General features: G+C 41.5%; 1 protein-coding gene across 2 annotated transcripts; it reads right to left on the bottom strand.

Moving 5' to 3' along the window:
* Positions 1-62493: 62493 nt before the first annotated feature.
* On the bottom strand, positions 62494-122637 carry MMRN1 (multimerin 1). 2 transcript variants are annotated; one of them, XM_050943989.1, is made up of 8 exons: positions 121939-122637; positions 103563-103682; positions 97993-98099; positions 89823-89921; positions 84256-84429; positions 76784-78766; positions 69076-69222; positions 62494-67796 (listed from the first exon to the last, which is right to left on the bottom strand). In XM_050943989.1, the coding sequence occupies exons 1-8, from the start codon at positions 122499-122501 to the stop codon at positions 67375-67377; spliced, it is 3615 nt and encodes a 1204-aa protein (XP_050799946.1). In that variant the 5' UTR covers positions 122502-122637; the 3' UTR covers positions 62494-67374. The 2 variants fall into 2 exon arrangements, with proteins under 2 accessions (XP_050799946.1, XP_050799945.1); XM_050943988.1 differs by having other exon boundaries at positions 84256-84426; positions 121939-122584.
* Between the last annotated feature and the right edge of the window lie 21542 nt (positions 122638-144179).

Here is a 144179-nt window from a genome sequence, read left to right as displayed (position 1 = left end):
CATGAAGCTGCGGGCTATCCTCCTGTGATGCCCCCTACTGGCAGCTGCTCTGGCTCTGGATAGTCTGCTTCTTCATGTGACTCAGCCCTTTAGCCAGGTCACATGCAGTCCCACCTCTTCCAGAATAACACAGAGTCCCCCAAAATAATCCAATGATCACATGCCAGGTCTTTTGCCTAACTCTGGACTCAGTGATCCTTACACCACTTATCACACAGAGCTTTCATATCATCTTCCTTCGTGGCTGGTAGGGGAATCCAGGGCCTCCTTCTATTCTGGGTTCCAGTCTCAGGAGCCTGCAGCAAACAGCAAAGGTCTGCTTCCTCACACTCCCTGATACCTCACTAACCACTTCCTAGCTCAGCCTATCCCGAGGCCCTTTTCCCTAGCCCCTTTCTGGGCTCCTTCCTCTGCAGTCTCCTCACCCCTTCCTGGGCTGTGCACAGTTCTTTCCAGGTCCTGTATTGAATGACACCTTCCAGAGCTTTCTCCCTTGAGGCATGGATCCTGCCTGCCTCTCCTGAGGCTCTGTATGTACGTCTCTTTCCTCCAGAAGCCCAATCTCCAGGCTGCCTCCTTAGAATTTTTCTCTTTTGTTAAAGTTTCCTATAGGTGCCTGCTCCACCCATGTAGATTCCCATCCCAGTGTATGTTTTGGCGCTGTGCCAGGGCGCTCACCTTAGTAGAGGCTCCCAAAACCTACCTTCTGCTTCCCTTCTACTGCCTTGAAGTCCTTCCTTTATTAGTCACCTCACATCTCTCAGCTGGGACTCACTCTTAATTCAGCCACCCACTTCCTCCCCAACTAAGCCTAAAACCAAACTGGTTTGACTCATCCTCCAAGTGCAGCCAGGTGCACTAATTGCTCTGGATCCAGTTAATTTTCGCTCTGCTGATGTGGGGTATACACCCTATCACGAGCTAGTACGAGAATAGCTTTGTGTAGGCTGGAGAAATGTTATGTGAGCTCTGCGAGTTTTGTGTGTCTCTGTTTCCCTCGACTGTATGAAAAAAGGGAACTCATGGGATAGGAACCCTTCATAACTGATCCCATCTGTACATCTAGCCTCTATGTCCTGGAACAACAGGACGGCAAGACTTTTGTTGACCTGTCTGTTTACAGGAGTTAGATGCTGCATACAGCTGCTATTGAGTGAACTCCACTGACTCACCCTGGCAAGTGCAGTTTGTTAATGGCAGCTGGATGAGAGACAAGTGGAAGTGACCCTATGGGCAGTGGAAGCAGGGAGAGAGGATATGAAGGTCCTTCAGGAAACCCTATGAACAGCTAGGCTAAGGCAGAAAGCTTATGCTGAAGCTGGTGTTCTGTTATTGCTATTTGAGTTACTAATGAAGTCAAACCCTAGCCAGAAGGAATGGTAACGTAGGTGTAAGCTTTATCTGGTCTACGGTAGAATGTACACAGGAGCTTTCAAATAGCGCCTCCTTTCTTCTAAAATTACATGCATAATATACAGTGGCATCCCACTTATAAATAAAATATCCTTTGTGAAATAAAACACTGTCTGTTTAAATGAATGGAGGCACAGCTAATAAACAGTACATCAGTCTTTCATGCGGATGCATATACATATTTATAAATAACGCATAATAACAACAAATACGCATTATTGCTTTAAAATGTATCCTGTCTTCTGCCCATCATAATATGAAGAGAGTGAAATTCTAGCTATATCCATGGACTGGCACTACATAAACTGAAAAACACTTCAACAAACATTTCCTACATATTAGTCATTGAATTATTTTCTGCCAATGTTCATTAAATCAACTCTTTTATCATAATCCACATAGCCAACTTTTCAACATCATTCAGGAGTTCAGATGCAATGCATTAAAATATACTAGTGGGATGACATTTTACTAAGGAAAATAATTGTCAACAATGGAGAGGTGGTTTCTTGGCTTTTTGCTGAAAAACCCTTCTTTAATATGGATCACTTCACCTCACCATGTAGGAGAACTGACTAGGAAGTAAGCTTTAAAACTGCCTAGCATCGTAATTAATATGGAAATACGTCTACATTCTTCCTAGCTTATGAAGAAATCAGAAATACCTCCCATCAAGGAAAAGACACATACATGCTCCAGTTCTTTCTCCTGTAAGTTGCTACTGCCAGATAATGAATCACTGCTCACCAGTAGTTAAATTCTAATTGCAAACAACAGAAATGAAAGAGAGAAAGAGATTCATTCTTGAAAAATTCTAGTTAATACAGAGCAAAGATCTGCCACGATGGGCATCGTTGTGTCATTGGCATGATTTCTTTCCAGATTGGCTGAACAGAGACATAATCACAGTCACATGGTAAATATGTGAAATTTTCTTCTGTTCAGAATACATTGTGGAATGTGACAAGTATTTCCTGGATCTGGTAGGATTTTGTGTGTGTGTTTTTTTTGGTGTGGAGGGCGGGGAGGGTCAGAGTACAATGACTTTCATAGCCCAGACCGCCTGGTTGGCAGATTCTGTTTCCCAGAGCTGCATGCAAAATTATTCTCTAGTAAGTCACTGTTCAGTGTAGATGACTTTTAATTTTCTTAATGCGGTGGTAAAAATATCAGTGGAAAAGAGGATTCAGTTTGTAAGGGTGTGAGAAATACATTGTACCATTTTACAACATCCACCCCAGGAGAAAACGCGTGTAGTGCTATCAAAATTCATTACTACACTGGGGGCTTCCTCAGGAGGCTCAGTCAAATAATGATATTTAAGAGAAATACTGAAATTTTTGGAAGAGGCAGAAGTCATATCAAGAATCTTGTAAGGATGCTGGTGTACAACTTGATATACTCTACATCTCATTTAATCAAATCTGGTGCATGAAAATAGACCTGATCAGATGGAACATATGCTTTCTGTCTCTGCACAAACGTTGCTTCAGTGTAGATGAATGGATCAATTACTAGCACTATTTTGGGTAAGAGACATATTAGGCCCAATTCCCAGGTGTGTCAGAGCTCCCGATACACAGGAAGAGAAGTGAAGCTTTCCATCATCTTTCTGCCTGTCCTGATCCTGGAGGCTGCTGAGCTAAGCCAGCTCGACACAACTGCCACTCTAATTTGCACCAGAGGACAATGGCTCCAAGGGACTTCAATAGCAAGGAGCACAATTCACTCTGGTCCCTCTATGCCTGGAAAGAGCAGGAGCAGCTACAGTAGGGTGACTAGATCAGTCTTATGCAAGTCGAGGATTCTCCCATGAGAGGGAAACCTCCAGTGCTGCATCAAGGCAGCTTTAAATCCAACTGCACAATGGGGATTTAGAAGGGGCTGAGGATCTGGCCCATTATCTGGAACTCTTAAATGTTATACCACGGGCCAGATAGGTTTTGGGTTCACTTCTGTAACTTCCATTGTTATCTAAAGCTGAATTACATCATCTGGGTACCACAAGCCAGTCCAAAATTACATGCTTTGTATTGGCAGCCAAAAAGGAACATACATCACTATTAAAGACACACACTGGATTTTGTTGCAGTGCTAAGGTCAGTAAATATAGCCACTCGCATGTTATTGCCCCTCTTCTTCCATATCCTGTTCAAGCCTTTTGTTCTCACATACAAGGCGAGGGACATCTCTACTCCCACCCACAGCTCCGACCCCCATTTCTTCCTGCACTCTGTTACACTCCCAGAGCAAAGTACTGTTTCAGACTGGAGCACATTATTAAAACATTTGCCATAAATCAAACAACATATGCACAGCTTGTACAAACCCCACTGCTGGGGAACATCAAATTCTGCTATGTCTCTTCAACCTCTTCAGCACAGTTCCAAACCTTAAAGGGACAGGGTGCTGGAAAAGACAGCCCTGGCATTCCAGCTAGTCCTTGCACAAAAGTAGTCTGTGGATATAGATTCTAGTTGATGAGTGTTACGACTCTACCCAGGCTGCTCTCCTAGTTTCCCCCTTTGTTTCCATCATGCAGCCCAGCTCACTTCTGTCTAAAATGTCACCCTCTACACTTGGAACAACCTCCCCATCAAGCTTAGCCAAGCTTATTCCCTGTCCTCCTTCAAACTACACCTCAACATCCACTTATTTCAGAGCCCATATGCCCTACCAATGATCCCATGTATCTCCTTTTCCTACAGCTTCTGTATTACTCTGCTGTGTTGTTTTACCCAAATCGGACCAATCCTGCTCCCATTTTGGTCCACTCACCACTAATCTCCCAGTGATTTCAACAAGAGCAAGATTGAGCTTTTAAAGTGCATGCTCTTTGGGCCAAGATCTCCCTTTTTTGCTGTGTGTACTGTAATTTCTGTCATGTGCTACACACACCTATTTGGTATTATAGAATAATACAAAAAACCCTGTTTATTTCACTACTCCACTCATTTATTCAGACAGAATCTGAAATCCCAATTTTTATCTGAGAGCAATATACATATCTATTTACTATAAAGGTCTGAGGTACACAGACAACTGAATATCAGGTAGGTTATAATTAAAACAAATTCTGGAACTTTAATGAGAGTACTGTAGATGAGACCTCAACAGTGTGCTGAATTTAAACGAACAAGAAGCAGCAGGTATGTTTTGTGAAACTGAAGATGCACATAGGTTATTTTAAAGCCCATTTATTTATTAGGTAATCTATTTGCATTATGTGTGAATTCATGGTCAACTATATTAAGCGTTCAGTGATGAATGCCACTAAATGATTAGGCAGCACAAATGGAAATACAGCCAGTGTCCATATAAGCACTAAATGAGATCATAATGATTAGCTCTGTTTCAAAGCAATATCAGATTAATTCACAGGGGATATTAAATTGTCATACTTCATTTATAATTTAAACATTGCAGTCATGAAACAAATATATGCATACCCTCAGAATCTGATATATTCACTGCCTCACATTTCTTAAAAATGTGTCTTCATTCCTATACTGTATAAATGTAAATCAGACAGCTGAGCTTTCAACTAGGTTCATCTATTTCAGTTTAATCAGTAAAATGGGGTATCAATGGGGCAACAGATCACCAGTCAAGTCAGTAAAGAAAAGCTTGTAAATTGTAGAGAATTTATCCCTAGAATGTGTGTCAACAAGTTAATTATTATTAATATTGCTTAATCTCTGTTTGCTGTTCATACTCAGACAGGTTGATGTCTATAGAATTGCTTTGGAAGCTCACAAAGGAATGCAACGTGATCTAGGTCTAGAAGGCATCTGTGGGTCAGGGGTATTGGATTCTCTTTGGGATTCTTCCACCGTTCTTCTACCTCAAATGAAAGGTAGTATATATGTTTAAAATATCATCATCGTTACTAGGAAGGCCTAATTTTGTGATTATTGGGTGAAATTCATCCTTTGTCGACCATTGATTCCAGTGGAGTTAGACCATAGACACATTTAGCCTATATTTTTTTGCCTTCACATCTATTCCTCTAGGAAAAAATAATTGAAAATCAACACTGAATAGTTATGTAAAATACACTGCTGATCGTTGTAGCTTATCTACTATTGATGGGAATACAGTGCAAGAGAAATACAGCTACAGGCCAGATTGCAATTCCCTTACTCACGCAGGGTGATAACTTACTCAAATGGTCCCAGTGGTTTTAAAGGGACTGGAATACGGTTGTATCTAACTTGTGCAAGTGCATCACAATCTGGATCTAACTGAGTTTAACTTTCCTTTTCAGACTTGGACAGTAATTTACAGTTTGGTCTATTATTTTCCCACATAAGACATATTTCGTCATTGCAAGCAACAGAGTATTTTCATTTGCACCTAACAAAACAAGTTGCCATGGTACATGTAGACTGTTAACATTACCTATGAATGGCTACCTTTTCTGCTGGATTTAGCTGATTCATAAACATGAAAACTAAAACTTGATAAATCTGTAAATCTGACGTCAACACCCTTTCTTCTACTCCTTCTGCAAGGCCAGTTAGTGAAGGGCTAACCAAAGAGAAGGAATGACAGAGAACAATTATGGCATTTGAGGAAGACTTTATGATTGAAGTAATAAAGCTTGGAGCTACATTTTACATTTCCTTTGCCAAGAGCCCCAAACAAGGAGTAATGCATTGCCTAACCCTAACCAGGAGCTATCTGGGAACCTGACGGGCTCTGAAAGTCAATCGGTCTTACACATTTCCCCTTCACCATGGAACCCCCTTGGTCATGTCTGTCTATACCTGATTCAGACTATTTCTCCTGCTTAAGGTGGTTATATATAGTGTACTTAGCTTCCGTTCTAAGCAGGATGAGAATTTTACTTGCTCACAATCACTTTAAATCCTTATCTCAGGTACTGCGTGGTCTGTGACTCTCGCATACAAATGCTCAAACTCCCCTCTGATATAAACAGGGCTTACCTCTTTTGGCTAACTGATTCTGAGCCAGATATACAGATCTGAAGCATTAGTGCACATGTGAAATGCAAACTGAACTTTAGTGTCGCTAATCAGGAAAAAGTCTTATAGAAACATGGCACAAACAAGTGACAGCAGGGAAAACAACAACATAAGAATGGTCAGACCAAAGGTCCATCAAGCCCAGTACCCTGTCCTCTGACAGTGGCCAATGGCAGGTGCTGCAAAGGGAATGAACAGACAGGTTATCATCAAGTGATCCATGCCATGTCACCCAATCCCACCTTCTGGCAAACAGAGGCTAGGGACACCACTCCTGCCCATCCTGGCTAATAATGTGGCATTATTCACTGAGATATGAACTAAGTACCAAACAGATGACACAACTTTCTTAAGGGTAAATTAAGTCAGTGGTAGATCCTGGAACAGAACCAAGTTGTTCCATTTCCTAATACCTTGCTTTATCTAATAGACCACCTTGCCTCCTGCTATAGCCTTGTCTACACTAGAAAACTTCACCATTGCACCTGCATTGGTGTGAATGAATGGGTGTAAGCTGCAGTGAAGAGACCGTCCACAGTAGTCATCCTGTTTTGGGTTCACCATGTCCACATATTGTAGCACTGCAATAGGACTGTTTGGTGGATACCTGTCTTGCAGTTCTCTGAAAAAATGCCCATCTACTGCACTGTCCAGATTCCTATTTGTAAACTATACCATTTCACATTTATGAGCCAGATCCTCTCCTAGTGTCGATATGTTGCATTAGCTGAAGATGTGGCTCTGCATGTATAAAAAGTGTACATTTGAAATATAAACATCATATGGGAAATGCCATATTGGTAGGGCTTTGACCAGAATGGTTTCTGGGGACATGTCAGGGACATTGTGGAACTGTAACAGGAGAACCCAGCTGGATCAGTGGATCCAAAATGTCAGTGCTTCTGAGCCTTCTGTTCACACAGACAATGTAATGATGCAGAGTGGCCTGATGAAGGCCGCAACTGATGCATGCCTAGCTTAGGGCAAGTGCCATTGCAATGATGTTGGCAATGCCTGTGCATAACACCAACAGACCCTGGTCGTTGGCAGGTGGGATCAAACCTGAGGCCTCTGGAGTTTAGTGCATGAGTCTCTTTCTCCTGCATGAGCTAAAAGCCACACGGCTATTAGCTAAAGTTGTAGAGCAGATTCATTCATATATTCTCTCTCTCTCTCTCTCTCCCCATCCCTCCTCTGTGCCACTGAGTGGGACAGAACACCACACCCAGGAGATGTATGGGTTACATGTGCTCCGTTGCAAGCCCTTTTGATGAGTGTTGACACGATGGTTATTACCAGCATTGCAGTTCTTTGTAACAGCGCTGGCAGCAATAAAACACTTTGGTATAAACAAGCCTCAGGATGGCTGTGAGAATGGGTTTTGTGTGCATCACCATTCTTCTTGGCTGTCCTTTGAGTGTGGTTCTCATCTTGATAAACAGCCCACGATTCGTAACTCCACTTAGTGTTAATAGGCATTACTATACACAGACACATCACTAAGAAAACAGAGGTCTTTATCTTCTGGACAGACGTCTGTTCAATTTTCTTCTCTTCAAAATGTGATAAAAACAAGGCTTCTTGTAACCTGTTTTATAAAGCTAATTTTTTTAAGCTATCCATTCTAATTCTTCCTTTTTAGAGCCTCAGAAACCCAGCGGAATGAATGGCCAGCTGCAGCAGAGTACACTGTGTTTCCTTACTTTTAAGACAATCAGGTTTGCATTAAAGCAGAAGGCAGGGCAGAGCAGATTTAGGGCATTCAGTCTTATATTCACAACTGACGTGTGCTGTTTATTAAAAAGATTTATGTAACAGTATTTTCATAATTAATGCTGGTTATATATTTAAGATCAAATGGTAGCCTGGCTTGCTCAGAGTCACAAGGCAGTAATGGAAGGCCTGAAAGGGTACCCCCTTACTCTGTTGTGCTGGCTACCTGCATCACAGGTAGCAGTGTGGAAGGGGAAGCAGGCGTAGCAGAGCTGCTACATCCCACCTGCACAGGTACAGACTTCATGCAGTTTACTCCTTCCCAGGCTGCTTTGTCTAGCTCTTATCGAATATTCACTTACATGTTTTGGAATATTTTGTTCTTTCCCAATACAGTCTGAAACATTCAGAAATTATCTGTAACCAATCAGTTAACAGATGAATACACTAGAGTTATCCAGAAGCTTCTACATCACATCAGATTGCAATCTGGAAAATGCTCCTTGGTACTCAACAAGGTTGAGTATTACAAATTACAAATAGAAGATGTGCACAAAACTCAAAGACCTTGGCCCTTGGCATTGGAATACACTCTTCAACTTTGGGACAAAGTGTACATGTAAAGAAGGCTATGCCACTTCATGCTCCTGTGGTCCTATGTCCTCCAGTCTGGTCCCCTGAACATAAGAACAGCTATACTGGATCAGACCAATGATCCATCTAGCCCAGTATCCTGTTTTCCGACAGTGCCCAATGCCAGGTGCTTCAGAGGGAATGAACAGAACAGGGCAATCATTGAGTGCTCCATCCCCTGTCATCTACTCCCAGCTTCTGGCAGTCAGAGGCTAGGGATACCCGGAGCATTGGGTTGCATCCCTGACTGTTTGACTAATAGCCATTGATGGACTTATCCTCCATGAACTTGTCTAATTCTTTTTTGAACCCCATTATAGTTTTGGCCTTCACAACATCCCCTGGCTATGAGTTCCACAGGTTGACTGTGTGTTGTGTGAATTGTTTCCTCTTGTTTGTTTTAAACCAGCTGCCTATTAATTGCATTGTGTGACCACTGATTCTTGTGAAGGAGTAAATACTTCCTCCACACCATTCGTGATTTAATAGACCTCTGTCATATCCCCTCTTAGTTGTCTCTTTTCCAAGCTGAAAAGACCCAGTCTTTTTAATCTCTCCTCATATGGAAGCCATATTCCATACCATTAATCATTTTTGTTGCCCTTCTCTGTACCTTTTCCAATTCTAGCATATCTTTTTTTGAGGTGAGGCAACCAGAAGTGCATGCAGTATTCAAAGTATGGGCGTACTATGGATTTATAGATGCTCAGCTGCTGCCAATCTACAAAGCTCCATGGAAATCAATAGTGGTATACCCATTTATATGAGGCAATGATCCAGTCTCTATTTTTAAAGTGTAACAATCTCTCTACAGTATCTATCCAAATTTTTAAATTGCACTCATCAGCAGAGTGTCTGAATATTAGGTGGAGCCTAAGAAAGCTTAAGAGAATTTTTTGCCATAATTAGGTATTTTACAAAATGACATCTTCATGAAAACCTTTTAAATTCCCTCCTAGTGCATGTTCTATATTTAAATTCCTGAACATTTCCACTTTTAATATAGAATAATAATTATATGCCAAGCATTGGATGTTCATTTTCAAGACACTGAAAATCCAAATTAAGTCTTGAGAGACATGACTCTGTTGGTTTTAGCTCATATGCTACTGAACAGTAATCCACATTCCAAAACTAACATAACATAATTATGCCATATGTCACTTTAAAATCTGAGAACTGTGTAAGTTGAGAAACTGAAAATAACAGTTACCTCCCCAGAATAGGAGGCCACAAGTGGGTGGTGAAGATGAAAATTGCTTTATTGCTTCTTGCACAGAACTGTATGGGAATTCACTATGATCAGTGGTGAGTGGAAGATGGATTTCATTCTCCAACCTTAGCAGCCTTTCACAGTTCACTGGCTAAATATTTTTAAACAATATATTTCATGTGTTTGCTCACATGCTTCCGTGCTATCACCACACATTCATCTGGGATCAAGTCACTGTTTGAAGTACGTATTGATTATGCAATATACAACAGTAACACCATTTTAAAAATAGCAACAAAACTCTAGCAAGAGCAGACCAGGGTATCAACAATAAAACCCAAAGGCGTTAATGTTCCTGACATGAGCTACCTTGCACAGGACAGAGGAAACTCTGTGTTTCCACACCGAGCTTCATGTGAACCCTTCTGAGGAATGGTTTACCATTTGGAGCAGATTCCCCAAGATCTTCAGAGGTCAGGGCCACCTGTGTGAAAGCCCTTGCTTCCTGGCTGGCTGTTCGCTCTTCCACAGCTCTCCTGAAGCAGCTGTACTGCCAGGCAATTTCCTCAGCCACTTGTTGTTCCCAGACCTTCCCAGAACAGAAATTAGAGGAAAGCAGGCATGTGCATGCTGACAGCTTCATCATTCACTTACTTGCAAAAGTCCCATGGCTTTCCAGTGGGTCAGGCGAGTTGAGTGTGATCCCACTCGCACCTCCAGTTTGCCCTATCTCACACAGCAGGTCCCAAACCTTGTGAAGCCCTTGTGGAAGGAGGTAAACATTCAGTGGAGGTGTATTTACTTCTCTCTTCTGATCCACCAGATTCTTTTCCCCTCTGACCATAGGACAATAGGCTCCAAGTGAAATTGACATAAGACTCATCTTCTCTAATTCAGCAATCTTTAGAGGTAATTGCTTTTTGCTCTCCCAAGCTCTCTAAGTGCCTTTATAGGTAATTGTTTAATAATTTGTTCCAGTGTCTCCCTAGGTTTTGAAGTTAGGCTGTCCAGTCTATAGTTTCCTGTCCTCTTTGTTCTTCTTTTAAAGAGAGGCAATATATTACCTTTCTCCATTTCTTTGGGCTCTCACCTGGGCTCCAGAAGTTCTCAAAGATAATTGCTAATGGTTCTGAGATTACTTCAGCTAGTTCCTTATGTACCAATAGGATGAATTTCATCAGGCCCCGATGACACGAATTCTTATAATTTCTAAGTATTCTTTAAACTATTCTTTCCCCATTTTGGTTTGTGTTCCTTCCCCCTTGTTGTTAATTGTGTTGAGTATCTGGCCACCATTAATCTATTTAGTGAAGATTGCAGCAAAATAGGCATTAAATACTTCTGGCTTCTTGACTTCATGAGTTATTAGCTCTTCTTCCCTGCCAAGTAGATGATCTACGCTTCCCTTCATCTTTCTCCTGCTTAGGGTGACCAGACATTAAATGTGAAAAATCAAGACAGGGGATGGAGGGTAATAGGAGCCTATATAAGAAAAAGACCCCAAAATTGGGACTGACCCTATAAAATTGGGATATCTGGTCACCCTACTCGTACTCCGACTGTATTTAAAGAATCCCTTCTCATTGCCTTATACCCCTTCCTAGATGTAACTCATTTTGTGCCTTAGCCTTTTTGATTTTATCCCTACATGTTTGTGCTGTTCTTTTGTACTCCTCCTTAGCAATCTGTCCATGTTTCCACTGCTTTGTAGGATTCCTCTCATTTTCTGGTCACTAAAGAGCTTCTGATGGTGTCATGTTGGCCTCTTCCTAATCTTTCCATTACATTGGGATAGTTTGCTCTTGTCACTTTAATATTGTCTGAGAAATTGCCATCTTTCCTGAACTTCTTTTTCCTTTAAATTTTCTTCCCAGGGGATCTTACCTAGTGGTTCTCTGAGTTTGTCAATGTCTGTTTTTTTGAAGTCCATCCCGACTTAAGTTATTACTTACATATACAGTGGGTAGCATTTGCTTCTCACCACCTGTGCATAAAGATGCTGATTTCTCCAAATTCTTTCTAGCCAAGGTCCGATATATGTAACCTAATACAATTCACTTCAGAGGAAAGACTATAAGTTTTTTTAAAAAACACATGAGATTCAGCACTACTCATTGCCTGTCCACTTTCTAAGCTAACTTTCCGCCTAACCCTCCTGATCTATAGAACTATCTGTTCTACCTCTAAATCGGTATTAAGGGATAGATTGGTGGGTTGTGGCATCTTTTGATAGTCATCTATTTCCTTTTTCTTTTCTCCCATAGTCTCTATGCAGTCCCCTAGTAAAGCATGTATTTTAATTTCATATCCTCCTAATTAGCTTTTCTTGTAATAACTAGGATTTGATGGATCAAGATGAGACTACGGCGGTAAAGCTCCAAATCTCCCCAGTGTACTAATTTGGAAATTATGCTAAACGCAAGCAATGAATGGTATGGAAACAGCAAAACCCTTTGAAATGAGGAGCAATTTTACAAGGCTGGTAAAATGGATACTAAGTGTCTTCTTTAGGAAATGTAACTATTTGATAAAATTGTTCTGTGCCAGCCTAAGCCTTTAGGATACGCACTATTCAAGAGACAGAACTCAACTGTGCCTCCCTAGGAAAAGCCTCATGAAGGCTACCTTCCTGCTACAGCTCTTTTTAGAGCACAGGGCATTCTACCCCTCCACACGCCAACCCCTCTCTTTGTACTATATACGCTGTGTTCACTATTGAGCTGCTCCAGCTCAGGGCGGGAGGAGCTGAGCAGGCCTCTCCCAGCAACTGCTGCTGCATGCTGCTGTAGGAAACTATCTACTTAGTCACCTCTGCAGCGCACCCTCTCCATGCTTGCTTGCTTGCAGAACGCATTATCATGCACACAACCTCTACCTTCATCCCCATGCCCAGCTGCAAGGGCAGTTGGTGCTATGGTGCTGCACAGGGGAATTGGGAGCCTGCTCTCCTATGAAGATGCATGGGAACAAGTGGCCTTAAAAGACATTTCTAAATAGAAAAAAAAAGCCTATGCAGTTGTCTGTTCATAGTAAAGATTACACTGAGAGTTCTACTGCGCAAGCCCTATTTTCACAGCTCCTTTAGATTTACATAGAAAAACAATTTTGATCTCAGAACTTGGTTACTATTTTCAGCCACTTGTAAAAATACTGGAAAGTTGGAAATAAACTGAGCAAACTTTTTTTAAGTTATTGGAGCTACATAAGAACCTTTTATTAAAGTGCTCTTGCAGTTTAATTCTACACTTTAAACTGAAATATATATGAAAACTCAAGTTTATGTTTGATTTAAAATATACATGCTAGGTGGTGCTATCAGTTCTGTCTCTTATTAAGGCTGCCTGAGACTTCCCTTTATAATACTCTCTGATCAGTTAATTATAATTTTGCCAAACTTCAACTTTTTGGGTTGAATTTTTGCACACAGGCTGTTTGTCTCAGATGGAATTCTTCTGGAAATTTTCAGCCAAACAGTTCAGCCAGCAAGGGTAGGGGAAAAAATACATTGCCTTGACTTTAAAAAATATCTGGCAAATCTTTTATTTGAAAAGCTTTAGCATTCCCATACTTTGGAGTAAGGACTTGCAATTTGATTGAAATTTAGCAGGAGAGGGATGACCTTTGTACCAGGGATGTGCTTTTTGCTGTTCCTGTGAAAGTCCACCAAAATTTGGCCAAGTTATAACCCTTTGAAAGAAAAAAAAATCAGTTCACCCATGAGATGGAGACTTGAGTTTAACAGCTAAAATCTCTGAAGAGCCCATGTTCACTGAGCATGTTCCACTCCCTCACAGCTCCGCCTTGTGACCAGACAGCACGTGTGCCAATCCCAGAGAACAAATGACAGCCCTGGGCCGGAGGATGCTATCTCCTGGCTACTGCAGGCTGGGCACCAGAACTGAGAACGGGTAGCTTGTTTTCCCTGTCATCTCAATGATCCCACTGTTGGCACCCTGCCACAGGCCCAAATGCTGTGCCTCGGTTTCCCCTTTTAGCTATATAAATCATTCCCCACTTAGGCTTTGCCTTCAAGAATTCCATACTAATTAATAACCAACAGCTAATGTAAAGAAATAGTCTCTGACTTCTGTTTTCTCCTTTGTGGAATCTTATCCTTCTTCTTGTCTTCTGTCATCAGTAAGTCACCCACAGCCCCAACTGCCTTCCCAGCCCATGCTGGGGTTCAGTCTTTACTTGCTCTCCCTGTGGGGTCTCCCTGTCAACACACTCCATCTTCCTATTTACTTCCCAGGAAGCAGACTCAAACTGTAGACCTCTCTGCTTTAGAGGTGGCCACCAACCCTCTTCTTCCCTGCCCACTCTCTCCCTTCCCCAGGCTGTCTGACAGTTCTCTTAGGAATCTTACCGTCATCTCTTATTTAGGGTTTGTTGCACAGAGACCTAGTCTATCTCCTGTGCATTCCTCTGCCTGGAAACACCCCTAGGACTTCTCTAGAGAGAACTCCCCTAGTAGTGCAACTTCCTTTTCATACGGTTCTAGCAGGCTCCTCCTAACTCAACTGATCCATTCTAATTAGCTAAAGGAGCACCACCTGGAGCACCTGTCTGCTGCCAGGTATTTCCTACAAAGGTCACCGTGGGCCAGTTAGACCCTGATCCTTCCTGAAGTGCAGTTGGCCTCATGACATACCCATGCAGTAGGATGGAGGGAAACACCTGACTAATGCACAGAAGAACAGCATCAGACTTGGGAAGGGGAAAAGAATAGACTAGAACAAGGCGTCTGGTGAGAAACTGGGACTGGGAACTGACTGGGTAGGCAAGGAGAAGGGTGTGAATTAGGAGAGGAGTATGGGACGGGGAGCTGGTGAGGAAGAAGGTGGAGAAGAAGGGGACAATTTTGAGGGGCAGAGGAATACTGAGATCAGAGACGGATATATAATAGAGCTATTAGCATTGTCTGTCATGACTGACAGATTCCGTATCACCAAAGCCAATGTATGGTATTATCATCATCAAGTATTTGTCATTTAAAAGTTTCCAGATGAGAGGATTAGGATAGGGAAACTTCCTAGGTGCACAGATCCCTGCAAATTGTGAACCTCAGGAGAAAAAAAAGTTGGTCCATGTTGCTCATTATCTCCCTAGAGAAAAGAAGCCTGAGGTTCCGGGTCTGCATTCCCTCCCAACAAATCCACTCCATGTGAGGCACCTAGGCTCTTTGGGAAGAGTCACAAAATTTATAATCTTAGGCCACATAAACCATGCATGCCTCCAAGCCATGTGCCTGTCTATGCTGAATTCGGTGTGAGCATGGATCCGAGTTTTTGACCAGGAGTTGGGAAGGAGAGAAACGTGGGAGGGACAGGCACCCTTTATCCCATTCATTTTGTTTTACGTAGAGACGTTTTTAAGGGATGAATTCTTTTCATTGCATAAAATGTTTTGCCACCATCTTTGGGCACTTAAAATAGTTCAGTGCCTTACACTTTATGTACATAACATTTTATGTGACTAAATGACTTGAGCGCATGGACTCACAAGCAGCCTGTAGAGAAGAGCTCTGCATTGGCTCAGAATAGCAGAAGTTTAGGGGTGGCTCTGAAGCTCAAACTTCTATATAAAGGGCACAGAATACAACAGCCGCTACATCAGCCTATGGATTGGGGTAGTGGTGACATTGCCAAAACATCATTTTATTTCACTTACTATTTCCCCTGGCCTCTGTCAATCCACACCCTGCTGCAACCAAGCTAATGAAGAAGGGGAAGCTAATTACAATATGTCTGTCTGGATCAGCTCCTCTCTGTAGGGAGTACATAACATTCTCAAACCAGAAATACAATATATACCTACACAGTTATTAACACATAGCTTTAACTGTCATCTTAGCAACTACAAGAGACTGCCCATAGATACGGACTCTCTAATTATCTGTGTATAGGGAGCACTTAGAATAGACAACGTATTATATTAGTAGAGAGAGACAAAGTTGTGGAAATAAACTAGTCCATATTGGAATTGATTGTTCAGAACAACAGGGTGTCCTGAGTACTTTGCTTCTGAGATTGTCCAGGATATGTTCGCTGAAATCTCTCTCTGGTGTTGATAATGCACTACGAATTAATTAGTGAACAGTCAAGTATGTACTAGAGAAATATTACCTTTTTTTCCCCCTCCCCATCCCCACTTTGGACCTAAAACTCACAGCCATTCCCTGCTAATTACATTGGGCGGATTACTTGAGTGCCACGGTAAGCTGTATGAAAATGATAACACTTGACTAGGAGATGAGTGAAAAGAATCTGACCTTCTTAGTCAAGGTCACTGATAGCGTAATTGTTCTGAAGAGCTAGAAGTAAAGATCTCACGAGCCATCAAGATACACAGGCTGTTCAGTACAGTGAAATGACATTGAGTGTTGTAGGGCACAATACATGAATTTTGTTTAAAAAATATATAATGTAGGCTAAACTCCAAGCCCCAGTGACCAGCCTGCATAGCCAGATTGTGTGCTGGGGAGGTGTATCAAGTGGAAGCAGGGAAAGGATTAAAGCTCGGAATAACATATGCCAGGCCCTTATACAGTCTTCCCACCAAAGGGGGACCAAAATAGGAAGATTCATACAACAGTCGATTCCCTGCCCTCACATTTCCTCCGCAATGTGCACGGCCTGCTCCTTCACAATCTGCTGCAGACTACTGCAAAGCAATCATCTATCCCATGCAAAGTGTGTACATTCCTTCCAAAACAACCCAATAATCACATTCCACCACTGTGCAGTAGAACCTTTTCAACTGTGCTGCAAAGAGCCTTTGGCGGGGAATTAATGTATTCCTTACCACTTAAAAGACATCAGTACGTTGCATTTTTGCTGTACAAAATACACCTCTACCCTGATATAACGCGACCCGATATAACATGAATTCAGATATAACGCAGTAAAGCAGTGCTCCGGAGGGGAAGGGGGAGAGGGGCAGAGCTGCGCACTCAGGCAGATCAAAGCAAGTTCGATATAACGTGGTTTCACCTATAAAGCGGTAAGATTTTTTGGCTCCTGAGGACAGCGTTATATCGGGGTAGAGGTTTAGACTGTGCTGTAAAGAAACTCTGTGAGGTTGTGGAATTTTCTGGAGAACATTAAATTTATGTTGCAATATTTGATGTTCAACCACAATCTGACTGGCAGGCTGAGATGCGCCATGTGACTATTAATCATTTAGCATATATAGCTCTCCTATCTGCTGTTTAATATCTTTGGCACTAAAAACTATTGACTGACTACCAAGTGCCTGAATAAGGTGACATAAGCCTGGCATTTGTAATGCAAAGAAACACCAGATGTGAACTTTAGGGAAATTTGGTTATGGGTCTGAATCCATCCAAATACAGTTGCTGGGGCTCATCTCCAGTTTTGCATTTTGCAGGATGAAGTCTTTCATCTTTTTATTAAAGCAACTAACATAGAATTATAGAACTGGAAGGGACCTCGAGAGGGCATCTAGTCCAGTCTCCTGCACTCAAGGCAGGACCAAGTATTATCTAGACCGTCCCTGACAGATGTTTGTCTAACCTGCTCTTAAAAATCCCCAATGATGGAGATTCTACAACCTCCCTAGGCAATTTATTCCAGTGCTTAACCACCCTGACAGATGTTTGTCTAACCTGCTCTTAAAAATCTTCAGTGATGGAGAGTTCACAACCTCCCTGGGCAATTTATTTCAGTGCTTAACCACTCTGACAGTTAGGAAGTTTTTCTTAATGTCCAACCTAAACCTTCCTTGCTGCAATTTAAGCCCATTGCTTCTTGTCCTATCCTCAGAAGTTAAAAAGAACAATTTTTCTCCTTCCTCCTTGTCACAACCGTTTATGTACTTGAAAATTGTTATCATGTCCCCTCTCAGTCTTATGTTCTCCAGAGTAAACAAACCCAATTTCATCAATCTTCCCCCATAGGTCATGTTTTCTAGACCTTTAATCAATTTTGTTGCTCTTCTCTGGACTTTCTCCAAGTTGTCCACATCTTTCCTGAAATGTGATGCTCAGAACTGGACACAATACCCCAGTTGATGCCTAATCAGCGCAGAGTAGAGCGGAAGAATTACTTGTGTCTTGCTTCAAATACTCCTGCTAATACATCCCAGAATGATGTTTGCTTTTTTTGCAAGTTTTACACTGTTTACTCATATTTAGCTTGTGATCCACTATGACCCCCAGATCCCTTTCTGAAGTACTCCCTCCTAAGCAGTCATTTCCCATTTTGTATGTGTGCAACTGAATGTTCCTTCCTAAGAGGAGTACTTTGCATTTGTTCTTATTGAATTTCATCTTATTTACTTCAGACCATTTCTCCAGTTTGTCCAGATCATTTTGAATTTTAATCTTATCTTCCAAAGACTTGAAACCCCTCCCAGCTTCATATCATCCACAAACTTTATAAGTGTACTCTCTATGCCATTATCTAAGCTATCTAAATCATCGATGCCATATGCATTGATGCCATAGTGTATGCTTTGTGTACCTCTAAGCTACAACAGGGATCGGCTGCAATGCAGTCATCAGCATCTTCAAGGTTGCCCAAAGATCTGCCACCAGGGTCTGTGGCGGTGTTGTGGCAGCTGGTGAATCTGTTTAAACCTTTCAAAGGGACCCAAAGAAGTTAGGTGCTCAACACCAATTGAAATCCATACATACGCAAACCCACTTATACCCATCACATTTATTGAGATAAATCTCTATGTATCATACAGAAAACCAGTAACCAAATAACTCCTATTACCACAGCGTTAATGGGAGTTATCTAACTACACTTTGTACATCATGGTGATTATTTGTTTGCTTCTAGTTGTCACAGTTTCCTTTGGCGTTAATAAGCCATTCAGACCTAATCCTGAATTTGGATTGTAACTTTGCTTTTCTGTGATAGTTTTTAGGTAAGATTTGCTTCTCTCCTATCTGCCAAACCAAGGCCAGGAGGTACAAGGCACAAGGGGCCAGATTTTTAATGGAATTAAGCACTTAAACGGTGCAAATAGGCACCTAAATATCTTTAAAAATCTGCTCAAGGAACCGTTCCCTCCATTTTTTGTCCATGTGCAAGAGTCAGATGCATTCCTGGTCATTCAGCTTCCAGTGCACAAGGACTAGAGTGGGCAGGGCTTCTAGACTCCCCAGAGGGCAGCAGTGGGGCTGTGATGGACCCATTATTTATGCACCAGCTAACAGAGCAGAGACAAAGCTGGCGGGGAGGGGATTAACTTTGTAGGGTGGTGGATCTTCCCCAGCAGTCCTAGCCAAATTAGCCATCATGCTTCCAGAGTATTCTCGGTGCATTATCCCAACACTCCCACTGCACATTAAGGCTCAATAGCCAAAATAGAGCACTAAAGAGAAGTCACCTGCTCTGTACAACTGGTTCTATTTCGGGTAGCTGATGAAGCGAGTCTGCGTAGGTTTATTGTGGAGCTTAAAGTTCAGAGGGAATTGCTCTGACCCTCTCAACAAACACTGTGTTGAAGGAAATCTCAGTCCTCAGTTAATCCCTGAATTTAAAAAAGCTGTAATCTGTATTCAAAAGGAAATTATTTATGCATGCACAGTAGACAAGACAAAATGCAAAGTTTCACTGAACTTCAGGCTGGTTGCACTTATTTTCCCCTTGAGCTATACAAATAAATTTCAGCATGACAATGAAAAGCAAGCTACATCATATGGATTCCTCTAAAATCCCTACATGGATTTACACTGAGTAGAAAATACATCTAGGATAACACGTTTTGGGACCACCAACATTACATGTTGTGACACTTATGTAGAGATATATTTACAAACATATGACCAAATCCTGCAGATTATTGTGTATGACAGGCAGGAAATTATATATCCACCACACAGGATTTGCATCACAATGGAAGGGAAAAGAGCTGGAGAAAAAGCAGCAAGCAGAAGTCCATGGGCAGCTAAGGAGTGAAAGGCTTTGGAAAGAATCACCTCTTCAAGAGGGTGCCATGGGGTTTAGAAAGATCAGCTTGGGTTGAGAGGAAGGGCTATGTCTCTATGAAGAGCATTGGCACTGACAGAGTTTGGGAGAGCAAAAGAAAAATTTCCTATTGTTTATCAAAATGCATTAGTGCCTGCTGGCAAAACTGGTGAAAAATTAATCACATTTCTGCAGTTTCATGAAAACACTGAACATTTCACAGATTTGCTTCTAATTGGAAATGAAAATGGAAAGGCTCTTTTTCTTTTTGTCAAATGGGAAGGTATCTTTACCTGCAGAGGGAAATGCACTGGCGCTCCTCCCCTGCCACAATTATAGGCTCGATTGTATTTGTAATACACACCCATGTAGCAGAGAAAGGCTGAGGAAGAGTCTCTCTTATATCCCATTGTGGACTATATGGACCTGGGGGCCAGGCACACAAAAATATAAGATTCCCCTACAGCAGGTGGAGGGTTAGTGGGCAGGGATGAGTGGAACTTTGGTTGTCCTCCTAATGCAGTAGCCATTATAGTCGAGCCAGTGCAGAGGTTTTGTAATCTGCTGCTGGTATTCGCTAGCAGCAAATTACCACCTCTCTCTCAGAGCAAGGAAGAAGCAGGGGAGAGATTGTGCCTGAGAGAGTATATATGAGGGGCAATGCCTCCTGGGGCTACTGTTGGAGTGGTGCAGCTTATGCACTCCATTGGCTCAGAGCAGTGCCTAAATATATGCTTTAACTCATAGAAAAAACACAGTTGCTGCCGCACCGAGCTTTCAATCACTGCTGAGAAGAGCCTGAAAGTTGTTGATAAAGGAGAAAGCAGACCAGAATCAGCAGAATCAGCACAAGATTGAGATCCAGAAAGGCCCATCTTAAACACCACTGAATCCCCTTGAGAGTGTCTCCCTTAAGCAGAATGATCATCCCTATTAAATAGGAATCAGTGCCCTTAAATATTATTGGGCTTAAATCATTTCCCTGGGGAGATGTTTTTTTCCAGTTTGGGAACAGATTCAGATATATGTCTGTACAAAAGACATTGCCTTATTCAGCAAGCAGAGCAATGTACTGCTTAGGGCAAGCAAGGGTAGCAGAATCTGGCCATCAGTACAGTGTATTGTAGTTCAGTTGCATCAGGTACTGGTGTAACTCAGTGTAGCTTCATTGACTTCAGTAAGGTTACACTGATTTACACCAGCTGAGGGTCTGTTTCCTTGATCCCACCTACAAGAAATTTTTTCCAACAGACATTTGTGATTAATAATACACTTCAGCAAGTCTGGTATTAAAATCACTTTACTGTAACCCAATACTGAGTTACTATCGTGTTTGTTGTGTTTATTTCTCTAATATATTGCCATTGCTTTCTTTAGAATGGTAGTGCTATTATACTACTAGGATATCTTTACTAGATTACTCACTCTTCTATTGCTCAAATGCTTTCACATACATCATAAATCCACAGAAGTGCAAAAATGCCCCAGAAAATATGCAAGAGAATGTGCAGACCCAAAGCACCAAGGCTATCAGAGTGCCCCAGAAAACAGGTCTTTGCAAATGACATCCTTCTTAGTATACCAAGCCGTGAGGTTTCTGCTCCAGGCAGAACCACTGAAGATGGCTTAAGCTTTAAAAAGAATTGGCCAAAGTCAGAGATAATGCCAGCGGCTGCATTTCTAGCTTCTTGCCTTGTTGATAGAACTTTACCAGGATGCTGAAATCCACCACATGACTAGATATTGGTCCCAATATCTGCTCAGAAAAATGACTATTGACAACTTCTTCCTCTTCTTAACCAAAATCCAAAAGGACAAATGGCAAATATGCTTCTTTCTTCATCACCTAATCACCCTGATCCCTGGCTACATGCTATTGGCTTCCATCTAGGATCTGTGATAAGGAAGCAGACATTCTGGGTGCTTTGACCTGCCTACAAAATACTCTCAGATCCAGTCCATCACAGGAACTTCTTGGTCCCTGATCAGGGGACGTACTAACTTCAGCATAGACAAAAGAAGTTTCTGCGTTGCTGTATCAGCTGTTATGAAAATGGATGTATTCTAGCCTCTGGCTTAATCCTCATTTCTGGTCAGGCAAATCTCCTTTTTCCTGGTGATTCTACCTCTCCTGTGGAATGCATATGTTTAATTACATTTTGCTACACAATAAGCATAAGTCATCCATTGTTGCAGATATGACAATCCAACTTAAAAAATATTATACAATCAGGCTCGTAGGTAGGCAGAATAAAGGCTGCAGAGAAGAAAAAAAATCTGAATGGAGACTCCAGGAGTCTCTGGGGAAGTGTGAAAATGCCAGGCGTGTTTTCCTGCATTCTAGAAGATTCTAGATGGTTTTACATGAAAAACAAGAACAAAAAAAGGAGCTTTACCTATGATTTGTTTGGAATTCTAGACTAGCTTGTCAGTGGAAAATTATATTAAATCACAAAAATATAAAGCATGGACCCAGACTCCAACCGTATGCACATAGTTTGCATTTAGAAAGCATCAAAATTAGTTTAGAATGTTATTTCCTTTCTCTCCCCTGTTATCTGTCTTGTCTGTTTAAATTCTTCAGGACAGAGACGGTTTCTTTCTGTGCATTTGTACAGAGCCCAGCATGATGGAACCAATACTTGTCAGGGGTCTCTATGTGCTGTGGCAAATAAAAATAATAAAAGGAAAACCAAGCTCCACAGTGTCTAATGCTGAATCCTGGTATTCAAAAAATCAAGCTGTCTACCTACTTTGGATTTATGGGAATAGAGGTGGCTTCTGAGGCAGCAATAGCAGCCAAAGGATTTGTATCGATCAACTTAGGAAACAAAAACTGTACCACACATTAATTTATGGACTATTGCCCTCCAGACAGAGCGAGATGTCAGAAAACTGTGTTACTTGTACTAATATAATGCAAATGCCACTCTCTCATATGGAAACTGTTTCTGGAGTTTTACTGTGAATCAATGCCATCTGGGTTTGCCTTGTCAGCTTCCCCATCCCATGTGCTCCTGGTGGCCATTTGTGTAGGATTTGGGATCAACAGGAACATCTAGGATGTTGTTTTGTTTGGATTTTATTTGTGTCTTTACCCTTCTTTTGCCCTCCTTTGTTTCTATCTATCTAGCTCCTTTCCTAGACTCTCTAGTATTATTAGGACATTGGTTTCCATATATGATAGGATCCAATGTCATACTAGAGCTGGGCAAATACTTCTTTATAAATAATTGATCTGAACTGAATTGTGCCCCTTTCTTTAGTTCATAAATTGTCAGTACACAGACTGGCACTGTCCTGAGTTCGAAATTACTCATGAATAAATTCTGAATTATTGGCTGAATAATTTGCTGAATAATTCCTGTAAAAAAATCCTGCTCTGAAGCTTGTGAGCCTTTTGTTGCATCTATTCATTCTTCGAAAATATAAGTGAAAGCAAGTTGGTCAGCTAGATGGTATGTTTCTATTCCCCGACTGGAGGAGCATAACTCTTAGAATCGCATTTCCAGTGGGCATTTAAAATGGACCTCCTGCAAATATGCTCCAACATCAACTTAGGGCCCTAATGTGACTGGCTGAGCTATGGATGTGCAAGAGCTGGGAGATGGCAAAGAGAGCCCCTGCCCTATTGAGCCGCCCTCCGGCAGATGAGCACAATCGCAGGCCCACTGCTTCCTGGCTGGGTGAGCAAGGGGATTATTCTGCATCCCCAAAAGTGTGTAGCCTCCCACACACTCCCTTGAAGCAGAGCGCTTACTGGCGCTCTTCAAATGCAGCCACATAGCCACATGCCTAAATGGCATGACAGAGCCCTTGAAATTAATGGTTTCTGCCATCATTCCTGCCAGTAAACGTATCCCCTAGAACAGTGGTAGGCAACCTTTGTCACGCATGCCGAAGGCGGCATGTGAGCTGATTTTCAGTGGCACCCACACTGCCGGGTCGGGCCACTGGTCCAGGGGGCTCTGCATTTTAATTTAATTTTAAATGAAGCTTCTTAAACATTTAAAAAAATCTTATTTACTTTACATACAACAATAGTTTAGCTATATATTATAGACTTATAGAATGAGCCCTTCTAAAAACGTTAACATGTATGACTGGCACATGAAATCTTAAATCAGAGTAAATAAACGAAGACTGGGCACACCACTTCTGAAAGGTTGCAGACCCCTGCCCTAGAAAATTTCCAGGAATTGGGTGCAAAAGGGGTATAAAACAACCCAGGAGAATTAATTAAAATACTTCCTACAAATATTGACAGCAATGTTTGCGCAGGACGTAACTTTCCTCACTGTGCAGTTATCTTTGCCATTTTCTGTTATGAAAATTCAGGAACCTTTGACTGAGGAAAGCACCCCTGCTTATACTTTATATTTGTGTGTATGTTGTTTGTAAAAATTTGTCGCTCTTTAGGAGTGAAGATACAGCCAAGATTTTCATATGCAAGTACCAGCGATCCTGGGTCCCTCAATTTTTAAGCATGCAACTTGAAGTATAGTACAGGGGCCTGATTTTCAGAAAATACTGAGCAAATACTTTCTGAAAATCAGGCCTTGTTAAAGGTGTTTAAAGTTAGACAGCCGAAAAGCAAAGTATCCAAAATTGCCTCAGTCCTTTTAAATTGCCAAACTATGTCATGAGTCAAGGCACACAAACAGTGCCAGCCATCTCCATATCTGCCTCGGCGCCTTTATGCTATTAGAACGTATGATGGGAAGTCCCTTAAATACGTGCCTCCTGTTACACTCTCTGCTACTGTACTTCTGTACTAGATAATTAAGTAAGAAATTGCAATTTTTTCATGTCTTCACTAAATTAAATTCTGCTCACATTAATCTGCTCCATATGGTCATTAGCCTAGTTACATTTCATCTGTGGGATAATAAGATGGGATTTATTGTAGTTATCCCACAATTGTAGATATGGCTGCGGGGACATGGGTTGAAAAAGTTAATTTCCCTTCCCCACCCCCATGCCTCTTACAGATTTTGCTTCTTAGAAGCCCAATAATATGCCAGCATTGTCTGATGAAGAACACCGAAGAATGCAATATAATAAACTCCAAGTGAATACAATTGCTGGTGTTCACCGATTAAAAAATTGTAAGCTTATTTTGAGCTGTGGGGAGGCAACTATGGTTCAAATGAGCAATAGGTATGGGTGGAAGGTAATAAATTCCCTAGTTCCAAACAGATTATCTTAATTAGGCAAGTCCTTCTTCTCATTATTTCTGTGCATTACTTTGCTCAGCGATGAATACCACAGGCTGTCTGCAAAGGAATAATGGAAAAAGCAGCTGCATATCTGCATATGTTTTCTCATCACACTAAGAAAAAGGCAAATACACTTTTTTCAATCATCCACTTCTGATATGAGTGGAATTTTTGAGGCATTTAACTCAGTGGATGTCAAGAATGCTACAGTGATTGACCATTATCTTGTCACATCTGTTTAGAGGCAATGTATAACTCTGAAAAATCTAGGTCAGGCAAGCTTATTACCCATCTGCACTGGCAAAATATTAGTGACTTATTTAAGGCTAAGACCCGTGTTAGAGAAACAAAGTAATAAAAATAAGATGTGGGAGTTGTTAACAATAGGGTGAGAAGAAATCCCCTATTAGCAAACAGTGGCATCTCTTGTCAAGTTCAGTGTCCCAGCTAGCAATGCAAAAGGTTTAATAAAATGGAAATAGGGGGAGAAAATTCAGTGAGGAGTTTAAGCAAAGAAGGATTCCATTAGAAAAACAGGTGCATCTATGTAAGTGTTTTAGGTGCTCTTTAAAAAAAAAAAATCAAGAGAGCAAAACATGACTGTAAAAGGAAACTAACAACTAAGCCTGGCAGTGCTGGGTTAGGTGTCTCACCTATCAAGATTCTCTTCAGCCACAGATTTGTGTATGTGCAGGTTCTCATCAGCTTTGTCTTTCTGGGGCAGATGCTGTAAACTGAGCTCCATGTAGTGGACTGAGTTATGGGCCTCATGGGTAAGACTTCAGAAAATAAATCCACCTCCTGTTCTCAATGGACATATCAGAACTAGGCCATGCTTCCTAGGAGCATGGGCTTGCTCCATATCTGGGTCACTTCTCGCAACACTTATTTCTATGCATCAGTTATCTATCTGTACACTTATTCATGTTTTGCTAATTGTTACACTTTCTAGGTGCTGGATATAAGTATTTTAAAAGCAGCCTCCCCCTACACAGATTATATCCTTGGCTCTTGGGGGAGGTGTCTTATATTCTATTACTGCCCTTATGTGGTCAGCTTTTTCTTTGTATTGAACTTGCATTCGGGGCGATGGCTGGGAGGTGTTCCATCAAAGTGCTATGGAATCTTCTTGAGTTGAAGAACCTTCAAGAGTGAAACATTCTGTTTAGTCTATATCCAGCTGGGAAGACTATAACCTCTGCTTGAAAGGAGATGATTCTATCACTTTAAGGAGTTGCCTACCCACTTTGTGATGTTTAATCCTCAGTTAAATATGAAGTGCAGGTTATGTCCAGTTGTGTTGGTTGGGCCGAGACCCGTTGGCCATAAACGTCACCACACGTATCAGAACGTCTCAGGATGGTGGATTGATAGATTTTGGAGTTTCCAGCCTCAAGGCCTGCTCTATAAAATCTTCTGTGAAGCTTGCAGAGGTGCTCAGTTTCCAAAGTACTATGAGAATTCCCACACTAGTTCTCTCTCCATACTCTCATATCAGCCACATGCATTCAAATACAGTAATTTGGTCTTCAGGGAGGGATCCCTTCTGCATGTGAGAACAGACAGATATACAATTGCCACCCCAGCCTTTTAAAAAAATCTGGACTCAGTAGATTAGATCATCATCTGGTGTAAATCAGCATCATTTCATTAACCTGTACAACTATGTATGTTTTTTATTGATAACCTCATCCTTCATCCCCAGTTTCCTCTTTTTTGGTCACATTCACTTGTGTCTTTTCTCAAATTAGTCTCCAGTCCTCCAAACTCTTCCATGAAGGCTGTGGACTCCTGTGCAGAGCCCCATTTAAAGCAATGGGACTTTGTGCAGTTGAAATGGGCCTGTCTGCATAGAGGAGTTTGCAGAACTGGGGCCTGAGACTGTAAGGTTTCTGGGGCCGGGATGATGACTTCCCAAATGTGCTTGTACAGCATGTTGTACGATGATTCCGTTGTCGGGGTGTTTGTTGCAGTACAATAATAATAAGAAAAAAATTAGGAAAGCATAGAGAGAGAAAGCATAAAAGCTTTGGAAGGGAAAAGGTCACCTTCTGCATGAAAGTTCAATAAAACAGCAGGATAACTTGCCTATTTGGCTTCTGTTGTGTTTTTTTATTGACAACTTTCCGAATAAGGCTCTCATAAAGCATAATGCTCAGGAATTTTGTGCCAATGTAAGACTATAATTCTATAATAGAACCTGCTGACATGATTTCAGTTGCTATAAACTGAATGTTTGTGGTTTCCTCTTTTCTTTTCCTTCTACTTAGTTGCAGGTTTTTACCTTACTTTTGTGATTTGTCTTTTTCTAACCACCAGTCTGGGTGATTGTGAGGTTAACATATGATGAGAGATTTAGGGAAACACAGAAGTGGAATTGCTTATGCCATTACTGTTGAGAATGTGTCTGTTTTTTTTTAATTTTAATCTTATTGTTTTGGTTGAATAAGTAGAGATTACTAGGAAGAAAACAAAAGCGATCATACTACTGATTTTCCCCTCCTCTTTACAATATAGACTGATGACAAGGCATCACCTTGGCTGTAAATCTTTCAGGTGCAGGTGATCAGGAGAGGATAAAGAAGGTTTTCTTTGAGTCTTCTTTCTGGATTTCAGTCTGATCACTCAGGGTAACAGAAAGAATTAGCAACAGTGAAGAGAGCATTCCTAGGGGAGGATTTAGCAGCAGCAGCAGTTTTGTGTTTATGACACCTACCATCAGTTTTCAGTGTGTGTGTGTGTGTGTGTGTATGTGTGTACACACACAAAATAGATAGATTAGATTAGATAGAGAAAGACTCAGCCATGCATTTACTGAAAAGGCCATCAGAAGTGAGATTGTCTAGGGAAAAAAGGGAGACCCACGAGACTGACTATTGTGTACCTAATTGTCAGTATAACAGCACAACTGAAGGAATAGTATATGCCTGCTTGCTACTGTGGCTCAGTCAGAACAAAATCTAGCGAGGCTTTTTGTAGATGCAGTAATGGAAGTTTTACCTGAGTAAGGACTGTAGGGCCCATACCTCTCAGGTTGTATGTCTAAATTGCGATAGAAGAGCCGCAGCACAGCTGCAACTAACCCGGGGCAGCTGACTCCAGCTCGCAGGACTCAGGTTGTAGGGCTATAAAACTGCAGTTTAGATGTTCTGCTTAGATAGCTGCACCGCAATTATATAGCCCCACTGCCCAAGACCTGCAAGCCTGAGTCAGCGGACCCAGCCAGCTGTGGGTCTTCTGTTGCAGTGTAGACATACCCTCAAAGGGGAATATGGGGCAGAATGTTTGACAAGTCTCCAGAATAAGGGACACAGAAAAATTAATCATGAAGGAAACTTAAAACTTTGTGTAAAAGAGTCTTTCTATAACCTCCGCTTTGTGATTCTTTGTTTCTGGTATAAACAGTTTTCAGTAATGAAAGTGAGGGAACCGCACAGGTGATTTTTGGGACTAACATGAGAGAGATGGCAGGGTCATTAGATTAATGTATGTGTAATAATCCTGTGCTGATCCATTGACTTTTTGGTTTCCTTTATCTTGTTTCCTTTATCTTATAAAATTATTCTTGTTCCTTGACTCAGAGCATTGTATTGACTTTCCTTTTTATTCTGCTTCTTGCTCGATATGGCTGCTCCTATTCTAAACAGTGCTGTGCAAACTTCAAGGCATCTGAAATGTGGGGTTGGGTTAGAAAAACATCCACAAAATTCTGATTCTTAAACCTTTGAGTCTGTAAAACTGGACTGGAAATCTTTCAAGGACAGGGTTTTTGGCTGTCCCATCCCCATGAGATTCCTACCACTATAACTTCCAGGCTGCACAATGGACACTCTCCAATATCGCTGCCCAAACAGTAGCATGGGATATAAAAGAAGGGATATAGTGTAAATTTTGCAAAAGCTCCTGAATCACTTAGTTCCAGATCCTGAAAATCATCGAGAGTTAGGCACCTAAATTCTTTTGAGGATCTGGGCCTTAGACATTTTTGAAAATGTTACCCACTAATCGTAATGCTTCAGGGCATAAGCCAACCTCTGACTAACTGAAAGACACTATATGGGGTTAGATAGACCTCTGGTCTGATGATTTTTGTGTGCTAGTGAGGCCAGTGGTAGTTGCGCAATAGGTCTGCTGTATATTGAGAAATTATTTTTCTACACATATTTCTGAGGCTGTGCTGAGAAAAGTAAAGAACCTCCTTATCGTGGATGGCTGACTTAAAATGATACATGTTATGTATCATTGCTTCACAGGGAGCTGAAAGCAAAGGACAAACTATACTAGAAATGGAAAATAAGAGAAAGAATGAAAAATATATAGAGAGTAAAAGTTTATATGAGAGAGACAAGGGTCGAAAACGAATTATTGCTAGCTAACAAGGCTAACAGTAACAATAACTGCCTTTATCAAATAAATAAAATAAATACTAGAGAAAAGTAGCTCCATTGATAAATGAGGGGGTAATCAAATCAACAAGAATTTTATAAGGGTAGGGTTGATGAACTGCTCTTTTATACCAATCATTGAGAAGAAAAAGGCATACAGGCAATTATGCATTAGTGAAGACTTTGACGGAAATAGCTGATTAAAGTAATGAAATGGTACCAAGAACATTTGTTGGGGGCATCTGGAGAAATGTCCTAAATTAAGAGCAACCAGACTATGGAATAAAAGGGTATGTTGGAATCTCCATCTCTCTGGTCATTCAAACTTAATTTAGGAAACAGTCGGGAAAGCTAGGGAACAATCTTGCACTAGGAGGGCTTGATCCAAAGCACACTGAAGACAGTAGGAGTTTTTCCATTTACTTCAATGGGCTTTCGATCAGGTCTAAGTGGATGAATAGACTGGGTAAGGAGTCAGCCCCGCAAGGCATGGAGCTCCCTGGCCCATATCCAGAAAAGCACTTAAGAAAGTGCTATATTTTAAGCATGTGACTACTCATTTGCTTAAAGTTAAGCACGTGCTTAAATGATTTCCTAGATTAGGGTCAGAAATGCTCTATATTTTGTAAGGCTGTGCCCTTAGTGAATAGCATTTTTACATCTCAAAATTTCAAGATTCTGTAGTTACTGGTACCCAATCCTGTGTAGCTAGACCATTCACTATATTTCCACAAAGGAAGGGAATGAACTAAAACCATAAATTGATTGTCATTAGAGAAGAAATCAATTATTCTTCTTAATTAGAGTTCATGCAATTCCTTTTTCTCATGTCCATGGTAGGCAAGTCATCAGTTTCTGATCAAGGTAAACTGTAGAAAGAAAGAAATCGGTGACATGTAATTGGTTCTTTTAGTAATATACGGTGGAGTAGCAGCAATTCTGGACACATATCATAACTGAACACAGCCATTTCTGCTTGTGTGGGCATAGATTGTATATCCCCTGAATTAAGATATGAAATATTCTGTTGCTGTTTTTAGTCATAGTCTCACAAAAGATTTATGTGTTGAAATTAAAAATTCAAGAAACTGGAAAGAATAGGAACTGCAACGCTGTTCTCCAGCACAATTCTTATTTTATATGTGCAATTGACAGTCAGAATTGTGATTTATAATTAGGAAAAGGACAATTCCTTGGTTCAGAACGGGTTCCACTTATTCATGCACCAAAATGTGAGTATCAAATAATTAACCATTTTATGTATCAGATTAAAAATAAGCTCTCCCCTTTTCTAAGCCACTCAAAATTTAAATTGACTACATATGCTTAATTCTATACATTGCTTGAAAAATAGCTTGCATAGTGTCATAAACAGATAGCTAAGGGTTAATGTCTCTTTCACCTGAAGCACCTGACCAGAGGACCAATCAGGAAACCGGATTTTTTCAACTTTGGGTGGAGGGAATTGTGTCTCTGTGTCTTTGTTTTCCGTCTGCCTGCCTTCTCTGAGCTTTGGAGAAGTAGCTCTACTTTCTAGTCTTCTGTTTCTAAGTGTAAGGACAAAGAGATCAGATAGTAAGTTCTATGGTTTTCTTTTCTTTGGTATTTGCATGAATATAAGTGCTGGAGTGCTTTGATTTGTATTCTTTTGGAATAAGGCTGTTTATTCAATATTCTTTTAAGCAATTGACCCTGTGTTGTATCATCTAATACAGAGAGAACATTTGTACTTATTTTTCTTTCTTTTTATATAAAGCTTTCTTTTAAGACCTGTTGGAGTTTTTCTTTACTTCAGGGAAATTGAGTCTGTACTCACCAGGGAATTGGTGGGAGGAAGGAATCGGGGAGATTTGTGTGTTGGATTGCTAGCCTGACTTTGCATTCCCTCTGGGGGAATAGGAAAGTACTTTTGTTTCCAGGATTGGGAACAGAGAGGGAGATTCACTCTGTTTGAATTCACAGAGCTTGTGTCTGTGTATCTCTCCAGGAGCACCTGGAGGGGGGAAGGGAAAAAGGATTATTTCCCTTTGTTGTGAGACTCAAGGGATTTGGGTCTTGGGGTCCCCAGGGAAGGTTTTTCAGAGGGACCAGAGTGCCCCAAAACACTCTAATTTTTTGGGTGGTGGCAGCAGGTACCAGGTCCAAGCTGGTAACTAAGCTTGGAGGTTTTCATGCTAACCCCCATATTTTGGACGCTAAGGTCCAAATCTGGGACTAAGGTTATAACACATAGTCTTCTTTTAAATGAATAGTATTAAACAATAAGGTAGTCAAACATTCAGTTTTAGGTGAGAGAGAATTTAAATTGTCCTTCTTATAGTCTTTTCTGTTTAATATTTGTGTCTGTGCATGCACATTTTGGCAAAGTAGCTAACAGAAGGGCTGTAGATTGATGTCCCTCTAACCTGATGTATTCAGTTGGGAAGGGGACGTGGTGCACTGCAGCTTCTTGTGCTCTCTGCTGGCAGTCAGTGGGCCCTTTCCTTCACCCTGCATGCTCTCTCAGATGGGCATACGCCTCTTTTCTACAAGGTTGCTCATCCTGCACTCTGTGGTCTTCTGCCTGACAAGTTTGTCTGAAATACATCATGTACTTTTTGGGGCCTAGCATTCTCTGATTCCATCTCTGCCTATTAGGTCCTCTTTCCTGCTGCTGTCCACTCTTTTCTCTGTCTTTTCAGTGGTAGGGCACTAGACACATGGAAATTCTGCATGGTGAAGCTATCAGTTCAGCCAGCTCATCTACAGCTTCTTGCCCTCTCTTTCTTTCTCCAGTCTCACTCCCAGCTTCACTGAACCTGTCCAGGGGACCAGCAGCCAGTCTCAGCAATACTTTTTCAAGGACTTAAGCGGTGCACAGACCTTCTACTGGTTCTCTACTTTCAGATGAACCTTTTAGTCCAGATTTAACATATGCAGTGGAAAAGCATTTTACCTATTTTGTGAAGTCCACACTGAAAAGCAGGAAGCATCAAGCAACCCATTCAGAAGTCAAACTTCAGCCTAGTTTGCCTCTGTGCCCTGGCACCCCTCTTTATTGGTAGAAAGAGATTCAGTCTCTGCCTGAGCTAATGTTAGTTAACAGAAAACTGTGATATCACCAGCAACAGAAGAAAGCAGATAGAATTTGGTACAGGACAATTTCTTAAATTTTTTTTTCCCAGATAGATTCTTAAAAATAAAAACAGGTAAGTGTAGACAAAGGGGATTTGGATAATTAAACAAGTAAGAAAAACTGGTTCATTTAAGGTTTCAGAGTAGCAGCCATGCTAGTCTGTATCCAGAAAAAGAACTGGAGTACTTGTGGCACCGTAGAGACTAACAAATTTATTTGAGCATAAGCTTTTGAAGAGTACCCAAAAGTCACCTACTACAGGACAGGCCTAACAAAGAAAATAACAGAACGCCACTAGCCGTAACCTTCAGCCCCCAACTAAAACCTCTCCACCACATCACCAAAGATCTATAACCTATCCTGAAAGATGATCCCTCACTCTCACAGATTTGGGAGACAGACCAGTCCTCACTTACAGACAGCCTCCCAACCTGAAGCAAATACTCACCAGCAACCGCACACCATACAACATAAACACTAACCCAGAACCTATCCTTGCAACAAACCCCAATGCCAACTCTGTCCACATATATATTCAAATGACACCATCACAGGACCTAATCACATTAGCCACGCCATCAGGGGCTTGTTCACCTGCGCATCTACCAATGTGATATATGCCATCATGTGCCAGCAATGTCCCTCTGTCATGTACATTGGCCAAACCGGACAGTCTCTACACAAAAGAATAAATGGACACAAATCTGACATTAGGAATCATAACATTCAAAAACCAGTAGGAGAACACTTCAGCCTCTCTGGTCACTCAGTAATAGACCTACAAGTGGCAATTTTGCAACAGAAAAGATTCAAAAACAGACTCCGACGAGAAACTGCTGAGCTTGAATTAATTGCAAACTAGATACCATTAACTTGGGTTTGAATAGAGACTGGGAGTGGCTGGCTCATTACATAGATTGAATCTATTTCCCCATGTTAAGTATCCTCACACCCTCTTGTCAACTGTCTAAAACGGGCCATCTTGATTATCACTACAAAAGGTTTTTTTCTCCTGCTGATAATAGCTCATCTTAATTAATTAGCCTCTTATAGTTGGTATGGCTAATTCCACTTTTTCACGTTCTCTGTATGTATATTTATCTTCTTACTATATGTTCTAGTCACTATATGTTCTAGTCTATGTACCTGATGAAGTGAGCTGTACACCACGAAAGCTTATGCTCAAATAAATGTTTTAGTCTCTACGGTTCATTTAACTGGCATTTTCAAAGAACTAAATGGATTTTAAAAGAATGAAAGCATATAGTATCCACTCCCACCAGCCTGACACAAGACTTTATAATAAGAAATTCCTTAAAAACATAGGTAATTAGATTATTTTCCCATATGAAATACAAATACAATTTAACTACATGCATTGTCTGTTTTGTCATTAGTTAGAAATGCCTTCATAGAGACCCTTTGAAATGAAATTATTTTCCTTACTACAAAGAAAACTTAAACTCACTGTTTCCCTCTTATTGTGTGTTTAAGAATCAAAGGGGGGTGGAGTGAAAAGTTGAGACTTCAATCGCAGCAGGACCTGGACTGAGGCAGGTTGTTATTCTCATATGACCTGAAAGCACACTGTCACAGTAGACATTGTTAAGAACAAACTTTGTGATTCTAACAGGGTACAGAATACCTGATCTGTAGGTCTCTGTTATCGCTGTTTTTTTTCCTGAACTCTCTCTCACCAATGGGTAGTCTTTTCTAAGGCATGCATACATATCTAAGTCCAACCTATATTTCTATTTAAATATTTTTATTTTCTTTCTCCTCTTGTGCAACGTAATCCTTGTCTGACTGTACTATACCAGTAAATATATGTCACGTAATGTGATGGAGAGTGACAGAAGGAGCTCAGATATTCTAGTGACAGGAATGAGAGAGAGCTCTGTGTACGTTCATTGAGAAGACATTACTTCAAGTTTATGGCCTCTTTTTGTCTGAGCAGTAGGAAGCAATGCAAAACTTGGTGTGTGCACTCAAAATGTTTGAAAAAAGGTGGCGGCTCCAGATTTTCAGAGGTGATTGCCTAAGGTTGGCTCCTAGGTGAAGATTTTCAAGGCACTTTGGCACACAAATTCCACTGAAAGTCAGTGGGAGTTGAGCACCTAACTCCCATTTGTGCTTTTGAAAATCTCCCAGTCAAAGCCTTAATTAGTGGCCTCAGTTTCAAACATCTTGAATCCTCATCTTTTGAAGCTTTATGATGACTTCACATACCAAGTTTTTCAGTGTTTCCTACAAAGACCATGCTCCTCGATTAACCAACACGGAATATGCCCAGTATATTATAGCTATGTATCTCACTTGCTCAGACATTTTGATAACAAAGTCTCTTATTTATGTGCCTAAATATGATTTAGGCACCTAATTGGAGGCACTCCATTTGGAAAACCTTGGCATGGGGTTTTTACCATTCCCAAGTATTTTGGAGAAGGCTCACTGCACAACAGCAGTGAGTAGAGAGGCAATGGTACTGAGAGGAGACATGAATAAGATCATGTATGTAAAATGTTCACTGAAAGTCTATTGTAGAAAATCACCAAAATGGTGGAGGAAAAAACTTCAACAGGAGTTAAGTACTGAGGGTGATTGTTTAAAGAGAGGCTATAAACATGGAAGGGGGGAGCCTGATATCAGGTTTATATACCAGTAAGGAGAAATCTAGAAGTTGCAGAGAAAAGACATATTTAAGAACAGTGTAATCACTGCTATTTAAAAGTAGAGAAAGTAAGGCCATTATCTTGCATCCAGTCAATTGCAAAACTTCCACTGATTTCAGTGGTGAAGAAGAAGGCCCTACATGAGTCACCTTGTAATAGTAGCAGGAAAAGTTTGCATTTTAAGAATAATTGAGTTAAATTTGGAGGGGGGGAAACATATAGATTACAAATGTTGCCCGCCTGTAATGTAGTGTATGAAAATAATACAAGAAGGTCTGTTATACTGAAACTATGGCAAAATGACTTAAACAGAAGACAACAATTCTGTTTCGCAAAGGAATTTGAAATTTGGCTTCATTTTGAATAGCAAGAAAACTCAAAAAATTTTGAAATGTTTTGCAAATCAATTTTTTAAGTGTTTTGGATTAAAACATTTCATTTTGACAAAAGTGAAACTTTTCATCTTATATTAAAAGTCAAAATCGGTATAAACATAACTACATAAAAATCAATTTAAAAAAATCAAAACATTTCAGTCCAAAAATGTTGCAATGAGTTGTTTCAACACTGTAGGAACTTGTTTTAGTTTTTCTCCAAAATGAATTTTTTGAGAATTTGCTACGATTGTCTGACATGTTTCAGTTTTGATGGAACTCTGCTTTCAGACAGAAAATGGCTACATCAAAGTTTTTCTGACCAGCTCTAGTCATCACCATTTTTTGAGTCACCATTAAAACAGAGACGGGTTTAGCTGGTTAAGAATTTAGGGAGTACCTCTGAGCACTACCGTGTTCTGAATCACTTTAAGGAATAGGGTGGTAAGTTTGTTTCCAACCACTCTACATTTTATGGGTGCTGCCAGATAGACTAATATTGCAATATCAGAAATACAACTTGACTAGTTCTATTATGTCCTCCTCAGAACCAACGTGTCACTCTCTTTTCCCTTAGACTTAGCACGCATGGTGGCCTGATTACCTTTTCACTTTCTCACTAGTAAGATCTTGGGTTCGTGCTTGTGTCTCCCACTCTAGCTGCTGTCACCAAGAATACATTCTTTTTGATTCCGTTGCTCACTTTCCTCTCTCCTGGGCCTTCTGCCAGAGGATATCAGCAAATCTGCATCTCAACTTTAGAGGTGCACAACACAGAGTAAAATGGAGATGCCTTGTGACATATGCAACTGAGAATGGCGTCGTACCCAAAACCCATTTGATATACATATTGGCAGATGCAGATTGTTCTCTTGTTAAAGCAGAGACTCAATGGATCTGGGTTCAATCTGTGAACCAGCCACCTTTGCAACCCCCTCCTGATGCACTGTGAATTCCTTGTCTGTAGCCAAAGATCAGGGTCAAAATCTTTCCAATTACAAGTAGTATATGCGGTATTCTCTGCACTAAATCTAGGGCGTGACAGGAATACCACCATAAAATTGTCTACTTGGAGAGTCAACGTATAAAGGCTTTAATGGCAATTACTGTATGGGGAATATCTACAGTAACTCTCTGCAGACAGTGAACTGGATCCTGAGAAACAATTTCCAGCCCAAGTCTCATTGGCACCAATGCTTAGTCCCTGCCTGGAAATCTTATTGCCCCAGAGGATCCTGAAGAAATATTTTTGTTGAACTAGAGTCTCTTATTTTGAGGAATATGTTTGTCTTTCCCTTGAGACTTCATAATCCACAAAAATGAACATAGAATTGGTTTATTTTTAAACTAGCATTAAACTGACTTTGATTAGAGGAAGGAGTGGTCTGATTTTTCTCACCTAGCCAGACTTATTTTAAAAAAATGGTGTATTTGTATAGTGCCCTGGTAATATAAAAAAGAACTAATGCCAATAGGAGATCTCCCTTTTCCTCTGCCTGGCCTTCTCCATTTCTGCTTTAGGGACCATGGGAAAATAACCCTAAACTACTTGATGACAAAAATATTATATACACTTGTTTAGCAGTAGGAAGCATGTTTCAAATCTTCAAGGACTTCAGGCAAATACATCTATTATTAGAACATCAGCAAATACCCTCTTTTAAGCTGAAAATGGCAGACTTTTAATCACATTTCCTTGTAGGAGGAGGGCAACTCTGAATTAACTTTTTCTACTTTTGAAGCCTAACTCTGTCCTTAATCAAGCAAAACTGTCATGACGATAGATAAATTGTCCTTTGTGTTACACCAAATTAATGTTGAATAACTTTACTGACTTCAGTAGATGAATTCAGGTCTTACCCCAAAGCCCACTGGAATCAATGCAAATCAATTGGAATCAATTGATTTTAACTGGCTGTGTGGACCAAACCCTAAATGAGAGCAGACTCTAGTTCATATGGGTGTTTTGTCTGAGTGAGAACTTAAGGAGAGGGTTTGTGATTGGTTGTCTGGGGATAGGTAGGTGAAGTTAACAAACTCTCCTTCAGAATCTCCATAAGACACACTAGAAAGCATTAAGGAAATCTTAAGAATTTTGATTATGTCAAGAAATATCACTATTACAACCCTGGATATTCTGTAAAACATCTCTCATATGGTTCCATCCTGCCAGGCACTGAGCCTTCTGGCTCAAATCCAGCAAAGCACTTATGCATATGAGTCATCTTACTGAAGTCAGTAGGATGATATGTGCTTAAAGTTACGCATGTGCTTAAGTGCTTTGGACTGGGGCCAGAATGCTCACTTTGGAGGACCAAAGCTACAAGCTCAGTTTTCAATCTCTAACAGATGTTGTTTCTCAGACTATTTGTTAAACCAACTATACTGCTTTACCAAATGTTGCAAAATTTAAAAAAGTGAATAAAACTATGCTATCACAGTTGCTCAGATACTTACCACTGTATCATCAGCAGGAAGGAGCAGTGAGATACAAACTGTATCGCAAGGAGGAACTGTATCAGTTTTATTATAGGGAAAAAATGTACATATAATTTTCTTTGCCAATAATAAGGCTTTTACAACAGTTTCCACTCAAAGTTAAAACATCACCCTTTAAGAAAGTAACAAGGTTATACAAACGCTGGCACTTCCAATTAGATTTTAGACAAAAACGTTGTTAATCTGATGTTAAATTCAAGCGCACATATCAATTATTTAAAGGTAAAAAACCGTACAAGAACACTGTCAATATCAAAGAACAGCAGAGGTCAGAATTAAGACTAAAATTAATTATATCATTGTAGGGAGAGCCATACTGGATAATGATAAAAGGAGAACTTTTGTTCTAATCCCAGACAATTAGTAGCTGGCTGATATCCTCCAGCAGGAGGGTTGACATCCCTTATACATTTTTTCCTAGCTAGTTTAACTACTGTTATTATTCATGTATGTCCCTATTCAGGACAGCATTTAATCTTACCAATAGGCATTCTAATCTTGGGACATTATTGAGGAAAATAATATGATGAGCTCTTCATGGCCAGGGTTCAGGAAAATACCCACATTCAGGGGAGTCCATAAGCTTATGCGCTGTGGAGGAATCCCAAGAAGATGTTACTGGTTGTATGTTACTCTTCCAAGGAGTGGGGTAAGGATCTGCCTGATGGCTAGAGAGATGCTGAACTCTGGGGAACCCCTTTTGGCCTAACAGTCCCTTGGGGGCAGTGCCAGTGGGGTAAGTTCGGACAGCACTGGGCAAACCAATAGGGGGATCAGATCAGAGCCCTCCTTTGCCCCTCCCCATGGTTCCTCAGTGAAGAACAACTTGGCCACGCTGAAAGATCAGAGCCTAGTCATTTTAGGAAATCATAACTCAAGCCACAAAGAATTTTCTACAGAATTATCCTATCACGCTTTCTAGGCAGGCTTTACAAAGATGCAAAGAAGATAAAATTCAGTGCTTTCACTTTTGACATGTAGTGTTTGTATTGATTGCTACAGGAAACCTGATGGGAAGCAAATGAGAAATGCAAATGAAGCCACCCAGTAGATAAAAAGCACAAGACATTTTAGGGGAAAAGGCTGCTTGGTCATCAAAGCTGAGCTTTACCTTCCATATCTCAGTATATCCTGCAGTGGAGCAACTAGCTGTAATTGTTTCATGAATTATCTTTGCTTTAATAACTTTGCTTCATAAGCTTTTCTTCACATTTCTTTTTCTATCCATGCAAAATAATTCTTTATATCTTCTCTAATGTGCATGCTTTCATTTTTATTTACAGTCATGCCTTTTTTCCCCACCCTCTCTGCTTGGTTAAAAATAGTATCTCATTGGCAAAATTTGTGCCAGTTTAATTTTTATGCTTTAGCCTATTAAAGTCTTGCTCTCGTTTTCTCCATTACTGATGTTCTTTTTATACTTAAAAAAGAATTTTATTTTCTCACCCTTGCTTCAGAGTTCTTCCGCATTTTGGTCTGGTACAAATCATGTCCTCATTTCTGAGCCTTTAATGTTCCAGCTTAACATATTTCTGTGTTTTTCCCCATGCAAGGAAGAACCAAAAGTGAACCCAAACTCTGAAGGGAAGTCTTTACCACAGAATGTAATTGTCTTATTTCCTCAACCTTACTATAAAGCTCTGTAGTGTTGTTTCTTTGTTGGCCTTTTAACTGGCTTTTACACTGTCTGAATGCTCACAGAAAGGCAAATGAATCCACCTTCACAAACTCCTTAATGCTTCCATTTAAACATAGTCACAAGAAATACCTTTCCCTTCTGACTTTTGTTTTTTGTTTCCTCCTCAAGGACCATCTATTCTGTGTGTTTTCAGAGGCAGGGGTTTAGCATGCAGTGTTTGAATGGGTTTTCATTTTAATAAAGCTCCTTCAACTGGCTTTTTATCCGCATTTGAGGCACTGCAGTAAATGTCCAATTAACTGAAGTCTAAGTCAAAGATAGCTCGTCTAATGTAGTTACAACCCTGTGCATGGCACTGAAATGTGTACACAAGCTTCATCGGGAAATATTCCCTGGTAGGAGGACTATTATTTTGAGCTGCTTGTTAAGGTTGCCTACCTGATGAAAGGATGCTGAAATGTCAGCCTTTCTCCCCCTTTGTATGAAAGATCTATGAAATTCACAGGAGCATGTTTCTAATTGTATCATTATTTATGTTACTTTTAAATTTTAGAGTGTTTTCACTTACATAAAAACTGTAGAAGTGAGAATAACAATAAATAGTAGTAACGAAGGGGCTATCTCCTTAGCACTGCAATATCACTCTGCGTAGCTGAGAGGGAGATGGGACAAAAGTGGCTTTATGCCACCTTTGTAGTTTAATCCTGGGATAACATTACTACACTTTCCAGAGATTTCTCTAGGACAGAGCGATTCCCATGTAGCTGATTAAGTAGCATTCCCAGAATCTGGGCAGGCATGGTGATCTAATGGGTGGGGTGCAGGAATGGAACTCAGAAAACCTGGGTTAAAGTGCTGGCTCTGCTACTGAGCTGCTGAGTGACTTGAGCAAATCACTCCATCTCTCTATTTTCCTGTCCCGCCTTTGTTTGTTCTGCCAACTGTCTTTCAGTGTGTGCTTGCACAGCGCCGAGAACAAGAGGGCCTCTAGGTGCTATTGTAATACAAATAATTTGCATTCATATAGGTCTCAAAGCTCTTGGCAATCATTCATTAATTATGCCTGAAACATTGCAGGGAGGCAGGTCAAATACTAAAATACACCTGCTAAAATATTAAAATACTTCTATCTACAGACACAGTATTGGTTAAACACTCATGTCTTGCAGAAACAGTTATTATATAGATTAAGGGGTCCCTAATAATATACATTGACGGGAAGCATCACAGTAGCTCATCAGTCTTGTGTTTAAACATTTGCATAAAAGACTCATGGGTTAATGGATCTTTGCTAGTCATTGACACAGTGCATTACATGTAGAACTTCAATACAATCAAGTAGCTTATCTCTATGCACAGAACTTAAGTGGTGCACAGGGCCATGTGCTCTGCAGTGTGTTGAATTTCCACCTTTAAGCAGGTGATATGATTGCTCTTATGTTCTCATCATCTTGACCACGCTTTGAGACGCACTGAAGCCTTGCCACACACCGCCATATCCTGGAGGCATTTTACAGCAAGTATTCTTGACAAAAAAGGATCCAAAGACATAGGCCGTAATTGCTCCAAGAACTCAGCAAGGTGTGCCAGGGCAATTCACCGCAGTGTCCCCTGTACCTCATAAGCCCCATAGGGAGGAGCTGCATGGGGCTTGCAGAATGCAAAAGGCACTGGGGTTAATTTAGCTCAAGAGAGAAGTTAGAGACTCCTAAACACTCATCCTTGTGCAGAAGTTAGCAATTAGTCAGAAAAGTGACAGTACATACTTTAGGCCTCATTGACAAAGACTCCTTTTGCTTACTGTTAGTACTACAGAGCCAATGCAGCTCTGGAATCGATTCTTCTTTATGCACTACCAGCAAAACTGTTAGCTGAACTCTGAATGCAGGATAGTTATTACTTGGTGAGAATGTAAGAAGTTGAGACTTTCAGCTTGACTTGCCTACTCCAGGCTCAAGTTTACAGCACAAGCAATTAGAAAAACCCAAACCAACCTTTTTTTTTTTCCATTTGCAAACTGAGACAGGTTAGGGATAGATCAATCCCTCCCAGGATAAAAAAAGAAAAAAGAGGAGAACATCTCTGTGAGGTTCCCCATGGAGAGTTGACCACATTGGGCATGTGGGCTTAGTTGACAACCTCACCCCATAAAAGGCCTCATGTATCCCTACCAGCTCTGTTCCCTCATGGCAGCTCAGTTCCATTGGAGCTATGCTGCAAGAGACTCCCCATGGTTGCAGTCGTTCCCAGGAAAGAGCTGAGGAATGATAACTCAGCCCCAAGCTGAATTATCTTCTCTAAAGAATCTTCTGAAGGGTTGGCTCACTCTGGTCTTCCCCTCCCTAGAACCCTTCACCTCTCTAGGGTCTGGAAGAGGAGAATGGTGCCATAGAGATAGCTGAGTCCACTGTTCTCAATAGAAGGATATCCACTGTACTTACGTGATGGCCACCATCTTAGCCCACACACTGAGGATTGAATCAGGGCCTCCTGAGCTAAGCACATGACCTACTACAAATTTCAGCTAAAGCATTCTAGATGAGGCGGTAACAGACCCATACCTCCTCTGCCAATCAGTCACAGCGATGGCCCTTTAACACCCACTCACCAGTAGATTACACATGGATCTAAGGGGAACAATCTGTGCCTTGGAAATCATTGAGAGAAAATACACATGCATGAGGTGCTTATGGTTGTTTTTCCTCAGTTACACCAGGCCTATTTTTCAGAAAGGAAATATATTGTTTTGGTAAATGACAATTTTTAACAATTTTGAAAACTAATTAAAATATTACTATAAAATGTGGAAAATTGTGTGTCAAGAGCAGAAAATGGGTCCATTTCAAACCCTGTAAAACAGAAACAACTTTGAAATTTCCAAGTGTTTCATGAAGCTGTTTTCCCATTTTTTCAGCCAGCTCTTATATGGACTAATATGCTTCAATTCTGATCTGGAGTGAAAAAACTAGTTCAGCCTCTGTATGAGACGACACTACCATGAAGAGTGCAAAGGGTGACACTTGTTTCTGTGATATGGACATACCTCTCCACAAAGAACTGGACTAATCCCACCAGGTCACTTTTATGTAGGCTTCCAAACAGCTATCAGATGGTAATGACTTCTTCTGATCAATAATGACCTGGACAGATTTGGAACTGGTGATCTAGAAGCAAAAGGGTTTGTAGCCTATTACTAATCTCCTGAGCTATCCTTTTCCCTCTGAGGTGTAGCTTTCTAATGAATATATTCCACATTCAAGATGATAAATGGTTTCAATTAAAAAAAAACAATCTTTGGGAAAATATGCCTGTTGTTTAGCAAATGAATATATAGTATTATTCATTTATTCTCTTAGGCCATTGGAGTTAATGTGTCAGTTCTGTAAATTAAACGTTTTTGTATGAATTATGGGGATGGGGGTGGGGACATGCCTAAAAGCCACATAGCCTTGGGAAACAGGCAGTTCCTTTTCCACTAACAATTAAATGAGAAGTATGGAGTGGTTAGGAGTGGGGGGAGGGGAGATACAGTCCCATAATAATACGTCTCAGAGAAAATTGCATTGATATTTATAGAATAAAAGCTCTACCTGCTCTTAAGGTTTTCTAATTGTTAAAGATGCCATCTATAAAAAAAGAACAGAGCCTGTAAATGCTGTGATGCTGAGGCAACTGGGTACGCTTAGGTACTGTGAGAGGAAATCCCCACTGTTTCTCTCACTCCTGTGAAGCTCGGGAAAGGAGGGCAGCTGTTGCAAAATTGAGCTTTTAATTGGAAATGTTGCTCCTTTCCTCCTCATCTCAGGTTATTTTCCTACTGTTACCTGCTGCTATGGAATGCAAGTGCATTCTTTCAACCCCGGTTGCTTGCAACAGATGGAGAGCTAAAGCAGAGGTCAGAGTACGCATGCTGAGACAACAGATATTTTTGTGAGTGCCTGGCCATTTTATGTATGGTATTGTTTTCAAAGTTAAGCCTTTTAATCCATCTATTTGGGGCCAAATCCTCAAGTCCTTATTCAAGCCAAACTCCTACTGATGTCAAGCAAAGGCTGCAGGGACCATGACATTTTTAGCCAAATCTCCCTCTCTCTCACTGACCTGACCACCAGACTTTGAAGAGCTGGTACTCAGAGCCACCTGTTAGATGGGCAGTATAAACAGTCTCATATCCACCTGAGTCTATGATAGGAACTTCTGGGGGGTGGGGGGGTTTACATTAAGAGTATAAACAAAAATGACTTATTCTTGGTCAATTTAATCTAAATGTTACCCTATTCGCACTATGCTGTAGGGTGACAAAGATGTAAAGTCACAGAAAAAGTTATTGCCTATGACGGATGTAACTCATAGATAGTTTAAGTGCTTAAAGATACTTGAATGAGACTAGTAGGCACTGAGTGCTGACATACAGTTAGCAGCCAACACTCAAGCCCTTGGGCCAGATTCTCAGATGTGCCAAAGCTCTGTACAGGGAGGGGAGGAGCAAAGGTAGCTTTATACCATCTTTGTACCCCCCAATTCTTCAGACTACTGGGGTTCAGGTCAACCCACAGCATGATTTAGAGTAGCCTCTGCACTGCTCTAAGTTATGCCCAGATGCAATTGCTCCCACAACTGTACCCAGTGGCTTACCAACGGAGATCATTGGAGCATAGCAGCACACCAGCACTGTACTCTACCTCTGACAATGCCCCCAATATATACATATAATACATCACGTATGCTGGGGCCAGCTTAAGTGGCCCCGTGCTATCCAGAGGTTTTTCTATGCAAGGAAAATCCACATATGGCTTGTTCGTGCCAGTCCTTAGCTCTACCAGAGAGACTCAAAGTGGCCTTACTGTGCTAGGTACATTGTGCTTGATTCTCCAGTGTTCTGCTTCTTGTGTAATGATTTACATCCAGGCAAAGTAGGCATAAAACACTACATTTCTGATGTGGCAATGATTTACCCCCTCTTTGCACAGGTGTGAATGATGCCACACAATCAAGTCACTAGAGAATTAGGCCAGAATCTTTAATGGCGCCAACAGGTTGATACCAGTTGCCACCAGGATGCTTTATTTATAAAAAATGAGGCTTTGGAAGGAAGTTGTATTTCATGGGAATCACATCATAGCCTTGAATCTTATTGTATTAGTGATATAGCTGCAACATATACACTGTTGGTTTTTTGTTAGATTGCTGGGAGAGATTTATACAGCTTGACTTTGTTAAAAGGTCACCGAGGTCATAAAGACAGCAATTTCCATCTGTCTCTTCTTTCTCATGTTCAGAGACTAAAGATTCTAGATTCTCTTCTCTTTGAAAAGACTTCAAGGATTAGACTGTGGGAGGGGGAGTTCTTTTAGTGTGTTTAGCTTGTGTATTTCAGCAAAAATAAAGAAGGTGCCCAAGCCTCCAAACAATTAAGTGACTAGAATGGTCCCATTACAAATGCCAGGAAAACTGAGAGAACATAGGGATGAACCCAGCCTCCACCTTCATGGCTGGGAAGGGCCTGTATGCCATGGAACTGCTGCAGTTCTGCTGCAGCAATGTGGGGATTGGGGGATGATCTTGGGAGGTACTCCAAGGGAGGTGAGGAAAGGCAGGATCATTTCAGAAAGGGGAATAGAGGAGCTGCCACTACTAGGAACCTCCTATCCTTCCTACGGCTTCAGGAATGCTAAAATCAGCAAGTCTTGTTCATTAGCAAGTGATGCTCAAACAGAAATCTAAAATTGTTTCCTTTAATGGAATGCTGCTTTTCACTTGAGGATGAAGTACCTGAAGAACTCCCTTGCACATTTAAGATGATGCTGACAACAGTGCTGACACAATTGCTGCTAAGAGTAACACAATACTGGAAGAGAAATCGTTGAAGCTGGATGATACAGATAGTATCTACTAGTGCTGACATTGCATCCTGGAAATAAAGCAAGCATCATACTGTCTTCAGCCTTTTGAACTTACTCCATCCAATGTTCACAAGACTGAGTGCAGCCATCATGTATTACACAGTATGGCCAAGGCTCTCACATCTAGGATATCAAGACCAAGTGTTTTTAAAATGTTGTCTAAAGTTAAATACCAAAGTGGTCTCACTTTCCAAAGTGTAGTGCACTAGCAGCTCCTATGAATTGTAATGGAGTGATACCTGGTGTGAACTAGGCCTATATTTTTCTGACCATTAATGAATTTTAATGCAGTTGAACTGGGGACTAGTACCAGTGGTAATTTTTTCCTAAAATTTCCTTGTGTACAAAGAGCCAAAGAGATTTTGGCTGATTCTCTTCCCCCAACCCGAGGAGAGGACTGAGGCTAAGGTAAGCAAGACACTTAGGTTTACAATCTTTTTCTTTTTACCACTTTTGACTTCTAACATACTTCCCTTTTCTATTGTATTAGGTTATTGGAAATTGAGGACACCACTCAGGTTTACAACAAGCCCCATGGTTTTGGTTGGCAGTTCATTAATCTATGATATCATGATAAGCAATGCAATATGTTTAAGAGAATTTGGTTATTGTCCCTGTCAAAGAGCAGAAGTGCTTGGGGGGCAAAAATCTAGCCCATCTGGAAGTCCAGTCCTCTAAGATAGCTTCATTCTTCAAGTGTAGGTCTCAGCACTTTTTCCTATCGGGTCTGGTAACTGTGCTAGTCTCTGGCATGTCTGTCAGTACATTAGTGTTAAGCATCTGACAGTAACAAGACATCTGTAGTGTTTCTGAGAGAAATAAAAACGTATACCAACAATAAGATGAGAACTCAGTGGTAAACACATTCATTTTCATTTGGAAGTGACCCTAGACAGCAATCTGAACACTAATTCCAGAGATGAGCTAGGGAGCATCCAGAGGGCTTTAAGCTGAAGAAACTCACCTATGAATTATAAAACCAGATATACATTATAGACTGTACCAGGCATTTTCTCTGACACAGGAGAAATTGTTTTAAAGGTTTACGATAATTTAAGAATTTCCTTCATACTTACGTTTACTGTTGGTTAGTTTGTACCTGGCCATTTGTTTTGTAGATTGTTAAGTTTTCTAATCAAATCATTTTTTTATTAAGGATCTAACCAAGGATCTAAACCTGATTTTAAGTGCAGAAAAATATCAGATATCCTTGTCTGGTCAAGGGAGATGTTTTTATTAATGAACTACAATCATCAATACTGAAGTTTTATATTTAATTTTTATGGACGCTAACTGCTACGATCAGAAGGGTAGTAATGTGAAACCTTATTACTCAACAAATCTGTCCCAACGATACATTCAGAGACTTGCCTATGGACTTTCTGGACCAAAAATATTTTTTTCTGCATTTTGTTCCTGTTAGAACTGCTGAGCAACGTCAGCTATATCAGAGCGAGAAGATTTCTATTCTGTCTCACACATCACCACAGGCAACGCTAGGTTTTATCTGTAAAATCTTTGCCTAGTGCTACCCTACACTTCACTTGCACCTTATTGCTGCCTGTAATAAGGGTCCATTGGGAATGAATGATGAGTTATTTGGGCTATAAGGTCCATGCAGAAGGCAGTGTGACGTCTTTAGTGTCTGTCAGGGCTTAACAAATAATAACGATCAATAATGCTTAACAACAATCATTACATTTGAGCCAGAAAGAACACAGCTTGACTTTCAGATTCCAAGCTGGGTTTGGAGTGCTGGCACTGAGCTAAAATTATACTTTTACATGTAAACTGAATACACTTTGGTGCTCGTTCTTGCATGTGCCAAGCCAGCTTTGCATTGCTCTGGAGGTGACAAAGCAACCTAAAAGGCAGCTTAGCTTAGTCCCCCCTGTCTAGGGGACTTCTCGGGTGGTGCCTGGCTGGAGAATTAACTGTGTGGCCAGAACATGTAGACATCCCCAGTTGCTGGTTGGCCCTTTGGGCAGATGTTGGCAGCTGAAGACTGTTACATTTTGAGCTAGGGACCAACTAGCACCACCATAGGCCCAAGATCAGGGAAGATAAAGGTGGCTTAAAATCATTTTTGCTAACCCCATTCTTAGTTGTGCTGAGCGCTCCACAGCTACAGCTTAGGATTTAGCCCTCAGTCCGTATGAGTGGAGTGAAGAGCTATGGTGTTATGGCATACGAGCTATTTGCACTTCTACATCACTGATCCAGCAGAGGCAAAGGGACTAAGGGTAGTTCAGTGGTCCTCCTAGGACAGGGCTGATAGCACTGGGGACACTTGCATTGTGGCTGACCATATTGTGTCTGCTGTAGTGTATAAGTATAGATAATTGCTAGGTAAGGCATAGATATAAGTAAAGGAAGTAATGCAATGAAATTGAACAAAAGGTTTGTAAGACAATAGCTTAGCTAAACAAGGCATAAGGCTCAAAAACCTTAGCAGCTAACCAGCAGTAATCTTAGATCACATGATACCACAAGACAGAGCGCTGTAATGGCTCAACAGCTGCCAGATAACCGCAGGGTGCCAACTGATATCAACTTTAGATATTTTTAAGATAGGAACATCAGCAAATGTCTGACCACAAGAATGCCAAGGCAGCTAATTGATGTATCTGCTAATAAATTGGAGATAAAAGGCCTAATAACCCATGGAGAAGGCACCCCAACATGCGCCAGGAGTGGATGTTCAAATAAGGAAAAGGGGCTGAAACCCCTACCCAATATGGTGTCAGCATAACTCATTCAGACAGCTGTTCCCTGGCCTGAGTGCCTTATGAGATGCCAAGATGATGACTAGAGGTGGGGATGAAGATGAAAATGACGATACACTTCAGGTTTTTCTGCAAGGGATTGTATGAGTATATGAATGCTCAGACACTCATTCTGTATCATCTCTATCTACCTGGCTGAGTTGGAGCGTGACACTGTTGCAAATATAGAAGGTTCTGCCAAAGTGTGAGTGTTGCACCTATACACATCGGGATTCCCAATTTAACAATTCTAATAACACTGGGCCTGGTCTCGGGACTAGAACCTACCAAACCTCAGAGTGTTAAATGGGAATTCTTAAGTAATCAATCAGGCAAAACTGCTATATGAATAAACAGAATCTTTCTGTCCCCAGAGTGGTCTATCCACAAGTGTTGACTCACGCCTTCTCAGAATCCAAACAAGCCACATGCGTTAAACTGATATACCTCCATACCAGTACCCTTTGCTTCCAGACTCATTTATCATCACCAAGCTGCAGTGGGGAAGATCAGAGCATGCATGCTCCTGTTCTGAAATACTTATTGTGTGCTATTCCAAAAGCCAATAAGACACAGCTGAAGAGATATAGCTCAGGTTCCACACTGTTGAATTTCAGACATACTGGAAGTGTGTTCTAAATGGCTAAACTGAGCAAGGAATGATAGGGAAGTCAAAAGGTGCTAATATACATATTGCATTATTTTTTCTGTGCCTGTGTAGTTAGAGGACCAGAACCTACAATAAACTGAGAATGTGGAGTTGCCTGTTTTGATTTTTATTTAGTAACAGTAGTGGAGCCAGCCTGTCATTTTTTCTGCTAGTTCCAGACAAGTGTACACTCGTTCTCCATCTGGCTGCCACTGAGTACTGCCACTAACTAATGGAAATACCCCTTGCCCCCTAAAGAAAGAAAAACACTTTGTGAAAATTACCTTATGTCTGTTCAAACATCTATTGCTGACTGCCCATCATGGTACCGGCCCCCCTCTATTTAGCCCTACTGATAGGGTAAATGAAGGAACTTTTACATCTTCAGACTTCCCATTATGATCCACAGTGTGGTGCCCTTAAATGGCACCCTTTGTGTGTAGGTATAATTGGCCAATATGAAGTAGTTTCTATTGACTCCTTTTAGTAAATGCACAGCACACTGAACGTGTATGCATATAATTTATCATGTCAAAGTCATTTTATTTTACCCAGTATTGTTCTTTCCTTTCCTCCCCCCCCCACCACAAATTATTATTCTGTGTGAATTTCCTACGTAATTAAATGGTTTGGTTGCCGTTCCAAAGGCCTACAAAGGGAAAACTGAAATAGCTGGCTCTGAAATTGGTTTACATTTAGCAGTGCTGCCTACCATTTGCTTAGACCAGCAGATGTCAGCCTAAATTGAGAAATGGAAAAGAAATACTGTATCATAATGTTAGTGTCTCATGTACCAGATGGGAGTTTTACAAAACACGGCAGGAGCAGTTAGCCAACTGTGGTTAAAATTCAGCGTTGGGACTAGCACGGTGACACTGCATGCACTGATAACGTTTTTTTGATTATGGAACTTAATTGTATCATAGATCAATGATAGTTTAATTTATGAGGATTGATTTTGTTAATTCAAGCAGTTCAAAAGGCACTGTTAAAGCTTCAATCCATTTAATTGTATCTGACTTCAGCTTTGCTTGCAGTATCAGAAGATAAATGGCTGTATACAGCTAATACCTTTTAATTTTTCCTCTTTTTGTCTATTTATTTCAACATCTGTCATTTACTGTGAGTTACACTTAAATGAGAACCGTTGGTTATACTTAGGTCCCTACCAAATTCATGGCCATGAAAAACACATCATGGACCGTGAAATCTGGTCTCCCCTCTGAAATCTGGTTTTTTGTGTGATTTTACCTTATGCTATAGTGATTTTATTGGGGAGAGACCAGCGTTTCTCAAATTGGGGGTTCTGACCCAAAAGGGAGTTGCAGGAGGGGTGTTGCAAGGTTATTTTAGGGGGTTGCAGTATTGCCACCTTTACTTCTGTGCTGCCTTCAGAGCTGGGCAGCCGGAAAACTGTGACTGTTGGCCAGGTGCCCAGCTCTGAAGGCAGCGCCCTGCCAGCAGCAATGCAGAAGTAAGGGTGGCAGTACCATACCATGGCATCCTTACTTTGCACTGCTGCCTTCAGAGCTGAGTGGCCAAAAAGTGGCAATTTCTGACTGAGGGCCCAACTCTTCAGGCAGCAGCACAGAAGTAAGGGTGGCAATACCATACCATGGAGTCCTTACTTCTGTGATGCTGCTTGCGGTGGCCCTGCCTTCAGAGCTGGGCTCCTGGCCAGCAGCTGCCACTCTCCAGCTGCCCAGCTCTGAAGGCAGAGTGGTCATCGGCAGCAGCGCAGAAGTAAGGGTAGCAGTACCGCAAGTCCTCTATCATAACCTTGCAACCCCCCCCCCAACAACTCCTTTTTGAGTCAAGACTCCTATAATTACACCACCGTGAAATTTCAGATTTAAATAACTGAAATCATGAAAATTTTATGATTTTTAAAATCCCATGACTGTGAAATTGACCAAAATGGACCATGAATTTGGTAGGGCTGTAGTGATACAGGATACAGTTTGGGCTTCTGATATTTAAGCTCCAGTGACAAAACCACCATCACCACCACCACCCCACTGTCATTTTACTAACAATAACAATTCCACAACTAACCCTTCAGAAAAAATAATGTTTTGGTGTAGCTATATTGAATTGTACAAGAAGCAGACATGCTCAGGGAGAGAGTGAGTGTGTGTGTGTGAGAGAGAGATCAACATCCTCCAGAGACGATGGTTTCAGATATCTCAGATTATCAGGCAGGGCATAAAACTTTCCAAAAGCTACAGACCTCACATCCAGTACCAGTGAACATAACTGTTGCCAAGTCTTATGATTTTATCACAAGTCCCATGCTGTTTGGGGTTTTTCTTACACCCCTGAGTCTTTAGAATCATTTTATCTGAGAAGCTCAGATTTCATTGACAATCAATCAATCAGTGTGAAACCGGCGAGGTTGAGGAGTAACACCTGGAAACTCAAACCTGAAAGGTTCAAAACCCATAAGGCAAATCAAAAGAATCCAAAATGTTTTTTAAAATCCTACCAATTTTGAGCCTTCACTGATGACTCTTGAATGCTTATGATTGTGATCAAATCCCGTGAGCAATAATAAACAAACAGTGCAGGAACACCTCGCTGGCTTTAACTAGGTTGCTTTTCCAAGGGAAATCCTTTGCAGGCCCTCTTTAGCCTAGGATCAGTTCCTGGCTCCTTCCTCTAACTCTTGCCTAGCCTGACAGATGGCTTGAACAGCAGTGTTAATAGAGAGCCTGTGTCTCTGCACTCTCTCTGGCGTCTGCATTATACTCAGGGCCCACGCTTGCTGCAGCCTATGCCCTTTATAATCAGCTTCCACCACCACGGCCAGGCAAATCAATGAACATTTTCTCTTTGCTTGAATCTTTAATCCCAATTTACCCTAAGTCACTACCAAGTAGAAACCCAGGGACTTCTCTAGAGCCATCCCAAGTGCACATTGCTAGCTGGGTGATCAGCTTCGCTTGGGAGTCAAGGAATTGGTAAAGCCTCACCATGTGACAGGCCCTGCTGTACAGACTGTTCTAAAAGCAAATACATCATCACCACCCAGTAAACAAATGTCCTGTCACTGGAGATGAGAAAATGGAAAGTTTTCTTACTGTGTGCTTTGTTACAACAGCACAGGCAGTGAGAAGTAAGACTAGAAATGCAGGTATTGCTATTAACTTTGGTCTTGTGACTTTCAGATAAAAGACAACAGGCCCGGTTCTCAACTGGTTCCAGTTTAGCTCATTAGAAGCCAATGGAGCTAGGCTGATGCAGACCAGCTCAGGATTCTGGCATTACAGAAAAAGAAGACTCCAAAGAAAGCTTAGTATGTACTTCATGATTACATGCTTCCCAACTCCAAAAGCTCAAAAACCATGAGCCAGACCCCTAAATCATGAGATTTTTTTTTAAAAGGTGAAATGGTGCTTTTGGCTTCTCTTGAGATTTCTGAACTCTCCCTGCCCATCTCCCGTTACAGTGTCACCAGCTCTCCCCCATTTGTACAGTAAAATGATTTTAGACACTCTCTACCCCCTGCTACAGGAGCTGTTACTAACTGCCTGATGGTGCAGAGCTCCCAGCTTCTCTCCAAACCCCCAATTCTACTTAATTAATTCTGTGCCCCCAGCCACACGTCTAAGCCTTGCCCCTCAGTGTACCTGTGCTTCTCCTGAAGTGGGGGAGCAGCTGCAGAGAGGTCTTCTTCTTCCCCTTCCCAGCTCCTTGATTTCTTCACTCCTCCTCAGTCAGGCCTGGCAGAGGGCAGCTGCAGCAGGGCCCAGCTCCAGGGGTTCTGCACCCCCTTATCCCAGGCCTGGTGTTGTAGGTATGGGGAGGGGCAGACTGCCCCATTGTTCACAGGAGGGTTGGGGGAGGGGTGAGCACAAGCACCCTGAACTATTGGGCTCTTTTGCTCTCCCTTTCCCTCCTGTAAGAACTCCAAGCTCTCCGTTTCCTCTCTTCTCCCCCCACACTCCTCTGGCTCCTGAGAGGAGGTGGGAGAGCTCTGGCTGCCTGCTGCAGCAGAGCTAATTGGCTACTCTTCCCCAAGAAACAGGGAAGCAGCCAGTCAGAGGGGAGGCTTTCACCCAAATGGGGCTGAAATTCCTGCAAGGGCTGGACAGTCTTGTTATCCTGAGAATGGTTTCAGCAGGGGCCAAAGCCACATAACTTGCAAGGAAATCAAGAGAGCTGGCAACGCTGGCAAAGAGAAGAGACTGGTTAATTTGCCCACTTACTAATGGTCTCCTCTCATGCCTTCTACAGAATTGCACCAGTCCTGGATGAGGAGCCTTCTCCTCTGCACCTTCTGTCCTTTGGAACAGCTGTCCCATGCCTCATCACCTCACTGTCTCTCCTCTCTTCAAATTTCAGTTGAAAACATTGTTTTTCCCTTTGTCTATAATATAAGATCCATCTCACTTCTCTCTATTTTGTATTATTTAAATCATGATGGGGTACGATTTGTAGAAAAGGCACTGTGTAGTAAGGAGTTATATTGTATTTTTGAGGAGATGAAAAAACACCAACCGAAAAAAGGACGTGATTTGGCTTTAAAATAAATAAATGGAGAGCGGGAAAAATTTGTTCCCCCTCTTCCTCTAAGATCCTTCAATTATGCATAGTGATGTCTTGATCCTGCAAACATTTGGCAAATGACTTTGTTCATCTGAGTAGTCCTACTGAATTCAGTGGCACTTCTCCCACAAGTGAGGTTATGCCTGAGCTTCAGAGTTTGTGGGATCAGGCCCTTAGTGTTTGAACAGTACACTAAAATCATACACTAATACTCACAAATTAATTCAGCAATTCTCACTTCCTTATTTGCTGCTCATTTTCCACGTAATCAGGAAAAATGTGCTAAACAAACACCTGAGATTGACTAGTTGGGTCACAGCATATCACCTTTTGTCAACACAAATGGACTGCCAGATTAACTGAGGACAGGGAACATCTACCTATCATTCTGTGGGAAAGAGAAATGAGCTGGAGGAACCATTGGTAGCTGGACAATAAATAAAAACCAAGCAGAAGTATTTAAGTTATTAAAGCTAAACTATTAAGAGAGGAAGGATGGTCAATGGTTAGGGCAACAGACTAGGTCTTAGGAAACTTGGTTTAAGTCCCTGCTGCACCACAGACTTTCCATGTGACCTTGGGCAAATAACTCATCCTTTTTGTACCTCAGTTCCTCTATGTAATATGGGGATGATTGTGTAACACTGACATGACCCCTGTTGTTGGGTAGGATTGAATTGGGGACCTCTGGAGCTTGGTGCATGAGCTTCTACAGCATAAGCTAAAAGCCAGCTGACTTATAGCTAAGGCTTTTTCTCTCTCTTTGGGTGGTCTCAGTGCCACTAGATGGGACAGACCACTACACCCAGGAGATGTGTGGGTTACAATTGCTTTGCCCTATCTCACTGGGATGTGGTGAGGTAAAATGTATTAATGATTATGAGGAACAGTAATGGGGGCAATATAGTGCTTAAGATAGACTAAGTTTCCTACAGAGATAGCTGAAGGATGAGATCATTTTCTATTTTATTTGTTTCTGCCACTGTATTCCTCTGTTCTAGTTTGCTAAGCAATTGTTATAATTACCCAAGACTTGATGCATTATGAAATGCACCTCTAGGTAAGCTTCAGCCCTCTGAGTGCAAGCTAATGAATCAGTCATCTTTCTTTTGTGTTTCCTGTTTTGCTTCTTGTTCCCGCATTGTTCCACAGTCTTCTCCCTTTGCTCATCTGATTCAGCATTGCCTGCCAAGTATTGCTTTTCCTTTGTTACTTCCTGTTTTCCAGTTTTGCATATTATAATCTGTTGGCTTTGCAATGTTCTGGTTACATTGCAGTTTCTTTCCTTTCCATTTTATGGCTGCCTTCCCCCCACATCTATTCTCCGCCCCTCCTCGCTCACTGCTGTTATGTAGTACTTTTCATCATTATTGGCAGGATGCATCTCTCACTTAGTGCTTTTAATTTTTTTTTTGCTTGCTAAAGCTTTTTGTCCTGAATCTAGTTTGTCTGTCTGTCTCTCTCTCCATCTTGCATTTTCAGGTTTTCATTCCTAGGCTCTGATCCCGCTGTGCAGCCGCCTGTTACAAAGCAGAGCATAGGAATCTCTGGGGAATGGCCTGTCAAATTCATCTACTTGGCGATCAGTTACGAAGGGTTGGCAGGTGGTGTGTAACTGATCACTGCATGAACAGAAACGTATTAGAGTGATAGCAATGTTGAAACAATCTAAGACAGATTCTGTAAGAGATAGAAACAGGAAGTTGGAGACAGAGAACTGTATGAACATTGGAGAAACAAAGAAGTGAACTCAGTTGCAATGGAATTATACTTTCCAGAGTATTAGGCTTATTATAATCTAAATATTATATTTAAGGGTCAAGTTACTTGTTTTAATTGTAGCCAGAGAATGTGGTTTCAGTGGCACTAGAATGAGGGAAAAACACAACCACAATGTAAAGCAACCCCTGCCCCTTTTTAAATTTACATTAGGTTTTTCTTTTTAAGACTTGTCTTATTGCATTCCATGCAGTCAGACAACAAATATTTGGCAAAAAACATTGACAAATAAAGTAAAATATAATTGGGCATAAGGATTTTGAGGATTGTGTTCATGTATGAAAATATTGTTGTTTTTGTAAGAATTTGAGGAGTTGATCATGATGTTTGTTCCCACCCCCCCAGTATTTTTTAGTTAACTGTTGATGGTAAAACTGGTGGACATATGCAGGTCAATTAAAGTAAAGTCACAAAAGCAAGATTTCATCATATTCATAAAGAAAATGACAGAATTTCACAAGTATGTGTAAATTTTCAAAATGGATTTCATTTCATGCTTTCAGTTAGAATTAGTGTGGATTAAACTAGTCAGTTGGTTTAAAATTTTTCCGCTAGACCGTTTACATCATGTGCTAAATAGTTACAGACAGATTTGGCAGAGTTTGGGAGTCTTCATACTGGTGAATGGGCACGAAAATAAAGTTTTGTGGAATTTTCTTGGAAATGGCTGAACATTAATCATTGTACAACTGAAATTTTGAGCAAAAATGCCTTGAAATTTTGAAAGGTTTAATTAACTCAGTTTGTTTTTCTGAATTCATGAGGAAATGTAAAGTCTCTTACTTCAACAAGTTTTTTTTATTTCATTTATGAATATTTTGCATAAGAATGGCCATACTGGGTCAGACCAAAGGTTCATCTAGCCCAGTATCCTGTCTTCCGACAGTGGCCAATGCCAGGTGCCCCAGAGGGAATGAACAGAACAGGTAATCATCAAGTGATCCATCAGTAATAGAATGTTTTAGAAATGGCTCATTTGTGCTTCTGACATTAGCTGGTTCCTTTTCTTTTGCAGTGATAAGCCCTTACTGAGTCTGAGCCAAATTCTGCAATCTTTATTACAGCAAATCTCCACTAAATGTAATGAGAATTTTCATCAAATAAATATTGCAGATTTGGTCCATAGTGTTGAGCCCTCTTTTTTTTCAATTCCAAAAAGTCAAAGGATTCCGTGCCAATGAAAGATAATGTCTCACCCTGGAAGAAAGAACCCTGAGAGAGAGAGAGAGAAACGTAATTGTTTAACTGTATTTCAGTGTCTGCTTTTTCATCATAAATAAATAGAACCTTTTTGGATAGATTATTTTTCAAAAAATACTTGTAGCCAGGAAGGAACACAGGGCCAGATTCTCCATTGGTATGGGGCAGCATGGCTGTATTGAAGTTATTTTACATCTGCAGAGAATGTGGCCCATCACGTTCTCTTTGGACACTCTCGCTTGACATGTATTGTGTGTTTGTGCACTGATCCTATGGGTGCGATTGTTGTCTCCTAGCTGTTGAGCACCCTCAATTCCCTTTGAAATCAGTTGGGTAGACTCTGTTTTCAGTTATGCTGATCTAAATCTGGGTGGATTTAGGTCACTGTAACTGAGAGCACAGTCTGGTCTGAGAACAGTTAGGGGCGATCAGCACCATTGAGAAGGAGCTCAGCATCTCATTTTTGGCAGAAATGAAGATGAAGGAGTCCAGATACAGCCTTGGTGAAAACAAAATCCACACATTATGAGTGAACTATTTAGCTTCTTGAGACAAAACTTTTTGTTATATGCTGGTGTATAACATCTCAGTGGTGTTTTGAGATGAAACTAACCTTCACCACTCAAAATGGCCCCCAGACTGTTGAAAAGAAATGCAAAACAGTATTTAGTTGGTGGAGAAAGACACTCCTCACACTTTAACTTCAGGAGATTTTCAGACATCCCAGACTAAAACTAATGAGAGAAAGCTGTGGACTCAGAACAGTGTTGGTTTAAGGATGGAGCCTTGTGGGACTTCACAGCATCTTTGTACTGAACTGGCAGAAAAAAGCATCTTACAAGCAAGAAACTGTGTATGATGCTAACTAAGAGACTAAAACTTCTAACAAGCAATATCAAGGCCCATGGAGAGATGAGCTCCCACGATCAGTTCCATCACACTCAACAGACAGAGTGAGCAATGTAAGGCATGGCAGCATGCTATTATCAGCATACATGAGCACATGACTGGTAATGCAGCTCTGCAAAGAGTGGTAATCATGCTGTGGTAAGATCAAAACCCAGACAGAAATTTCTCATTAAGGTTGTTAGCTGGGAAGCAACTTCATAATTTTGTTGTCATTGTCAGTGCTTTTTAAAATAATCTTCCTCCGAAAAGTAGCAATTTGGCAGTTGGTAAAAAAATTACCCTGAATCATCAGTCTTCCCCACCCTGGACCTTTCCTTTGATTTTTCCTCAGTGCTTCGGAAATAAAAATTATCCAGTTTAAAAAGGTGAAAGCAAACAAAGAGTTACATACAACATTGCCATCAGGACAGAGTACTGCTCAATGCCAATCTAGTACTATTCACCTCAAAAGTGATTTAATTAAATAATTCTGATAATACTCCAGGGATGTAGATAAATATTATTATCCACATTTTACAGCTGGTGAAACTGAGGATCTGATTCAGCATCCTTTCTCTATTCAGCCATGCTCAAACTGACTGTAGATGAGGAACTCACGATTCTATGACACCCGCTGTGTAGGGCTTCAGAGACAAGTGGCACAATGAGTAGAGAAATCCAGTGCTGAAGGCATAAGTGTGAAATTTTACCCACATTGAAGAAAGTGGCAAAACTCCCATTGACTTCAAAGGGGTCAGGCTTTCATGCATATTCTATGGAATCTATGTGCAATTTGATTTCCCCACATTTTTAAATTTGCAGATATTCACACCCTGTGTGTGTGTCTGTAATACATTAGTTTCTTCTTCCACCATAGCCTTTCCAGAGCTTTGTTTTAAATCTGTACACACAGAGCAGTCTTTTCAGCATCATTAAGCTAAACTACTCTTGACATAAGACATTACAATAATTCTGCATAGATCTCCTACATACAGAACATATAGCTGTTCACATACATTTTATATTTATTCATAAATGTTCATTGGTACCTGTCACCATATTACCCTGGTTCTGAAATATTTTTTTAAAAAGACACCTGTATATAGTGGGCAGGCAGAATAAAACATCCTTCCTCCTGACTACAGCTGGCTGAAAATTTTTGAACATTTTTGCTGTTGTTGGTAAACAAAAAAAAGGCATTTGAACCCCCCCCAACATTTTTAGTGAAAAATTGTCAACATTGTTTTGCTTTCAATTAATTTTCATGCTATTTTTGAGATCTAAATGATTAAAATGACTATATTTTTATTAAAACAGAATTCTTCCTATGTAAGAACTGTTTTGCATAAATAAATCATTTTGAAATTGTTACTGAAATCCATTTTTCTGTATGGAAACAAATTCAAAAACCATTTTGATAAACAAGTCAATAACATTTTCAGTTGAAATTATTGCAAAATAATTCCCACAAAATGAGTAATTTTCAAATCCTGTGAAATAAACACAATTTTGACTTTTTCACAGTTTGTTTTGGGTGTGTGTTTGTATGTGTGCATGATTTGATCAGCTCTATTCCTGGCTACCAGCAGCACCAATAATCAGGGAAAGGCATGACACAGCCCTCAACTATGCAAATTCTTACCAAGACTGGCTCTACCATTTTTGCCGCCCCAAGCAAAAAAAAAAAGCAAATAGACAAAAAAACAGACCAGACTGTGCTGCCCCAAGAATGGACAGGATGCCGCCCCTTAGCATGTGCTACCCCAAGCACGTGCTTCCTCCATTGGTGCCTGGAATCTGCCCTGATTCTTACACATGAGCCTAAGTGGGGCTATTAACCATACTAAAGTTACACATGTACATAAGTTCTTGCAGATTCGAGGCCATAGCTTGTCCTATGCCATGCACACTGCTAAATGAGACTGATGTGCCTTTAGAGGGAGTGGATTCCATAGCTTGGACACTTCTACTGTGAATGCTTAGTCATCTGGGGATCTTTTCAGGAACTGTAGAAGTCACATATTACTCCCCATCCAGCTCTACTCTTCTTCTATTCCCTTCAGTATTCTCCGCAACAAGTTTCATAACCCTACTTAATTCTTCATTCTGAGATTAATTTTTTTTTATAGACAGATGGCAAAACTGTCTCCCTTTTATATTTTATTAAAGCTTCTAAGTTTATACTTTATAAATCAATTTTCTTTTCATTCAAATTCTGTCTTAGGTAAATAGGAGATCTTTGTGCTAACTAGTACACCAGAGATTTATTCACTTAAATTGCAGTAGCAGTAATAGCAGTTAACTCTATATATTTTTTATGCAGCAATGAGAAACTATATTCCTTACTGTGTCACATGTCTGCTCTCCACAAAAATGCCTGATTTGGGTTTGTTGAAATAATTGTAACCCTTTCCTCCTCAAATTCTCGTCTCCCCAATGATAGTCCTGACTAGTAGAGCCTGTTGTTCATTCATCTCCTCAACCATCTGTTCGGGCAAGTGGAAAAACTCAATTTAGATTATGGACAAATGATGTGATAAATACTAGATTTCCAGTTAATGCTGAATAAAAAAAATTCACAGGTAAAGAATTTAGTTTATTTCCTTCTTTCAACCTCATTTCCAACTGACTCATTCTGCCACTGATACTCAAACATCACCCTCCACTTTATTTCCTATCACTTCCATTATGTTATTGGTCACTCATAAGCAATCTAGTAGTATGTCTTGAAATCTGTAAGGATCTCACCAAAATATTTGTATACTATGTCTAATATTTTCCTACCCAAAGAAAATTTCAGTCTTTGCTGCGTCAGCATGTTCTCAGCAAGTCACTGAGAGTCATTTCAGAAAGTCACCTCTGCAAAGTGGAGTAAAACACACTAACAAATCATAATGGTGTTCTCATAGACTTGCTTTGCACTCACGTTACACAAATGGAACTGACTATACCTAGTGCAAGACAAGGTAGATTCTATTCAAGGCAGCTTCTATTCAGAGTAGGCCAGGAACTCCATCTGCTTCCAACCAGAGAAATGTAAATCAATCAGGTGATTGAAAAAAGTAATTGTCACCAGGTCTTCTCACTTGTGCCTGAGAAACGGACCAAAACAAGCATAAGAGAAGTAGTAAAAGAGGCTAAATATTTGTGTATGAATATTTGTCTCAACACAGATTAGAAAATTGTGTGTCCAACCTGTCTCCCGTGAAAGCTGCTCAGAGTTTTGCTATTGATTACAACTGGAGCAGAGTTGATCCCTGCAGTCATTGCAGTTAACATAGCTGAATCCATATTATGAGATGGAAACTGTTGACTATTTTGTGGTTCTAAAAACTTAGGCACAGACGTGAATAAATTGATTCTTTAAAAACAGCCTCCACCATCTGAATCTGGACCACTTCAGATTCTGATCAGTTCAAGAAAGTATCTAGTATCTCACAGACAGGTCTTTTCCTAGGTGATATTGGCATCAAAGCATTCAGCAGGTTTAAAGTTAGTCTGCTGCCCCCAGGCAGGCTGATCTGTTGAATGGAGTTCCCCTCTGTCACATGCTGTAGTATTCCAGTGTATTTTCCTGAGGGAAGTAGCAGTTCTGATCTTAGGGAAATACCCTGGTGTGCATATTTCTATAGAATATCCAACCCCTGCTCAGCAGAGACTGACAGTCATCCCAAAATCATATTATTCAAGTTAAGGGCATCTAGCAATCAAGGAAAGAGAGGTAAGAGCTGGAAGAGGAAATAAGCACGGGAAGGTACCATGATTGATTGTACTCAAACCAAGGAAGGAAATTAAAGATGGGGATCATGTCAGGGGAGTTTGGGGAAAAGGATAAGGATAGTGGGTAGAGTAGGATTGCATGTAGTTGTATTGGGAGAAGATTGGGCAGTGTTTCAGATTAGTACGGTATCTAATAGTACTAATGACAAAAGTCTTTTCATAATGCTGATGACTAGAGTTGGTTGGGAATTTTCCACTGAAATGATTTTTTTAATGGAAAAAGCTGTGTCCACAACATGGAAATTTACTCTTTAATTTTCAGCCAAACACATTTTATGTTTTTCCTGTGTTTTCTGTATATGTCAGTGGGTATCTGTGCACAAACTGCACTATTGTTCAGGTCTCTGAGGCATATAGTGCTAACGGGGGTGGTTAAACAGATACATTTCGGGCTAAATCCTGGAAGTCAATGGGATCCTTGCAGCACTCGACCCATTGAGAATACACCCCTGTGTTCTGAGGCTTAATGCTGTCTTTCGTAAGTATAAGCAGGTAATGGCACATTCTTTGACAGACACTGATCATAAACAACAAATGCACATGTATGTTTTTACCTTTCATGATAAAAATCAATAAGTAGACCAGTACTGAACTCATTTTTCCCCCTGGTAAGGAAATTTGTAGAGGGGTCAGATTGTTCCGATAGAGCCAAGGAAAATTCTCCCTCTAAACATGTGTATCATTTTTGCCATTTTTAATTGCAGTCATTCCTGGCTTTGCAACAAGATAACAAGATGGAATACCCTAACACATACTCAGTGTCAGACACATGCCATGCTAAATCTTCATCGATATGAAATGCACTGATTTTCAATAATGTGTTCACACAGCTTTCAAAAAACTTATGGTATTTACAAAGAACTTTTGTTCATTGTAGAGATAACACTTGTACAAATCCCACAGATTTGACTATCAAGCTTTCTGGAAGCCTTGTCTGCTATTTGTAAACAGTCATATCCTTGGTTGTGCTTTGTTTGTATGTTGCATTTTCTAAGATAAGAATCCTTTATAATGATGTAGCAACCTGCCATCAAGAAGATTTTCATAAGCATTTTTACTTAGGTATATGAAATAGGTGACTGTACGGTTGGCATTTCTGTTAGGCAACCATCCCAAAAATCTAAGTATTGGGTAGTGGGGCACTGAAGTACATTTAAAGTGAACATGCTGCCGATAATATATTTCTTAGCAATTTTATTACCAAGATATCAGTTTGAATTTTCTTGCTTAAACATTTACAGGATGAAACCCTATTTAAAGGCAAAGGTTTACTAGATCTTACTCATGAAGGAAAAATGGCATTTACAATACACATTATTGCTATAGTTCAAGAATGAGTGCCAATTTTTCACACAGAAAATGAAAAAAAAATTTCACTGCACACATTAAATATACAGCAATGTTAAATTCATAGTATTTCTCATTGAACATTATTGAAACAGTGACTTGGATTAATGTGGTTCAGAAAATACAAAGGCTTCCCCCCAAACAAAACAAGAAGATTCTCCTTTTCCACCTACTTCATAGATCTCCAGAATGGTAATGATTTCAGCTGGTTCAGTGAAAGGGCCTGTGCATTCTAAGAATAGGCTGAATGGGTAAAGAAGTGTGAAGTTGATCCATTAAGGATTAGATGAAAAATATGGACTCAAGTATCCTAGCTTCAGTATATCTGACACCCCTGAAAGGGTTGATCAAGTCTCAGAAGTTACTCAGTCACTGTGGAATGCACTCAGGATATGATCAGTAAATGAGAGTTTGATTTTACATTATAAAGCTCAGCATGGCAGGGTCCATGTCTTTATCTGTGTCTTGTACAATGCGAAGCTCAGTATCAGCACTTAATTAATAAGGATAATATAATGCTTGCAACTTCGTGGCCTTGCTAAAGACTGTTGTGGGTGATGTTCCTTTGGAAATAGTCTAAAATTGTCTTTTTGGCTTTCAAGAGTATGTATCTCTCCTGCTTATGTAGTTGAATCCTAAAGATTCAGATAAGGCTATAATAGGAGTTTCAAAAGCATGCAGGCCTCCACAGAAGAGTTTTCACAGCCAAAAAATAAACAAAAGGAAAAGGACGGGAGTGCAAGGAAGCCAATGACTCTTCTATCTACAGTTCATGACAGTGATTTAGGTGCTAATTCTTGGGGCTCCTTTAGAGGAGTGAGGTGGAAGGGACTTGGGGCAACGCTGCTTGTTCTGCTAGAGAAGAAGGTATACACAGTTTGCTAGAAAAAAACTGCATATTTCAGCATAAATGATAAAAAATATGAGGGGGAAATGCATTCAGTGATAACTAGATTTGTGTAGGTGAGGAAATGATAATGCGAGCTCCAGAGTAAATTGGATGGGCTTGTCAAAGCCAAACCTAGATAATGTTGCCATGGTTATTGAGTCACCCAGATAAAGAGACCAATGTTCGCTATACTGTATAAAGGTTTGGGTTAGTCTTTGTTATCCTTTATAAGGGCTTCCAGTAGATACTAATGTTCAGATGTGCAGCTGGGTATCTCTGTATCATCAGGGAAAACAAATCAAAGAGTTAAAAGGAAGGGGAAGGGATGTCAAAATGCTGTTGGAGCCATCATTTGGGACGATTTCTAATAGGGTCTCATGAGAATCTAGACTGATTGATTTATCACTATCTTTTCTGCATAATGGCCAGTCTTACTGATTTTATTGATCCTCAGTTATGTTCAGTATCATGTGCTTTATTAGATCAAGTGGCTTATACTTAATCACATGCCCAGAAATGAGTTTTAAAGGCTGAGGCAGATACATGCACACGCTGTAGAATCTGCATTTAGGTTTTTAACAGTCACACCGGCAATTCTACTTTGTTTTATGACTGAAAAGATCATCGCGAGTTAATGCACAATATATACTTGCAGGGAGATGCAGCTTGGTGTGTATTAAAAAAAACAGTTATTTCCCGCCTTTATTGGTGCAATAGGAATAGCAACAATGCTACTGGGGAAGGTGATTTCCAATGTATTGCTACTCAAGACCTGGATACTAATCAGAGTTCTTGGTCCATAGCTAATGAACTTGGAGTTTTTGTGGCAGAAAAATTAAAAAACATGACGACCTATCAAGAATCTGGCTGCTGTGAGAACATAATTAGTGCCTATGAAGCTGGAGAACGAGCTCGAAGGATTTTGTGGCAAGGGCAGCAAGGGCAAAGAAAGTCACATTAAAAAGAGATGCAATCTCTGGTGGGTCATTTGAATTTCATCTGCAGGGTAATTTCCACGCCATTTAGCTATCTCCACAGCAGGAATAAAGAGGACTAAATATGTTATTAAAATGACAATGTCATACAAGGAGGGGATTTGGGTATGTGGGCAGTATGTTTGATGCAATTCAGTGAGAGAGTAGGATGAGTTAGTGTCAAATCGGGGATTTCAAGTGTTCACAGAAAGATACGGTACACTGGAGAGGAAGGGGCTGAAACACACATTCAAGGTTCATGGTGTGTTGAGGATTAGTCCCATATAAGCAGAAGAGAGGATTACAAAACCACTACACTAGCGTGGTTTGCAATTGTTCCCAACACTGGTGACTCTGCTCATTTGGGTGTGTAGGTCAACGAGCTGCAGGATCTCTTTCTGACAACTTATGCATTGTGAGATCCATTAGCAAATAATTAGTGGATTTAGGCCTACAATAAATGCACTGTTATTGAGGGGGTTTTTCCTCCTTGAAATTCAGATTTTAAAATCTAGGCTTTTCAGAGCAAAGCATGTGCCTCACTTGTTAACTGTCCGACTGATACGGGGAAAGAAAAAGGAAGGGGCTTTCTTGCTTTCAGATCACAAGGGATTCAGAGGAAAAACAAATGCAGTAGGTCATACTGGTCTGTGCTAGGTAAGATGCATTTTTTCAGTCCCAAACAAGACTACTGTTCCCCACTGGTGATGAACCCAAGGTTAGAACAGATGGTGATATCACTGTCTGCTCTCCCTTGGGGTTTTCATCAGTTGAGAGCAACCTCCATTTTCATTGTAGGCTCCATGGAATTTCCTGCTGGCATATGCTGCCAGGGGATATGATGAATCTACTCAGCTCCTAACCACCCTAAGAATGCCTCCACCCTGCTTGTGGTGAATGTAGCCATGTATCGCTCCTTATTTTGCTTTCTGGGCATGGCATCTTTAACTTTCTACAGAATGCCCCTCTCTGCAGGGGGAGCTGCCATTTTATGAGGCAGGATTAATATAGCATATTTCAGAGGAGACATGCACCGCCCTCTCTCAGGGAGACTTTATTTTTGTTCTTTCTGGTTGTGCTGTTTTCCTTAATCTAAAGTAAACACCAGACTGTACGGGAAACATAACCGCCCATGATTAGGGTGGATTATCTGACTGACACTCTTAAGGAAGGATTTTCTATGGGAAGAATCCCTATCAGGGTCAGTTAGGACATAAGGTAGAGCAGACCTTGCGCAAATTTGGCCTAAAATGTTTGTTCCTGCTAAGTGTGGGAGTCAGAGTCTTTTGGAAGGACAAGTGCCTGTCCAACACCTTACAGAGAAAACCACTGATCTTCATTAAAATCACAAGTCCTGAATTGGGGCAGTGTTCATATACCTTGAATTCCTAAAAAAAAAAGCTGTTATGAATAGTATGCCTAGTTTTAAGCTATATTTTCGAATTATGGGATTCTAAAATCATTCTCCTTACTTCAGTGTATTTCTTTCTTTCTTATTTAAGATTCAGGTATATCTATTAATGAGTACTAAGAATAAACCTGGTGTTTTGTGACTTTCTTAGAAATAATTTCCTGGCAAATGAATGCAATATAATTTAGAGAGCACCCAAAACATGTTGGAGCAGATTTGCAGCTGCTGTATACTGTATACTTCAATGACGCAGTGCTGATTTATAGCAATTGAGGATCTGGTCCGCAGTGAAAAAATGTATTTAAACAAGTCCAGCTAGAAGTCTGATACCCAGTGCCTTGTACCCTGTGCAGTCATTTACATCTGAGAAAACTGAAAGCCAGTTGGGAGGAAATGCTACCAGAACAGAGTTCTCTGCTCATTCATGTCATTGATAGCATTTTACACCTACTTTGCGCGGGTGTAGGTGACTATAAATGGTGTCAGGCAGTGAGGAATCGTTCATAGATTCATAGACTTCAAGGCCAGAAGGGACCATTATGATAATTCTAGTCTGACCTTCTGCATAACTCAGGACAAAGAACGTTATGCAATAATTTCTGTATCAAGCCCATAACTTGTCTGAGCATATATAATACAATATAGAATATATTTTTAAAAGATATCCAGTCCTGATTTAAAGGCTCAGTGATGGAAAATCTACCAATTCCCTAGCTAAGTTCTTCCAATAGTCAATTACCCTCACTGTTAAAATGCTGCACCTTATTTCTTGTCTGAATTTATCTAGCATCAGTTTCCAACCATTAGATCTTGTTATACCTTTTTCTAGTAAAGAGCTATTGGCTACCATATTGTTTACATACAAGACCATGTACAAAATTATGAAGTAAATATATCTTTAAAATACAAAGATATTCACAAATCATAAAAAGCAAAAAAGGAAATATACATAATTTTCACTTGATGCTATAAGCGAAAGCGGAGCCCAAATTCTGAGCTGCAAAATCTATGCAACATCTCTGGAGTAAAGCAGGTTGCACTCGGAAAATAAGGTCAAAATTTGACCCATCATATCCAGACCTGGTGGCTGATTCTCCACTGCCTTGTAAAAGCACCCTTACCTGTTCAAGGTGAGCACAAAACATGACCAGATCAGAATTCTCCACTCACTTATGATGGTAATTTTTTTCATATTACAGTCCCTGTGGACTCTCTTTTCACAGGTGTAAATGGTTATACAAGGAACAAGGTTGTGGAGAATCAGGCCCCTGGACTCCTGAAATTTCACCTGTCCTGCAGGATGGGAGTATCTTTCTTAGAGAAACTCTGTGTTATGCAATGGAATTTACCTTGCAGGAGAGGAGAAAATTCAAGGTACAGATAAATAACTCTGCAGGCGGCTTCATTCAAGGGTGGTATTTTGCATTTATGGCTGACTTATGTACGATACAACAAGTAACCAGTAAATGTAGTGACAGGTGGATACTTGGCTGGGATGGAGCCACTTGCCAGTCTCAGCCAGACTTCTTGACCATAGTTTAACTCCAGTAAAGCATGCCCAGTTATTACCCTGTCAATGTATTTGTTACCGTTGACATTTTCAGACTGGAAAGCAAGCTTGTCTATTCCGTCAACCACTAAATAGCCAGAGAAGCGAGGACTGAATGATGCAATGGTGTATTCGAAAATATACACCCCAAGATATGGAACACGGAACCTGCCACTTGCTGGGACATAGGAAGATCCATAGTTGACATCCAGATTATTAAATCTGATGGGGCCAGGAGTCGTCATCCCGTAGGTGTGAGAGGCAAAGAAAGCCACCATAGGTGCATATCTGTAAGATCCTTTGGAAAAATCTGCAAAGAGTTAAGAGTATTTCTGAAATATGTTTCTTGGTCTTTCCCTCCCCCTCCGCATCTGTTGCATAATTAAAGAGGACCCATACTGTATGTGAGAGTTTCAAGTAGGAATTGAAACAGACATAGTGTAGAAACATTTAAGGCGTCTCATCAAGTAGCTTCAACAGCTAGAATAGAAACAAAATGAATCCCTATACACTGCAGAAAATGCATTTTCCTCCACAATTAGTGCCAAGTGCACCTACAAAAGCTATATGTCAGAAACAGCAAGGGAACTTCATTGTTGACTGTACTGCATTATTATTAAGAAAAGCTTTTATTTTCCCTCTTGCCCCAACAGCAGGATCTCTTTCTTTCCCGGTATCACAAAATTTACACAGTGTGTATGGGTGTTCTGAAGCCAGGAATTGTGCTCACAGGCCCCAGACAAATATGGGAGAGATTTAGCACTCCTGACAACAAATGGGGGAAATAAAAATGTATGTTTTTTTTTCCCATTCCGGTTGAGCATACATGCTAATATCCCTGCGACTGTACAAACGATTTTACTCACTATTCATATGTAGTCATGAATGAGAAGCAGCCAAACAGCTGCTGCAAGTAGCATTCAAATCACATTTCATGTGCCTTGGATGTAAAATGTGTATTTATTTATTTTTAAGCTTGGCTGAACAAGTATATTTTCTGCTTTCCCTGTTACCAGTAGCATTTATTCTGGCTTTCAGGGTACAGATCATTAAGTGGAGTAGTAATTCCTCTGATTTGATTGACTGGCTGAGGATCTGACCCCAGGCTCAGTAGTAGCTAATGGGATTTACAGCACACCCCAAGAGGTGCTGGGCCCATCATTTCCCAGTGAAGTGATTTCACTATTGTGTAATAAAATTCCATCTCAGCTTGTTCAAATACGTTTCTAACACCTTCCCCAGTAACCTGTCTGCTCAACCCACTACAGAGCTCTCTGGATTTTCGGCTGGCTCTGTGATCCAGACCAATTAAACATTGTGATGTGGGCCACACTAAAATAGGGGATTATGGGTCATCAACAGGGATTAAGTCCTCCAATGCTAAAGCACAGGACTCTTCTACTTGAGCAAAAGGAGTAACTTTAACTGGTATCAGCAATAGTAGGGCCTTATCCTCTGTGAACCAGTCTCTAGAGGGGGGTCACAAGATATTTAGCTAGTGTATTATGTTAGCAAATGCTGGCTGATTACTGCATGATGCAAAATGCTCATATGCATTAGTATGCTACCTTGCTAAATACTATACTTACCTACAGTCACAGAATTTTCATCTACCAACTTCATACTGCAGTTGACTCCTCCAAAGGGGTGGCGACAAGCACAAATAAAACTCTGCTTTTCATTGATGCAGGTTCCTCCGTTCTGGCAGGGGGAGGTAGTGCAGCCCAAATACTCACCTGTTTTAAAGGGAAAAAAACCAAAACCTGAATTGTCATGGTTGCTATATTCACAAACGTTAATTACGATGATGTCCACTGGGTCTTGACTGGGGCCATGCAAAACTTTTTTATCCATACCTGAAATCAGGTGAAATTCCCCTTCTGAGTGTGAAAGACAACCTCAGAGAGAGTTCAGTCAGAGCAGGACCTTCCCTATCAGTCAGGCAGTCAGTTCTACCCGCACATCTTCATTCCAGGCAGTCAGTTCCAGGAGCATTGTCTCTCTCTCTCTCTCTCTCACTCCTCCACCCCACATCCCTCTACATGTCTTGTCAAGGTTGGCTAGATGAGATAAGATGGAAGATGTTACCTACTGTGGGTGGATGGCCCAGGGTCATCTAACAAATTTGCAGTTGGGCCATGTCAATTGCTGGCCCTGAATCAGTGCCCACCAACCCACTGCAAGCTGTCTCAGGGATGGCGTTCATTGCCCATCACTCCATTTGGTCTCAGCAGAACTGGGAAAGGTCACCAAGTCTGGGTTATTCTGGACCAAGAAGGGCATCAAGTTCCCATGTCCTGGAGCTCTGCGAGCTGCCCCTCTCTTATAAAGTCAACAGGATTCAGCTTGGATTCTCCTGAAGTCATGGCAGTGTGGCACAAGGACAGAGACAATCCCTAAGACATAATATCTGAGCTCTGGAACACCATGATTTGTTCACTTAAAACCTTGCCCCTGCAATTTTGGGCATGCTACCGCAGAGGCTGTTCTGAAAGTTTGTCCCGGAAATTAAAGAATGTACAAGGTTCATACTGTTCAAAGGAAGGTGATGAAGATTAAGAGCTCCCAAACCACTTGCACACTTATGCACTTTTCTGAGCAGGGAAGCCTGCAAACTTTTCTTCTCCTGTTATATTGGTCAATCAAAGCCAAAAACCGTAGAGAACATTTTTCTTTGCTATAATTTGCGGTGCACTCGTCTCAACCATACTATACAACAGACTCAGGTCTTAAGAGTAGAGTCCAGCAATTGAAATTGTGCTTAGTCCTATGAAAGACAGCAAATTGGACAACTTCTAGGTGTGTAAGAATAGGATGGTAAATTTAAAGGGGTAGTTGAGAGACGAAAGGTCCTTTCAAATAAGCTCTGATTGCCAGGGGAAGTGTTGTATTGTCTCTTTCCACAGATAATTCCATGGCTGCAAATGAGGTATCTTTAGTTTCCAGCATAACCATTTCAGGTGCTACTGCATTTAGTCACATTATTTACATGATGAATTTTATTTCACTGAACAGAATGTTAAAGCCTTTTTCTCTTTGTGCAATGTCTCTTGAGTTTAGATTGATCAGACTTATGGACTGAAATACCAAAAAGGTTCTTGTGTATCTCATGTAATTTTTTCCTACAGTGAGTATCATCCATCACAATAGTGTTTGAAATAAAGCAATGTAAGATTGCAGTGTCAAAAGTCACAACACAGGCAACTGAAGATGAAGCACCTGTTTGCTCCTGCCTGGATAATCGCTTTGCTTTAGATTTAATTGAAGTGACTCTTGATTCACATTTCTCAGACACTCACAACTGCTTTTGTTGTATGTAAGGAAGGATGGACAGTGGCTGATTAGTTCAAAAGCACCAGCTCCTCTGGGTGGATAGCCCAGTGTGCATGGGATGCTGAATGCATCTCAGCCTGTTAACTGGCCTGTGTTTGTGCCTAGCTGCCAGGAACAACCAAAAAGGAACAAAAACATCCATGAAGCAGCCAAGAGGAGAGGCCAGTGAAGCAATCTGCATTGGGGAGGAGAAGACTGGTTAAAGGGCTGCAAAGGGAGGAACATGTGTACTGTGGAGGGTGAAGTTAAACTCATCAAGAGAGACCCTCAGATTGTATAAATTGGCATAAGTCAATGGAGTTACACCAATTTACAGCAGCTGAGCATCTGGCCCTCCAATTCCTAGAGAGGACCAAGCCAAAGTTATTAAATCATCCAAAAAAAGAGAGGAATTTCCCAGGAGCAGCTCATCCTCTAGCTGTCTGCTGAAGCACTGTAGTCTCTGTGCTGCGCTTGTAGCACACTATGACCCTGTCAAGCCACCAAATATTTTCCTTTTCTTTGCACCATTCAGCACTACATGACATCCCTAAACACAACTGCCATACTGCACACATCTTCTGAACGCAGGAAAGTTGCAAACAGACTTCACTTAGGGAAATGTCTCTGAGCACAGCATTTCATCTCGTTTTATTTAAGCCTTCACAAGTCACTAGGACAGGTAAGTGGAGGAGAGACTTGGCAAGGATAGTTCAATGAAAGGTTTAAATGGCAGAAACAACAGCAGAGGATAAGATAAATGAGGTTACTAGTTCCATGCAATTCAGTGGGACGGAGGACAGATGTAATATTAAAGCAGAGTTCTGCTGCTCTTAGTAAAGGCACACAGCCACAGTCTCTCTTTAGGGAATATTCTACTGATTGTGGTACAAACAAATCTTCAAACAAGTAATGAAACTCTGTCAGTATCCACTGAGGTGCTATTTAGAACGAAATCAGATATTTAATAATGTGAGGGAACAGATGATTGCAGCTGGCCTGCTTATTGAGAGGCATGAGTCCAATTATTTAATTTGGGAATGGCTTAAGAGGAAGGCATTTGGAAGTCATTTCCCAATGCTTGGTTTTCAGTAACTGTGACTGTTTAACTACCTGCAACCATTAAAAGATGGGCAGAGTTTGGGATTATCCTGAGCCAAATTGATTTCTAACACTCCCAAAGGCTGTCACACCACAACGTAGTTGCAATTAGGTCAGTATTCCGACAGTGTAGTCCCAGTCTGACAGCGATAAAAGTAATGGCTGTTCAGTGGCACAGGCGAAATGAATTCCTGGTCTCAGTCCAGTGGCTAGATGTCCATGGCACAAAAAGCACAGATTGACTGACTCCCCTGTAGGCAATCTCAGCAGTGAGGCCAAAGCATGGAATTACACTGTCACCTCAATAGCAGCACATTGGCCTTGCACTGGGGAGGTAGCTTGTACTGCACTAGATCTATCCTAACTGGGTCTTTTTTAAAAACAGAGAATGTGAGTCTCCAGGACTTCCATTGCAATGCCTTTTGTGAGCACTAAATTAAAAAAAAACCCATCACCATCGCCTTTCATCTGACTATTATTCTATCAGACTAAATATGCACAACTGAAGTATGAAGAGTCAAATTGAATTAGAATAATGATCAGTCTCTTGCAATTAAAACACTTAATGCAAAATACAAATGGGCTCATTTTACTGCAGGCTTCAATGATAAAGCAACAATGAAAGCTTAACATTTCTGTCAGGAAGAGTCAGAATTTACATGTATCAGTAAAATGTGACCCAGAATAGATCTCTAATTCCACATCTACAGACTGTAGAACTCCAACTTAACCCTCATTATGAGTGTCCCGCCCCCAATGGAACAAATGGGAAGTGTGCATTCAAATTAAATGGTCCGATATAGCTTATTGAAAGACAAAAATGTTCAGTCTGTTCTGTTGTTATCCATTATTACAAATATCATGCTTATGGGAGTCTGGGCCAGAAACAATAAGGAGGAAGATAGGAAATAAAGTGGAAATATTTTTGAAACCCCTTAATAAACTATAACTTCTGGGATGCTTGATTCTCTGATGAACTGTGAACGGTTGACTTTAGTCAGGTCCATGTGAATGTACCGAGATGAAAGGAATGAAAATAAGATACAGAAGATGAGAACAAAAATGAAAATAACCTTTATGCTTATCTCCCCTTTCCTAGTCTCTCACTCTCTCACACCTGCTTAAAGACTGTCATCTCACTGAAGTCGATTACTTGGTGGAGCCATTACTTAGATATTACCTAGCATTCACCCCAAATTCCCATTATATTCAACACAAGATAGGATGAAAGGGCTTGAATGGACTCTGCATTCCTTGTGTACACCTATAACCACAACTGGCTTCAGAATTGCAGTCTCACTGATTTCAATGGGAACCCATTAACGTCAGTCACAAAATTCCCATTCATTTAAGTAGGCCCAAATCCTGATCACACAGAAGTCAATGGCCAAGATTTGGCTCTACTTGCATATGGGTTGCAGGATTAGGCTCCTCAAGCTGTCACAAAACTAAACAAAAGGCTCATCTTCACTACAAGGAGATTGACAGCATTGCAATCGATGCAGCGGGTGTCCATTTTGTGGATCTAGTGAAGGCCCGCTAAATTGATTGCAGATAATTCTCTGGTTAACGCTGGTACTCCACCTTTCCGAAAAGAGTAAGGGATGTCAACCGGGGAGCATCTCCTGCCAATGCAGTGCAGTGAAGACACCGGGGTAGGTCGACCTAAGCTATGTCGACTCCAGCTATGTTATTTACATAGCTGGAGTAGCGTAACTTAGGTCAACTTACTCTGGTAGTGAAGAAAAGCCCAGAAAACAAACATCTAAGTCCTATTAAAATCTGTAATTAGAGACTTGTAACTCAGTGGTGATGCTGACCATTTGTATTTGGAGAATTTTATGGAGCTGACACATATTACTTGTGTTGTGTATAGTTTCTTAAAATATGGACAGGAGGAGCCTTTCTGGATGAGAAAAATCCATCCCACAAGGAATAGGACAGAGCGGACCAGAGGTGCAAGAAGGATAATGTTTAGACTATTTGTTGAACTGTACAGTAATAAACTAGTGACAGTGCTGAGGGGTTATCAACAGTGCATTCAAAAGCCTCAATAGCTTTAGAAAATCCTATAGAAACCTTACTTTCAAGCTGTATAGAAAAATTACTTTAAAAAAATTGTGTTTGCTATTATCTGCAAAGATCCTTGCTTTCTACAAGCACATCAAAAGTTATTAAGAAAGCTATATGTGAAAATTCAGAGTCATATAAATAATAAATAGGAATGACATTTATTCATTAACGTTTAAAAATAAGCAGCTGGCAGCTTCCTGTGCTCCAGGCAGTGGCCCTTTTGACAGTTTCCAACAAAGTGAAAGATCCAGGAGGGATCAGAGTGACATCAATTTTCTCTCCCTTTAGTTTTAATTAGGACCAAGGTTTTTTGAATTTCCATCTTTTGTGCAATGACAGAGGCAGGCAGAAAACAGAGATGTCTCAGAAGGAGTCGCTGTACTAAGGATAAATAATTGAAATTCGCTTTATTGTATGGAAAGGGTTTTGCAGATGTCAGTGCATTTTTAAGCATCTTTCAGTTGCCAGATAAAAGATTGATGTATCCTCCTAAGGATAAGACAACTTTGGGCCCAATTCTTTGACCTTTGTGTTAATGCGTGTTTAAACTGAAGCATGGGCTTAAACACTCTGCTGAATAGTTGGACTTAAACACATGCTTAAACACTTGAACTGAGACCTTAGTAGTGTTCATTCAATAAAGCTCAAGCACTTGCAAGCTACCACGAAAGGGTCTCAAACAGAGTGAAACTGAGGTTGGCTTTTTAAATCAAATGGATATTTAGGAATAATTTTTTTGCACTATTGGCTTAGCTTTAGTAATGGATGTGTGGAAATCAGAAACTGACGACAGATGGGGAAAAAACTGGTTAGGTTCCTGCACATAATGCAGATTCCAGTTAAACCTAGTAAAGAATCTAGGAGAAAATGGGATAGAAAAGGTGGATGAGTGATACAAAGAGATTTGCCCACACTTGAGCACCTATAAACAAGTAAGTGTAACATGGAAATTTTTACTTCCCTTTCCATTATCTATCCTGCATAGCCCGTGAATACTTTTTTTAAAAAGTGCCCTAGTGACTTAGGAGCCCAAGTCCCATTTACAAAAGTGACTTATGCTCCTAAGTCACTAAACCATTTTTGAAAATTTTACCCAGCATCTTATTTTTTTCTCGTTTTATTTCACTTTCACAGAAGTGACACAAACTAAGCATTTGCTTGTATTGTAGAATTTCAGTCAAAGCTGATGCCTAATATTGTACCTCAAATTTTATATTTTTATTTTTTGCTATTAGACCTCTGACATGAAGTTAGGAAACCATTCACATGTGGTTCTTCTCTGAAAAGTGCTTTTGTAAAAATGACATCATCTTACTTGCTTTTTAGGCATACTTAGTCACGCCCATTTTACTGACTAGAGCCCTGATCTTGCAAATACTTGGCATATGTTTAATTTTAAGTACACTGGTAGTCTTAATGAAGCTTTGAAATAGCTAGCAGTAGTCCCATAAAATCAGTGGGACTGCTCACATACTCAAAGTGAAACATGTGCCTAAGTGTTTGCAGGCTTGGGGCCTATATTACATTTTTATTTTTATTTTTTTTTACTCCTGTTAAAAAAAGAGCCTGCCGACAGCAACCCCAGGCCCCAGGGCAAAACAGTTAATGGGTCCCCATGCACACACAAGCAGTTCCCATGCAGATGCAGTCCACCTGACATTTGGGCAGTGCTGCGCCTGCGCTGGCTGGTGCTCAGTGAGCTGCCGGCTGTGCTGCTGGGTGCGCTCTTCTGGCAGGCCCGGGGCTTTCACATGCCCGCCCGGTAGGGTTGCCAACTGTCTAATTGCACAAACCCAAAGATCCTTGTCCCGCCCCGCCCTGCCCCATCCCTTCCCTGAGACCACGCCCCTGTCCTGACCATTCTCTGAGGCCCCACCCCTGGCTCACTCCATCCTCCATCGCTCGCTCTCCCCCACCCTCACTCACTTTTACCAGGCTGGGGCAGGGGGTTGGGGTGCGGGAGGGAGTGCGGGGTATAGGCTCTGGGAGGGAGTTTGGGTGCGGGAGGGGGTGCAGGGGCAGCCTGGGCCCTTTTAAATTGCCTGGGCCCCTGGACAATTGTCCTCTTTGCCCCCTGCCATCGGTGGGCCTGCGGAAAGCTGATGTAACTCTTGAAGAGCAAACTGCATTCCTATTCTGGTTTTCACATCTTTATTCTGACATCCAACTGCAGAATCTTTATAGCTAATGCATTAGCTGGACTGCCACTTGATTTTCAGATTCTCAGTTGAATTTGAAAGACTGGGCTGGTATTTAAAAACTAACCCAATGTTACTTTTACATCCTAAACCGAGCAGATGTGGCTTCACTGAGGAAAAAAACCATGAGACTTCAGGAGGTCTTTTGTAAAAAGTCAATTTCCAGAGGACAAATACACTTTTAAGAGTATGCCCGTGCCAGCTGACTTGGGCTCAGAGGACTTGGGCTAAGAGGCTATTTAACTGTTGTGTAGATGTTCAGGCTTGGGCTGCAGACCAAACTCTGGGACGCTCGCACCTCACATGGTCCTAGAGCCTGGGCTGCCACCTATACTTGAACATCTACACTGTAATTAAACAATCCTGCAGCCTGAGCCCCCTGAGCCCAAGTCAGCTGGCATGGGCCCACTGAAGGATTTTAATTGCATTATTCAGACACCCATAGTCACAGATATGTTGAGAGTGCTGCATTATTTACTCCTATTCATTTTTAGTCAAGTTCTCCTGCCAACTCTGTTGGGACTGCTAATTGATTTGGTTAATTACATTGATTACATAAGCCTTTATTATAACATTAAAGACCCCAGCAGTTAGTGTCTGTAAAATGCATTACCTGGTTCTATAGCGTTGTCTGTGTTTCTCTGACTTCGGCCTGCCAGACTTGTGGTGACATTCACTGTCCCTTTTTTCGCCATAGCTGGTTTCTTTACAGCCTGTTTCATCTGTTTCTGGAGTTTGGTAATATTGCTCAGAGCATCAGCCATAGATTTGTCCACATACCAGGTTAAATTAGACAGGATAGTCCCTGTTTTTATTTCTAACACAGACTCTATGAGCTCTTTTAGGCCTCTCTGCAGCAGTGGGATATCAGGTTGAGCAAGTTTAATTAACTGGGGTACACTAGCATTCACTTTTTGAATGCTGGCTGAGGCATCCTGACACAGCCCCCAAGCCTCATAAGCAGTCTTGTTTAAACGGGGGATATTAACTGAGAAACGGACAGACTTTGCTTCAAGTGCCTTGACTCTGGAACTCAGTGTCTGAAGTTTGGAAGAGACCATTTGTTCTTGTTCTGTTGAAACAACTTTGCCTTTTTTTAGTGAAACACAATTATTCACCAAAAGCTTGGTTATATTTGACTCAATGCTCTGTAGGCGAACTTCTTGATCTTTTGATACCTCTGTAGAATGTAACAGCTTTTCTTCTAGGTGACTGATGTCTTGTTGGTGCTCAGCCATTTTGGATGATGTTTCATTTAAAATGTGGTAAACTTTTCTGAGGTCAGGGAGACTTATTTTCTCATGCTCTTCATATGGAAAATCGGAAAGGTCCTGAATTACTTTTGAAGCATATTGGTACCTTTGCTTGTCATTGATCAGTGTCTGAAGGGACTCATTCAACAGTTGGAACTGGGGAATAAATGCCAACATGCTGTCCATCTTCTCAGCACCACCACAGCAGGCCTCGGTTTTATTTTGCAGGACATTTAGAGTATCTTTCAGAACGTAGTTATCCTGAATGGAATCAACAGCATTGTTTAAAACTGTCATGGTCTTATTTAAGCCATCTTCTAGGTCCATGAGGCATTCATTAATACGGCTCTCAAAGACTTCATCTCGAGTTTGAGCCTCGCTTTTAAGCCTCTCCTGGCTTTTGACAAGTTCTTGGACGCTGGAACTCAGACTATTAACAACAGTGGTTAGGTTTTCCAATGTCCTGCTGATTGCTTCCACTTCAATTTGCTGTTCATACTCTGCTGTCAGACTAAACGGTGGCCCCTGCTCAATCAAGGGTTGGAGGATCTCCATATCATAACACAAATCATTAATTTGCTCATTCATTTTGTCCATTTTATTGTCCAATGGAAAGACGACAGCAGCTAGGGTTTTGTTTAAGAAATGCACGTTCTCTTCTGTGCCCTTTAGCTTTGTTTGGAAATCATTCCTGCACTTTGACAAGATGTCTTCACATACTGTATGAACAGAATCTCTCTGAATCTCTAATGTAACAGTAAGATTGCTGATCTTGATATCTTGTTCTCTTAAGTCGTCATGCAGCTGCAGCACCATTAGGCCATGTTTCTTCACTTTCTCATGTAGAGTGAGAATATATTCTGTAATATTATCATCCACTGCTTTATCTATTGGAGGGACATTTTGGTCTGACATCCGTTCAGCTGATAACAGTTGCTCATGGACTTCTTTCATTTCTGTAAGAGTCTTATTCAGAGATTCATAGTAAATGGTGCTTCTTGTCTGCTCATGCTCCAGGTCAATTTCCAAGGATTTCTGCTTTGCCTCTAGTTCTTTGATGGGCTTGTCATAAGCAAGGCCCATCTCCTCTTTCATCTGCACCAGATCATTCTTCAGCTCCAGGATTTCATTCTTTGTTGGCCTGTCTTCTTTCTCCTGAGCATACTTTTGCTGGGTCTCATTCAGCTGTTTGACTAATTCTTTTGTGCTCTCAAGATCCTCAGATAAACTCGATACAGTCTTGAAAATTTGGGCCACTGTCTCTTGTATGTCACTTTGGTAGACTTTAAACTGCTCTCTGATAAGGTCTTTGACTAGTTCATTGATACTTTTAGACTTGAGACCTAAAAAAAAAAAAAGGGCAAAAAACAAATAACTAAATAGTCTTTTGTTTATAGACATCCAACATTCTTACATTTAATGAGTACACACAGTATGTTGTAAGGAACTGAAATGCAATGGTTGCCTCATTATGATCTGCTTACTTATAAATTTAATTTAATATGCTAGTAATTGCTGATATTTGAGGACCCGATACTGTTCCCAGTGAAGTGAAATGGAGCTTTACTCATGATTTCAATAGGCTCAGAATCAAACATTCATTTGCCTAGTCCCAAGCAGAGCAACAGAGAAGATAAGTGTGTTCTCTTGGCTTACTCTAAGAAAAAGGCTTATCCTTCCCCTCAACCACCATGTTAGAAGATTAGGGGAGGAAATATCTGTTTTACCTTGGCTATGCTGGATCAGAAGGGGGAGAAATAAAGAAAATTCATTGTAGTTTTCCTGTCATACATGGAGAGTGAGTAGATAAAAGGAGATGGGAGGGATAAAGGGAATCGAGCCCGATGCGATGGATCCTTCTAATTTTGGTAGTACCAACACTTGAGAACTTGTAGGCAGCAGAACCACCATTGAAAAAGGCTAGGGCTCTGCAGGTCACACCTTTGCCTAGTTGTAGTGGTGCCTCTTGTACTTGCAATGTAGTTCACATAAGTACCAATTCTAGAAGGAGCTTTGCCAATGGAGTTAAACCATGATGAAATTTGGCCTAAGGAAGAGCATAAGTCATGCCTGACACATGGCTCTTCCTGGGTCTTTACAAGTAGCCAAATGTTTGCAAATGCCATGGATGCTTTTGGTTCTTGCCTATATAACTTCTGAAAAATATTTGGGCTGCAATTAGGATTCAAAATGAAAATAGTTTCATTCAACAAATTTGACTATATAGGAAGCTTCTTGTGTTAAGCATCTTGAATTGTGTGTGTATTTCTAGCTGGAAAAGTAGTGAGCCAAACTGGTAATAGCAGCTTTTTAGGACAGAAGAACAGACCTGCTGTATATTGTGGCTGGTGAAATGACCGGTAAACACCTCAGATGCTTAGACAAGGAAGCTGTCACTTGTTCAGCTAGTTGTTGAGCCAAAAGATATAATGGGGGGAGGGGCAGTAGGTGCAAGAGCATGAAGATCCTGCCACTTCTTAAATGGCAGAGAGTTCTTCTGGCAATTCACACAGTTATTTATTGTGCTCTAGGGTCACAGATGTTTGGGTGATTTTTATACATAGAATAATAGAGCAAAGGAAGAAAGTTGGGCTGCCCTCTATTTTTTTTACTTTTCACCCACACGAAAAAGCAGAGTTTATGTATAGTATACACCTTTTCATGGGGTGCAGTGTGGAAGTGGTCTGAGGACATGACCCTTCTCCACCTCACCCCAATCTGGTTTGCTGTTTGCCCTGAGGGAATATAGAGGGAGCAGTACTTGTATACCCCAGAGCGCAGGAACTGCAATTATTCCTAGCCCTTATGAAATCAGCACTAGGGGGGATGTGATCCTAGTTTCCTGTTTCCCCACAGTGCACCTGCATAAAGATCAGCAACAACCCGGGCCTGAGGTTTATAATTAGAGCTAATAAATGCAGTTGATGCCAGCACTTTCATCAGAACAACTTGATTAGGAGATTGATTTATGTTGGTAATCTAACACAGAACTAGTAATGGGAGATTTCATCTAGCCAAGTAAAACATGGGACATGATAGGTAAAGGCAATAAAGGCTCAAAAACCATTTGTAGACAGGCATAGTATAAAAACTGCTATTCTTATTGTGTACATTCATAATTAGGTTTATAATGATTCCAAAATAGAGGTGGAAAGCATAGGCATGGGATTTCAGCAATGCACATCTTGGAAAAATGTGGAAATGATGGATAATGCAGAAAGGAATAAAGTAATGGACAGAAAAGATGCAGAGGGGAAATGGGAAATGTTTGAAGACAAATTAAATGTATGCCCAAGAGTCAATAAATGTAGAAGTGAAAGCAGGCCAGTATGAATTGTAGAGACAGTATAAATGTGATCAAGGGTAAAGGAGAGCCACATAGTATGTGAAGTATACAACTCTGGAGACAGAAGGATTGGAACTGTGAATTACATTTCATAGATTTAGAGAAGCAAAGGCATGTTGTTTACGCCTATAGTACCAGTTTCCTAAAATTATTCTTAGCCAATAGATAAAAAAAACAAAGTAGGTAGTTGAGGGCAAATCCTGGGAAAGTGCGCAAAATGTTGCAGTTCTGAGGGAAGGAATTTTCAGTCCTGATCAGCTGAGGTATCTGTGCAGCTGGACCATAGCTATTATTATGGGGTATGCAAGGGAGTAGTCAATGTGTGTCATTGCTCCTCCTTGTTTTCTACAGGTGAATCCACACTGACTCATTGGCCATGCTCTTACCACCTTCCCAAAATGGCTATTTGTTATTTTCTCACCTACTTTAAGGGGTCAGAGTTCATGTCATCTTTTTTTAAAAAAACAGGGAAGTCAAGAAAGAGCTTGACTTAACTACAAATAGATAAGCAAGGTTTCATAAAAGGGAGATCATGTCTAATAAATATCACTTTGAGTTTTCCCGCTGTGAATTGGATCCACTTACTTTTTGGGGTCATGAAGAATTATTTCTATGGGTGAAATCCTGGCTGTACTGAAATCAGTGGGACTTTTGGCACTGACTTTCATGAGGCCAGGATTCTACCCTTTGTATTTACTCTAACTTTTCCTTCACTTTTTCCCTCTGGCTACACTTGTCTATACTGCGCTTATCACTGGGGCATTTGAGCACCGCATTGGCAATATTTGTCCTGTTTCTTTCAGTTGTATTAGCAGTCCTAGATTCTTCCATTGTGAAAGCTCCCTTTCTCTTCGGACATCTCTTCTCCCCCTGGCATACATCAGGATTACTGAGGGGAAAGGTATCCCTTGAATTCACATTCCTGAAGGTGCCTCTCTTTTATTTCTAGAAAAATTGTCATGTTTTGGGATGCGTGAGTTGGGATAATGTGAGATTCATAGAGTCCTGATTAATTGGACTTAAAAAAAAAGTGTCACATCAGTGCTAAGTTTACTACTGTATAAAACAGATTTACCTTTGATCCTTACATGATTTTCCCTTCAGAATAAGGTGCAGAGCCAATTAAGCGTCACTTAGGTGGACATTTTCATAGTAGTATAAAGAAATTTTACCTTACAAGGCTATTGTTGCCAAAGGGAATTGTGCTCATTGTTTATTATTTGTACTACAGTAGTGCCTAGACACCCCTGTGTGGTGGATGCTGTATGAATATAGAGTAAGAGACAGTCCCAACCCCAAATAGTTATAAACTATATACCCCTAACACACCAAGAAATCTGTTATCTACAGCCAGGCACTCAGATACCACAGAATATGCTCCAAGGAGAAAGCCCAGGACATACACTTTAACAAACTTAAAACCTCCTTCACCAAACAAGGACCACCCAGAGAAGCTGGTTCAATACAGAAATAAAATCCCCTTCAACTGCACACCCCTCATTGTCACCTACCACCCTACACTGGAACCTGTATGGTGTATCAAACAACACAACACATACCCAATGTGGACCATATCCTGAAAGAAATCTTTCCTCAACCCCCTTGTCTGACCTTCAAACAATCCCAGCTTCTCCAAGCTCATTATCAGAAACAAGCTGCCTAGAGACCAGGACTCATCAACTCAAAGCAGCACCAGACCCTGCTAGAACAACAGATGCAAAACCTGCAGACATATCTCCACTGCTACGATGATTGACACTCCCCACAACACACCTTTCAAGATTCATGTGTCCTACACATGCCTATCACAATGAGTGGTGTACCTCATCCAGTGCACTAAACACCCCAATAACAACTATATGGGTGAAACCAGACAATCACTGTGCTCTCAAATGAACTCACACAGCAAAATAATAGAAGACAAAAACACCACATCACCTGTGGGTGAACACTTTTCACAAAGCAATCACTCTGTATCTGACCTACCAGTCCTCATCCTCAAAGGAAACCTGTGCAAACCTTGAAAAGATGAGCCTGGGAGATTAAATTCATAACTTTGCTAGATACTTAAAATCATAGACTGCAACAGACACTGCGTTTATGGCTTATTATAATAATCTATAACCCATTTAAACTCTGCCCCTAGCTTTTGTTTTTTCCTTCCCTCCCATGACTGGCAAGGTGTTGATGGTTCACTTCAACTTGAATGGTCCCTTGAAATATATTAAATTCTTATGTTAAGCACTCTGTTCCACTTTGTATTTAGCTGTGTCACTCTGGATATGTCTACACTGCAATTAAGCATCTGTGGCTGGCCCATGTCAACAGACCTGGGCTTACAGGACTCAGGGCTACAGAGCTATTTAATTGCAGGGTAGATATTTGGGCTTGGGCTGGAGCCCTGATTCTGGGATCCTCCCACTTTGCAGGGTCCCAGAGCCTGGGCAAGCCCAACATCAATGCCACTATTAAACAGCCATGTAGTCCAAGCCCCATTAGCCTGAGTCAACTGGCACAGGCCAGCTGCAGGTTTTTAATTGCAGTGTAGCCATGTCCTCTGAGTACATTTCCTAGACCTGAAGAAGAGCTCTGTATACTCCTGATGGCTTGTCTCTCTCCCCAACAGAAGTTAGTCCAGTAAAAATATTACTTCACCCACCTTGTCTCTCGACAATCTAACAAGACAAGACAGACCAGAGAAGCATTATCCCCAGATGGTGATCAGAGGCACAGGTATGTTAAGGTACATTGATTCGGTCAAACACTTAAGCAGATGCTTGATTTGAAGCCAATGGGACTTAAGCACTAAAGGAGGGATTTAAGCGCAGTCTTAAGGGCTTTGATGAACTGGAGCCAAAGTCATACAAGAAGTATGTGGCAAATCTGGGAATTAAACCCAGCTTTGTAACATCAGGGCTTGTCTTCACTGCTAAAAGAAAAAAAAAAGGTGTTTTTCTACCTCACAGTAACTAAAGCATAGCTATCCTCCTCGGAGATATGGCTAAACTCTCACTTATCATTTGGAAAATTTTACTCTATCATAAAGGCAAATTTTTCAACGGAGTGAATGCTGGATTGTAAGCCAGACAACAACAAACCTCCTCAAAGGTTTGCCCCAAACTTGCGTGAAACATTTATTGCACACATAGTGTATAATTCAGATTTCTCAGAAACAGAGCTAATCCCACCTCTCCAACAGCTAGCAAAACAGAGAAAGTGCAAAGGAAAGGAAGTTGCAGATAAACTCATATGCCCTAATAGTGACTTGGTTTAACTTTCCTTGGAGAATACATAACATATTGTATTGATTATTTGTTATTATTAAAGAGACCAAAATAAAGGCCTTTTAAGAATTGTAATCTCAGAAGAAACAAAGAAATAGTTCCCTCTACAAATACGGAATAATAACAGAGGTCAGCATAAAAACATTTTTCCTGGCACCTTCAACGGGGTGAGTGATTGCATTAATTTCTTTCTTTCTTTTACCTTTTAGGAAAGACTGGAAGTCTCTGCCCTTATCTTCATTGATTTTGCCTTCCAGAGAGGAGAGTGTCTTGCTCACATCACTCATGGTAGCAGAAATGTTGTCAACCTTCTTCTGTAGAAAAGTTAGTTTCATCTCCTGGCTGCTAATCTGCTCATTCATTTTTTGTGTAACTGCTTGGTGGAAGAATAGAGCAAAAAAGAAGCTTTATTAAATCACAGGGGAAAGAAAGTGGATTTTTTTTGAGAAACATTAGCTGAAAGTAGAATGCAAAGTTTCTGAGTTACAATTTGTGAGTGAGTCATCTTAATTTTTGTCATATTTCACATATTAGTGACATTCAGCAGCACAGCAGTAACTAATTACTGAAGCATCCCATATCCATTATCAAGTATTTATAATTCTAGAAGAGCTCTTTGAATGTTTAACCTATCTTAATCAGCATAATCCCAGTCTTCTCCCACCTACTACCCGGTGGAGGATTCTGTTACCACTCTCTGATTAATTTTTTGTCCCTTAATAGCATCACCAAGATATTTATTTTCACTTATCATTTACAAATCAATGAACACGTGTAGTTTCAATGCTTCAGTCTAAAGAAGATACATCCATTTATGAGTGATAGGATCAAAAGGAGGACCCTCTGAACAGGGCAGCCAGATCCTACAAGAATGAGCACCAAAAAAATAAAAAAATAAAAATATAGGATAGAACCATTATAGTTCTGACACTATAATTCGAAAAAGAGTAAATCAGTTATTAAAATATCAATCCAAATTGTCCCTCTTTGTGGTCATGGTCTATTGAGAGTAGTGGATGTCTGGTTCCCAGCTTTTAAATTAGCCAGTAGAGAAGTAAGGCCCTGATCCTGCTTTATTGGGGCTTCACAAAGGATTCACACATATGCCTGCCTTGAACATCTTGCAGGAGTGGGTTTTAAGATTGGGATTTTCCAGAGCCTGAGAGAGTTAAGCACTCAAAATATGAGGGAGTTGCTGTGCCCAACGCCCTTAGACTCATTTGAAAATCCTACCCAAATGACTGTGTTAAATATATAGATCGGGGTGGCCAACCTGTGGCTCCTTGTATAGGCATTGACTCCGAGGCTGGAGCTACAGGCACCGACTTTTCAAATTCCTGGGGGGAGCTCACTGTTCAACCCCTGGCTCAGCCACAGTCCCTGCCCCCACTCCATCCCTTCCCGCCCCTCCCCGAGCCTGCCATGCCCTCACTTCTTCCTCTCCCCCTCCGAGCCTCCTGCACACCATGAAACAGCTGATCAGGAGCTGCAGGGAGGAAGGGGCAGGCAATGGGAGGAGTGTGAGGAGCTGATGGGGGGCTGCTGACATATTACTGTGGCTCTTTGGCAATGCACATTGGTAATTTCTGGCTCCTTCTCAGGCTCAGGTTGGCCAACCCAATATAGATAGATAAATACAGATATGTTTGCACTACCCCATATGGACCAAACCATATTTTGACTTAATAAATCACCTTGCAATGGATCTGTACAAATATTTATTAGTGGAGATCCATAGTATTAGTATTGATCTTGTGTCATTTCTCATTATGGACTCAGTGTCTTTTTCCATGGCAACAAATGGCAATAATCACAAATACTGTGGAAGGATGGAAGTATAAAGATCATACAAAGGAAGTAGCCTGCAAAGGGGAATTTTCTTTCAACTGTGCAGTGGTGTAATGGAATGACAATTCTTCAAAATTCTAGTTAGCAGACTTGGCATTTATACCATCCAGTTTAAAGTGTGGGTCTATGCTGAAAAGAGACTATTTAACAGTGACATTTCCTATTTAACAGTTCTTCCTGTGGGTAATCTTAGGATATTCTTGTCAGGGGTATGTCTACAGTATGCATGGACATGAGGCTGCACCAGCATGGATTTTAGTACAGGCCCTACAAGCCCGCACAGGCCCTGGGTTTACTCAGGTGACTAGCCTGCTCTGAAGTCTGTACTGCTATTACTACCTGAGCTAACTAGAATAAGACAGCTTGGGTATGTCTGTGTGCTACAGTTACACCCTGATTGCAGTGTAGATGTGTCTTTCATCAGCTACTGGCCTTGGTGACATTAATAAGAGCTTTTGACTACTTTTCACTCCTGTTTACACTGCAGCAATGAGCAGGCAAGTTGAATTCAATTTAGGCTCATGCATCATTGGGAGAACTGTTAACTATATTACATCTGCAGATTCTCTCCTCAGTTATGTTTGTTGATCCTCCCCCTCGCTGCCCATTGTAGAGAGTAGAATTAGATAAGCATAACAAGGCAATGGTCTGCAGAAAATGGGGTTGCACAGGTATAAGTGAGAACAGAATTTGGCACGCAGAATTGGTGTAACTGGTAATGAAGCATGAGGCAGGAAGATTTGAGTGTCTTGTCCCAGGATGTGTTTGCAGGGCTGGTAGCCACAGGAGACATATTTTTACTGGTCAACAGACTAAATCTGATCTAAAAACCTTTGAGTGACAATACACATGAAATCCTAAGATACTATCTTTATAAAGTCACTTTTCAGGGTAGACTTGCACTGTAAGAATTTAGGAGTGAAATAAAATAGAGAAAAAGTGGTGTGCATTCATTTGTCTGTTAATTTTTACTGCTATTTTATGGTCTGCAGTTGAGCTCTTCTTTGTCTTTTCACACCATCTCACCACCGTTGTTGATATGAGAGCCTTCTGTAGCTCCCACTTGAAACACCCTTCTTGTATGTCTATCCGGCAGCCAACATCTTTCCTCTGCTGCTTATTCCTTTTGTTTTCTCTCTTACTCTTGGTATTTAAGGGGGAGGGAGAATATTCTCCTGCCCAAGCAGCACAGCAGGTCTGAATTTTGACATTCTGCTCACCCTATGTGCAAGGATCTCCCAAAAAGGGGGAGTGGCATGCTGAGAAATAAAACATAAGGATCTGAATTTTACCTATAACTGCTATTTGATCTGGTAAAGTGTATTGGGATACAAAGCCAAATGCAGAGGTGATGTAAATGGAGAGGTAAGTAACAGGGTACTTGTTACACCATGAGCTAGTGCAGGCCTGTGTAAGTCAAACACCAACAGGAAAAAGCAACTAACAGAAGGGTGTAATCTATCTTTATATCTTACACTTTCTTTCACACTCTGTGGATTCCTTTTCTGGCACCTCACCCTGTTAGGTTGGATATTAGGAAACACTATTTCATTAGGAGGGTGGTGAAGCACTGGAATGGGTTACCTAGGGAAGTGGTGGAATCTCCTTCCTTAAAGGTTTTTAAGGTCAGGCTTGACAAAGCCCTAGCTGGGATGATTTAGTTGGGAATTGGTCCTGCTTTGACCGGGGATTGGACTAGATGACCTCCTGAGGTCCCTTCCAACCCTGATATTCTATGATTCACGGAAGTTATACCAGTTCACTGCTGCCCACACTGACTGCCAACATGTAGGTAACAGCACCATTTAGAGAGGAACAAACAAATTTTTTACAGTAAACTATCTGGCAAATGGAGTCTTGCAGCGTTCTTGGGAATAAATATATCACAAGCAGGGGCGGCTCTAGGTATTTTGCCACCCCAAGCATGGCAGGCAGGCTGCCTTCAGGGGCTTGCCTCAAGAGGTCCCTGGTCCCACAAATTTGGTGGCAGTCTGCGGGAGGTCTGCCGAAGCAGCCGGACCAGTGGACCTTCTGCAGGCATGCTGCCAAAGGCAACCTGCCTGCCGCCCTCACGGTAACCGACAGAGCACCCCCCGGGGCTTGCTGCTCCAGGCACACGCTTGGCATGCTGGTGCCTGGAGCTGCCCCTGATCACAAGCAAACAAACAATTTCTTCAAACATATTCTTCACTCAAAGTATTCAGCATATTTATTTTGTGATTTATAAAAAAACATCATGCACTGATCATGAGTAGTTCTCTGTGAGTATCCAATAAACAAACTACTGGCTAATTGGAGAGGTCTGATAAGTCATTTTATTGGACATGTTTGTAATTCACTCACTGGCATGAATAAAATTTGGTTTCCTTGACTATTTGTACAGTGTGGCAAGGTACCTCCTCTGTCTCGCCCGATTTTGCACTTCCCCCTCCGGCAGTAGCAAGGCCTGGGTCAAATCAGCCCCACCTTAGACAGCGTTAGTCTTCCCCCTCTGTATTTTCTTATCAATACTTTCAAGGTAGGTCTGATCAGGAAAGGCTCAAGGAGGGTTCTCCAGCAAACAAAAATAAATCATTTTACAAACATAAAACAAAAGAGGGGAATACCTTTCCCCTCCACCCCCTTTCATGGGGGGTTGCTGTCCTGCTGTGGGCCACAGGGTATCAATCCTTCTCCTAAACAGGCACTTGGCTTTGGGATTTCCCACCGTAGGGAGGATTGCAGCTGCTCGCCTTAGAGAAGCCTACCTCTTTGCTGCCACTAGCCCTGTAGCAGCTTCTCTCTCCTTCCCCTTGCTAACCAGAGGAGGGAGCTTTTAAAGGTCTCAGACAGCCTAATTGGACTAAGATGTCCCTTCTCAGGTTATAGGAAAAAGGGCCTTTATCATTGTAGGTTATAGGAAAAAGGGCCTTTATCATCATACCTGCCTTCCCTCACATTCTTGCAGCTGCCCAGCCTGACTTTGTTACCACAGGCTACAGTGGAATTCACTTTCTGGAACATTTACGCTAATAAAACTCCAACATAAAATAGTAGTGGAAAATGAATACAAAAGGGAAGTGAGCATAGCCAAGGCGTATGCATTCAATACTAAGAGAATACAGTATGCAAGGGGGCCTCTCTTACGGTATCTAGCTTTATCAATATTAGGTCCTCTCTGACTTTAGCTTACTGATTTAATACAATTACTTGTGTTACTGGTTGGGGTCTGACTTGGCTAAGCTCTGCCTACATGTGCATAACAAAAGAGCCAATCTCCGCCCCAAAGTCCTCACAATCTAACTATGAAATGATAGACAACAGGTGGTTGCAACTAAGAGAAGGGAAGAACAGAGTAACAGAGAGACAATTATGATTAGCACGATAAGCTGGGGTCATATTACACTCTATTCAGAACAGAGCTGTAAAGTATTATCATATAGCTTGCTTTTGATTCCATTTGAGAAGATGACATTCAAGTTACACCAAACTCCTCTTGCCAAATGTTGAGCACTCAGGCAGAAACGCTACTGAACTGGTTTAGAATAAATACATCAGTCCAATAAGAAAATATGCAACAGAGAAGGCTAAATTCTCAGCTGGTGTAAATCAGCATAACTCTCCTTTCTTCTGCAATGCAGTGCTAAGCTATCCTGCCTGCGGATCTGGACTAAATATGTATATTTTTAAACAAAGGCATTGTGGCCAGTAACACAGTGGGTTTTGCTTTTATTTTGGAGGCTGACTCTCTTAGTTGCATGCTCTGACTCAGTTCCCTCCCCTCACCCTTCTCAGAGTAGCACCACCCGTGGAACAGGTCTGCAAGAGAATCTGATGCTTCATTCCAGAGCTTTTGGCAGCTGGGAAAGTCTTTTGTAGTAGCTCTAATAAATAGTGTTGACAATGATTGTGTTAGAGATGACAGTAATTACAACTACTGACCTGGGTCATTGGGGTCCTGCTTGTTTCCCTGTGTCTCCGCATTGATAGCTGTGTTGCTCTCAGCTTGGTTGCTATGTATAAGCAATTGATGTTCTTGGTCTAAGAGGGGCAGGGAGGGGAAAGGAGGTAAGCAAAACATTCAGCATGATTACTTTATCCAGTACTCAGCAATATTGGTACTGCATTCATTTCTCCATTCTATCTCTTTCAAAACCTAATTGTTTGTGGTGATTTCTGAGTTAGCAGCTTAGCCCATCTGTAAAGCATGTGGACCATTGGTGAAAACACCGACTGGATTTAATTCTGACCAGAGAAGATTATAAATGTCTCATTGATGTTGCAATTCATTGTGATTTGTAGAAGTTGGTGATAATACAAGTTTAAACCTCCTCTATAATTAGGAAGATTCAGAAATCTGGATTAAATTTAGAGTAGAGGCTTAGACAGATATAAAACAACAAAACTAAATACATAAAAATATCTTATGTCTTTGCCTGATGGCTAACTAACAACATTTTCAGCTGGTGTCTAACAAAGACTAGAGAATGGATTTCTGCCATATCAAACATATTAAAAATCAAACATATTAAAAAACCAGAACTGTATAAACAATACATTTTGTGAGCTGAGCATCAAACTAAGTACAGAAAGGTAATGAAAGTCACCTTAATTGAATACTGAAAGCAGCATAGTCTAGTGATAGGGATCGGTACTCACATCTGACTTGCTCGGTGACCTGCATGTGGCTGCTCTGTGCCTCAGTTTCTCTAGATATAATTGGGGTTATCTGTGCTTTACCACTACAAGTATTTTGAGAGCAGCAGATAAAAAGTGCCACACTTATAATTAATAATAATGCCTGTCAGTTAATAACAGAGCTAATTGGATACACTTTTACCAAGAGTTAAGCTACAATAGAAATAACAGATTTGCCTGAGCTGCAAAGTAAAGATTCATATTTGGATCTGAACTTTCCCTCAACAGCAGGACAAGAGGAAGGAGATTTGAGATGAGGGCTTTTATGTACCGCAGCTCCTCTCTAAATGGAAACAACTTTTGTGTGTGAAGAGAATGGCGATATTAAAGTATTGCAGGGCATTTTTCTATAAATCAACCACAATATTTAATAAAATAATAACTTCCTATCTATATAAAGAGGATATTTTCTAAAAGAAGGAAAACAGTTATGTAATCATGTATTTAAGACAATTGCTGTTATATTAGCTTCCTTAGAACAAGTAGTATTTAGGGTATGATTTTCCAATGTCTAGGGTCACTCAAATCTTCAAGTGAATGGAAACTAAAACAGACACTTTAAGATTAAGAAAGATTCAGATACGTAGTTCCCTCCCCCTGTTTTTCTTCTCTTTGTAGCAGTATATCTGCTGGGCTGGCTGCTTTGTTTAGATCTCAGGGTCTATGAGACTTCTTGAGGGCCACAGGATGGGTAAGAGAAACCTGAGAAGCAGGGGCCCTTAGCAACAGGAAGTCTAATACTGAGGGGCACAGCAGTGCATACGTACCTGCAACTCTCCCTCTGCAGAGGCCCTATCACCAATGGAAATTCCAGGTGTGAAGCACTACTGGGGTGGAGGAGAATGATCATGGAATGTGCTGATTCAGCACATACACTGGGCAACATTTGCTGGTACAATTCCTAATGAACCCAACTGTCATTTAAAGCTCCTCTCTCCCTCTGGAACCCCTAATGCAGCTTGCCAAAGCAAACACACTCTAATCTCCTCAGTGGTGAACCTAAACTGAATAGGGATGAATCTTGCCCAATTCATTCAGGGGCTCATCTGACTCAGGCAAGACATGGAGATTGCTCTGTATGAGGGTAGTATCTGGCCAGAATTAAAAGGAATATTTAGATTAGAGATCTCTACACCCTAGAATAGCATTCAAACTCCTTGGGCTCAGGGACAAGGAGTTGAGAGTCAGGCTAAAGGGAAGGTGAGGACAGGGGAAGGGAGAAGGATCTATTTGGAGTGAGAAGAAAGGCAAAGGCAAGATGAAAAAGAGCAGAGACGGAGACCTGAAAAGGTTCAGATAAATTCATATATCCAAATTTTGTAGGAACTGTCTGAACTTTTTGAAGCCTGTCCATTACTCGTATAATAATCAATACATACTTTGCACTTCATAACAAGGTGTCCTGTATGGACTTTCATGGAGATGTAGAGCCAACCTGGTGACTGTCTTTGGCAACCAGACCAGATGGGTCCTATAAGTTCCAAACTTACAGTATTAAGGTATGAGTGTGTCTGTAATGGAAAGAGAACTAGTGGTAGGGACAGTGAGGTTCTGCAAGGAAAAACTCAGAACAGCCATGCAGAGGAGAAAGCTTAGACCAAAGTTGATATTGATTGGTATTTAAATTAACAATAAAGGCAAATCCAAGAAAGGTTGTAGGTTTGGAAAACATCCACCATCTATACTGGCAGCTGGGTGAGAACTCCATCCGTTTATGCACGTTTGTGGCACTTTTCACATGAGGCTCTCAAAGCATTTTACACAAGTAGGCAAATCGTATTATTCTCATTCTACAGGATGGGAAATAAAGTCTCAGAAAAGGTAATTGTCTTGTCTGTGTCAAACAGGGAGCCACTGGCAGAGTCAAGAATGGAACCAAGGTTTCCTCCCTCCCAGGCCTCTGCTCTAACCATTAGACAATGTTGTCTCTTATGCCCATCTTACTACTGAAATCAATAGGACGGTTTGCGGTGTAAAGTACTACTTACACTAAGTAGGGGTGGCCAAAATAGACACTACACAGTTAGTAAATGTGCAAAATATTTCATAAAGAACTTGGCTCTAGTTGGAAGATTATGGACAGGAGCAAGAGTGATAATTTGGTTGACAGGATTTCTGACCCCAAATACAGTACACGCTGAAAAGGCTACATTTAGGGAGACTATTTTTAGTTAAGAACTAAAATCTAGTTTGGTCCTAACCTGACTTTCGCAGGTAATTAAATGGAATGAATCATATATATAAATTTCCCTCCATTCCATCAGCCTCATAATAATAGTTACGGTAATCAATGACATTTAAGAAAGATACAAGGAGCTGATTATGGGGTAAGTGAATATGGGAAATATCAATTAGCTACTGAACAGGTGCTCATGCCATCAAATTATCACCTGGACTGTTCCATGGAACCCATTAGAACTGCAATCATGTTGGGTAAGACATTGAAAGGTCTGTTTATGATTTCAAGAGCTTCTGTTACCTTCTTCTGACCATGGTTGTTGATAGCAGTTAAACTCTTACATTCATCCCAATACATTATAGAGTGTTTATCAGGTGGGGATGTGATATCATCTATGATGGTGGAGTTTGTTACTTGCCTGTGATAAAGGCCCTGCTGATCCACATCCTTTTATTCTTTCATTAACCAATCTTTGTCTTTCCAAATGTATTCACCAGCACCCTTACTGATAAAGACACCAGATTTTTCAATCAATCTTATCTTTCATCTCCCCCACTCAAAAAAAAAAATTCAAATCAAGCAGCTTGTTAACTGCTTCAGACAGGTTGCACATTTCTGATCCTTATCCTTTCTATTCACTTTTAGAGTTTGAGGGAATTATATTTCTCCTTTCATGTTTATTTCACCAACATTTTAAATTGTCTAGTTAATGTCTATGAGAATGGGAACTGCCATACTGCATCAGACTAGTGGCCCCTCTAGTCCCCTATCCTGTCTCCATCTGTAGCCAGGACAAACTGCTTCTGGATTTTCTTGTACTTTCCTCTGAGTGACCAGTTATGGAATAACCTGCCCATATGGGAAAGGTACGTGATGGACAACTTTAGAAATTCAGATCCTTTATCCATTAAACAGGTCCCGAACAGACAGCAGCAACGCTACTTGTCTCCCCGCATCCCACTAACATGCCTCAGTCCTGTTCTGAAAGAACCATCTGGAGGGATAAGATGGTAGTTGAATCCCTATGCTTATCTATTCATTGGACACAAGGATGTCCGTAGTGCCAGTTCTAATCTGAGCACTGGACTGATATCATTAAATTTGTTTCCCCATAGGTCAGCAAACAGTCATCAAATGGCAAAAACTTTTGCTTTCTATCCAGCTCTTTTGCTTCCCATATAATTGGGAGAATTGGCCACAAGTCTAAGGCTAGATTTCTCAGCCAGTCTGGCCTTTAATTTTGTGCACAGGAAGCGTAGAGATTTAAATGAAGAAATTGCACATATGGAATTTGAGACTGCCTTTTAAAAGTGTCACCCACCATGTTAAATTTAGGCCAAGATTTTCAAAAAATACAAGACTGAAGTTAGGTTCTTAAACCCTAGGGTGACCAGACAGCAAGTGTAAAAAAGTCAGGACAGGGGGTGAGGTTGTGATAGATGTCTATTGTAGCGAGGGGGCCCCACTCCCCCGCGCTCCTGAGGGACATAGGCCAGAGAAGGTGCGGCCACGGGCGGAGGCCCCGCCGCCTGTCCCCGCCCCCGGAAGTCAAGGGGCGGGACAAGAAGTCCAAGGCCCGTCTCGCCTGTCCCCGCCCCCTGGAAGTCAGGGGGCGGGACAGGAAGTACAAAAGCCTGGCCCCCGCGCTCAGTTAGGAGGAGGCTGCCAGAGAAGGCAGACGCTAAGGTCCGAGCTCCTGCTGGGCCCAGCCTACCCCGTGCCCGGTACCTGGAGGGGTACTGGCCTGACCTCCCCTGGGGCCAGTACTCAGAGGAGCCGACTGAGCGGTCCGACGCTCGGCCTGTGGAGGAGCTGCCTGGACCTCCCGATGCCCGGTACCCCAAGGAGTGGATCGGACCTCCCGACGCCCGGTACCCCGAGGAGTGGACTGGACCTCCCGACGCCGGACACCCTGAGGAACCCATGGTCTGGGACCCCCCGGACGACGCTGGCAGAGGGCAGGTACCCAGTGGGGGGGAGGTTGGCAGTGGCCCGGGGGCAGCTGACCCCAATCAGGCTGCAGGCTCGCCTGAGCCGATGTCAGTGTGTTTCGGTCAGGATTCCCCACTGACCGTCAGCAGCGTTAACTGCTACTAGGGCTCCGGGCTGGAACGCAGTGGAGTGGGAGGGCCTGCGTTCCCCCTGCCACCCCTTCAAGGGTGGCAGACTCCCCCTCCCCTGACCTGTGGAGGCTATATGCTGTTCCCCGGTGCTCAGCCCTGCTGACGAAGCCTGAGCGTAGACTGTGTGTGTTGCCCCGCCCTGCCTGGGCCACTTGCTGACTGTTGTGGGTTCATTCCGCCCCGCAGCAAGGGACGGGCCCCGAGCCAACGGAGCGCGGTGGGCCAGTGTGGCTCCCCTCCGCCCGCAAGGAGAGTTGAGCCCCGGCGCCGCTCTACTACATCTATATAAGAAAAAGCCTCCAAAAATCAGGACTGTCTCTATAAAATCAGGACATCTGGTCACCCTATTAAGTCAACTCTTAGACATAATAAATTAAACTGCCCATTCTTTAAAAGGGCTGAGCAACCAGCAGCACTTGTTGGGCACTCAGCACTTCTGAAAAATTAGGTCACTTATTCAGGAGCCCAACATCAGACTCTTGTCTTTGCAAATCTTGGGCTAGATATGCAATATATTGCCCCATGTATTTTTAAATACATATATGCATGAAATGATTTTCAGGAAGTATTAAAATATGGAAATTAGATCTTTTTCTCTGAATATAATTTTTGATGCAGCAGGAGCAGCTAAAGGGGAATCACTGTGGGGAGTTTGAGTTTCATTACAAGAATCCTCCCCATCCCTATTATAATCCTTCCGACAGTTCTGTGCTTAAATTTCTTTGTGTCTTTTACACTATGCTGTGGCTTGCTGCTGTTCAGAACATTTTAGAGCCATCTGCTGGAAAAAGTGTATTATTGTACTCTCCCCAATTCTGAGAATAGTGTGTGCTCTAAGCCACAGCCAGCATAGATGAAATAATTTGGGGGAGGGGGAGGGTGAGAGAATTGAATCCATGCACTTAAAATCAACTTATTGCCTTTCCTTGCAATACGGCATTTGGATGCACCCTGACCTAGATTCATGAGGGTGCAGAAATGATGTGGTGCATAATGCACTCTATGCAAGCAGAGCAGAGCAAAAGTCAGAACTTCTATCCTGTGAGGAAACTCCAATATTTCAGCATTTGTTTTCACCACATATTGGGACAAAAATGTGACGATTTTATTTTATTTAACAGAACAAAATGTTACAAAACATTTTGATTTGGACATGGTGAAACATTGTGTTTTGGCATTCTTGATGAAAAAACTTTTCAATATTCCCCTACCAAAATATTGTTTTGAACTGACCCAAAAGGTTTAATACTGAATTGACTTGAAATGAAACTAAGCTTTCCTACAGTGCTACATTGCTTCATTAAATTTATAATTCCAAAACCTTATGATCTCGTTCATTCTTCCTTATGGGTCAGGCTCTGTGACTGGACTATATCTCCCATGATGCACTCAGTCATGGGACTCCCATAAATGCTTCAGGCAGCCACAGTTCTACTATGTAGAGAGGGCAAGGTCAGGAGAGGCCACATAGACCACTCAGCTCTGTGTGAGACAGAACACTGTGTACATAGTTATTCTCTCTGCAGCTGTGTGAAAGGGAGGCCTGGGGACATGGCCACTGGCTCACCACTCTGCAGATTCACTTGCTGAAAGCCCTGCTTGTGAGGTGGGTGTCAGTGGCTTTGGAGTGGTTGGGCAGGATTCTGGAGACAGAAAAGAGGAATACTTTGTCCTTACAGAACACTTAATCCAAGGCCGGCCCTTCAGGTGCTTTACAAGCATTCATTCATTAAGCTTCTCTATGCCTTGGTGAGATGTCTCATCCCATTTTTCTAGCTGAGCAAACTGAGACATGGAGTGGTTAAATGACTTTCCCAGGTCAGAGCGAGTTAGTGGAAGATTTGAGAGTAGAAGCCAGGATTTCTGACTCTAGGTCACTAGTTGTAACTGGACAACTCCCCTTTCTATTTTTCTATACTAATATATAACAAATTGGGGTATGAACCTCATTTCCCATATTTCCTTGATGCTGGACCAGTTACTTTGATTGTACTTTGCCTCCTTAAGCCTTCATTTTTTAAAATCTGTTCTGTCCATGTTTTGTTTTGTTTTTTAAAAGTCAACCCTGGAAATGTCAAACAGGGTTTTGGATATAAATCATGCCACATTAAAGCCTGATCCAATGCTCACTAGCTTTCAATACAGTAAGAGACTTCCCTGACTGCTGGGTCCTAACTCTTCAATATTTCCCTCTCCTAAGTGGGAATGGCTGTGGCTTCTTTACATTCCTCTACATTAATTTTTAATCACAGCCTCTATTTTACCACTGTTGATGGAATTCCCTACCACATCTAATAGCCTCTCTTAATAGTCATTCATTTAAAATATGTATGCTAATGCCACATCTTATTTTTCAAGAGCAGTTTAAGGCCAGGAGCAAAGTAGCAGCAGTTATACAGATGTTAAATGACAGCACATTGCCATGTGTTTGATCACCAGGGCAATGGTAAACACTACATGCTTTGTATTAAAAAGGCACAGTTATATGTAGGCCATGTATAATATCCAGTGTGGCTTTTTGTAAAAGTCAGCAGGTCCAATCCTGCTACCACTGAAATCAACAACAATTTTTCTATTGACTTCAGTGGTAAAATGGATCAGGAACATTCTCTTACCTACTGGCTGAAATATATTCCAAGTGGCTGAATCTGAAAAGGCAAAAGAGTCAGCCTACTATAAGTCGATTAATTTTACAGTAGGTACTCAGCGGAAGATCTTGATTTAATATCCCCAAGGCTGCAATTCTGTACACCCTCTCTGCCCCCCAAAAAGGTCAGACAGGAGTAGTGAAGCATTTAATACAGATTCTGCACAATAGAATCAGAATTAAGTTCATGAGTTTTGTTTATTTAGGGATGAGGTAGGGGGGTAATTTCTCTCTTCCCTCTCTGCATAATGTGGCATGAACAGTAAAAACTGAAGGCAGGGACAGTAAATAAATGTTGCCAATATTTTTGGCCCAATCTGCACTTTTCTGATTTTAATGGATTTCATTTTGTGAGGAAGAGATCTCAACTAGACTGATTTTCATCTGAAACTTTTGCTCTTGAATCAGATTGCCTTTTCTTTCTTTAAAAAGAATTGGATTCATATCAATACAACTCTAACACACCTTTGGGTTGACACTTTTCTCCACTGTACCCAGGGCAGCACTTCCACTCCAGTGATGTCACAATTTTATGTTTGATTCTGTAGGCTTGGCGGGTCATCATCTGGGATCTGGAGATGAAGATGTTGGAAATCAAATGTTATGAGTCTGTCTCTGAATATTGAATATCATAAATAGATAGATCTGTAATCAGCACATTACACCTATGAATTTTTTTTTACAACTACTTTGTTATTTTTTAATTCCTTTCATTCCAACAAGAAGGAAAACCAAGAAACCCCTTCATATATTTTCAATACTAACTACTGATTCTGGGTGCCCAACTTCAGACATCTTAAAGGGGCCTGATTTTCAGATGATTAACTCAGTGCTTTCTTTAAAAAAATAATCAGGCCCCTTTATGGTATCTTAGATTGGGCACCTAAACATTCAGGAATCCAAAATATCTAGTTACATTGGAAGGCCCTGGGTCATAGTGTATGCTCTGCTGTATATAGCAAGAAATTTTGAAGGGTGAAATCCTGACTTCATTGAAGTCAGCGGGAGTTTTGCTGTTGACTTCAACTGGATTGGCATTTCACCCAGAGTCTTTATTCAGTCCTTGTTCATCCAAACCTATGATAGAGAAAGTGTATAAATTGGGTAAGAACTTCAGAATTAGGTCCAGTGTTATCTTGAAGCAGACTTTGTACTGGTAACATTTCTCTCTGAAATTCATCAAGAAATGCTCTCTCTCTCAGACATAGTAAAAACCGCCACTAAAAGCTTACGCCTTCTCTCCTGTTCAGAAGAAAGTTTCATAAGGGCATTTCAGTCCATTGGAAAAAAAAGCCACTCTACTGATGCAAATGCACCACAGTAAAGAGTTGGTGTTTGCATGGTCCCTCTTCCTGCATGCAAAAGCCAGCTGCTGTTGTGCACGAGGGTAGAGTGCAAATTGAGTAAGGACTCATCTTTAAGATGTAAAATTATGCATAGTCCTGAAAGATGGCCATGACTATGAATTATCAAATGTGGAGTTTGGAACATTAATTCTGGTTCCAAATATTCATAGCCATCCACTCCCTCTGCTCAGATTCCCAGGATCCTCGTTAGGTTTTCGTAGCCATACATGGCTCTGTCTCTCTCTCTCAGGCTCCAGTGATCACTTTGCAACTTGGCTTCTAGATGCCTTCCTCTTCCCTGTATATCCTAAAACATGTCTCCTCCTACAACATGAAATTACGGTGCAGCATATTGCTAACAGCAAAACAGCTGAGAGTCTATTCTACTCCCCACTGGTGCTCCATGCAGATCTCATGTTCTTAGTGCCTTCTCCTAGGTGGAATATCTCAGTTTATTTTCCAATGGATATTGTACAAGATTTGAATAGGGAAGTGAGCTGTGGTCCCTCAAGGAATTGACTTAAGGTGGAAAACCTTGTGGAGTGAGGCAGAGATGGATGCTTCAGAGGGCTCTTGGTGAACAACTGAGGGAGGATGGGAAGCAAGAACCCAAGAGCCAATTGGAAAGTCAAATGAACTTAGATATAGCTGTGTAACTGTGCTGCCTCCATTTGAAGTGTACTGCATCTTTATAATGAAGAACTTTGCCTGAGTGCAGAGAAAGTAGCCATTTTGTTCTTAGAGTTGCTTGCTCATCAGAGACACAGCACACACATGCCACAATTGCTCTTGGGCATTTGGTCTCTTGTTTCTTCCCCCCTTAATTTCATACAACAATCAGTCTAGACTGGAAGCTAGTGTGTGTGTTTATTATTTATATATAAAAATATCTCTATCCCTTTTAACTTTCTAAATATAAACCCCAAACACAAGCAGTGATAAAAATGCTACTGTCTACTAGACACTGTCCCGAATGACAGGGACAAAGTTACAAAGTTCAGGAGCTCTGAAGGTAGCTGCCACAGAATTCAGTCCTTTTATAGCAGCACAATCCCAATCTAAAAGGCTGCCAGAAGAGGGCAAACTTGGAGATTAAATCCACCAAGTTTGTGTCAGAAAACATCCTCCCAGTGAACTCTAAAATGCTATTTTGTTTTACTCTACAGTTAATCTCAACACCATCTTCACAAGGGATAGTCTTATATTGTCCACTTTTCTGCAGCTGCCAGAAGCTTCTCTTTGTTCCCCAAACGGCTGAGTTCTGAAGAGAAGAGTAAGACTGTGTGCAATACTTACACAACCAGCCTAAAGAGCTTATTTTCCTACAGAGTCAGATTTTTGCATCCTGAAATTTTTGAATAAAAAACCTTAGAAGAGACAATGTTACAACCAGGGCCGGCTTTAGGAAGTGCGGGGCCCAATTCGAACATTTTTGGCGGGGCCCTGGCAGGGATGACGAAAAAAAGGGTTAAAATAAGCCTCTCATTTCTTCCATGTATTATTTACTTTCCATAACTATATGGATAATAAAGTTATATATTATGTACATTGCATCATATATGCTGTCGATTGGTTATTAATGACTGCTGTTTCACATGTGTGGTCCGCCACTTCCTGGGGGTGTGCACATATGTGGGTCCCAGCTGCTCCCTGCCCCCCTCATTGAAGCAGGTGTGCAGGGTTACTGCCCTGGGAACTGCAGGGCAGCAGTGGACATAGGGCTGGTTGGAGACAGGGCAGGGGCTGACTGGAGGTAGGGTCTGGCTGCAGGCAGGGAAAGGGGTGCAGGGCTGGCTGGAGACAGGGGAGTGCGGGACTGGCTGGCTTCAGGCAGGGGGGTGCAGCAGGGGTTGGCTGGAGACAGGGCAGGGGGATGCGGGCAGGGCGGGCAGTGCAGGGCTGGTGCGGGCAGGGGTGTGTGTGGGGCTGGCTGGCTTTGGGCAGGGCTGCAGGGGGGGTGGCAGGGGTTGGCTGGAGACAGGGCAGGGGGTTTGGCAAGGGCTGGTTGTGGGCACGGGGTGCAGAGCTGGCTGCAGGCAGAGGGAGCAGCAGAGGCAGCAGGAGCCCCGGCCCTTTAAATAGCCCCCGGAGCCCCCCTGCTACCCAAGGGCTCTGGGGGCTATTTAAAGGGCCCAGAGCTCCAGCCGGGAGAGCAGGGCTGCAGGGTAGGGTTTGCCACGCTCTGGCCGGAGCTCCAGCTGGGGCTGCGTGGCTTGCTGTGCTCCGGCCAGAGCTCCAGCTGGGAGAGTGGGGCTGTGGTGCAGCTATGCTCCCGCTGGCGCTTTGGTCAGGGGAGCGGGGCCATGGAAGACCCTGGAGCAGACTGTAGCCGGGGTAAGTAAAAAAAGTTAAAAAGGCACCTAAGGTGTGGGGCCCTCTTAGGCGAGGGGCCCGATTCCTGGAAATCGGGCAAATCGGCCTAAAGCCGGCCCTGGTTACAACTGCAAGATTCATCTCATGCACAGTGTATTAGTAACACGTTATGGCCACTTAAAGTATTCCCAAAATGCGGAGAGTAGTTTACCTGCTACACACAGGCAGTAGCAAAGCCACAGGCAGACTCCAGTACAAGAGAATGCTATAGCCTAGTGGTCAGAGCCACAGACTGAGATCCAATAAATCCTATCTTCTGGATTAGAACAACTCAGACACTTAGGGGATTTCTCCCTTGGCACACCTCAAGTAGCAGTGGAGGTGTACTAGGGAAACCATCAAAACACACTCCCAGGCCAAATTCAGATGGACTCTGGAAATAAAACTTAAGTACAGGCAATTAGCCTTGGATGGAGGTTATCACAAACAAGGAAAGAAGGAGCTGAAGGACAGCAGTGCTGAACTTCCATCTGCTCCTAAGATAAACTTGAATCTTGTCCTCTGTACACAATCCTTCCACCAAGTGGACAATGCATGAAAAAGTCCAGGCCAAAAAAGAGGGACTGGAAGATAAAGCTGGTCAAAAAATAGAAAAATCAAATTGTGAAATTTTTCACCAAAACAAGATAAAATGTTTCAAAAACTTTTTTTTGCAAAAATTTCATCCCATTCCCCCAACCCTGCCCCAGCTTTACTAGCAGGTTATTAAAAACTAATATTTGTAGAATCCAGTGAGGCAATCCAGCTACAGCCACATCAATATGAATATGCTTAGCACAGTGACTGGGTCCTAATCAGTAGACTACACCTAGGGCTCAGTCTTCAGCCAACTCCATTTGCAACATCTGTAACTGAGATGGATTTTGAATTCTCTTTCATATAATGTTCCACACCTTAAAGGCGCACAATCACCATGGTTCTCAAAAGGCCATATGCTACACAAATAATCAACTCCCCCCACTTGTCTAAGACAGTGAAACTTCTGTTGCCTTCAGTAGGAGTTATAATTGCTCACTTCAGATTTGAATTTGATCCCTACAGAACAGGTATAAGTTACACAAGTTTTGCACATCCACCAAATACCAACTCCTTTCCAGTAGCACTGCTTTGCTAAACTTATGTACACCTGTTTTCTGGCAATGTGACAGCTCAATCTTTCAAGCTCCCTACACCCACTGCCTTCAGATCACACTCTGACTGTGCCATGTGTGTGGGGAAGGCCTCGTGATTGTGGGGAAGCTGTGGGTGTGGGGAGCTGGAAAGGAAGCTGTGTGTGGGAGGCTCTGACCACATAGGTGCTTGCAGGGCCGTCCTTACCCATACGCAAAGTACACAGCTGCATAGGGCACCAGGAAATTTGGGGCATCAAATTTCCTGGTGCCCCATGCAGCTATGTGCTGCTCCAGCCCGTGCTCTGGCTTTTCCCCAGGGCCCCTGCCCCTTCCTGCCTCCACTGCCCTGAGGACTGCAGAAGCGGTCGGGCCTGCACTCACTGGCAAGTAGAGAGACCCGGCTCCACCCTGCTCCCCTCCCCTGGCTCCCAGCCATGCCACCAGCAAGTTCCCACTCCCCCGCAAGCCTGGGAGCCAGGGGAACAGAGCAGGCTGGGGCCAGGTCACTCCACTTCCCACAGCAAGTGGCCAGCCTCCCCCCAGAGGCCTGGAGCCAGTTCCCCCACTCCCATGGAGGTCTGAGGCAGGACCCCACACAGCCCCCTCACCCCCCAACAGAGGCCAGGGCCAGCCCCCACCACAGAGGCCTGGGGCCCCACACAGCCCCCACCCCGTAGGCACCAAAATAGCCCGGGTGCTTTAGAGCTCTGCTCTCACATGCCTTTCTTCAAATAAACCTGGGGGGGAGAGGGGGAAAAAAAAAAATCAGACAGCAGCTCTACTTCCAGTCATCTATAGAAGGCTCTGTACTAGCAGAAGGAGCACCACATTGAGGGACTGGAAGTGCCTCAGCTGCTGCTAGTATGAGTGTCTGCATCAAGTCAGTCATTCTCTGGCAAGGATTCCTTTCCTCCATGGGACCTCTTAGAGCTTCCTGTTTAGCCTGACTGGTGAAGGGCCAGTATTTGGTCCTTAGTACAGTGGCTGAATAGCAATTTGCACCAAGTTACCTACTATGTTTTGCTTCAGAATTTTACACTGATATGATCAAAGAATCATACAAGATGCTTGTCCCACCATATTTGACTTAGGGCTATGAGCAGGGTGGATTGAATTGCTATTTTTCATTCAAAGTAATAGCAGGTTACCTGCTCCTTCATAATTAAAGTGCATGCAAATGCTATTTCTGCAAATGATTACGTACCTCACAGTACAGGATCCAATAGCCCAGGAACATGGCTTTGCTTTGCCTGATGTCAAGGTTTCCATGTTGTCCACTACGACGGTAGGTGAGAGTCTGGTGTGGACATAAGCACACCAGTTCCTGTATAAGAAAGAAGGGACAAGCTGAATTGATTTTTAAATCAAAACTAAAATCCAAACATTTTCCCCAATATAATGGGAACATGAACCTTCAAGATGAAGGATGGCCTTGTGATTAAGGCAGGTGACTGGGATACAGGAGATCTGGGTACAGCATCAAGCTCTGTCATAGATTTCCATGCAATCTTGGGTGACTCATTTCATCCCTCAGTGCCTTAACTCCCCATTAGTAAAATGGGGATAATAATTCCTTTCTGCCTGTGGCAATGCAGGACTCACCCTGTGGCACCTCCTGCTGGTCATCTCAGGGAATTAGCTCTCCAGAGCACCCTTTGCAGGCCAGTGTCATGCTACCACTGGCCCCTGTGTCCCTCCCAGAACCTGGTACCCCTTGCCTTTAAGGTGCTGGCCCCTGGCAATAACCCCCCCCAGTCTCAGGGTCTCCCCATTCAGAGGAACTCCCAACCCTCTATCCCCACCTTGCCTCAGTCAAGGGTTACTGCCAGTCACCATCTAGCCCCCACTCCCTGGGGCAGACTGCAGTGTAAAAGCTATTCATCATAGCAAAGGGGCTTGGACCTGCTGCCTTCCTCTGCCACCCAGTACCTCGATGGGCCTTGCACCAGGCCCTGCAGCCTAGGGAGTTGCCAGCCTCAAGCTCCCCTGCTTCCTTGGCTTTCCCCAGCCCTGCTTCACTTCCAGTACCCTGTCTGCAGGCAGGCCCTGCTCTCTCCCAGCCTCAGGAAAGACTTTCCTTGGACCACTGGCTCACAGCCTTTTTGTACAGGCCAGCTGTAGCCTGATTGGGGTGTAGCCCAGCTGCAGCCACTTCCCCATTCAGCTCAGCTTTTCCCCTACCACAGCCCTCTCCCAGAGCTGTTTTAAGCCCTTCAGGGCAGGAGCGGAGTAACCACCCTATTACACTGCCCCTCTGTAAATGTTAGGACATGCACTGTTGTTTTCTAAATGCTTGTAGAGCATCTAGTATAAAGGGATCCTAATATCAGTTGAGGCCTTTAGGTATTACAGGAACACAAACAGCTAACCCTAACAGTATACTTCAGCAGGCATTTTCTAGCTTTGAGGCCATAGAAACTCGTTCTCTAGGATTCACAGAAGTGGGTTCTAGAGTTTCAGCATCCACACATCTATCAGTATTTCTATTTCATTGATAGGTTTCATGCCCCACATTTTTAACCAGTTCTAATATTTACCTACTTTGTGTAGTGTTTTGAGAGCCTTACAGGAAAAGGTACTATGAGCACCAAGCATATGATGGGTGCCGCTGAGCCCAGCTGCACTTGTGACTGTTGGACTACAGAGATTTTACATCCACAGAAACTGCTCTCCATTTGGAGAGGTACGCCACACTCAGCAGCACTCATATACACCACATTCTGGGGCACGCCCACACAGCCCATATTATATAATTATTGAAGAATGTGCTCCATATAAGAGCTGTTGTGTAGTTTCTTTGATCTTGTTTCTCTTACTCATTGTATGTGTCCTTGTTGGTTTACATCAAGAAAAACTGGGAGTGTAAAAACTCTGTGCTGTGGTATGAGGCTCTGTATATATTCTCTTTCCTATGGCTGGGCTCATAGCTTCATTCTTTTGTGTCCGTTTGCAAACGGTATCAATAAATATTTGAAAAAAATAAATGCAGCCTCCAGCAGTAATCATAAGGATCAGATTCTTCTTTCACATAGAGGGTGTAAGTCAGGAGTAATTCTTTTGATGTGTATAGAGTTACACTCATGCAAAACTGGTGTAAGTAAATGGAGAACCAAACACTATAGTTATAGTGGAGAGATCATAAAATCACTTACAACCACCATGTGATCATATGGGACATGAAAGTTCACCAATGGGGTGAGGAAACAAGGAAACTTCAAAAATTATCATAGTTATTCAGAATAAAAATGACATGTTTGCTAACTCCCTATCCTGTGTTATATAGGTGAGTTAGGGAAGGGGAGGAAAAAGGCACAGGTAGCCCCTTCTACCCCAGGACACTTATGCAGCAGTAGGAAAAGATATGCTCCTAGCAGTCTTTTGCTATTGAGTAGTAGGAATACGTTCTGGCTATAGCACCTGCTGGTGCTCTGTAATCCTAAGGGAACACAGCCTTTTGTGCATGTTCATGGCCATGCCTCTTGCCCTCCTGTGCATACGGTGTGGTTGGCAACACATGCTAATGTGTTGCAGGTTACACCCATTTAGAACATCAATCCTCAGCGTGCACCCCTCCAGCATCTGAACCCCAACCCTTGCACCCAGTATAGCTCAGGTGAGGATTCTGCATGGATAACAATGAGATCAGAGATAGTTCCACCTTTGTACTGTGTGTCAAAGTTAGGGACTAAGTCTCCCATCATAGATGTGGGGTGAGTATTTTCTCCTTTTTATAGATATGGAATAGGAGACTGGACCAAAGTGAGCCATGGTATACAGACGTGGAGTTCCTACTGAAGCCAGTTGTTTATGCTCAAACTGAATTTGGTACGTGGCTTATAATTTTAGGTGCCTCATCTAGGACATGGAGAGCTTGCTTTGCAGTAGTATCCTCAATTTCAACTGTTGCAGATACTCAGAATGTCACAAAAATCATGCCTCTGAATTTCTAAAGCAGACCACCCACCAACTAAGGCACTCAGAATTAGAGGCAAAAGTTTAAAATGGGACCTGAAATAACTCACCCAAAGCTACCGGGAGCCAGTGGCAAGGTTAGAATTTAAGAATTCCTGGCTCCCACACCTGTGCTCTAACCGCTAGATCACACTTCTCCCCACAGAAATACATTAACTAAGATAAATCTGGTAGCACTCTTTTAAAATTAGATAGTGCTTTACACTTGAACAAAGGACAGAATGGAAAAAGGGAAAAAAGAAAAAAAAAAAGCAGCCACCAGAACCAATTTTAGAATACATTAAAGGCCTGAAACACAGAGAGCATTTACTTTTCAGAAACGCAGCCTACTTTTTAAGATTCATAGTGCAAATCCACTAGTTATCATAATTATTGAGAGTGGACGAGTTAGTGGAACTTAAACACATAGTTGTTGCTAGATGCATTCAGTGGGGGATGGGAAAGGAAGCAGCCAAGCCCACTCCAAAATATTGGCTAAGCATTATTTTGTTTAAAAAAAAAAGTCAACGTAAATCTCTGATCTCCGTAAAAAATTAACTCTAGTGTTACCTGCAAAGAGTATTTGTATTTAAGATGGTTAAACTGATTTCAAGCTGCATCAGGGCAACCGCTGAAGTGGTTCTCTTCTCTCATAGCCTAGCAATCTTTGATCAGCCTAAATTGGAGGAAAGATGGATGGTAAAAGAGCCCCTGGTGAGACTCATAATTAGGTTTGTGCTACCAATGAAATAAGCTCATTAAGTGATGTTGAAAATGTAAATATAATTTTGAAACCAAATAGTCTGAAAAAAATATAGGTTTAAAAATAGAAAACGAAGCATGACGGAAGGATGATGACAGGGTGTGTAAAGGCAAAGGCAGCCACTCAAAACAACTGTTTTGCATAAAGGGAATTTAAACCTGAAAATCCTCTTTACCTTTCATGGAATAATTTATTCCAGATTGGAAATACTGACTTTTAAATCTGTGGGCTTTGTCACAACCTGCAGTTGCTATTGTGCTCCTTTTGCACTGATTTAGATTTGATTTGTGAAACATTGTATTTAAAAAAACAGAAACAACCACATTAGGAGTAAGAGTGGAAGATCCCTGGGTGGCGTAAAGCCTGTGTAGCAGCTTTTGACAATCCTCTTGCAGCTCCCAGCATGGGGAGTGGGGTGCGGTGGGGGTGGCACGGGGAAATGATTGCTGGAAAGAGGCTGCGGTAAGAATAGCTCTACTCTCCCACTGTTCCTGGCTGCTAGAGAAAATCCTTTTGGCAGGACCAAATTTAGGATAGTGTTTGGGTGTAAAGCCACCTTTGCTCCACCGCCATTGAGTTCTGCACCAAGTGCCTCACGGCTAGATCTGAGAATTGGAACCATATTAAGTAGTGACAAGGACATTTGCCTGGATAACGATAAAGGATCAAATTATGGTGCACTGCAGATGAAAGAATGCAGGAAGCCTTCTCCTCTCTCCCCAATGCACCAATATAAAAAGCAGCCATGCTGGTGGCTGGGCTGTCCCATGCCCTGTAGGTGCATGCAAGGGGAGTTTGGGGTTGTTGAGGGAATCCATGCTGCACGTACAGGAAAGGTTAACAAGCATCACTCCCACCGGCACCAATGCAAGCATTATGGAGACTCAGGGTCCAATTCTCCTGCCAATGCAAGATAAGAAGCCAATGTAAATAATTCTCATGTTGTAGGTCTTGGGAGCGGGACTAATCAGGCCTATGAAGCGTCCAGTCCCCACCTCTCATGCACCAAGCACATTGCCATGCTCTAGCATATATTCACTAATAATGCATTTTCCTCCTCAATAGGCAGAAAGTATTAAGTTAACTGCAGGGTAGGGAGGCTTACCCATTTGTTGCTGACTGAACCATCTCAGAGTGAATTGTAATAAGTTCATGATATCAGGGTGTGGATGGAGCAGGAGTATGAGCAACATTTTTGAGCTTCAAAATGATCTAATCCCCAGAAAAATGCTCTCTCTGTCTGTGGAGTAAGAACAAGTAGCATACGAACCCTGAGCTGTGGTGCAGCCTTAGCAGATGAAAAATAGCTAACATCACTGCACACATTATTTACTATACTTTTGTTTAACCTTTGATAAGAACAAAAGAATGGTCATACTGTGTCAGACCAATGGTCCATCTAGCCCAGTATCCTGTCTTCCAACAATGGCCAGTGCCAAATGCTTCAGAGGGAATGAAGTGAACAGGGCAATTAACACATCATTCATACCCCATTGCCCAGCCCCAGCTTCTGGCACTTGGAACACCCAGAGCATGGAGTTGCATCCCTGATCTTGGCTAATAGCTATTGAGGGACCTGTGCTCTGTGAACTTATCTAATTCTTCTTCAAGCCCAGTTGTCCTTTTGGCTTTTACAACATCCCCTTGCAAGAAGTTCCACAGGTTGACTGTGCATTCTATGAAGTAGTACTTCCTTTTGTTTATTTTAGACCTCCTCCCTATTAGCTTAATTGGGTGATCCCTGGCTCTTGTGTTATGTGAAGAGGTAAATAACATTTCCTTATTTACTTTCTCCACACCATTCATGATTTTATGATAGCATTCATGATAATGAGCAGACATAATACACTGATTGTCTGAGCTTCTGCAGTTGTCATGGATTATGGATTGTATATGTTGAAGAAAGAGATTATTGGGTTTAAAAGATTTCAGGGACAGAATGTTCTTCTTGAAAGTCAAATGTATGTTGCTCATTCTTGGGCAGGCTGGGATCTGCAAATGATTAAGTCCTTTGCTGAACTGGGGTTTAGCAATAATACCAACTCCCCTTTGTAATTTGGTTGGAGCAAATGATCTTTCCACTGCCTCAAATCCAGTTAAAAGCTAGCAAAAGGCTAGTAAATCATAAACTTTGCTCAAGCACAGGGCTCATTGGTGAAAGTCTGTTCTAATTTCTTTGATTTAATGTCTCTGTCTTTTTCTAGGTGCTGAAACCATCCTTTTCCGGGCTGCTGAATTTCTTTCAATTTCTGTATTAAAATCTTCTGTCTCAGTATATTTATTTCACTCACTAACAGTAAAAGCCAGCAGGTGGCAACCTTTCCTCACATATGCAACTGAAAGACCCATACACCACATTTCACTCACTATATCCACACAATTAAATACATTAGAACGATTCACCTTGCTCCCCACACTGTGTTTTTTCTCCTGTTTCCCACTGTGTAGTGTGGCATGTGCACATGAGAATCTTAGATTTTGCTAAGAGAGCTTTCCATATGAATAATAATTGTTTTTTTAAAAAAAGAATTTAAAACAATTTTGCATTCTAAACCGCATTAGAAAAAAAATTTGTTAGGTTCATGGCATTCAGAGAAATAGCTTTCCACTCCAAGTGCCAGATCCTCCAGAGGAATAGAGCAGCAAAATCCACTGAAGTAAATACAGGGTCACCAGTTTACACCAGCTGAGGATCTTGTCTCCTTGTGAGCCAGAATTGTTTAGCTGCACTACATGGTTGTGTTAAGTTCACACATAGCAATAAAGGTGCTCCTAAACACATCAGTTAATATAATACATTGCCTTGAGCAAGCAGAATGAGGCTAGAAATCTTATACTCATCACACAGCCAAGCCAGTGTTGTAGGAACGATAGAGATCACTGAACTGTAATTAAAAAAAACAAGACAAAAATATTCCATTTAATTCCAACAACTGCAAGGAAAAAAGGGGTATTTTTAAGCGGGGACATGTGTATCCTATTTTGGAGCAGTTCAATCAGCCCCCTTTCTATAAAGAAGGCAAGCCTTGCAAAATTGTCATGAAAATTTACCAGCCCGCTGACAAAATCAGCTTGTTCATTGGGGACTTGTACCAAAGGCCACTGAAGTGAATGGAGGTAGTATTTCTATGAGCTTTGGATCAGGCCCCTTATGATTAGGATGACTGATGTAAATGTAAAGTGAAATGTAATTTATTCAACCATTAAAAAATGTTTATTTCCCTGGGGCGACTGGGAGAGTGGATGTTTACGAGGCTGTAATAACCACTTCCCTATCATGTTGCCACAGTAAATACATTACAAAGCAAATAAGAACACCCACTGCCAGCTCTGTAACTTAGAGCAGTTGCTTCCATTTGCTTAGAAACACATATGATGCTTCTGAACAATCCTTGCAACTGTTTCTAAACCCCGGCAAAATGCACACTACTGTTAGCTAAAAGCCCAAAGGGCGTGGACTTAGTTCTGCTCCCTTACTCATTTTGTACTGCTGCTGAAAAGGGGTTTATTTTTATCCACAAGTAAATTAGATTACTTAGCTTTTAACTGATGCAATATTGAATCTGCACAGTTGAACTGCATTGAACCATGGGATTACTGTGTAGCTGAAGAAATACAAAAAGGACCTAGATCTGGAGCATTAATTAAAGACAACACATGGCTCTGTGATTGATTCAGATGATATTCACTATATACATTGCATAGAATAGTGTAGGAGATACAGAGCCTGATTCTCCCCACTTTGCACTTTGTGTCATCATTTCCACCAGTGCAAAATGGTTGTAAAATGCTACCATACGAGAATGGTAGCATGTTACACGTGCTGTGCACTGACATGTAAGTCTCCCCAAGGTACAGAGCTGCGGAGAATCAGGCTCGTAGAATAGTAAAGTAAAATGGAGGAATAGGGGTGCTGAGTCCAGCATTCTTACCATATTCCAACTTCTGAAACCTCATTCCATCTATGTAAATTCCCCTTACAATTTAAACTGGATATGAGATTCTTCACTTTCTTTCTAAAGCTCCAGTGCAGCAAAAGACATAAGCACATAGTTAACTTTAAGCATGTGAACCTTTCTATTGACTTCAAGTTAAGCACATGCTTAAAAGCTTTGTTAAAGCATGGTCCTATAGTATTGTGTAGCAGAATGGTGTGCAAAGAAATACTGCTTTTTTAAAAAAAGGATGATTTTCCTTTCTTTGTGTCTCATCTTGCAGCCTTTTCCACATTTAGCTACTCCACATTCATGCAGGTAAATCAATTCGGCTAATTTTCTACTGCCTTACATTTTTTATAGTTACTTGCACCTGTTCAAAAGCAGCATAGAGTGAGTGTAATATGCCCACCCTGGTATAAGTGAATCTCTGCATGTATTAGAAGTGGTCCCACTTTAACCAAAGGTGTATTTTTAAATCAAAAGTTAAAAAAGTGCAAACCCGTCTGTGGCTAATTTTAAATTGATTGACTTATTGATTGATGTATAGTTATTTAGATACTTAAAGGAGTCCATACATAGATTTGCACCTCTTTAACTATTTCATTTTAAAACAATTTTTCTTAAACTGGTGCATGTTTTAATTCAGAAAAGCTTTGAGAGAAGAATTTTGTTCCGGTAGCAGAAATGCTAATCAAGATGCAAGTCAGGGTAGAATCTGACTTCAGTGGAACTGCTCATGTGCGTAAGGGTTGCAATGATTATGTCTTTTATTTTAAAAAATTAACCTCATAAGAAGTTTTCCCCATCAGAAAATAGTGTTATTTAAGGAACACTGTTAGGGTGAGTCAGGCCTTGAATTTAGATTATGTAGAAACAAGATGTTACAAAACCTATGATTCATAGAAATATATCCATACATTTTTTATAAAAGATTCCAGTGAGAATATTGCTTAGCTTGATTTAAACAGCCTGCCAAATATTTGTACTGAGAGAGTCTACACATTTATATAATGCAAATCAGCATACTAAGAAAAGAAAGAAACATCACAGTGTTTTGCTATTGCACAAGAACCCAAAAACAACAGGATCAATTATTTCCCCCCCAATGATTTTCTTGGTACTCAGTGGGTGACAAAATAAGAGGCTTTTCACCTGTTCAGTACCTAAATACATGATGGATTCTCGATCACTTGCACTCTCTGAGGCTACGTCTGTACTATGAGCTAGGGATGTGATTCTCAGCTCACGTACACAATGAGAGCTAGGCAAGTATAAGTAGTAGCACTAGCATAGTTGCACAGGCAGCAGTGGTGTGGCTTCCCTATGCCAAATATGCATCCACAGGGTTCAGGTGACTTTGTATTCAGCACAGCTGAGCCATGCCGCCACTGCCCATGCTACTGTGGCTAGGCTCCCACCTATACTCATGCCAGCTCTCATTGAGCTAGCAGAAATATGTGTACATGATCTGGGAACCACACCCCTAGCTCACAAGCGTAGATGCCACCTGAGCTAAGACTGGATATCTTGTTAAAAGATATGCTGTAACTCAAGCAAAAGGTATGGACTTGATAGGGAAATTATTGGATGAGGGTCTGTGGCCTGTGTCAAGCAGGTAAAAAAATGCTTATCCTGGCTAGAAATTGACTATAAAAAGTGAAATTGACTAGTCTATTTTCCTTGTCTATGCTATATGGAATGCAAAAAAAAAAAAAAAAAATCTGTAGATTTAAAGTAAATTTGCAGAATTCCCTCAGCTCAAATCAGTTTGCATGTAATGGTACCACATGCAATGGAGGCTGTCTTTTAAATATGTAGTTTTTATTGAAAAAGAGCACATTCTTGTTGATATAAAAGAATAGGGGAAAATAAAGGTGTACATTTTGTTTTCTCAGGATTCAAGGCCTTGACATTTTGTCCTGCATTCTCCAAAACAGATGTTTTTCTGTCATTGTTCATTTCCTTTGTCGCACATAGCATGTTGAAATCTTGGACAGTGAACAGTCCTTTTGTGTTATGCAAATTTTGATTTAATATCATGAGCCATTAAATCTTCTTTCCAGTGCTGCAGTGTCAATCCACAGCTTCCACTCACCTATTAGCTGATCATCATTTCTAGGGGTCAGTAAACTGGCTCAGATTAAATAAGGACTATCCTGTGACTGACATGTCAGGTAAGCTGGGGTGGGAATTTAAACCTTTACTCCACTATTTCAAAGTCCAACTGACAGGTACACCTGACCTTTCCGAGCCCAGCCAAAATAACCAACATCTCCTGCAAAGTGTAAACTAACCATTCCACTAGCCTAGTTTGAAAGTAAGCCCTCAAAATACAGCTGAGAAACCAACCTATATCCAGTCTCTAAAATGCTCATAGATACAGTTAAATTTGAGATCTTTTTCTTGAGTATTATCTCCCATAATCTAATCAGCCACAAGCATGAAGTCCCATATGCAATCATCCTTTTGACTTACTGTCTACTTACATCATTGCGTCTCACCTGACATTCAACAGTACTGATTTTCACAGTCCACTTAGTTATCCTCTAATCTGAAAATAATAGGCTATCCTTACTTACCCTTACTTGGCACTTCAGTGAGACTGCATGGAGCCAAGGACACACTTTTTGTATTTAGTTGCAGGAAATATTGTAAATTGACTTACCCATCACTTGCTGATTCTGCCACTGAGAAGTACCTTTCTCTTCAAGTGGTTTGATTTATTTCAGTGGGACTCCTTTCAGGATAAGGCCCTGATGCAAAACCCATAGAAGTCAATGGGAGTTTTTCCAGGGACTTCAGTGGGTTTTGGACCAGGCTCTTAGTACTTACTAGGAGAACAAGCAGCAGAATCTTCCCGTCCTTCATTTTCAGTATGAAATTTGCCTTTTAAACCACTTTCAGCACAAAAGAAACAGGCAGCAGAAGAAAGACCTTTTGAGAACATATGGGGACACCTAGCTGCTGTTCTTTTTCTTGACACATTTATTTCTAGGAATTAGTGCATTAATTTTCTAAAGTGTTTATTGCATTCATATCTGTGAGAGTTCGTATTTTCTGTGCAAATTTAGATAGATGTTACAGGTGCACCTGGTAAGAAATACAGCAAGGAACTGAATGTCAGACCTATGTGAATGGTTTGGAACTAAATCCTACCACTAACTGGCAAATTTGTTAGTGTAATCTTAATCTGTATAATGGGAAGGAGTGACAATAACGTGAGAAACGTACTGCTCACATGGAATGTGAAACAAAGCATATGTTGACCATTAAGCCAAAGGACGTGTTGCTAAGAAAAGGCCCATTGTTTAGTGAACTAAACCCCTATCAAACTTTAAGAATAATTTGCAATAATAATGTTAACTAGTGCAACCTTTACTAAGAGTGGAAAATTTAGTTTAGTAAGAGTAGGATGTTTCGTATAATATCCTGTGTATCAGAAGAAGTATTTTTAACTGCAAAATGTACTAACCACATTGCTATGGAAAGTCTGGCTATTGCAATATGTACTTGGAAGTTTGCAACATGTAATAGAGAAAAGGAGATATACATAAGTGTCATGTGTAAAAAGGGAAGTTATGGCTTGGCAAAAATTTGTCTATAAAAGATTAAGTTTGAGTTACTGATGCAATAGCCAGTACTGGGACCAGCCTGTCATTTGTGTCAGTGGTTGCAAGCTTCGGTTCCATAAATATTAGGTATCACACACCTCTTCTTATTATGAGTTATTCTTAATAATATAGGCGACTTTATTAATAAAGGCAATCAAGCTTGACTACTCCTATCTCACGATTTTATTGTTACTAAGACCAAACCACTAAATACGTATGTTCTTATGTGTTACCTTTATATAGAGACTAAATAAACATCTATAACATTAAAGTAATTAGTATAATGGGGAGAGCGGGAGCAGTTATTAACACCTTAAAAATATTGCAGACTTTAGAAAGCAAAACCATCTGCATTTAGAGCATCACTTCATCGCAATCTGATCTGAAGAGGAAACTAAGTACCCCAATTTAGCCTCTTACTGAAGGAGCTAAGGGAAGAGCTATACCGAGAGTGTTCCCCTGTAAGAAATTCCTAGTTCATGTTGCAAAAATGCCACTTGGAGAAATGGGCTGGATTCCTTTAATACTGTATTTAGTACTGTATTCCAAAACAGAGCCTTCCTCTCTAATACCTTGTAATCTTAACCACCAGCTTGAGGCTTAGAAAACTTGAATTTTACATGTTGCTGTTTTTCTAAACCACAATGTTTGTTTTCAGCAATTAGCATTTTCACTTAAGTTTCATAATTACATGGGCGGCTCACATAACAGCTCCTTCCTTCCTTCCTGAGTGGTTGCGGGACAAGACAAGTGATAGTTTTTAGTGTGTTGGCACCTGTAAACATTGCAGAGCAGAATTCCTCCAACAACCCCAAGTAGCCTTTACTGTCACGTTGTGTGCCAAGTCCCAAAAGCGACTGATCCAACACTGGATATTGTAGCTATTTGTAATGTTAATCTCATAGTTGAACTACATTGCCTGTCCATTCATTCCATGCATGGGACACTGCTACTGGGAATGATTATCTGTAACAGAACATCATTGCAGTAGTGATGCAAATAAATTGGTCTCCCACCATCTCCCTGAACTGTATCAGCCCTGTTCAACCTAGCTAAATGAACAAGTCCATGCAGTGTGCAGGTTTGCCCTTGTCACCTTACAGAAGCATGTTTAGTGATCCATCAGTACTTAACCATGCTAAACCTTTCACTTCTGCATTCAGCAGTGAAATTCTTGTAAGTACTCCCTGTTAAAATTCTATTGGGATATTGGCATTTCCTTGCCATGAGGCTACATGGTCCAGCCATGGAGGTACATTATTAACCCTAATACCTAGTATATAACATAGCAATGAGTTGGTGAAATAATGCCAGTACCTGGTTTAGCAATATGCTTTGAGCACTAGGATCATAATGGTAATAAATGTGCTCAGAATACACAGACAGGAAAATTAAAAGCTGCTAGACTGGGGGATTAGAGGCAAGGTTCAGGAATACCATCATGCTCCTTACAGTACTGGAGAGGAATGGCATATTGCAGAAGTACTCGACTTAGGCTTTGGGAAGGAAGGTGGAGGACCACTCACTCTTCAAGTATTTCCTGCTAGTTACTAGAACAACCTTACACAGGAGGCCTCTCTCCATACAGACCATTGTGAAAGTGCAGTAATCAAAACCCCCAGGTAAGATAAAAAGCAGGGTGTGTCTTTAAAATACAGGGATATCCAAAGTCTTCTAAAATCCACTCGAGAATCTCTCTCCACTGAATTTAAAACTCCAAAAGGTCAGATTCACCACCACGTGCAACTCTGCAAAGCATCCATAAACGTGGCTTAACCAATAGGTTAAACTGGGTTTACAGCTGTTCTCAGTCATTGATGCAGACAGAATGTATGGTGAACACTGCATCAGCTTTTATTTCTATGTTCACCACACATTCCTCCATGTGAAAAACATCACAAAAAATATACAGGGAACAGCTGAGAATTTCAAGAGCACTGGTTATGTCTAGGAATTGTTGCAACACACACATCAGTTATGACAACTGAGCAAATCCATCATGGCTGTTGGGTTTATTAAATCTTTCTCTGCTTAAGAGAAGTAATAATAGCAATGAATGGCAGCATATTCGAGGTGGAAAGATAGGTTTAGAGATGTCTCTGAGACACTGTATGGATTAGCCTGTGACTGCCTTGGTACCCCCAACATAATAAAATCATTACACTACCACTTGCAGTGAAATATTGCGGCAATCTAGCCTTTGTTGTAAGATAATACCTTTGAGTCATATTGGATCCAATGGTGTAGTTCCAAAACAACTCTTCATTTAATTTTTATTGTAACTTTCTTGCTTATGGCATTTTAAATATTTAAATAACAACTAGTCCTAAAATATTAAATTGCTATCAATGCAGGGCTGGGTTTTTACAACACTTACAGTCCTATAATAAAGCCCTATAATAGTTGTCAATAAAGTGTTGTTAATATTAAACTGCAGCTCTCCCGCTCTCTCTCTCTAAGGCCCACTGAAAGTCAATTATAAGGCTTTGTACTTCTATAGCACTTTCCATTTTAGTAACATAATTAAGTCCAGTTCCTGAAACCAGTGGCCAGTCAGAGTAGCCATGATCAGCTTGGATATGGGAAAAGGATAACAAGATCTGTTTAGCTTCAGTCATACTGCTCTGCTCACATAAAGTCAATGAGTTACTCAGAATTTACCCTAACTGAGAACAGAATTAGGCTCTAAATGATCACATATATCATCCAGCAAGTCAATCTGAGCTGGAAAATTAGCTTTGATCCAGGTTGTCCAATTGTCCAGTCAACTAATATTTGTCTTAGGTGGAGTCAACAGTAGTAATGTGCTTCACTAATTAACTAACTTCGTAGATAACAAGGAGACAGAGACAAGGTCTCTGTCTAGAACCCCAAATCTGAGCAATGTTCAACTTTGTAGGTCAGGCTCCATTTTTACCTGCTCAGGCCCACCTCTGATTACCCTGCACTCATTTAGTGTTCAATTGTGGCAGCCCTGTGGTGTGGAATACACACTAACTTAAAGGACTAAACCCTACTCTGTCACTCAAACTAGTTTGAGTGGTTGGTAACCTTTGGTATAGTGATGAGAGATGGTGAAACGTATTAATACTGTTCAATGGATAGATTATGTCCTTCTTTGAGACTCATTGCTTCTGCATGCCCTACAGGAAAAGAACTACACTGAACATAATACAAAACCAACCAATTCTCTAATTAGTTTTTCCCCTCTGAGTTTCTCTGCAAGTCTCATCTTCAAAGGGTCATTCAGTGAAGGTGGCCATTCAAAAAAAACACAAGGAAATATTTTTTCATATGACGTATGATTAGACTATGGAACTCACTGAGGCCTAGAGCTTGGCAGGATTCAGAAGTGCTTTAGACATTTATACGGATAACATGAAAATCCAGAAATATAAAAGGAACTGCTTTAAAAAAAGGTTATGAAGGGACAAAACACCTCATGTATTAGCGCTTATTGGGGGCTAGGAGAAAATTCTTTTTTGAAGCAGGTTATCCCATAACTGTCTACTGCAACATTTTTTGCACCTTCCTCTGGGCATCTGGTCCTGGCCACCGCCGGAGGCAGGATACTGAACTATGTGGAGCACTGCTCTGATCCAGTACGTTAGTGCCTATGTTTGGTATTTCTATCTACTAGAGTTGAAGCTTTTTGGGACAAGCACCATCTTCATTGTGCATCATGTAGTGCTGAGCACATTACTGTTAGTTAACAGCTATAACCCTGTCATTGGATATTATAATTAATGCCCCAATTAAAGGACCACTTGCCATACTTATGTAACTACATTAGGATAGAAAATAAAATTTTAAAGTGGCTAATCCAGTTTTGAATTCTATTTCTGTGTAGGATCCCCTTGTTTTTGAGTTGCCACATTGTTAGACTTTTGCTATTTTTTAATGGATTTTTATAGTGAATTTTATTTTGTTTTGAATGTCTGCACAGCACTGAGTGGCCTGGTGGTGGGAGTATTCTCTAAATAAAGTGATCACTAATAATGATTAGTTAGTACCAAATTATTTAAAACTATGATAAACTTATGAGGAATATTTTTTATTTCTTAAGCATATGCACACACACACATATGCACAAACACAGAAGCACACAATGAACTGGTGGAATTTTTCCAAAATTTGATTATTTTGACCTTTTTTTGATGAAATTTTGAATATTGACCAAAAGGAATGAATTTTTCATGAAAATGTTTGCAAAAAGATGCTCATTTTTCACCTGCTCTAATGTACATGTAATGTGTATATATGCAAAACAACTTTATTATCCAAGTGTCTTCTGGGACAATGATTAGGTTTAGCTAATCAAGGTTAAGTATTACTGAGGGAATTTCCATTGTAATTAATAGTTAGCAGAGCACATGACCCTTTTTCGAAAGGCAGAGTAGTTGGATAATTAAAGTTATACTGTAGATACATATTGTAGATCTTGGGAAAGGTGCTGATTTCCTCCCTCCACAAAAATGACTTTATTTATCACATAATAAGTGATGTTATGTTTTTTCCCCTAATATGTCTTCCCCCTTTTCAAGGTCTCTTCCTATTGTGCTTTGTATACGGAACCTTTTGACATCGATGTGTCTGTACATATGCTAACACAATGGGTCGCTGTGAAGGGTATGATGTCAGATAACTTATACAAAGTCACTGGAAGAGTCTGTTTCAAACTGAATTTAACAAAAGATGGATGTGCCCATTCAAAATAAAGTAAACGGCAAGTTGGATTTCTAAGTTAGCAGTTTTTAATAGCTTAAGATAATGCACTGTAAAGCTATTGATGTATTTGTGCTATGCTCATTACACAATGAAGGAAAATCAAAGAAAGCCATATGTGTTGACATCAAGTTTTACAGTGTGCCATTCTATTTTTATTTAACACCATACTGCAAAAAAGGGTTAGCTGTAAGCATGTTTAAGTACTTTGTGGGGACGTTAAAAACCCCACATTTATTTAAAAATAGTTAATATTTCTTAAATAGCACTTTCATCTCACAGTAGATCTCAAAGTGCTTAACAAAGGTGGTCAGTATCAGAACTCCGATTTTACAGATGGGGAAACTGAGGCAGAAAGGTGAAGTGACTTGCCCAGGGTACCCAGCAAGCCAGTAACAGACCCAGGACTAGAACCCAAGTCTCCTTAAATTGTTGTAAACATACTCACATATAGTTATGACTATATTATAAGACTATAAAGAATTAATATCTTGGAATGAGAAGCAGAATATGAACCGTTCTACCTGAAAGACCATCAGGATGAAATCTAACCTTGTACTGTAAGAGTTAGTGATATCTAATTCTTGCTTTGCAACTTAACCTGCTATAAGGGGTTTAAGCAAAATGAGATTTGTGCTGAGTAGTAGCTTATTCCTCAAGTAACCCCACTAACTTCCATGGGGCTACTCATGGAAAAAGGCACTATTTAACATGAAGTATGGTTATTTCTACCTCTGAGACACATCCAGCCCTGATGGGTGTGACTCCAGTGAGCTCACTTACTCCAGGGCTGAATCTAGTCCCCTATATCCATTTCTTCGCCCCCCCCCCATCTAGAAAATAGGGACAATACACACTTACTCCATGGTGGTCTTGTGAACATTAATTGTAATTTGTTGAATACTGCAAAGGGAGGTCTGCCAGAGTTAGCTATGGCTGTTTTTGAGGGGTTTAGTAAGGCTGAGAAATTCCATTTCCTAGTCAGTAGTTACACCAGTTGGAAGCTGAATCAATGTGGGAAAGCCTAGGGACTTCAGTTTTATCAAGTGTGAAAGCTTTCACCTATTTATTCATTCAAACAAATAAGAAATTGGTGATAGTTGCATGATCTCTCACCAATAAAATGATTCAGTTTAACTTCAGTTTACTCAGACCACATTGACAAGGAGTTTGTTATAACACACTATATTCATCTTCGAGAATTTCAATAGAATACTGCTTCTATGGAAGGGCTCTCCTCACTGTAATCTCTTCCTAGGTTAGACCAAATGGACTTTGTTCATTTGTGTCTGTTATCACTTGCACACAGAGCCTGCACACAGAGCTTGCACACAGAGCCTGCTAGCCTTTCATTGCCCAAAAGCTTTAGATCAGGCCCCTGCATACCGTGCATGGAGATGTTTCTAGGAGTTTGTCAGTTACCTTTTGCTTAAATTAGAGAAAAAACAAGTCTACGTTTTTAGTATTAAGATGTAAATAAGCACTGTAGAAGAGGAAACCTCTATTGTATAGCCACATAGTGATAGATATTACTGAAAAATAGCAATACGTTGCACCATTTTGCCAAATATCCAAACTCTTATCAATGATTAGGGAAGGCTCAACCCCTCATTGAGGGCAGTAAGGATTATTGTCCCCATTTAAAGTGTAAGGAATTTTACAAACAAGGTATGTGACTCACCCAAGCTACTCCATCCAGTGGTAAGATTATTCACTAAAGACAGTTGGTCCAACAAGTACCCAGCCATGAATGTTAACTGTGCTGCAGTGCCACTTGGTTTGGCTTGCAATTACATTTTTTTATTAGGCATCATTGTATTTTAATAGTTTGTGATTCCTTTAACAAAGAGACCAGGTGGGCGAGGTAATATCTTTTATTGGACCCACTTCGGTTTGTCTCTCTCACCAACAGCACTTGGTCCAATAAAAGATATTACCTCACTCACTTTGTCTCTGATATCCTGGGACCAGAGCAGCTTCACCACCACTGCATACCCTTTAACAGGGACAGCTCAGGAACACAAAGCCAAACATTTTTTAAAAGGCCAAACAAGTGGGTGTGCAATCTCTTGAACCCACAAAAATGAAAATTTTCAAGAAGGAGAATTTAGACACCACACTGCTCAATGGGTGCCTAAAACAGGAGGCATAGACAATCTACAATAAAATGTGTGTTGTGGCCAGCTCCTTAAAACCCTGAAGAATATTGACCACAGATAATTAAGTTATACCATCTTCCATTCTAGTTATACGTGACAGTAAGGACTTGCACATTGGCTTTAAAATAATAAGCATGACAGGCTAAACACTGCAGTCTTTACTTAGCCACTACAATATGAGTTTTGATGATGGTATGGGGCCATGGGAACTTGGCAATCATGAGTTTGCAGGTGTGAGTGCATGGACTTGGATACACTGAGTAAGGACTACAGATGTTGGCCCTGGCTTCCCCCCCGCTCCCTCCCCCCTCAAATCCAAGTCCTATTGAAATCGATGGGAACTTTGCCTTGGATTTCAGTAGGACCAGGATATGGCCCATGGCCTTTACAAGCAGTTCATAAGATAAGAGAATGAAATAGTTGCTTTCCTTACTTTCCCCGGGTAGTTTCAAAACCGGATTTTTTGAAGTCAGCATCCTTCTTAGTGCTTGTGCTGGTGGCGCTGTAGTACGACAGCCTGGGAGATCTGCTCCCTGTTCTTTGCTGGCTTTTAACAGCCCCTTGTTGGGGAGGCATCTTTCTAGGAGTGCTCTGTGGAAAGCTCCCCGTGCTGTTGGATAGGGCTCCTTGCTTAGCATTAGCACCATCATGATTGCTGTTTCCACTGGACTGTGTTGTAAGGGTGGAGGTTTTCTTCTCCTGGGTCCCTGGCAAGGTTTCCAATCCCTGAGCCTCTTCTGTGAATGCAGGGGTGATTTTCACAGCATGTTCCCATGACGTACTTGCTGCAGCTGTTTGGATCTCAGAAGGGGTGGATACAGGGGTTGCCACTAGGTTTCTGAGGCTGGGCGTTGCAGTAGGAGGTGAAGTCAAGTCTGCGTGGCTTGGTTGGGTTTCACCATCCCTAGTCGTGGGCCAGGGCTTGCCAGTGGTAGCAGATCCCAGGCTGCCACTCTGCAAGTGCGATAGAAGCAATAAGAAGATTATCTCCTTCATCCTGTGTTGTTTAGTAAGAGCCACGAGATGTCTCGCATGTATTCCTTGTGTGAGGATCCTGCAGCTGCCTTCTCCTCCTCCTGAGGTGCAGCTCAGAGTGAACCTGCACAGACAGTGCTCTGCCAGTTTTGTTTCTGTAGAAGAGGAAACAGGTTTTTAGTGTTTCAAAACTGACTGAGGAAGCTCAATTTCCTGTTTCTGTGAATTTCTCTGCAACCTGTGCCCCCTTACAGGGCTGGAGCCTGGAAGCCTTAGGGGAAAGAAAAAAGGGTTCTCTGCTGAAGCTACAGGATGAAGATTAATGGCACAATGTGTATGTGGAAACATTGTCAGTGAAATTAGTTTGAAGGGGAAAAAACATCATACCAGTTAAGTAATTTCCCTTTCACATGTATCTGTGCACAGAGCATGAGTTACTTGTCAAATGTGCCACTTAGTTGTTCATATCTGCTGTGAACTTGCTATTAAGTTCCCTAGCAAAGCACTTGGATGGACTTCAATATACTGGTACATTATGTAATGTTTGCCATGTTTCTCGTTGGGGTTTGAATACTCAAGCAAACAACTGCTGCAGGAATGGAGCTGGGAGGGAAGAGATTGCCTTTGCACTAGACTGAAAAAGTATAAATGAATACAATAAAACCTTCAATATAATAACTTGATCTACATGCCATGAGCCAATACCTGACCCCTTCCTTGTAACACTACCCTGTGGGACCAGGGCACTTTGAAGTTTATGACAAGGAGTGCTATAGTTATTATGGACGCATTAGCAGTAACTCCAAAGTTGAGGTTGCATTCAAATTTTGCATTTAAATCCTTTTTTATATTTAGCAATTGAATTTAGTCTCCAAAATTAATATATGGTCTTTGTGGGCCAACTGAATTTTCTATAATATTTTTGTTCAAAGATTTACTAACTTCACCAGAGGAAACATTTCTGAATGAAAGCTTTTTTATTTTTTCCCCTACACTTACAAAATGTCCTCCCATCCTCTAGCTTAAGAGCCACAGCAATTTCAACACACACACACACACACACCATTTCCGAAAATGTTACCTTTAAACAGAAATAGACTTATTCCCTTTCCTCATTATAATCTGCTTTATCTCTGGGATGAAAAGCCAATAGACATTTTGAGTTCTACTAGCTACTTCTGTCCTCTGATGCTGCTAGCCTGACTCCCTCTGTCTCCACTCAGTACAGAGACCCTGAGGAGCCAAAAAAGAGAAACAGGCAGCAACAGGTATTTGGGAGGCATAGGGGATAGACTGAAAATGTGTCAGGCCATGAAAGGTAGAGTGGGGCAGCTGCTGAATAGTGGGGCTACATAAAAGGTTCCTTCCTATGTATCAGGGCTTTGGAGGGAATCACGTCTTTATGTGGTTCATACAGACTCAGCGCCTCATAGCGCTGATGATGTCTTGACTTCACAGCACAGCAGGCAACAGTCAACTAAGGAACCAAGCGGGGAGTGTAACAGGGTGCTCTGTTCATAACTAGAATAGCACTTCCTCCTGGTCATGGTGGGGAATAGCTCATCAGGTCAACACCCTTTCCCACAGTTGCGCACGACTCTCTCGCTCCACAAGCTGCTACTGCCTCTTTGTGACTCATCCCTCCAGCCAGATCACTATATGCATTTTTCCCTCCCGGGGTGAGAAAGTCTGTCTTTACCAGCAGCCCTAGGCAGTCTTCCCATTCGCTGCTTCATCATGCCACTCTCTCAGTGGCTGGCAGGGAAACCTGGGTCCACCCTTTCCTCCAGGTTCCAGCTCAGGGACCCATTAGTCAATAGTCAAGGTCTGGTCTCTTCTAGAACCTTACTGCCTTTCCCTGAGCCCTGGCTTCCCCTGACTCCAGGTTTGCTAGCCCAACCATACTTCCCTTCTCCAAGGCTGTAACTACAGAGTTTCCTGCCAGTCCCTTTTGCTTCCAATCTCGTGTCTTTATAGTCCCAGTCCAACTTGTTCCTCCTCAGGTGGGCTCCCTCATTCAGCCAAGGGATTACTTGGCCACCTGATTCTCCTCAGCTGTGGCTTGTTGGGTTAATAAGCCCCTTTCTCAGTCTGCATCAACCCTTTCCAGGCAACAGTGGGGTAAACACCCCATCACAGCAAGGAATGAAAGAGAGAGAGAGAGTGAGAGTGAGTGTGTGTGAGCAGGGGTGGCCCGTTCACATAGATGAACTAGGTGGTCACCTAGGATGCCAAGTTAAATGGGGTTCCAAATTCGAGGAAAAAAATAAAATTAAAAAAAAAAGAAAAAAATGAAAGAGTGAAAAAAAAAACCAAATAAAATAATGAAGATGTCATCATTTCAATTCCCGTGTGTGTACGGAGGGAATATGAATTATTTCTCTACACTTCTGAGAATTTATTAACATGTCAAATCTTTAATTTACTGCAAAAATAAATATTTTAGCAATTTTTTTTTCAATTTGCGAGGTAGAGTCAAGATGACCCACTTCGCAATTATGATACTCAAAAACTCAGCCACAATGAAATATGCCTGCCAACAGCAAGAGCTGCAATGCTAGTGACACCTAACTCTAATATACATCAAGGCCACATAAGCAGAAATTCATGTAGAGTGGAGCTATTGCGGGTTGCTACATATCAAACGGTCATTTTAACACACGTCACAGGTAGATGGTTAAAAACTGAGCAAATACTGTGGAAACATGCGTTTCTTGGTGCCAAAGAATAAAGAATAACATCTTTCAGCATTATAAATCCAAAATGTGAGTATCTTTAAGCGTTGTTAAACCATAGTGTTATTTTCGGGCTGTATAATTTTGAACTTGCATGGCCTGGCATCAGTCTCAGTTCTGGTCCTGTTAGATTCCCTGCCCCCGCCCTTTCAGTGCCAAGTAGTATTTTCAGAACTGCTATCCACCTGCATAAAACTTGGTGGAGAGGTAGATCCTCACTAGATTTGGTGCCACCAGCAGGTTTATTACTATCGTTTTAAATGTTGGCTTTAGGTAATTTGTAGGCATTGTTTATGTTAATTCTGAAAGCTTAATATATTCTGTACACCAAATTGGTTGTTGGTGGCAAGGAGCACACAAACCTGATTTGGAGGGCGTGGAGGGGTGACACCAGTTGGTCAGAAAACTGAGGGATAGAATTGCAGACTTGAGTGTACAGAAGCCTGATTTGTATGTCTTGATTTGTTTGTGTGCATGTCGGGTGGGGGAGGGCAGTCTGTCTGTAAGACTTGTGAATTCTAGTTGCTATTATGAACTAGTTGTCATGAAATTTCCTAATCATAAGAAACCTCTTTCTATGTGTATCCATCCTGATGGACAGGATCTACAGCAGGTACTCACTAGGCTGAGGACAATGGGAAACATACTTATGCTAAGTAGGGAAGCAGTTTGGCCAAGCTGATGTTAAGGAGAATGGGGGTTAGGAGTGGAAAGTTACTGAAGGTTGACAAAGAGAACAAAATGTTCTAAAAGAAATCACTGGGGGAAGACCCACAGGACAGTTGGGGAAGAGGAAGGAAGGGGATAAACTGGCCAAGGTAAGGTTATCTGAGCTGGGGGAGAAGGCTGTGTTTTTGTGCATATAAGTGATGCATTGCAACAGAAGGATGTTGGATGACACCAAGTGACCCTAATCCAGGCCCATAGAATGGTTTGGTGTGTTGAGGAAACTGACACAGGGAATTGCATATAGGGTTTACAATTTTTGTTCCAATCTGTGTATTTTCTGTGCATTTATGTAAATAGCACTAGGGTGTTAGAATCCTGTGCAAAGTGTTTGGATGTTATAATCTACACCAGGATGGACAACGTGAGCCTGAGAAGGAGTCAGAATGTACCAATATACATTGCCAAAGAGCCACAGTTATACTCAGCAGCTTCCCATCAGCTCCCTCACCTGGCTCCCAGCATCTCCCACCCACCGGCAGCCCTGTTGATCAGCGTCTCCTCCTTCTTCCCCTCATCTCCCGATCAGCTGTTTTGTGGCATGCAGGAGGCTCTGGGTGAGAGGGGGGAGGACTGAGGGCATGGCAGGCTCAGGGGATGGGACAGGAAGGGGTGAAGTGGGAGCAGGGCCTGTGACAGAGCCAGAGGTTGAGCAGTGAGCACCCCCCAAGATATTGGAAAGTTGGCGCCTGTAGCTCCAGCCCCGGGGTCGGTGCCTATACAAGGAGCCGCATATTAACTTCTGAAGAGCCGCATGTGAGTCCAGAGCCACAAGTTGGCCACCCCTGATCTACACGGCCCCTGGAAGAGGTAAACACCTATGGGTGTTGTTAAGGTTCCTCCCCCACTCTGAACTTTAGGGTACAGATGTGGGGACCTGCATGGACACTTCTAAGCTTAATTACTAGCTTAGATCTGGTAACACTGCCACCATCCAGAAATTTCAGTGTCTGGAGCACTTCCTGTCCCCCCAAAACCTTCCCCTCCCTGGGCAGCCTTGAGAGGCTTTTTCACCAAGTTCCTGGTGAACACCGATCCAACCCCTTGGATCTTAACACAGGGAGAATTTAACCATCCCTGCCCTCCTTTCCCCCACCAATTCCTGGTGAGTCCAGATCCAATCCCCCTGGATCTTAAAACAAGGAAAAATCAATCAGGTTCTTAAAAAGAAAGCTTTTAATTAAAGAAAGAAAGAAAGGTAAAAATCATCTCTGTAAAATCAGGATGGAAAATACTTTACAGGGTAATCAGATTCATATAGCCCAGAGGAACCCCCTCTAGCCTTAGGTTCAAAGTTACAGCAAACAGAGGTAAAGTCCTCTCAGCAAAAAGGAACATTTACAAGTTGAGAAAACAAAAATAAGACTAACATGCCTTGCCTGGCTGTTACTTACAAGTTTGAAACATGAGAGACTGATTCAGAAAATTTTGGAGAGCTTGGATTGATGTCTGGTCCCTCTTAGTCCCAAGAGCGAACAACCCCCAAAACAAAGAGCACAAACAAAGACTTCCCCCCCCACTAAGATTTTGAAGAATCTTATCCCCTTATTGGTCCTCTGGTCAGGTGTCAGCCAGGTTTACTGAGCTTTTTAACCCTTTACAGGTAAAAGAGGCATTAACCCTTAACTATCTGTTTATGACAGGTGTACTTCTGGGAGAGGACATGTTGAAGGATATTCTGAGCTTCAAAAACTTCCCAGTCGACATCTCGGATGAGCCCCCACTTGTAACGCTGACAGGCCCTAGTTTTCAGTGGGCAGGATTGAACCTTGGACATTTAGAATCTTAGTGTAAGAGCCTTGACTGTATGAGCTGAAAGCCACATGCCCCTTAAGTCAAAGTTGTGGCAGACTCCTCAGTTCAGATGGGTCAGGCACCTGCCCTGGCCTTGTGGCCACAGTCGGCACCGGCCCTTGCATTGTGGCCATGAAAGTCAGTATGCACAGCTTTCCTCTGGATGTCTTCTTAGAGAAAGGACCCAGAATATCTACAGCTACATGCTGAAATGGAACCTCAATCATGGGGAGTGGTTGAAGAGGGGCCTTGACCTAGTCTTGGGCTTTCCTACTCTCTGGCACACCTCATGATACCAGAGATAGGTAGAAATGTCCTTGCTGATTCCCTCCCAGTTGGAATGACTTCCCCAAATGGTCTTTGGTCCTGTTCACCCCAGAATGGCCACTACGGTGATGGTGGGCTAGGGCCGGCTCTACAGTTTTCGCTGCCCCAAGCAGTACGCCGAATTGCTGCCCCGGGCAGGGGGTGAGGAATGTCCCTGTGCCTTTAGGGCGGCAGGCGTGTTTCCGCCGTGGCGGCAATTCGGCAGCAGCTTCTATGTTTAGCTGAAGCTGCCCCGGACAGCTAAACATAGAAGCCGCTGAATTGCCACTGCCACGGAAACATGCCTGCCGCCCTAAGGGCACACAGACTCCCCCCCCCCCGCGCCAGCTGCGGCAATTTGGCATGCTGCTTGGGGCAAAACAACTCACTCGCTCTGCCGCCAGCTCAATGCTCTGGGCATCTGGGCTGCGAGCTCCTGGGGCAGGGCAGCTGCAGAGCCCGGTCTGACCCACTCTCTGTGCTGCATGGTGGTGGCGGTGGCGGCAGCAACGTGGCCCTGTTCCAGCCTGGTGACATGGCTGCAGTGCCACCAGCCACTGGTGCTCCAGGCAGTGTTGTAAGGGTTCAGGGAGCAGGGGAGGTTGGATAGAGGGCAGGGGAGTTCGAGGTGGTGGTCAGGGGGTGGGGGTGTGGATGGTGGTCGGGGGGTGTGTGTCATAACCTTTAGTCCCAGATTTGGACCTTAGCATCCAAAATATGGGGGTTAGCATGAAAAAACCTCCAAGCTTAGTTACCAGCTTGGACCTGGTACTTGCTGCCACCACCCAAAAAATTAGAGTGTTTTGGGGCACTCTGGTCCCCCTGAAAAACCTTCTCTGGGGACCCCCAAGACCCAAATCCCTTGAGTCTCACAACAAAGGGAAATAATCCTTTTTCCCTTCCCCCCTCCAGGTGCCCCTGGAGAGATACACAGACACAAGCTCTGTGAATCCAAACAGAGTGACTCCCCCTCTCCGTTCCCAGCCCTGGAAACAAAAAGCACTTTCCTCTTCACCCAGAGGGAATGCAAAATCAGGCTAGCAAATCCAACCCACACAGATTTCCCCCTGATTTCTTCCTCCCACCAATTCCCTGGTGAGTACAGACTCAATTTCCCTGAAGTAAAGAAAAACTCCAACAGGTCTTAAAAGAAAGCTTTATATAAAAAGAAAGAAAAAATACATACAAATGGTCTCTCTGTATTAAGGTGACAAAATACAGGGTCGATTGCTTAAAAGAATATTGAATAAACAGCCTTATTCAAAAAGAATACAAATCAAAGCACTCCAGCACTTATATTCATGCAAATACCAAAGAAAAGAAACCATATAACTTACTATCTGATCTCTTTGTCCTTACACTTAGAAACAGAAGAGTAGAAAACAGAAACTACTTCTCCAAAGCTCAGAGAAAACAGGCAGACAGAAAACAAAGACCCAGACACAAACTTCCCTCCACCCAGAGTTGAAAAAATCCGGTTTCCTGATTGGTCCTCTGGTCAGGTGCTTCAGGTGAAAGAGACATTAACCCTTAGCTATCTGTTTATGACACGCCCCCCAAATTGCAGACAGTGGGGAAGCTCACTGGCGGCGATTTCCTTCTAGAACTTGAAAATAAACAGATTAATACAACACATGCACCTTTACATATACTACTAAGTATATAACTAACAGACTTTTACATTTTAAGAACACTTTTTAACTACTGGTTGGCCAAGTCTTCTCCCAGTAGCATGGGGATAGGATAATTGTCATAGACTGCAAAAGTCCACATTCCTGACCAGCCTTTGTACTGGACAGGCAGTTGAGCTGTAGGCAAGTCTACAGCTTGTGACATGAAGGGGTAAATTATAACTTTGGCCTTTGGGTTGATGAATTTGGGGTCAACGAAGGATTGGTGGATAGCTGACACTTGTGCCCCCGTGTCTCTCCACGCAGTAACCTTTTTTCCGCCCACTCTCAAATTTTCCCTTCGCTCCAAGGGTATTTGAGAGGCATCCGGGCCTGGGGATCTTTGGTGTGATGGTGGTGTAACGAATTGCACTTGCATGGTGTTCTTGGGACAGTTGGCCTTGATATGTCCCAGTTCATTACACTTAAAGCATCTTCCATCTGATGGGTCAGTGGGCCGAGGTGAGTTACTGGAGACTGGTGAGGTGGACGAATAGGGCGTCTGTGGCTTTACTTGGGTTGTATGTGGGGTTTTTGGCTGTCCTCGGTTGTAAGGTTTATGGTCGGTGTGCCCCCTGGGGTATTCGTTTTCCTTGACAGTAGCTTTCTTGCTTTCTGCCACTTTCATCCATTTGGCTCCAATCTCCCCCGCCTCAGCGAGATCTTTGGGTTTTCCATCTTGTATGTACCGTGTGATGTCTTCAGGAACACCATCCAAGAACTGCTCCATTTGTATGAGGAGGTGCAGTTCTTCCAAGGTTTGAACGTTGTTTTCTGTTATCCAGGCCTTATAGTTTTTTGCAACGTAGTAGGCGTGTTTGGGAAATGACACCTCTGGTTTCCACTTTTGGGTTCTGAAGCGCCGATGGGCATGATCTGGGGTTATGCCCATTCTGTATCTGGCCTTGGTTTGAAAAAGTTTATAGTTATTCATTTGCTGCTTAGGCATTTCAGCTGCCACCTCTGCTAAAGGTCCACTGAGCTGTGACCTTAATTCTACCATGTACTGGTCTTCGGGGATGCTGTACCCAAGACAGGCTCTTTCAAAATTTTCCAAGAAGGCCTCGGTGTCATCACCTGCCTTGTAGGTGGGAAATTTCCTGTGCTGTGGAGCAATAATTGGCGATGGGTTGTTAGGATTGGCTGGAGTCTGTTGCTTAGCCTTTTCTAATTCCATGGCCTGTTGGTGGGCTTCCCTCTGGAGTTCTATCTGTCTTCTGTGGGCTGCCTCTTCTTCTGCTTGTTTCCTTCGGTGGGCCACCTCTTCTTCTTCTAGTTTTCTTTTGTGTGCTGCCTCTTTGGCTGCCTGTTCTCTTTGGTAGGCTGCCAGTTTGATGCTTTCTTCCTTTTCTTTCAGCTCCATCTCTTTTTGTTTTATTTCTAGTTCCTGTTTGTGTTTTTCCATCTCTCACCTGTGTTCAGCTTCTTTGATTTGCTCTTCGGCCTCAATTTTTGCCTTAGAAGTCATGATTCCTGTTTTCTTGTGTTGGGGTGCCCTCCGGTGTTTATCTTCTGAACTGCAGGTTCTCTGTTGCCTCCTGAAGTCTGCCTAGCAACAATGCTTTTTTCCCTTTCTCTCTCTAGCTAATGTTCAATGAAAGGAAACCAGAAAAACCACTTTATTTGCATGCATATAGTGCTGGTACTTGCCTCCTAATGGGAGGGCTATTGTGTGACAAAAGACCCTTAACAGTCTGGTAATGGCTTCTTGCTTAACATGCAAGCCACAAACTGCCAGAGAGAGCAGAAAAAAAAATTCTCTCTGGTTCCCTTTTAAAACCAACTGTTTCTCTCTGCTAAAAAGCCCTTAGCAGAGAAAAGAAAAATATAATATTCCTACTGGCTTCTGGATTCTGTCTATCATCCCACCGCTGCTACTCATGTCATAACCTTTAGTCCCAGATTTGGACCTTAGCGTCCAAAATATGGGGGTTAGCATGAAAAAACCTCCAAGCTTAGTTACCAGCTTGGACCTGGTACTTGCTGCCACCACCCAAAAAATTAGAGTGTTTTGGGGCACTCTGGTCCCCCTGAAAAACCTTCTCTGGGGACCCCCAAGACCCAAATCCCTTGAGTCTCACAACAAAGGGAAATAATCCTTTTTCCCTTCCCCCCTCCAGGTGCCCCTGGAGAGATACACAGACACAAGCTCTGTGAATCCAAACAGAGTGACTCCCCCTCTCCGTTCCCAGCCCTGGAAACAAAAAGCACTTTCCTCTTCACCCAGAGGGAATGCAAAATCAGGCTAGCAAATCCAACCCACACAGATTTCCCCCTGATTTCTTCCTCCCACCAATTCCCTGGTGAGTACAGACTCAATTTCCCTGAAGTAAAGAAAAACTCCAACAGGTCTTAAAAGAAAGCTTTATATAAAAAGAAAGAAAAAATACATACAAATGGTTTCTCTGTATTAAGGTGACAAAATACAGGGTCGATTGCTTAAAAGAATATTGAATAAACAGCCTTATTCAAAAAGAATACAAATCAAAGCACTCCAGCACTTATATTCATGCAAATACCAAAGAAAAGAAACCATATAACTTACTATCTGATCTCTTTGTCCTTACACTTAGAAACAGAAGAGTAGAAAACAGAAACTACTTCTCCAAAGCTCAGAGAAAACAGGCAGACAGAAAACAAAGACCCAGACACAAACTTCCCTCCACCCAGAGTTGAAAAAGTCCGGTTTCCTGATTGGTCCTCTGGTCAGGTGCTTCAGGTGAAAGAGACATTAACCCTTAGCTATCTGTTTATGACAGGGGGAAATGGAGTTGAATGGGGGCATAGGTCCCGGAGGGCAGTCAAGAAGGAGAGGGGGTTGGATGGGGTGGCAGAAGGCAGTCAGGGGAAGGGCTTCCGGGGGCAGTCAGGGGACAGGGAGAAGGGGAGTTGGATTGGGCAGGGGTCCTAGGGGGCTGTCAAGAATGAGAGGAGGGGTTGATGGGGCAGCAGGGGTCCAAGGGCAGTTGGGAACAGGGAGCAGGGGTGTGTGGATGAAGCAGGGGTCCCAGAGGGGCCATCAGGGAACAGCGAGGGTTGGATGGGGCAGGAGTCCCCGGGGGGGGCAGATAGGAGGTGAGGGCCGGGCCACAACCCTCTCCCCTAATTGCCCTTCCGTACAATTTATGAAACCTGATGCAGAGTCAGGCCAAAAAGTTTGCCCTCCCCTGTGCTAACCTCTAGTGTTTTCATTAGAGCAATTTTCCCCCTCAGCAGGTCATCCAAGTTTGGGAAATACAGAAAAACCAAGATGCTACTTGTTTGCATTATAGTGAAATATACCACCATTTTCAATTCTGAGTGGCATGTTATTGAATGCAATAAAGTATGGGATCATACCTGGGTTAGCCTCACTCCATATCAGTTTTACAATTTTGACATCAAACCGATTTACCTTGGTTATTCAGAACAGCTAACATGCACCCTGCTTGATCTTTGCTTTAGAATTTGGCAAGGAAAAGTGGTCAGACAAAAGGATAAAATAAGATGGCATGAATATGGAATTGGCTATTTTGCCATTAGTTAAACAAGCATCATTTTGTTCATGGCCACACACGTACATTGTGCTTCTGTGCAGAAGATGACAACTATGTATTAGCAACTTGGAATGCACTAGCTAGTGCATTGCTTAACTTCCTTGTTGGTGAACCACATTTCCTTGGGCAATATAGTAGCGTGGGGTACCTGGGCTGCACCTTTTAACATTATCTTGAGCACTAGATAGATACCCTGTACTTGGGGGAAGGATCACTGCACCTTATTCTGGCCCTGTATCTGCCTAGTCCTGAGAACTCCCAAATTATTGCTTTTTGTTAGGTGGAGCACTTGGTTTCCATTGCTATTAGTCATTAAACTACCCTAATTATCTAAGGATCCAGGATTGTTCATTCTAATCCAATGAATTCAAATAAATTTGAAAAATCTGGTAGAAGGTTGTAGATAAGGATTAAAAACAAATCAATACTCGGGCTTTTTTCCTCTTAAGCTTGAGGACATGCTATACATTGTACATCTTAAGTTCATCTGCTGCTGCTTATCTACCACATAACATCACTACTTATGACATTAGAAACAACTTGCTGTGGAAGTTATGAGGTTACAGAAAAGGGAAGATTATGGTATGCAAATATCCTTAGCAAGAAAATGAGGCAAGAAACACAGAACACGTGGGGCCAAATGGGGCCACCTCTCATCAAAGCTCAGAAATCTGGCTGTGGGTGGACTATTTTGCCCCTTAACCTGGTGGGTTGGCATGGAATAGCTGCACTCGTGCTCTCATGGTAGAAACAAATGTGGTTCCTATACAACTCATATATTGGTTGTCACCTTCTGCATCATAGACCTGTCTAGTGGCTACACCCACAGCTCTCCTTTCTGTTGCAAAGAAAGGCATGACAGAGTCCAAGGGGCATTGAGACTTCCCAGCACACACCCTGCTTTCAGCACAGTACTGCTATTCTGCTTGTATTCTGGTTTTGTATATAAACAGAGGGTAGGACAACACGTGTGACTTAACATAGTGGTTGATTAGTTTCTAAAATGTTTGGGAGATTTTCTACTCTAGGAAGGGCTGGCTTTCATTCTTTTACACAGCAAAAGTGAGCAAAATTGAAGGACATGTCATCTGATCTTATGAGGTCTTGCCCAAGAAAATCAAGTATATCTTAGACTATTACAGTCTCCCTTTGTACAGCTTATAGCCGGTCTAGAGTATCTTATATCCTGAGATGAAGGACTGAAGGAGATAGCCCTGGGAAATACTTCAATAACCGCAACACATTTTCAGTGTGTATATTTTCCTCACATAATGAGCTTGAACTGTTTTAGCATTTTGCTCAATTTTACATAAGGTGGTTACATCTTCCCAAAAGGAAATATGATCTTATGTATAAAGTACATGTACAATGTAGCATGTGCAATATAAAGTGATGCTTCCTGGCTCTAAGAGTGGGAGGGGAAGCTGCACTGCCTGAGTGGTGGAGGCACGCAACCATGAAAATGTTACATTTCTTCTGGGAGGATTAGACCCTCAATAGCTGAACATATCTTTATGAAACTGTCAGCCAGAGTTGGCAGCAGTCCTGGCCCGGTGGCCAGAGTTGGCACTGGCACATTGAGAGTCTGTGAAAATGTTACATTTTTTCTGGAAGGATTAGATTCTCAATAGCTGAACACATCTTTAGGAAACTTGCAGCCACAGTCGGCACCGGCTCGAGCCTTGTGGCCACCATCAACTCCGGCCCTAGCCTTGTGGCCACAGTTGACACCAGCCCAATGAGAGTCCATGAAAATGTTACATTTCTTCTGGGAGGATGGATCTTGAATAGCTGAACACATCTTTAGGAATCTTGCAGCCAGAGGTGGCTCCAGCCCTGGCCTTGCGACCAAGCAAGTCAGTATGTACAGCTTTCCTCTGGGTGTCTTCTTGGGGAAAGGACCCAGAATATCCACAGCTACATGCTGAAATGGAACCTCAATTATGGGGAGTGGCTGGAGAGGGGCCTTTACCAGGTCATATTGCACTTGGTAGCCATACAAACTCTTCCTCAAAGTCTAACTTCTTCATTACCCCTATAGTGCAGAGGAGAACCTCCTGACAATCATTCCATCACATTGTTTTTAAGATGTGCTACGTGGAAGAATCTTTTAATCTACTTAAGAGCCATTTGATGTTATCTATCATCTATGAATTTAAGTCTTCCTGTGGGAAAGCCAACCACAGGTAGATAAAAGGAGAGGAAAACACCACTAATACATCCCCACTTAAGCTCACCCTTATCGTCTCACTAGCAGGCAGGAGGAAATAGTTTGCCCAGCTTGCATCATAGAAATAGATGACCTGATGACTTCTGCACAGAACACAAGATTTTTCCACACAGAGCACCTGACTGTCTGCATTACTTCTAGGGCTTTGTCAGACCTGCCTTCCAGTCCCTATCAGCGAGGTTCCATTACAGCCACCCTGCCAGGACTGCCTCAGGCTGGAACAATGGGTGCTGGGGGTGTGAAGCTTCAGGTAATAAGAGCGACCAAAAGAATGGTCTCATTCATATACTGGGTTTGCAGTTCTGTTCATTTGCTTTCAGTACCCTGCAACATCATCCCCTGGGATTTCACCCTGGTGTAGAATGCAGATGCCCAACATCCCTGAAAAATCATGGGAGAATGGTGAGCACAGTCCATGACAATCTGGGGGCTTTGGTAAGTCTGCTTTCTCTGCTTTGCAGAGTGTCTTTCAAAAATTTGAAGCTAAAATCTCAAATTTCTTATAAAAGTGCAGGAAGACTTGGGAGACTCTAACCAAATTAATATGCACAAAAATGTTTTCGTGGTTTCTTCATGTGATTTTTCTTTTTTAATTTCAGTGAAAATAGTTTTCTGGTTGAATTAAAACACATTTCCCTGGCATGATGGAAACTCCAGCACAACAGTCTGTTCTAGGGTTTGAGATCCAGAAAATGAAATGTGACCACAGGAAGTGAAGAGAATTAAACAAACCAGAAGAATTTCCCTATCCAAGCTGAAGGGAAGGCAAATGGTAAAAGAGAAAGAACCAGCAAAACTGGTGAACACTGAATTTCATTTTTTTTTTAAATATGAATTCTTTCATCCCAGGGACATACTTGATAAAAAATACATAATGGGACTTCTCTGCGTAACCTCCTTTTGACCACATTGTAAATCAGAGTCTTCCATGTGGGTACCTCTCTAGCATGTGTTACTTTACTAATTGCTCATCCTGTTTTATGAATTATTCTCAATTCTTCACTGCTGTCAGCTACTTGGACTAATCAACAGGACATGATATTCACACCTTTCAACTGCATCTGTTACTCAGCTCCACTACGTATATTGAGACCTGGAAATAACAATGGGTTAAGGTTTCATTTTCTCAGAGCACTCTTTCCTATGGTTTCACAGAAGGAAGATATCAACGATTTGTGCTGTCTACATTTTAAATGTGTCTTCTAAATGCGAGGAAATGGTTAAAGTTTAGATTTGCCCATATTTTTGGTAGGCCTAATTCTTTACTTCCACATTTACTTCTTCCATGCCTAGCAAACTTTAAATATTCCTAAACTATTTCTGTCTCTCAAATGAAGGAGGATATGAATGGGAAGTGCACTGTCTGATGAATTGGAAGCCTTTTCCATACCACTTTGGAATTGTGGGTGACCTTCTTAAATATAGAAATTAATGTATGATAAAATGCCTGTATGTATGTGGATCCAACATGAGTTAACAAGGTGGTGTATTGTTATGGGTGGTCACTTTTACGAAAAGAAGAAGAAGAAGAAGGAGGAGGAGGAGGAGGAAATGTGGTAAAAGAACTAGAAAATAGCAAGAAAAACAGAAAAAAAACCTCTGAAACCTCAAAGAAGGAAAATCTTGTAAATAGAAAATGATCAAATAAACATTCTCCATCCAAATACTTAAATTCAGAGACATAGAAGAAAGACACAGCAGTTTATGTAGGACCCTCAACAAACTCCAGTGTGAAGGTTCACACAAAGAAAAGACATCATCATGACCACCAGGTGTTTGCTGCGTGTTTGCCCCATACTGCTCTTCTTCATTGAATTCTCATCTTGGATTTGTACCATGCTTCACTTCCAGCAGAACAAAATGAACGAGGAGAGCTTGGAGCCTCTCAAGAAAATAAGTGGAAATTTCACCTCACAATACATAAATGAAAGGGCAGCTTTCAAGTCCCCCAGGATGTTGCCCAACTTCCAGTGTCCCAGAAAGAGAATGCCAAGGTGTCAACCCAAGAGATCTTTCAAGAGATCTTCAACATCTTTAGCAAAAATCTCACCCAAAGTACCTGGGATGGGACTTCCATAGACAGATTCCAAAGTGGACATTACCAGCAAATTCAGTAGCTGGAGGTGTGTATGAGAGCACAGATGGAGAAGGAACTAATTAACTCAGAAAGTGAGGACCTCAAGCTCACCAGTTGGAGAGTGAAACAATATTTTCAGGGGATAGATGCTTTTCTGAAAGAAAAGCAATACAGTCTTTGTGCAGGGTTGGCCCGCCCCATCCAGACAGGCGAATTAGGCAGTAGCCTAGGGTGCCAAGTTAAATGGGGCCCCAAATTTGAGGAAAAAAATGAAAAAAAAATGAAAAAAAAATACAAATGAAATAACAAAGATGTCATCATTTCAATTCCAATGTGCATATGGAGGGAATATGAATTATAATTCATTTCTCTACATTTCTGCGAATGTATTAGTATGTCAAATCCTGTATTTACTGCAAGAATAAATAATATTCTAGTGATTTTTTTTCAATTTGTGACGTAGAGTCAAGATGACCCACTCTGCAATCTTGATATGCAATAACTCAACCACAATGAAACACGCCCGCCAGCAGCAAGAGCTGCAATGCTAATGACACCTAACTCAAATATACATCAAGGTCGCATAGCTGGAAATTCATGTAGAGTGGAGATATCTTGAGTTGATATATGTCAAATGGTCATTTCAACACACGTCACAGGTAGATGGTTAAGAATCAAGTGAATACTGTGGAAAAATGTGTTTCTTGGTGCCAAAGAATAAAGAATAGCGTCTTTCAGCATTAGAAAGCCAAAATGTGAGTATCTTTAAGTGTTATTATCGGGCTGTATAATTATGAACTTTTCTCTATTATAACTGGTTCATATGTAATAAATAAGGTCCATAAAAGAAAAGTAACAGCGTTAACCCTTAATAGACTATGAAAGTGATGATGTCACACTCCAAGCGGGTAACCTTGAGGAAGTGGATTACTTTTCAAACAACCTGTGTTAGGTAATAACATTGAAAAAGGTCATTTTGTTTCCATGTAAACACTGTAACTAACTGTTTTAATAGGTAAGTGATTGTATGTTACTAATCATTGAACATTTTAGCAGTGAAAAGATGTGTTGGGATGGCTGCAATGTGGTTTAAATCACCAACCATGTGGTGTGTCAGCCATCCTTAATGCTATAATGCTTGCAGTCAGGAGCTCTGTACATAACAATATTCAAATGCCCCATGACAGAAAGAGGAAAAAGAAAACCCTCAGGAGCTGAGTATCATAAACAAAAGACTGAAAAGGAAAAGGACCAAGCAAAACAGCAGGGATCCTTCCTGAAATATCTTCTCTTTAATCCAAATAAAGATTGAAGGAGTTCACAGCATCCAGATGAAGGAATTTTATTTGGAGATGAGGGTAGCTCACATCCACAAAAAAGCAGTTTGGAAACTCAAGATGATGGAAACTTCTAGATGAAGGCAGCTCACAGCATCAGACTGATATGGAAATGGAGAAAATTTATTCACCTTCAGAGACAAGCAGAAATTGAAGTAAATGAAGTAGAAGGAAGAAAGGATGAGGAAGTTACAGACAAGTTACAGTATGGGGACCCAGCTTCTTGGCCCAAATGTGTTGATAGTGTGTGGCAAATTCTCGTGGAACATGAACCCAAACAAGTTCATGAATTTCCCTTCCCTAAGGATTGAAATAAAAGAAAATTCTCTACTCAGCATTACATTAATGGGAAAGAAATTCATCGAAACTGGTTACAATATTCACTGTCAAAGGACTCTGTGTTTTGTTTTTGCTACAAGTTGTTTAGAAGTCAAGCAATTGATACATGATGTACTGAAAATGGTTCGAAGGACTGGAAACACATCTCTTCAATTCTCTTTTCACATGAAAAGTACAGAATATTTGGAATGTTTTCAAAATTGGAAAGAACTTGAATTAAGATCGAAAAAAGGAAAAACTATCAATGAAGAAAATTTACATGTGATCAAGGAAAAAGAAGAATATTGGCAACAAATATTAGAGCGTCTGATTGCTTTAGTGAGATTTCTCGGGGGCCATGTGTGAGTAAGTAGGGATGAGCAGGGACTCTGGGATGGTAAAAGCAGGCTGTGCTTAGGGGACTGGTGCCTGGTGTGGCCCGGAATGGAGGCAGCGGCACTAGAAGAGCCTTTCAAGTGCCATTAGTTCAACACTGTCATTTGACTCCACGACTGGGCTTTCTTGCTTCTCTGGTGTGCCAGAAAGCAGAGCTGGAAGAGACAAGCGTCTCTGGGCCAGGCTATTGGTATGTCAAAAACTGGAACCCCAACTGTCCTCTGGGGAACTGAGGCACCAATATCCAGGGATCTCTTCAAGTGCCAATGTGTCAGCATACAAGCCCTATGTTCTTCAACCACAGACCCTCTTTCCCTCATTGCCCAGCACTCACTCTCCTCTCTCTGCACTTTCCTGTGCAGTCCTCCTGCTCATACCCCAAAGGGAACCTCCATGCTGAAGAGGGAAAGTTGCCATGCATGGGTTAAATTCTTAAAAGTTAGCTGCTTTGTTCCCTCATGGTTCTCTGACCTTTCACAGGGTGATTCCAAGCCTCAGTGATCTGCCCCATGAACCTGGTCATGTATTTTATGCTTCAGTTCTCAAGCAGCTCATAGATCTTTTCTCTGGACCTCTCCCAGAGTCCTCTTGCTCTCACTCCATCTGCCCTGTTCAATGTCTTCCTTGGTTTTTCCCCTCTGTTATTGCTGAGATGACATTCTCACACGTATGCTTTCTCAGATGCCTTGAGATTCTAGACTAGGCTACAGCAGATAATTCACTTTTTTTTAAAGCAAATAATGAGTGGTTTAGTCTACATTGAATTCCCAAGAATTTCACTTTCTTTTGAACCTTATTTTTCCCTTATTAAAAACATAGTTCCACGGAAGTCAGGATTCTACACATAGAGTCTCATAAAGTAACCAGAGAAAATAACAATGAGCATAGAAAGGAGCACTTCAATTCATACAAAGAGAAAAACAATAACCTTGTCTTTCTATTATCAATTTAGACTAATTTTCTTGGGGCAGAGATAGCATTATATGTGTGTACAGTGCTTAGTACAATGGGGCCTTTAGGTGCTACCATGAAACAAATAATAATTACGGTCTAACCAGATTAGTATGTACTTTAAGTAAAATCAAAGACAGAGAAGGGGAAGACAATTTTGGGCTTGACACTCCACGGCCTTGCACCTAGTGTAGCCTTTTACATCTGTGCCAAGCGAGAATCTTGAGGCTTTGGGGATTATCATAGCCTATCCCCGGCAAGTTCTTTCTGACTGTTCTCCATGTTTATGAAACAAGCAAAATCTGTTTACTGAAAACTGTGGGCTAGCAGTAACACACAGAGGTCTGATGATCCAGGAGCGTTGTACATGTGCCTGTGTTACAGTGCATTTGTCCGTCTGCTTTAATTACAGAGGAAGTATACATCAGTATTGTTAGTGAAATAATACAAACATGACTTCCCAGATAGAGTTGTTCTGTTGCCAACGCACCTGGGTTGAAATTTAAAAGTTACACTAAAGCAGGATTTGGCCCAATGTATTTACTCTAGATAGCTTCTTTACACACTGAGGACCTGCCTACACCAGGGAAGTTTGTTAAAAATCGCTTACAATGGTTCAGGTTCACTGGTATTCGTAACACTGGGAGTCCCAGTGTAGAAAAAATTCCAGTGGTCATCACCACTGAAAGCACTATGGGAGGGCTCTTGAAGAGGGCTGAAGTGATACAGGAACACAAGTTAAACTGAAAAATTACCAGCAAATCAAAATGTTTGTTATTTGCTCAGCTCTCATTCATACTGCTTAGAAGAGTGATGGACATGAGACCCTCCCTTCAGCTATAGGAGGATCACCAACATGGCTGACACTGACGGTTCAATTACTTCGTTGTAAATTTCTTGTCCTTCCAAACTCACTGCCCAAAACACTTAGTAAGAATGATACTCTTTGTTTTTAACAAACATGCAAAGAAAGACTGAACAGCATGCAACAGTGCCTCAAAGGGCTAGTATTAGAGAACAGCATTTAACTGAGCACTAGAGTCAGTCAAAGACCATGGGACTGTTATTATGAGTGGATCAAAAACTCTGATTAGAATCAGACATTGCTAAACCCCCACCAATCATCCACATCCTGAAGAAACTGATGAAAACAGATGGCATTCAGCACATGGTTGTTTAGTGATCCCAAGTTGATCCATCAGCAAAAATAGTCATTTGTTCTGGTTGTATTTGCTCTTAATATTACGGGGGGGTGGAGGCTTTCCACCAATACTTCTTGTAGCAAAAAAGAATGCATGAGGGAGTGAGACAGAAGTGACTGGAGAAGGACGGAGCATCAGATTGAAGGAAAATAGAAGAGGGAAACAGGAGAGAAAAAGACAGCACAGGTGATAATGGAGGGAGGAGAAGAGAGAGAGTGAGAGAGATGACAGTGAAAGGGGAGGGAGCAACTGTAGAGGAGACAGAGCCAGGTCAACAAAGTCTGGATTTGCATTTTGCTTTATGCTTCCTCAAAGTTTGGAGGAGCCCCATGTTGGGCTTTGATTTGAGCCCAGGTCTGATCATAATGAAACCAAAATAGATGTTAGGCATCCAGAAAGAGATGTACAAACTAGGGCACTAACAGGTCCTGTGCTTCCTCTTCCAGAAGTCTGGGAAAGATACCGCTCTCCTTCTCACCACATCTCTGTGTCAGACTACACAGGGATGCCTCACTGGCTGGGGAACACAGAGCTCAGAACATGATATATGTTGCAGTAGATTACGGCTACTGCCTCTCACAAAAATGAGGTGAGTATCTAATGGGGCAGTCCCAGTGAGCTGGACTTCACTCCCACTCTTTCCTTCCATTGCTCTGTCTCTCCCAACATTTCCTGCATTTGAAGAAGTAAAGAAAAGCCAAGATATTTTAAAAGTAACAACCCATATCAGAAAGATTAATAGTCCCAATAAAACTGATGGGTCTGTTGTGCCGTATAAGGAGTAAGGTACTGTTGGCTATGTCTGCAAGGTGTAATAAGATGATTTAAGTGATAGTTGATAGTCCCCTCATTTTATTTCTTATGGTTGCTGTTTCCATGGCAAAAATGCAGGCTAGGCTTTCTTCAGGCATGCTCATCTTTTATCAGTTTTCTTATAGCTATGTATTTCATGGGAAAATATTTTTTTTTCAAACAGCTCAGTGTAGTGTGAGACTCATAGGGTCAAAAAGATACAGGAAGAGGCAAGTCAAGCTTTTCATTCTGAATTATCAGTCAAGACTCAGATACAGGGCTGGTTCCAGGCACCAGCTCAGTAAGCAGGTACTTGGGGCGGCAAAGGGGTAGGGGTGGCAATTCAGCAGCGGGTCCCTCGGTCCCTCTTGGAGGGAAGGACCTGCCACCGAATTGCTGCAGAAGAAGAAAGTGGCCTAGTGGAGCTGCCACCAACTGCGATTGCGGCTTTTTTTTTTTTCCCACTGCTTGGGCGGCAAAAACCCTGGAGTCAGCCCTGCTCAGATACAACATAAAGCTTGTAAGAGTCTGAATTTAAAAGGAGTAGTTACTCCCAAAATATGTGTTTCATATATAGGAAACATAGTGCAAGAGATACAAAGAGCAACGGTTACAGGGGTGCATGTGATCAAGACAAAAATTGTTTATTAAAAATCTGTGTGTTTTACTAAAGATAAATGAATTTTAAAATCTAATTTTCTCTTCAGTGTTTGATTTTTGTATTTCATTCAGCTGGGGCATTGGAACTAGATTAATCACTTTGACTTTATAGTCAAATTCACTTTCTTGTTCTTATGGACTGATTAGAACAGCATTGCCTTGAGCTTTCCAACACTGAGGCCCTGACAACATTATGCTAATCAGTACATAAGAACAAGAAAGTAACAGACCATAAAATCAAAGTGAGCAATCTAGTGTCAGTTATCCCAGCTGAGTCAAATGCAAAAAATCCATTTAGCTTTGGTGAAACATGAACAGATTTTTAATAGACAATTTGCCTTGATCATATGCATCCCTGTAACCATTACTCCCTATTTCTTGCACTATGTTCCCTATATTTTAAAAGCATATTTCCCAAAAATAAAATAGCAGAAAAACCTTTTGACTGGGCACAGGAAACTTGGGCCTGATCCTCTTTGCCTTCTACCTCATCTCCACTCTGTCTGCTTTCCAAATCCTACCATTCACACAATAGGCCAAGTTTATGCCTAGTGTAATGTCCATGCAAGTCTATAGAACAGAGCTGGCTGAAATGTTTCAAACAAAATATTTTTTTGTTGAAAAAGTTCCTCTTGAAAAGAAATTAAATTTTCACAAAAAAACTCATTTATTTGAAATTCTGTTTTCTGATGAAACCCCAAAATGGAAAAAAAACAGTGTTTTGGTTTTACATCTCCTCATCCTGTGTATCAACGGCAAAAGGGAAAAAGGCAGGAGTGGGGAGGGGAGAAGAGGGAGAAAGGAAAAGGAAACCTAAAGGGGAGAGAAAACAAAGTGAACAGAGAGAGAACTTTTTTAAAAATTAAAAAATGAAAAATTACTTTTTTTTAAATCAGTGGTATTGAAATGTCAAAGCTTCTTGTGAAACTCTTTACTTTTTTACAGTCATCTCTATATCAGGAATGAACT

This window comes from Gopherus flavomarginatus, chromosome 3 (genome assembly GCF_025201925.1).
Source record: "Gopherus flavomarginatus isolate rGopFla2 chromosome 3, rGopFla2.mat.asm, whole genome shotgun sequence".
Classification (NCBI taxonomy): Eukaryota; Metazoa; Chordata; order Testudines; family Testudinidae; genus Gopherus; species Gopherus flavomarginatus.
Note: the sequence above shows the minus strand (reverse complement) of the source record. Positions and strands in the feature narration are given on the sequence as shown.

Bases quoted from the DNA above. Each gene is read 5' to 3' on its own strand.
- MMRN1 (XM_050943989.1), bottom strand. From the start codon at position 122,501: ATGAAGGAGATAATCTTCTTATTGCTTCTATCGCACTTGCAGAGTGGC. The intron at 98,100-103,562 runs GTACGTAATCAT...CTTCATCTCCAG, and splicing joins ATTGGATCCTGTACTGTGAG to ATCCCAGATGATGACCCGCC. The intron at 67,797-69,075 runs GTAAGTATAGTA...AACTCTTTGCAG, and splicing joins TGAAAATTCTGTGACTGTAG to ATTTTTCCAAAGGATCTTAC.